At 52.3% G+C, this 135,141-nt stretch overlaps 11 protein-coding genes and 1 long non-coding RNA gene across 20 annotated transcripts in view; 5 read left to right on the plus strand and 7 right to left on the minus strand.

The window, feature by feature from the left end:
- The first annotated feature begins 4,682 nt into the window (after positions 1-4,682).
- Coro1b (coronin 1B) lies at positions 4,683-10,224 on the plus strand. Of its 3 annotated transcripts, none has more exons than XM_075973013.1 (11): positions 4,683-4,789; positions 5,425-5,627; positions 5,960-6,082; positions 6,186-6,315; positions 6,519-6,700; positions 6,785-6,904; positions 7,447-7,551; positions 7,631-7,776; positions 8,523-8,580; positions 9,421-9,684; positions 9,789-10,224. In XM_075973013.1, the coding sequence occupies exons 2-11, from the start codon at positions 5,427-5,429 to the stop codon at positions 9,912-9,914; spliced, it is 1,455 nt and encodes a 484-aa protein (XP_075829128.1). In that variant the 5' UTR covers positions 4,683-4,789; positions 5,425-5,426; the 3' UTR covers positions 9,915-10,224. The 3 variants fall into 3 exon arrangements, with proteins under 3 accessions (XP_075829128.1, XP_075829129.1, XP_075829131.1); XM_075973014.1 differs by having other exon boundaries at positions 4,693-4,775; XM_075973016.1 differs by having other exon boundaries at positions 4,712-4,782.
- Positions 10,225-10,859: 635 nt separating this feature from the next.
- Ptprcap (protein tyrosine phosphatase receptor type C associated protein) lies at positions 10,860-12,891 on the plus strand. Its single transcript, XM_075973017.1, has 2 exons — positions 10,860-10,982; positions 12,088-12,891. The coding sequence occupies exons 1-2, from the start codon at positions 10,980-10,982 to the stop codon at positions 12,691-12,693; spliced, it is 609 nt and encodes a 202-aa protein (XP_075829132.1). The 5' UTR covers positions 10,860-10,979; the 3' UTR covers positions 12,694-12,891.
- Positions 12,892-12,978: 87 nt separating this feature from the next.
- Positions 12,979-19,851, minus strand: Rps6kb2 (ribosomal protein S6 kinase B2). Its single transcript, XM_075973012.1, has 15 exons — positions 19,678-19,851; positions 19,373-19,413; positions 19,157-19,277; positions 18,812-18,880; positions 16,859-17,006; positions 15,523-15,580; positions 15,346-15,446; positions 15,130-15,220; positions 14,957-15,047; positions 14,737-14,844; positions 14,195-14,257; positions 14,017-14,094; positions 13,819-13,926; positions 13,615-13,727; positions 12,979-13,389 (listed from the first exon to the last, which is right to left on the minus strand). Exons 1-15 carry the CDS (start codon positions 19,753-19,755, stop codon positions 13,200-13,202), a joined length of 1,458 nt encoding a protein of 485 aa, XP_075829127.1. The 5' UTR covers positions 19,756-19,851; the 3' UTR covers positions 12,979-13,199.
- A 1,196-nt stretch (positions 19,852-21,047) lies between these two features.
- On the minus strand, positions 21,048-31,883 carry Carns1 (carnosine synthase 1). 3 transcript variants are annotated; one of them, XM_075973018.1, is made up of 10 exons: positions 31,809-31,883; positions 31,416-31,442; positions 29,472-29,745; positions 28,716-28,805; positions 27,984-28,471; positions 27,571-27,748; positions 27,399-27,484; positions 26,541-26,772; positions 26,165-26,445; positions 21,048-23,928 (listed from the first exon to the last, which is right to left on the minus strand). In XM_075973018.1, the coding sequence occupies exons 2-10, from the start codon at positions 31,416-31,418 to the stop codon at positions 22,702-22,704; spliced, it is 2,859 nt and encodes a 952-aa protein (XP_075829133.1). In that variant the 5' UTR covers positions 31,419-31,442; positions 31,809-31,883; the 3' UTR covers positions 21,048-22,701. The 3 variants fall into 3 exon arrangements, with proteins under 3 accessions (XP_075829133.1, XP_075829135.1, XP_075829134.1); XM_075973020.1 differs by lacking the exon at positions 31,416-31,442 and having other exon boundaries at positions 31,809-31,879; XM_075973019.1 differs by lacking the exons at positions 29,472-29,745; positions 31,416-31,442; positions 31,809-31,883 and adding an exon at positions 29,143-29,294.
- Positions 31,884-39,044: 7,161 nt separating this feature from the next.
- Tbc1d10c (TBC1 domain family member 10C) lies at positions 39,045-46,761 on the minus strand. 3 transcript variants are annotated; one of them, XM_075973023.1, is made up of 10 exons: positions 46,455-46,761; positions 45,522-45,699; positions 44,778-44,877; positions 44,546-44,653; positions 44,343-44,449; positions 44,061-44,175; positions 43,377-43,442; positions 43,058-43,247; positions 39,983-40,137; positions 39,045-39,705 (listed from the first exon to the last, which is right to left on the minus strand). In XM_075973023.1, exons 2-10 carry the CDS (start codon positions 45,671-45,673, stop codon positions 39,358-39,360), a joined length of 1,341 nt encoding a protein of 446 aa, XP_075829138.1. In that variant the 5' UTR covers positions 45,674-45,699; positions 46,455-46,761; the 3' UTR covers positions 39,045-39,357. The 3 variants fall into 3 exon arrangements, with proteins under 3 accessions (XP_075829138.1, XP_075829137.1, XP_075829136.1); XM_075973022.1 differs by lacking the exon at positions 46,455-46,761 and adding an exon at positions 45,879-45,935; XM_075973021.1 differs by lacking the exon at positions 46,455-46,761 and adding an exon at positions 45,861-45,927.
- A 229-nt stretch (positions 46,762-46,990) lies between these two features.
- On the plus strand, positions 46,991-50,248 carry Ppp1ca (protein phosphatase 1 catalytic subunit alpha). Its single transcript, XM_075973026.1, has 7 exons — positions 46,991-47,143; positions 47,604-47,735; positions 47,883-48,113; positions 48,802-48,906; positions 49,290-49,513; positions 49,593-49,727; positions 49,805-50,248. Exons 1-7 carry the CDS (start codon positions 47,089-47,091, stop codon positions 49,913-49,915), a joined length of 993 nt encoding a protein of 330 aa, XP_075829141.1. The 5' UTR covers positions 46,991-47,088; the 3' UTR covers positions 49,916-50,248.
- On the minus strand, positions 50,029-58,281 carry Rad9a (RAD9 checkpoint clamp component A). Its single transcript, XM_075973025.1, has 11 exons — positions 56,578-58,281; positions 56,424-56,494; positions 55,861-55,989; positions 55,384-55,498; positions 55,198-55,297; positions 52,484-52,593; positions 52,286-52,395; positions 52,148-52,212; positions 51,916-52,053; positions 50,986-51,199; positions 50,029-50,897 (listed from the first exon to the last, which is right to left on the minus strand). The coding sequence occupies exons 1-11, from the start codon at positions 56,609-56,611 to the stop codon at positions 50,802-50,804; spliced, it is 1,182 nt and encodes a 393-aa protein (XP_075829140.1). The 5' UTR covers positions 56,612-58,281; the 3' UTR covers positions 50,029-50,801.
- A 4,472-nt stretch (positions 58,282-62,753) lies between these two features.
- On the minus strand, positions 62,754-71,850 carry LOC142850018 (uncharacterized). The gene is made up of 3 exons (XR_012910642.1): positions 71,234-71,850; positions 62,902-62,999; positions 62,754-62,821 (listed from the first exon to the last, which is right to left on the minus strand). It is a non-coding gene; the product is annotated as an uncharacterized LOC142850018 (long non-coding RNA).
- On the plus strand, positions 69,838-79,100 carry Clcf1 (cardiotrophin like cytokine factor 1). Its single transcript, XM_075973027.1, has 3 exons — positions 69,838-70,067; positions 75,727-75,893; positions 77,665-79,100. Exons 1-3 carry the CDS (start codon positions 69,890-69,892, stop codon positions 78,157-78,159), a joined length of 840 nt encoding a protein of 279 aa, XP_075829142.1. The 5' UTR covers positions 69,838-69,889; the 3' UTR covers positions 78,160-79,100.
- An 8,621-nt stretch (positions 79,101-87,721) lies between these two features.
- On the plus strand, positions 87,722-89,340 carry Pold4 (DNA polymerase delta 4, accessory subunit). Its single transcript, XM_075974950.1, has 4 exons — positions 87,722-88,013; positions 88,255-88,344; positions 88,527-88,638; positions 88,983-89,340. The coding sequence occupies exons 1-4, from the start codon at positions 87,917-87,919 to the stop codon at positions 89,005-89,007; spliced, it is 324 nt and encodes a 107-aa protein (XP_075831065.1). The 5' UTR covers positions 87,722-87,916; the 3' UTR covers positions 89,008-89,340.
- A 32,473-nt stretch (positions 89,341-121,813) lies between these two features.
- Ssh3 (slingshot protein phosphatase 3) lies at positions 121,814-131,090 on the minus strand. Of its 2 annotated transcripts, none has more exons than XM_075973028.1 (14): positions 130,827-131,090; positions 130,353-130,393; positions 129,576-129,807; positions 127,971-128,086; positions 127,824-127,895; positions 127,585-127,650; positions 127,313-127,501; positions 127,141-127,234; positions 126,858-126,986; positions 126,698-126,744; positions 125,942-126,088; positions 125,537-125,737; positions 125,170-125,443; positions 121,814-124,281 (listed from the first exon to the last, which is right to left on the minus strand). In XM_075973028.1, the coding sequence occupies exons 1-14, from the start codon at positions 130,890-130,892 to the stop codon at positions 123,997-123,999; spliced, it is 1,959 nt and encodes a 652-aa protein (XP_075829143.1). In that variant the 5' UTR covers positions 130,893-131,090; the 3' UTR covers positions 121,814-123,996. The 2 variants fall into 2 exon arrangements, with proteins under 2 accessions (XP_075829143.1, XP_075829144.1); XM_075973029.1 differs by having other exon boundaries at positions 130,353-130,390; positions 130,827-131,071.
- A 1,089-nt stretch (positions 131,091-132,179) lies between these two features.
- Ankrd13d (ankyrin repeat domain 13D) overlaps positions 132,180-135,141 on the minus strand; it is an 11,210-nt gene continuing 8,248 nt past the window's right edge. Inside the window, exons 9-16 of one of the 2 annotated variants that reach the window (XM_075973030.1) lie at positions 135,015-135,096; positions 134,773-134,834; positions 134,548-134,678; positions 133,474-133,631; positions 133,252-133,368; positions 133,000-133,163; positions 132,813-132,904; positions 132,180-132,549 (exon numbers count right to left, since the gene is read on the minus strand). In XM_075973030.1, the coding sequence (XP_075829145.1) occupies positions 132,336-132,549; positions 132,813-132,904; positions 133,000-133,163; positions 133,252-133,368; positions 133,474-133,631; positions 134,548-134,678; positions 134,773-134,834; positions 135,015-135,096 (1,020 nt within the window). In that variant the 3' untranslated portion in view covers positions 132,180-132,335. Of the gene's footprint in view, positions 132,550-132,812; positions 132,905-132,999; positions 133,164-133,251; positions 133,369-133,473; positions 133,632-134,547; positions 134,679-134,772; positions 134,835-135,004; positions 135,097-135,141 lie in introns of both variants that reach the window. The other variant, XM_075973031.1, reaches the window with a different exon arrangement.

Consider the following 135,141-nt stretch of genomic DNA (forward strand, 5'->3'; position numbering starts at 1 on the left):
CAGCCAAGCTGACTGAGACATTCTCCTGCCCCTGACACACAGAGCCTGGGACATGATTTCCCTAGCAAGGTGCAGCCAAGAGTGGGGAGCAACCAGACAAAAGTGAGGAGCGGCCAAGCCTGGATTCAAATCTAGCTCTGCCACACCCTGGCCTGGTAACTGGGCAAGCTTTGGGGCTGTTTGAGGGTTAACTGAGAGTGAAAGGGGCACCTGCAGGAGCCTGGCACACAGCGAAGCTCTGGGCCAGATGACTTTTCCTTCACTGACATACAAACATGGCTCTTCAGGGGCTGGGACTGGATAGCCGAAAGACAATGCCACTCTCTGCCCGGAGCACCCAGGATCCTCTGATTGCTTAGGTTGACAAAGTTAGAGGGAGACTCACAAATCTTCAAAGTCTGACTCCATCCAAGAGCCTAACTAATGTCACCTGCCTCCAGCCTTCAGGGATGGCAGGACAGGATCGGGGTGGGGGTGGGGGTGGGGGGAGCTGCAGGGTGCAGAGTGTGCTGGAATTCGAACCCAGGACACACACAGGCAGAGATCCCTGGGCACCATGGTCCCAGGAAGGGCAGAAGCTCCCAGAGTCATAAGGCTGGGCCAGTTCTTCCTCTCCAGCTGCAGATGCTGCAAGGGAAAAGCGAAACAGGAAGTGCAGCAAATTGTTTGCCACCCACCTCCCTCCCATCAGCCCCTCTTCGCCCAGATGAGTGTTCTCCTCCCAGCCTCTCCCAGACCAGGTCTCCTTCTCCGCCCCCTTCGCATTTGTGAGTGGATGAGAGAATGACCTCTGCAGCAGGTGTCCTGATGATGGAGTTGATGGGAAATTTTTCCTGGGAAACTTGCATCTTAAAAAGGCAAGGTGGCAGGCTGTGCAGGCAGCGGGGAGGGGTGCACTCAGATCTGCATGTCTGTTGATTTTCTGATCTGTAAGATGGGGGTAATGTGCAGGGCATGGCTCACTCCTGCAATCCTAGCACTCAGGATGCCAAGGCAGGAGTCTCATAAGTTTAAGGTCAGCCTGGGCTACATAGTGAGATTCTGGGTCAAAAAATGAAGGGTTAGTGAGACTGGAGAGATGGCTCAGCAGCTAAGAGCATATAATATTCTTGTAAAGGACCAAAGTTGGTTCTCAAACCCCACATGTGGCAACTTACACACATGAAACTCCAGCTCCAGGAACTCTAGTGCCCCCTTCTGATCTCCATGGGACCTGCACACACGTGTGTACATATACACGTGCAGACAGATACACATATAAATTGGATTAAATAAATCTAAAGAAAAGAATAAAAGGAGAGACTGGGGATATAACTCAATAGTAGGAGGCTTGCCTAAAACATTCAAGGCCTGGGCTCAGTCAGCAGCACTGCAAAATGATGGTATGTTCTCTTGCTGGTGATCACAAATATGGGGTACACACATGAGAAGGCACAGAGTCGCCGTGGCAGTTTCAAAACGTAATGATAGCCTGATGGGATGACAGGCACTGTCTTGGTCACTGTTCTGTTGCTGCAAAGAGACACCATGACCAAGGCAGTTCTCATTAAAAGAAAGTAACTGGGGGGCTTGCTTGCAGTTTCAGAGGTTTAGTCCATGATCATCACGGCAGGAAGTAGTGTGGCAGGCATGGTCCTGGAGAAGTAGTCAAGAGCTACATCCTGGTCTTCAGGCAGAAAGAATAAAATGGGCCTAGCATGGGCTATTTATTTATTATGTATATAGTGTTCTGGGCATCAGATCTCATTATAGATGGGTGTGTATCATCATGTGGTTGCTGGGAATTGAACTCAGGACCTCTGGAACAGCAGTCAGTTCTCTTAACCTTGAGCTATCTCTCCAGCCCCCCATGGGCTTTTTAAACTTCAAAGGAGGTGGACTCCGTGACACACTTTTTCCAACAAGGCCACACCTCCGGATCCTTCTATCAATGAATCCTACTCCCTTGTGACTAAGCATTCAAATATATGAGCCTATAGGGGTCACTCTTATTCAAACCACCACAGGCAACAAAGTCAGTGGGAGAGAGAGATGTCTGAAGTATTTGTTGAATTAACTCCTCTAACGAATATATATATTTGGTTTTTTAAGACAGGGTTTCTCTGTGTGTAGTCCCGCTGTCCTGGAACTCACTTTGTAGACCAGGCTAGCCTCGAACTCAGATACTGAATGCTGGGATTGAAGGCATGTGCCACCACTGCCTGACTCCAAATATTTAATGACCATTTACCTACCAGGTAGTTTTCTGACCAGCCTTGCACTTAGAGATTCATGTTTACAGTTCAGGGTGTTGCTAAAGGTTGCTGGGCCCTGGCTTCACCATTCATTCATTGTGTGGCCTTCAGCAAAGCTCTTTGACTTTTTGGGACTTGTTTTGCCCATTTGTAAAATGGGTATTATAATGATTGGCCTCTCTGTCACGTGTGGCTCTTTGATAGAGAGTAAGCCTTCAATCACGGCCAGTCATTAAATTTGATTTGATAATGAGCACCCTGAAACCAAATGAGGCCTAGGCCAGCGCCCTCCTGGCAGGTAGCCTGGGCACCAATTACGCATCTCCTTACACTACCATGGTGCCTCCTTCTCAGGAAAGGTTCACCTTGCCCCTGTCCCTGTCCATTTCCTGGAGTTCACAGTCTCTGAGGGCAGAGCCTAGATTTTGGTCTCCTTTGGGGCACTCTTCAGGGATCCTATCCCTTCTCCTGACAGGGGTCCCAAAGCCTCCTCAACATCAGATCAGAAAATAAAACTTCCTTGCCTTCAACTGTGGCCCACCCCACAAGTTCTACCCCTTAAGGAGTGAGCCAGCCCTACCTCCAAGGTCCCCGGGGGGAGTCTCACCGGTATGGGAGAATTGCTACCCAGAAGAAAGAGCTGCACCCTGGGAAGTTTACAGGATAAAGAGGAGTTTTCCAAGTGGTCCACAGAACAGGTTTGTGTTGAAGAAGATGGAGCCAGAAAAGGAGAGCACAGCCCCCAGCTCAGGGAACACACCCCAGGGGACTTGCTGCCTCCTGGGGGACTCCTTCCTCCAGGTAAGATCCCTGTGTTCCCCCCAAAGGAACCAGATGTTGGTTCTGAGGACTGTGAATATTAATATTTTGCAATTCTATCTTCAGGCCTGCTGCTCATTTATTCTCCAGCATGAAGTGGTTTGACACTGGGTTCTGGGCGGGGTCTTCTTCTTCTGGGTACCAGAAGGACAAGGTGGGGGGGGGCACATGACAAAGTCCCTGTCTTTTGTTTGCTGGCAGGAATCTTAGCAGGGTGCCAAACAATTACACAGTGTGGTATTTGGGACTACGAACAGCAAATGGGGATGAGGAAAAGCCAGGCAGTGACTGGGTGAGGGGAGCCCAAAAGGGCCCTCAGCGGAGGTAACACCTCAGCGGAGGCCTGGAGTCCTTGAAGTTCCTCCAGGCCAGGAAGAGCTTCCTGAAGGAGGAAGGGAACAGGCTGTGCCGGCCTGAGGAGGCAGTGAGGGTTTGTATCACTAGATGCACGCTGAGAGAGGACAGTGGTAGGTGTCCCGGGATGGTCGGCAGGAGTCAGGCAGGAATTCTGGGAGAGGAACATGGGGACTATGGATTCTATTTGCAGTGGGGTGATGTGGGGGAGGGGGATATTTGGAACTGTGGCACCTGACCTGGTGTGGGCTTCCCACAGAACCCCTCAACGCCTGTCATGCTACATCCTGACTGCCTGGCTCCAGGGTTTGTGAACAGTGAGAAAAACCAAAGTCTTTGGGAATAACAGAACAAGACGGAATCCCAGCTGGGAGGCCTCAATCAAGCATCTCTCACTCCCGGTCTGTTTCTTCACAGAGTGTGGTGACCACTGAAAAGGGTCACAAGTCCACCTCCCTCCCCCACACAGGGGCGGGCTGGGGGGCTTCCTGCAGGCTAAACAAAGCACTTCTTACCTCCCTGCTCTTGCTCCTCCCACGTACCTGTTTACTTTCTGGGAAAGACACCCACTATCACCACCAGGGAGGTGGCCGCAGAGGAAGGAATGTTATCTTGTAGGTCCTAAGGGGGCCCCTCAGTTCTCCAGGACGAGACAAGATAGGCGGATCTGAGGAGGTAAACAGGCAAATTTAGGCTCCTATGAAATGGAGGAAAGGAAGGTGCACAGAAGCCACAATCAAATCATCTTCTTTGATTTTTACTAAGCCCAAGCAGGAACCACACGTGTCCACCAGGATGTGTGATGGACTTCCACTTCTTCAGGTTACATAGTTAACCGACATCATGAACTCCCAACCTTGAAACTGGCACCTATGGCTGGGTGTGGTGGCACATGCCTTTATTTGCAGCACTAGGGAGGCAAACGCAGGCAGGCAGATCTCTGTGCGTTCTGTGCCAGTTCCAAGCCAGCCAAGTGTGCATATTAATAGGGTCCTGTCTCAAACACAAAACAAAAAACACGTGAAAAGGGTGAAGGCGGAGCGAGAGGATCCTGGCCGGTAGCACCGGGTAGGGAAATCGGAGGGCAAGTTTCACCCTTCTTCAGGAGACTCCTACGGTTGTGGTTGTACCTGTGTGGTAGTATCAACCAGGCCCAGCCCGGTGTAACTCTACTGGTCGAGTGAGGGCCTAGCGACCAGACCTCGCCCCGTGGGTGGGTCATTACAAAGCCCCGCCTTCTGCGCGTGACCTGCCCCGCCCCCGCTCCACTCCTCTGTCACTTCCTGATTCCCGCTTCCTGCTTCCCAGAGGCCGGGATCCGGAGCCGCCCGAGGTTGCAGCCGCAGTCCCGGGCGCCCCTGGCGAGCGGTGAGCGGTGAGCGGTGAGAGCTGCAGGGCCGGAGTAGAGGCGCAGGCGTGGGCTGGGGCGGGGGGCATGAGTCAGAAGAGCGCATCCCCTCCGCGGCGCCCCACCCTCAATCCCAATCCCCCTCCCCCAGCGGCCCATCTTTCCTTTCCTGGGCAGGGATCTTTGGAAGTTGGGTCTCTGGTGTTCTTTGGACGGTGCTCTAAGGCCACTTTGAGGACCTGGCAGCATCCTCGAGACCCCTGTTCTGCCAGGGTCTCTATGCCGGACTTCCTGCACCTCTTTGCACATTCCCTGGGACTCAGCTGCGGCCTAGTTGGAAAACCCTTTTGCTCCCTTGTCTCCTCATCACCCAACCTCCAAACTCTGGCCGTGTAAAGCTGCTTGGAATCATTTGGGAGCTATAGATCTAAGCTCTGTGTTCCTTGCAGCAGCATCCGTACACACATGCGTGTGCGCGTGTGCACACACACACACAGATAACAGAGCCACGGAAGGCCTTGGGGGGAAGAGTCTGTTGGTCTTCACCTATGAACCCATTCTCTAAGAGGGGAAACTGGAATTCCCAATGTCATCATGACCACTTCCCTGGTAACATGGCTGTGTGTCTCTTTGGAGGCCAGAGCTGATCCAGGTGTCTCTGCCCTGTAGACATGTCCTTCCGAAAAGTGGTGCGACAGAGCAAATTCCGGCATGTGTTCGGACAGCCGGTCAAGAATGACCAGTGCTATGAGGATATTCGAGTGTCCCGGGTCACCTGGGACAGTACCTTCTGCGCCGTCAACCCCAAGTTCCTGGCAGTGATTGTGGAAGCCAGTGGCGGGGGAGCCTTTATGGTGCTCCCTCTAAGCAAGGTGGGCCCCAGGGGTCAGGGTGGAGAGGAGGAATGAGGACATGCTGGCCACACCTGTGGACAGGGTAGTTTGTGCCATTTCTTGGCCCATGGCTCCTGCTGGACAAGTTATAGTCCAGATTTATTGCCCAGGAGGTGTTGTGCAAATAAAAAGTGTTTATTGCCACCAGGTTTGGATGGTAGGCTGCAGGCATTTCCTGCACGGAGTCACATCTGGGCCACCAGAAACGAGGGTAGTCACCTCATTCTTTCATCATGAAAGGGCCACAGATGCTGGGAGGAATGGGGACTGGGGCTGTTGGTTCCCCTCTGACTGCACCTTAATGCCTACAGACAGGCCGCATTGACAAGGCCTACCCAACAGTGTGTGGGCACACGGGACCTGTTCTGGATATTGACTGGTGTCCCCACAATGATGAAGTCATTGCCAGTGGCTCAGAGGACTGCACAGTCATGGTGAGCATAGGACTGTTCAGATGAGGGTCTCGGGATGTAGCCGAAGGTTGCTGGCAGTGGGGCCAACACAGGCCTGTGCCCATCCTCCCTCTCCCTACCACAGGTATGGCAGATTCCAGAGAATGGGCTGACCTCACCTCTGACTGAGCCAGTAGTGGTGCTTGAGGGGCACACCAAGCGTGTAGGCATCATCACCTGGCACCCCACAGCCCGGAATGTGCTTCTCAGTGCAGGTCTGCACACTCCCTGCCCCTTCATACCCTTCTACGGGGTGGCTGTGGAATGTTCAGCAGCCTCTCACAGGCTAATCCGGAAACTGATGCCTACATAGAAGGAAACCTAGTTTAGTACCAGTGGGCAGAGTGGGTCTAGCGGGCTGACGGCCCCACAGCTGCAGCCCCAAGCCTGATAGAGCTGCTGATCGTTTGCCTCCCAGGTTGTGACAATGTGGTGCTTATCTGGAATGTGGGCACTGCAGAAGAGCTGTACCGCCTCGACAGCTTGCACCCTGACCTCATCTACAACGTGAGCTGGAACCACAATGGCAGCCTCTTCTGCTCAGCTTGTAAGGACAAGAGTGTCCGCATCATCGATCCCAGGCGGGGCACCCTGGTGGCAGTAGGTATCCCAGAGGGCAAGAATGGCAATATAGAGACTCAGGGCCCTGACCTGCACTGCACTGATCACCTGTCCATCCCACAGGAGCGGGAGAAGGCTCACGAGGGGGCCCGGCCCATGCGGGCCATCTTTCTGGCCGATGGCAAGGTGTTCACCACCGGTTTCAGCCGCATGAGTGAACGTCAGCTGGCACTCTGGGACCCAGTGAGTGATTTGCCAGCATAAGGCGGGCAGGCTTGAGACCTGGGCCTTACCCTAGGATACTCCTCCCTGGGCCAGGCAGACAGAGATCAGCATGGAGGAGAAGCCTGCACTGCTTAGATCCTCAGCCTGGCCCTTGAGACTTCCCTCCCTTCCCTGACTTCAGCTCTCTGGCTCTCCCTGGCTCTCCTCCAGTGCCTCCTACACTCTTCTTTCTGCTTGCACAAACCATAAAGGTACCCTCCTCCTGGGAGCCCCCAGGCCCTGCCCTGCTACACTCTGTCTCTCAGCAAAGTGAACTTGAGGGCCCCTTTGAGGCCTGGGCTGGTACCATCTGGCCCTTCAGCCTTCCTGTAACCAGACTTTCTCAGCCCTTGCCTGTCGGTTTGGGAATAGGATTACGGCCCCTAGAAGGCTGGGAATGGAGAAAACCATAGCATGTTGGGAAGTGTTGCTATCTGTTGTGTGAGACTGGCTGACGCCAGTCCTGAAGGGTTCAGAATGAGAAGATTCTGACTTGGCCCCATTGTCCCCCATGTACTTAGGACAACTTTGAGGAGCCTAAGGCCCTGCAGGAGTTGGATTCAAGCAATGGGGCCCTGCTGCCCTTCTATGACCCAGACACCAGTGTGGTCTATGTCTGTGGCAAGGTGAGGCTCGGGGCAACAGACTGGGGCTGAGAGGCCGGGAAAGGGTCTGGTCAAGTGCTCAGCTTCTTTACCCCCACAGGGCGACTCCAGCATCCGGTACTTTGAGATCACAGACGAGCCTCCCTATATCCACTTCCTGAACACATTCACGAGCAAAGAACCCCAGAGGGGTATGGGTAGCATGCCTAAGAGGGGCTTGGAGGTCAGCAAGTGTGAAATTGCCCGGTAAGAAGGTTCTCTGAGGCAGCTCTCTATAGGCAGAGTTTATTTGAGGACCCAGTCAGGATTGGGAGGGGCGGGGTGGCTCAGACTGAGCACGGCCAGGTCATCAGCATCCACAGTAAAGAGTTCAGATGATGGAGGCTAAGTTAGGCATGGTGCCATACACCTGTCATCCCAGCATTTGGGAGTTCAGAGGACTGCAAGTACAGAGAGGCTAGTAAGTTCAAGGTCAGCCTGAACTGTATTGCAAGACCTTGTCTCAAGCAGAAAGCAAAGGAAAGGGCTGGCAATGTAGCTCAGTTGGTGGCGTGCCTGCCTCGCACAAAGCCCAGGGTCCCGCTGCCATAGCACCGTAATGCGAAAGAAGCAGTTCAGGAGGCAGAGCTGGGAGAATCAAAAGTTCAAGGTCACCCTTGCCTCTACAGAATATCCAAGGCCAGCCAGGGATATAGGAAACCATGCTTCAAAAAATAAAAGGAATAGCATAGGCCTTTAATCCCAGTTTCCTGCAGAGGTAGGCTGATCTCCATGAGTTTCAAGAAAGTATGGTCTACATAGTGAGTTTCAGACTTCCACAGCTGTACAATGAGACCCTGTCTCAAAAAAAAAAAAAAAAAGAAAAATCACAACCACAAAGTTGCCTAGGATCACTCTAGAGGCACCCTTAAGAGAGGGAGGCCATAAGCAGAAGTCACCAGGCAGCCTGTAGAAATGTCCAGGTTCCACCGTGGCTCCCCTCCCTTTTCCAGGTTCTACAAACTGCATGAGCGCAAGTGCGAGCCCATAGTCATGACTGTGCCAAGAAAGGTGAGGCTGCTGACCCCGCCCACCCACGCCCTTCCCGGCAGAGGGGCCACGCCAGGGCAATGGGCAAGGTTGGGAGATGAGCTGGAGGGATGACACGGGGTGCGCTGAGGCCCTGCAGTGACAGAGGCCAGGCACTAAAGAACAGGGTAGCAGGGATAGAGGGCCTTCATAGGAGGAAAGACCAACAGTAGGACTGGGTGGTGCTCTGTTGGGAGGGGGCTAGAAGGACGGGGGCTCTGGCCTTGAATCCCATTGGGGAGGGGCCTGGCTACACATGACTTGTCTTCAGATGCGGAGCCTGGAGCCTGGAACACATTCCCGCTGTCCTCCATTTGGTATTCACAGGCTCAATGTGCCAGGCACATCCTGGAGCAAAGCCCACAATCCTTCTATGGGGCTTGCGGGACTCACAGAGTCATACAGCTGGCCCTTGTGGTCTGCCGGAGAGGGTGCCAGCAAGGGCTGTGCCCAGGAGGCCCCGACAAGACTTGAGTGGGAACGTTGGAAAAGAAAGTGAAAGGGGAGATTGGTGCTCTCAAGGTCCCTGGGGATCAGATCTTTGGAGGATGGGTTGATAAGAGTCCACAAGTCAGAATGGGCGGTGGTGGCACACACCTTTAATCCCAGCGCTCAGGGAGGCAGAGGCAAGTGGATCTCTTGAGTTTGAGGCCAGTCTGGTGAATTGCAGGTCAGCCAAGGCTACACAGAAACGGTCTTGAAAAAGAAAAAAAGAAAAAAAAAAGTCAGGAGGGTGTTGAGGATCGCAGCTACTCAGAGACCAGACGTGAGAGCCCTGGTAGGGCCCCCAACTGATTCTGACCTCTCCTGCCTGGTGCGCAGTCTGACCTCTTCCAGGATGATCTGTACCCTGACACAGCAGGACCTGAGGCTGCTCTTGAGGCAGAGGATTGGGTGAGCGGGCAGGATGCGGACCCGATCCTGATCTCACTACGGGAAGCCTATGTGCCCAGTAAACAACGGGACCTGAAGGTCAGCCGGCGAAATGTGCTATCGGACAGCCGGCCTGCCAGTTCCAGCCGTCCTGGAGCCGCCACCGCTACCACAATTACGGATGTTCCCATTGGCGCCCTTGCTGGGGCTGGTGTATGTGTCCTACATTTGGGGGTGCTTTCCAATTGGCTGGGTCTTGGGCCTTTACTGTAGGGGTAGGTTATGGCTGGTGCCCTCTGACTTCCATGTTTTTGCAGGAATCTGGGAAACTGGAAGAGGTGATGCAAGAGCTTCGGGCACTCCGGGTGCTGGTCAAGGAACAGGGGGAGCGCATCAGCCGCCTGGAGGAACAGCTGGGCCGCATGGAGAATGGGGATACATAGGACCACCAGGGACCTGCTCCCGACACTGCCTCCTCCGCACCCCCTCTCACCTAGCTTCTGTGGCCAGGTCACAGCAGGCAGTTTGCTGCTTAGTGCCTCTGGGGCAGGTCACGGCCAGTTTGCACCTCTCCACAGCCTGGGTCCCAGGTTGGAAGCACCATCTGGCTTTTGGAAGATTTTCGTACCAAGGCAAACTCCCAAGTACTTCAAGGGACCATCTTCTTGACCTGCCCAGCCCACTGCCCCCTCCCCAGAGAAAGCAGCAGAGATGGTTCTATATTTTCATTTTAAATAAAATGCTCTTTCTAAAGCCAGGTTTGACCTGCTGCTGTGGAGGGTTGGGGCGCACTAGGAAGGGAAACTGCAAACTTTATGTGGAAAGTAGCTCCTGCTTACTTGAATTCAACCATGCAGAGAAACTGAGGCAAAAAGGGTGTGAGAGATGTGTTAGTGGATAAAATCACTTGCTAAGCAAGCCTGATGACCTGATCTTGATCCCTGCAACCCATGATAGAGAGAGATCTAACTTCCGTATATACCCACATGTGCAGAGTTGATTTGTTTTCTGGAGACAGGGTTTCTCTGTGTAGTCCTGACCATTGTGGTACTCTGTAGATCAAGGTGGCCTGGAACTCAAGAGATCTGCCTGCCTTTCCCTCTTGTTTTGATTTCTAAAGGCTAGTCCGGTATACACCTTTAGTCCAAGAACACTTCAGGGGTAGAAGCAGGAGGATCACCTTGAGTTCCTGGCCAGCCAGAGCCACACAGTGGATGTCCTGTTTCAGTTAGATGCACACTTCCTCCCTTTGGAGTTCTGGTCTTAGATTCTGTGGCCACAACCTCACCTAGAGAGGCCTGGGAAGATTTGGTATGGATCTGGGGATCCTGAGAGGCTGAGACCCCATGAGGGTCCTATGATAGGCTAGAGTGGGTGGGGTGTTTCAGGCAGGAAACGGAAGTGTCAGTAACTCCTACCAGCTACTATACTTGAGCGCGCTCCGGAGCTCACTTCTCACTAAACACAGCCAGTCAGAGGTGGGTGCCCGTGCAAAGGCCATCGGATCAATGGTGAGCTGTGGAGCCCTCTGGGTTCTTGGGTCACAGGGGGCTAGGGATGGGTTTTCAGGATTTCAGAGCTAAAGGGTCCCCTCACAAGAGACCTGGGGTAGAAAAGCTCAGGACTAACATGGGGTGGAACCTGGCCCTCACCTCAGAGCTGGGCTCCCTGAAATTCAGGGTAGGTCCTGCAGTACCTCATTCTAGTTGTGGCCTTACTCCAAGACCCTTGGACTAGTCCCTCATCTGATCCCCTCACGAGCTGAGTTTGGGTGTGACTCCTTCCCTGGAGCCTGGTATGCTAGGGGAGGCTTGCACCCAGCACCCCTCCCCCACCCCTACCACACCCCCACCTTTGTTCCAACCGCAGGCTTCCTTTAGCTATATGTGCTGCCCCAAACTGAGTCTTGGCCCTGCACAGCCTGAGGCCCTCCAGGGCAGAACGGGGAGCTGAACGGAAACCCTGCAGCTGGGGCAGCCCCATGGTTGAGAGGAGGGGCTTCAAAGATCCCCCCATCCTAGGACCAGTCAACCTCTGAATTGTTCTATATACCTCCATCATGAGGCCAGAGAGCCACCTGCTTCTCGGGCCCCCAGCTCCCTCCACTGCCCAGGCAGGCCATTTTAACACATCCAGCTAATGGCCACTAAAATCTAGGCGCCACCATGGCTTTAAGTGGTGTCCTCTCCCAATTCCATCGTCTAGGAGCTTATTCTGATGGGAAAGGGAACAGAATAATCCATTTCTCTCTGGTGTGGGATCTGATGGGAGAAGAGTAATTAAGGGGCCGGTTAGCTGTAGAGGTCTGGTGGGTCTCATCAGCAGGGTCTCATTGGCCACGGCAAGCAGGCAGGCTTGAGGCTGTGGAAGTCCAGTGTCTGAGCAGAGGGCCAGCCAGTGCACAGGCCTCAGGCAATGGCAGACCAGGGGCAGTGAGAAGTGACTGCAGGGTTGAACTGAAGGCAGTCACACTAGGGCAAGGCCTTAACCAAATAAGGGCTGGGGATTTTCTGCTTGACTGTCCCTGTTTTGCCTGAGGCAACTAAGGACTGTGTCAGAGGAGATCAGAGATGGTTGGTTTCATCAGTAACAACTTCTTCCTGCTGTCTCCCACAGGCTCTGCCTGGTACCCTCAGATTTAGGGTGCTGTTAGCCCTGCCCGGGGCCCTGGCCTCCGGGGTAGGCACAGAGGATGGTGCAGGCTCCAGTGCTGTCACCATCATCCTGCTGTTCCTGCTCCTGCTGCTACTTGTCACCGCCCTGGCCTTCGCCTGGCATCGCCTCAGTCGTGCCTCAGGGGGCTACTACCACCCAGCTCGCCTGGGTGCTGCGTTGTGGGGCCACACCCGCCGCCTGCTCTGGGCCAGCCCTGCAGGCCGCTGGCTTCGGGCCCGCACTGACCTGGGATCCCCAGAGGAACCAGGGCAGCAAGAGGATGAGCAGGATGCAGAAGAGGACTGCATGATGGACGGTGGCCCTGAGGAAGCTGGTCCCCAGGAAGAGGAGCAGCGGTGTGAAGCCAGAGCTCAAGCAAAGCAGGCCCCAGCAGCATATGACACAGACAGTGAAGGGGGCCTGGGCCTCAGCTCGCAAGGTCCCGTGGGCTCAGGCAGCAGTGCTGAGGCCCTTCTGAGTGACCTGCACGCCTTTTCAGGTAGTGCGGCCTGGGACGACAGTGCTGGAAAAGCAGGGGGCCAGCGCCTTCATGTCACGGCACTGTAGGAGCCAGCCTGCCGTCCTGTCCCTGCCCCAGCCTCTGACTGTCTCTTTCCACGCTGTCCTGATGAAACAAAAACCAGCCTGGACCATCATCATCCCACGCAGCTTCTCAGACTGCCACCCCGACCAGTTTCCCAGAGTGTCCCCCTCCCCTCCCCAGGCACTGGGCAGATACTGAAAATAAAACTCCTTAAGTCCTGAGGTCTGGAGTCCTTCAGCAACCCTCCTCTTCCTCCCCTCCCTAAAGGGCCATTCTGGGGTCCTGGGATCCAGAGAAAGCTACTCTGCCATGATTCAGTCCTTTAATTCTCTAAGGGCACAGGTGAGGTCCCTTCTGGCGGGATGGGCGTTAGACCCGTGGAGAGTCGCTGCCAGGGCTGCACACTGCAGCCCTCCAAGTGCATGATTACTGGGCTCAGCCACCCAAGAGAAAAACACCCAGGTGGGAGGTGGCCGGGTCCTCACAGCCGACAGGGAGCAGGCCTCAGGGCTGCCCTCTTCCTCTGTTCTCAGCGTCCTGGGCGCCCACGGCCCTTCTTGGATTTCTTGGTCCCTGAGGGGGGACGGATGGGAAGAGGGGCAGTGCTTGTGGGTGGTGGTGGTGATGGTGGTGGCAGGAGTGGAGGTAGAGATGGCTCCATGGGCTCTGGTGGGCCAGGGCTGGGCCGGAACCCCTCAAAGGGAGAGAACTTGAGGGGGCTGCAGGAAAAACCAAGGCAGAGTCAGAGCCTCCTAAGCTTAGGCAGGAATACTGGCAGTAGGCCCACAAACTGCCGTTTTAGCAGCCCGTTGCAGATGTACAGGGACTGGGGTCCCGCGGTGGGCAGGAGACTGAGGCTAGCCCTAAAGAAGAGCTTGGCCAGCAAAGGTAGTCTGTGCTAGAGAGACCCACCCCAGCCACACGCCTGCCCTGTCCCTGGGTACCTGATGGGGGTGCGGGGGCTGCTATTAAGGCGCCTGGGGGAACGCAGCTTGGGCTGGAAAGAGAAGCCCTCCTTGATGCTGTCCAGGACAGAAGGTGCCACGTACGTGAAGCCCTGTGGGGAAAGGCCAGGTCAGCCGATGCTTGGCACTTCCAGTCTCTGGCTACAATTCCTGCTCTGGTCCCCATACCCCCCACGCCCTTACCAGGAAGGCTTGGTTGGCACTCTCACTGAGGGCTGTGTCATCCGGACTATCTACTGGAGTCTGCCGTGTAAAACGGGTATCAAACTGGCTCACGTCCTCTTCTGATTGCTGTGGGAAGATCCATGTTGAAAATTAGGGGGATCTAAAGGGCAGGGTCTCCACCTGCCATGGGGGCTAAAAGGATCCCCAGATACTCACCAGACTCGGCCTAAAGGGAGGGTCCACCCGGCGGGCCAAGAGGTCATCCCAATTGATGTGCCGGAAGAAGGGGTGCCTCTGAGGGTGAAGGATGCTCAGGAACATGTCAGAGACTCACCTTGCTTAGCTCCCTGCTTCATCCTCTGGCCCCAACTCCTTATGCTATCCCCAGACTCACCTGCACCTCAGCAGCATCTCCTGGGCCACCCCCAATTCGCTGAACGGGATTCCGCTTTAGAAACTGAAGAAGCAGAGAAGAGATGAGGGTGGATGCCTAGTCTCCAGAACAGGGAGAAGGCAAGCAGAAACAAGGTATAGGCTCTGGAACATGGCCTCTGCCCACTGAACCCCTCAATACTTCTAGAGCTGGGTTGAGTGCCCTCTTCATGAAGCCGTGGCAAAGCTCCTGCTCAAGGCCACCTCAGAGGGCTTAGGATCTACGTGGCACTCCCCCCCTTAACAGGATGATAATGGCGTTTCTGATGGAATACGGCTAGCTCACAAGAATACCCTGCTGCTGAAGACAGACCCAGGACTGCTTGGGGCAGTGGTGAGGCTCTCAGAACCCAGGCCTGAACCCAATGTTCCTATCATTTCCAGAGGCAAACTGCACAGGATGGCCTGGCCTTCCCCAGGGCCTAAGGACACTCAAGCATATGTACAGGATTACTGACAGGGCTTAGGGGAAGAGATGGGAGCCTGGACAGGAGGGAGCCCCACCTTTTTGACAAGGTCCCGGGCATCCGGGGTGAGGTAGGGGGGCAGCACCAGCTTCCCTTTCATGATTTTATCCATAGTTTTCTTTCGATTCTCTGCGGTGAAGGGCGGCTGGAGGAGGCAGAAGGTGAGAGCAGCCTAGGGAGTCTTCCCACCCAGTCCTGCCCCAGCCTGGAAGGGGGTCTCCCCAACACCCACCCTCCTCCCAAGGAGCTGGACTTGCCGATCCAGTGAGCATGTCGTACATCAGGGCCCCCAGGCTCCACCAGTCCACTGCCCGGTTGTGGCCGCTGCGCACTAGAATCTCTGGGGCCCTGGGAGGCAGGTGAACTGTCAGTAAGGGCAAGCCCTCTTTGGCTATTCTCTCAGACCCAGGGCCAGTCAGGCGCCACTTACATGTACTCGATGGTGCCACAGAAGGTGTGCGTGATGGCACCATCATGAATGGACTCTTTGCAGAGTCCAAAGTCTGTCAATTTGATGTGGCCTGAGAAAGAACATTAAAAGGGATAACACGGGGTGAAAGATGGCCCAGGCCTACGGGTGGGTTCCTCAGCCCTGCCCTGCAGACCACCAAGAAGGGGTGTGAGCATGCGCCTGCAACAAGCTCACCCTGGCTGTTGAGCATGATGTTCTCCGGCTTGAGATCCCGGTAGATGATGCCTTGGGAATGGAGATGGCCCAGGGCCAGTGTGATCTCAGCCAGGTAGAAGCTACAGAGACAGGACAAGGTGAAGGCAGGGCAAAGGTGGAGCGAAGGCAAGGACAAGTACCCCCCCAGAGACCCACCAGGCTGTGTCTTCCAGGAAGATGCCTTCTCGCTCAAGATGTGTGAAGAGTTCGCCACCTGTGACACAAGCACACCAGCGGCTGTGTGCTCAGGCCCAGCCCTGCTGCTGCCTGTCAGTTTCTTCTAGAGAAAGATGGGGCGTGTAGATCCCACCCTACCTGCCTCCCAGAGCTGCCGTGGGGACTCAATTCAATCAGCAAACATCTACCGTCGCCTACTCACTCGGTGCCTGGCCCTGTGCTGGGTGAAGCTGGGGCAGAGTTGAGGAGACCCAGCCATTGCCCTCAGGATTCTCAGTCTGATGGGGAGACAGACATGCGCACAGCGCTCTAGGATGCCAGGCACAGGTAACAGCTCTGAGAACTTCACCACGGAAGCTAATCTCAACGCAAAGATGGAGAAAGGGCAGCGCAGGCATGGCTTTCGGGGTGTCGATATAGTGAAGAAGGATGCCGAGCATGCATAGAAGCTCATGGGGCTCAGCTGGTACTAGAGAAGCAGGTAGAAAAAGTGGGCCTCGGTCACCCTTGGTAAGCAGTGGTGTGACCGAAAAGGCCAAGGCTTTGTTTGGGTAGATGCGTGCTCTAGGAAGATGGCCTTTGCAATTAGTAGAGGATATACAAGAACCCAAGTGGGCTAGACCCTCAAAGCCAGTTTAGAAACAGACTTGCTGGGTATGGTGGCACATGCCTTAATCCAAGACAGGGACAAGGAGTATCTTTGAGTTCTTTGTGGTAAGTTCCAGGTCAGTCAATGCTATACAATGAGACCGTGTCTCAAAAGGTCAAAACAAGTAGGTATAGTGGCACATGCCTTAAGCCCAGCGCTCAGTATGTAGACACAGTCAGATCTCCTGAGTTTGAGGATCTGAATTCAAGATGGATCTCCTGAGTTCAGGGCCAGCAAGGTCTACATAGTAAGTTGCAGGCAAGCCAAGGCTACACATAAGCAGACCTTGTCTCAAAACAAAAACAAAAACAAAACCTTATAGAAACAGTAACTATCCATGAGACTTCCAAGATGAAGAAGGATGCAGCTAGATGGGGACCTGGCACATGGGGGACAGGCAGGAAAGGTAGCAAAACTGGATGGAATTCCCTCCAGACATCCAGACAAACTCCCACCAGACCCACACACCCCACAAACACTAGGCACTGGATGGATGTTTGCTGAATGAATGAACAAATGGAGGACAGACAGATGGACATATGGCCAGGCATGGTGTTAGAGCCTCCCAGCCATCCTCCACCACAGGTCTCTCAGGATTCCCTAAGTCTTCATGCTCCCCATGCTCGACCCCTGCTCCCCACTACTCAGCCTTGCCCACACACCTACCACTGAGGCACTCCAGGATGAGGTAGAGTTTGCCACCTGTCTGGAAAGCATAGGCCAGCTCCACAATGAAGGGATGCTTCACAGATTCTAGAATGTTCCGCTCAGCCCGGGTATGTGCTGTGTCCTTGGCATTGCGTACAATCTTGGCCTAGAGACGCAGGACTGGGTTAGAAGGTGAAGTACCAGAGTGATTTCCTTTTGGCTCTGCTGTTTTACTGTTTTGTAGAACGTTCAACCCCAGTATTCAACCATGTTGGTGTTCTAGTAAGTACAAGGAAAGTCAGGTTTCAAATATATATTAAAATACAACTTGGGGCCGGGTGGTGGTGATGCACACCTTTAATCCCAGCATTCGGAAGGCAGAGGCAGGCGGATCTCTGTGAGTTCGAGGCCAGCCTGGTCTACAAGAGCTAATGCCAGGACAGGTTCCAAAGCCACAGAGAAACCCTGAGTCAAAAAAAAAAAAATACAACTTAGTTATATAAGCGTCTAGACTCTAGGTCTGTGTAGACATGGACATGCAGTGATGTCATGATCATCTCATCAGGACAAGATGACTAGAGGACTGGGGACAAGGCTCAGATGTTAAAAGTACATGCTATGTAATCATGGAGATCTGAGTTCAAATCCCCAAGTATCCACATAAAAAGTCAAGGGTGGGGGGCTGGAGAGATGGCTCAGAGGTTAAGAGCACTGACTACTTTTCCAGAGGACCCAGGTTCAATTCCCAGCACCCACATGGCAGCTCACAACTGTCTGAAGATCTGGTTCCAGGGGAACTGACACCTTCACACCAATGCACTTAAAATAAAATTAAATTATCGATAAAAAAAATGTTTAAAAAAACAAGTCAAGGGTGAAGCTGGGTGGTGGTGTTGCACGCCTTTAATCCCAGGACTCAGGAGGCAGAGGCGGCAGGCGGAACTCTGTGAATTCAAGGCCAGCCTGATCTACAAGAGCTAGTTCCAGGCTCTAAAACTACAGCGAAACCCTGTCTTGAGAAAAAAAAAAAAAGCCAAGGATGGCTGTGTGTGCCTGTAACCTCAGCACTGTGGGAGGTGAGACAGACGGATCACTGGGGCTTGCTGGCCACTGACCCAGCTCCAGGTCAGTGAGAGACCCTGTCACATAAGAATAAGAAAGTGATAGAGTCGGGGATCCTATGCTCCCCTCTGGCCTCTATCATGTATAAATCATACATTAGTTTAAGATGATTAGGATTTGCGAAAGATCGTTTGTCAGTTGCAGTTAAAGGCCGCCCCACTACCACACCTGTCTTCCTGCTTCTCAGCCACAGCCCTTCTGCTACCTTTTTTTTTTTTTTTTGAGACAGGGTTTCTCTGTAGCTTTGGAACCTGTCCTGGAGCTCGCTCTATAGACCAGGCTGGCCTCGAACCACTGCCGGTCCTTCTGCCATCTTTTGCCACTCAAATTTCTGTGTAATTCTACTGCTATGAGTAGTAAACCTTTTCAGGAACTGGCTTATCCTCTCAGTTTCTCAACCTTGACACTCTGTTTGTTGTTCCAGACAAGATATCATTATGTAGCCCAGGCCTGTCCTAGACCAACTCAGAGCCTCCTCCTGCTTCATCCCTTGAAGTCCTGAGACTACAGGGTGTATCGTATCCTACCAAATTCAGCTGAGCTACTGACACACTGAGCCAGACAAGTCTTTGTTGTGGGTTCCTATTTATCTGCCTCTCTACCTTCTAGTCACCGAATGTTAACTGCACTTCCCCTACTAGTCCTGGCCATCAAAACTTGCCAATGTGCCCCAGCAGGCAGGTTGCTCCCATTCAAGAATGACTGGAAATCAGTACGTGAAACAGCTACTAAGCCAGCAAGTGACAAGATAGAATTTGTCTTCATCATGTTCACAGCTGTCCTCCCAAGCCTGGAACAGGTTGTGGGGTGGTAGCGACTCAGCATTTGCTGGCTGGGCAAATGGCTCACCTTTCTCAAGACTTTCATGGCGTATATTTTCCCCAAGTTGGTGCCTTGCACTTTTCTCACCTGGAACACCTGTAGGACAGGGGAGGCAGGATCAACATTCCTCACACATCCTATTTTCAAGGAGCCCCACCCTAAAGCTCTAGGACTGGGACCAAAAGCACTAAACTCAGCTCAAGGGTGGAGCACTTAAGATCTCTATCAGATTGAGAGGACCTGCCCTTCCCTCCCTCAGGTTTCCAGCTCTAAATCCCTTCAGAGGCTCCACACAGAAGCCTATTGGGTGTGAAGGATGGTCTGCTGCCCCAGGCTAGAGCTGAGGTCACCATGAGGGGAAGGGGTGCGTACCTTCCCATAGCCCCCCTTGCCCAGCACACTCAGAAGCTCAAAGCAATGGGGCCCGATGCGTTCAGGGCCCAGGTTCACGCTGCTCTCTGTCAGCTCCACTTCTTCATAGTGTCCCACCGTCCTAAAGACACAAAGTTAATGAGAGCAAGGCTCGGGTGTACCCCAAGTCCCATCCCCTACTCCGAGCCCCCGGCCCCCAGAAAGACCCTCACTCACTCCAGGCCAGCAGCCCTCAACTCGCCAACGGGACACACCTCCTGTGAGAAACCAAGGGGTGAGAGCCATGGAGATGCAAGAACATCTCCCAATCCAGGGGGAACTGCTTGACCCAGGGGAAAGGACCAAGAATGGGAGACAGGAATGGGGAAAGGGAAGAGCGACCAAGGGCAGAAAGGGAAGACTGGGTTCAGGGGCTGGGGCTGGATCTGGGAAGGATGGGGGCACTCAGAGTAGGGAGTGCCGTGCCTTTGGTTAACCAGCTGGACTCCAGGGTCCAGTCGTGCCTGGCGGGAAACACTCACCGCAGGGCTGAACTCCGGCTCGCCCTCGCCCTCGCTGCCTTCCTCGGTTTCCAAGTCTAGGTCAAACACTGCGGCCATGGCTAAGCCGGCCCCGCCGGCCCCTTGGCCCGGACCAGGCGGAGTTCTGACTGACAGCCCCAGGCTTGGGCGCTGCGTTATCTCTCCGCGACGGCAGCCGCGCGCGCTGATGACGCAAGGTAGCTTCGCCCACTCTCTCGCAAGCCCTTTAGCCAGGCGGGGAGGGAAGATGGCTGTCGCAAAGTCTCTCGGGAGTTGTAGTTCCCGAGAACTAGACACGCCATCCTGCAGCCTTCTGAACAGGCTTTACTAGACTGTCTCTTCCTAATCCTGCTCTCCGGGTCCGCACCCGACGCAAGCAACGCAGAGCCTCCTATTTTGGTTCTGGGGCAAGTTCGAGATTGAATGGGCAGAATCACAGGCGCATGCAGGTTTGAGTTAAAATGGCAAATCGTCAGCTGTTCTTGGAGCTGAGTTGCCAAGCAAGTAGTGACTGCCAGGAACCAGTGACTGTATTAGGGACACTCCCCACAATCTCCCTAAAGCTCACAGACCCTGCAGGTCTGACATTTGCTGGGTGACTGCCTGGGCTTTGTTACCAGGCTCCCGTTCTGAAGGACTCAGCAGACTGAAATAAATATGGCCTTTTATGAACTTAAGCATAGTAAGTGTTCCTGCTTCTTGGTTCAGAATAGGTACTTAAATAGAATGTGTTTGAAAGGCCAGGCGGTGGTGGCCTTTAATCCCAGCACTCGGGAGGAAGAGGCAGGCGAATCTCTGATCTACAAAGTGAGTTCCAGGACAGACAGTCTACACAGTGCAACCCTGTCTCAAAAACCCAAACCAAAGCAAAGCAAAGCAAAAGAATATGGTTGAAAAGATGAAGGAGAGCTGGTGAGATGGTTGGACTGGGGGATGGGGGAATGGGAGGGTGGAGAGGTTGGAGGGTAGGGGGGTAAGGGGTGGGGTGGGGTAAAATCACTTGTCACACAAGCCTAACTACTTGGGTTCTATTTCAGACCACATCTGTGATTTTGGATTTGAGTCTGTCTGGATGGACCTTCCCACTGCACGGGGGAGGCCCCTTGTGATGCAGGGTGTGAACTCAGATGTTCAGGACTTATTGTGTCCAGGCCACCAGAGTGTTTACTATCTGGATGTGACATAGGACTGTAGTTCAAGCAAAAGAAAACCTCAAATTTAGGCCTAGATGTTAAGTATAAGGGAGGCCCCTGCCAAAGGTCAGCCCAGGGGCTCAGACAACGAGGTGTTTTTCCTACCTCTCCCTCCCTCTCCCCAGCTCCACACACATTGAACCTGGGCGGGGCACTGTCGGAAACAAACCTAGCCCAGAAACTTCACAAGTCTTTATTGGGTAGGCATGACTGGGGAGCTGTCCACAGTTCCTGTGCTGAGCAGAAGCAGGCGTTTTCAGAGTAGCTTCCCAGAATGCAGAAGGCGGTGCAGACAGAAGTCCTGCAGCCAGGCTAGTTAGGTACCCAGAGGGCAAAGCAGCGGAGCTGGTAGAGAACGTGTGGGGTTCACCAGAGGAAGGTATCAGGAGCCTGAGTGCTGCTTCTGAGTGGGTAGGATCTGGAAGCTGAATGAGTGTGTAAAATAGTAAACAGGCCGGGGTGGTGGTGGCGCATGCCTTTAATCCCAGCACTCAGGGGCAGAGACAGGCAGATCTCTGTGAGTTCAAGGCCAGCTCCAGGACAGGCTCCAAAGCTACCTGAGCCAGAACAAAACCCAAAAAGCAAAACAGTAAACAGAAAAGGCTGGTCTGTGCATCCTGTCTACATCTGCTGAGGTAGGACCTTGGAGGCAGAGTCGACTCTCTGAGTCGGCTTCCTCATCTGTGACACGGGGACATTAGTGTCTGCCTGGAGGTGTGAAGGGAGATGGTTATTCCTACTGCTCAGGCCACAGTCACAGTGAAGCACTGCTGGACATTATCAGCAGGCTTTACAACTATCCTAGACTTTAGACAGGAACGCTAATCTCAGGTTTCATGGGCTTTGACCATGGACAGAGATCCACGTAGGTTCCCTCCTCCTATAGGTGACATGAAGAGACAGACCTAAAGGGGTGGTGGGGAGGACCTGGGTTTGGACCCACTGCCATCTGGGCTGGGCACGACAGTGTGGACATGAAGCTGCTGTTTGTTAGCTACTTAAAGGCTAGAGTGTCCCAGGCTTTATCTTTTAGGCCACCAGTCAGCTCTCATTTCATGACATGGAGAATTCTTATTAGTTATGAAAGCTTGGCCATATTTTAGGCTTCTTTCTTGCTAGCTCTTATAACTTAACCTGTTTCTCTTCTGTTTTGCCTCAGGGATTTTTAGCTTTTTACCTTTCTTTCTTTCACTGCTTCTTGTGTCTGGCTGGCTGGCAGTTGCCTGGCTTCTGGCCCCAGGTGTGTCCCTCTCTTTCTCCCTCGTTCTCTCCCTCGTCTTCTCTCTCAAGCTTAGAAGTTTCCTTGTACTTATTCTGTCTGCCCACCAGCCCTGCATACCCCTCTCCTGCCTAGGTATTGGCCGTTCAGCTTTCTATTAGACCAATCAGGTGCCTTAGGCAGACAAGGCGAAATAACAACACATCTTTACATAATTAAACAAATGCAACATAAACAAATGTAACACATCTTTACACCATTAACAAAGGCAGCAGAAATAAATGTAACTCACTTTTACGTAGTTAAAGTAATATTCCACAGCATAAACGAATGTAACACATCTTCGCGTAGCTAAAATAATATTCCACAACACTAGAGTTCTGGGGATACCTGGGACTAGATGGAGGCTTTGGGGAAGTCAAGAAGACCCAGAAACGTCCAGATACTTGTTTTATGGTCCTTGAGTCCAGAAGACTATGATGTCAAAATGGCTCTACTGCTCTGGAATAGACCCGAGGCAGAGGAGTATGCTGAACTAGGTTTGGGCAAGGTTTGGAAGGAGGGGCAGGGAAACAGAGCATCACAACCCCTCCCCCTAGCACCTCATCCCTGCTATTTGAATTGAGACAGGAAATGGGCAACTGGGTAGTTGGGTCTGTCAATGCCCAAGCCCTGACAGATGCCCAGCAGGCGGAGACGGGCCTCAGCAGGGCTGGACCCAGCACAGGCCACATTGCAGTAAGGCTCCTCATACTGGCCAGGTATCAGGGCCTCCTCCAGCAGGTTGAGTCGCAATAGACCCTGGTCATGGAGGGCTTGCAGAGTCTCTCGACTGCTAGGAGAACTCAGCATCTCGATGTGCTGGGACACCAGGCACATGATGCCCACCAGGTAGCCACGGGCATGAGGGTGGGCAGGCAGGGCTGGCTGCAGGCCACAGGCCACCATGGCAGAAGCCAGCAGCAAATCCACACCATAGATCTCCAGGATCCAGTCTCGAAGGTAGAACCCTCCCATGCGTGGGTTGATCTCGATGAGCTTTGGCCCGGCCCCAGTCATCTTGAGCTCCACATTGAAAACTCCATCTAGCAGCCCACAGCCCAGGCAGCAGCGAAAAGCTGCCTGTACCAGCTGGGCCTCCTGCTCTGGTGCTAGCCCAGTGGGCATGCAGGCTGCAGTCTCCGTGAAGCCAGGCAGCCTTGTGGGGCCATTATCAGAGACAAAAGCAGCCAGCAGCCGTCCACCAAACACCACCAGGTCCACATCGTGCTCTGTGCCCTCGACAAATTCCATCAGCAGCATGGCATTGCCCCAGCCCAGCCCGATGCCTGGGTGGTCAGCTTCACCCTGCAAGTCATGGAGGATCCGGGAAAAGTGCTCGTGGCACTGGGGCCCATCCTTCACCAGCTGCACACCCACTGCTCCTGAGCCAAACTCCAGTTTCATCACACCTGGCAGGGGTACCTGGTCGATGGCTCTCTCCACATCAGCCTCACTCTCCAATGGGCAGCAGGCCACCGCATGGAGGGAGGTTGCAGGCCAGGGTGGGCCTGGGCATCGCAATAGGTGTAGCTGGGTACGGCTCTTCTGCTTTGCCAGGCACATGGCAGCTGGGGGGCTGCAGGGCAGACCCAGCTCACGGCAGAGCAGAGCGGTGAGCACCAAGCAGTCGTCCCAGAAGGAGAAGCAGCCGTCTAGCTTCAGGTTGCGTGCCCGTACCAGCTCAGCCAGCTGCTGTGCGTTCTCCTCATCTCTCCGGTGCTCCGTCACATCGAAGTGGATGAAGGTCTGCACCAGCTGGGAGGCAAAGTGGTTAGGGTCCGATTCCACCAGGTGCAGCTGCAGAAACAGAAGCAAGCAGGAGGGACCTCCGTGTCAGCAGGTGTCGGGTCATGGAGGAGACAGGATGGTGTCCCACAGGGGAGGCTGAATCATAAACACCAGGAGCTCGGAATATGTTTACTGATGACGTGTTGAATAAATAGGAAGTGCAGAGGTGGGACACCTGCTTCAGACTGGAGGGGCAGGAAGTCAGAAGGAAAAACTTCGGGAGGAAAGGGTAGGCTGGGCTTAAGGGGCCAGGAGCAAGGAGAGAACACCAGAGGGCTCACTAGGACACGCTCACAAGCAGCTCCCCCTCGCCCGCCCTCCCCACACCCGCCGCAGGGCTTGGAGACCAGCCATCAGGGCTGAGGCTGGAGACAGGTGGCTTGGTTATCACTCATTTTGCATGTTCTAACACTGTGATGTGATGTGCAGGACTCCTGAGGGGCCGTGTCTCCAAAGCTTGTGGTTTGCTGGGAGAAACACAGACACAAGATAGCTGATACTCAGGGCAGAAGCAGCCACTGATGAGGGGAAGGGGCTGTTTGCAAGGTAACTTGGCATCAGGAGTCTTTCAGTACTTCAACTGGCATACACACTATCGGGTAGGAACTGTGATGACAAGGCTGTTTGGGAATTCCTCAAGGACCATGCATGGTGGGGAAAAAAGGCGAGGAGGCCACTGTGGTGGACTAGAGCCAGCCTGAAAGAGCCTCAGCTTTCCTGTTTCAATAGCGATGAGGATGTCTGTTGCCTGGTTAACTCCATATCCTACAATGTGAGTCCCTGCTCCTCCCAACAGTAGAGTTGACTTGAGATCTGCAAACTACTCTTTCGCCCCCACAGGACCCTATGTGCCAAGCTGCAGGAATTCCACTCCAAAGACCTTTTCCCCAAGGCAGAGCTAGACTCCTTAACCAGTTGTTCCAGACCTAGGAGCTACAAGGTTTGGCAGGACACACTTGTAATTCCAGCATTCAGGAAGCTGAAGCAGGAGGATTGTGTTTTGAGAGCCAAGTCTACATAGTGAAACCCTGGCTAAAAAATAAAGCATGGAGGGGCAACTCAAGAGAGTAATCCCAGCCCTTGGGAGACAGAGGAAAGAGACTCTCCGAAAGTTTAAGGCCAGCCTGATTTTCCTATTAAGTTTCAAGCCACCTGGGGCTGCAGAGTTAGACCCTGTCTGACATAAATAAACAATCACTGAATAAACAAATATAAAATAACATGTCTGAAATCCCAGAATCTGGAGATGGAAGTAGGAAGACCAATTCAAAGGCAGCTGCAGCTATATGAGGAGGCTGAGACCACCAAGAGCTATGTAAGAACCTGTCTCAAAGATCCCAAACTACTGAGGGCTGGAGAACTGGCTTAGCCACTAAAAGCGCTTGCTGTTTTGCAGAGGACCAGAATTCAGCACCCACATTAGGTGGCCTGGATCCGATGACACCCTTCTCTGGACTCCACGGACACCGGCACACACTTGTGCACATACATACATCAGGCCCCCACACATAAAACATACATTTGAAAAAGTAAAATAAATCAGGGCTGGAGGGATGGCTCAGCAGTGAAGAGCACTAGCTGCACTTCCATAGACCAGGTTTGATTCTCAACACCCACACGGCAGCTAACAATTGTCTGTAACTCCGGTTCACTCGGGTTCTAGGGGATCGATGCTCTTTTCTGGCCTCGGTGAGCACCAAGCACCACTTTGGTACACAGATATGCACGCAGGCAAAACACCCATATACATAAAATAAAAGCAAATAAAATAAGAAATGAAAACTGGGGCTCTAGTTCAGTGACAGAGTGCTTGCTCGCATAGAATACGCAAGACCCTAAACTCAATCCCTAAAACAGCAAGGGAAAACAAAAACAAAACAATTAACAAGGTGGTGCACGCTTTAATGTACCAGCACTAGGGTGGAAGAGGCAGGAGGATCTCTGGGAGTCTGATGCTTGATTACATAACGAATCCCAGACCTCTGCCTTCCAAGTGCTGGGATTAAAGGCGTGCGCCACCACAGCCCGGCAGACCCTTTTCAAAAATAAAGAAAATAGAGATCTGAGCTCTGCGGCTGACCTGGAGTACCACCTGCTTCTGGCACATCCCAGCCAGTCTAACCTTTTCCTTCTTTGCCTTCTGAGGGGCCTTTCACAGCAACCGGTCCCGCCCCGGCGAGGAGGCCCCGCCCCCACCTTCACCAATCAGACCGCGACTTGGGGGTCGGGATCCGCCCCCGCCCACCTTCAGTCCATAGTCGCGCGCAGCCTCCCACACGAACTTCTTGCTGACGCCGCCGGCGCCGATCACCAGCAGTTGCTTTCCTTCCATCAGGTGGCGCCCCGAGCGCCGCAGCATGGTCTCCACCAGCGGTGCTGCCGCCGCCTCCTTCACCGAGCGTCCCAGGCGCGGCGCGGCCCACAGCCCCTCTAGCGCGCCGCACGCCTCCAGGCACAGGCCACTGGTCAGCTTAAGGACCGCGGGGGTCAGCGTGCGGCCGGCCACTGTGAGAACGAAGTCCACGCCTGGGCCGGGCGAGGATGCGCGGACTGAGCATCCCCTTCCCCCCCCCAACCCGGTCCCCACGCCACCCAGACCGAGCCGCGCCTCCAGTGCTCACCGAGGAAGTCGATGTGCACTTGGCGCCCACCGCGCTGCTCAACACTCAATCCGGCCTCCAGGGCCAGCACTGCGGCCAACGCGGCTTCTGCTGCTTCTTTGATGCGCTGCCCCAGGAGCGCCACCTGCGCCGCCTCTTCCAGGCCGCACTGGGCCAGCGCCACCTCCAGTGTTCTCGGCAGGGTGTTGTGATGCCGCACGAGCTGGTCCCCACGGCCCACACCGCACACCACCTGACCACAGTGCAGCTCAGAAGGGGCTGGCCAAGACTCACCTTTTAAGTACCCCTTTCACCCTTGAGCATCTTCCCTGCACCAAAATACAGGCCCCACCTTCTCTGCACTTCAAGAACTCCTTTCTTCCATCAAGTCTTAAACTGTATAAATCACTCTTGGCTTCACACTGGCCATCTGGTCCCCAGATCCTTCGGGGTTATGCTGGCTTCCAGGCCCAGCTCGAAGATTCCAAGCATGCTTGCTCCTACCTGCTATGGCACTCTGGTTTTTCCTAGCCTTAGGGAGTCTCTTGAAGACCCTTCTCATCTCCCCTGGAGTTCTGCTGAGTACCCAGGTCCCCCCAGTTTGGAGCCCTTCCTGTGGGACTGACCCTAAATAGGTTTCTTCTGTAAGGAGGAACATACTGGAAAAGGAATCAGGCCCCTGGGTCCTGAATGGGGATGAGCACAGGGGCCGCGGGCTCCTGATAAAGAAGGGATCAGGAGAGTTGAACAGGAAGAAGTGTCAACCTCAGAAGTGCCCTCCCCCACAAAGATCATGTCCTCTCTGCACCAAGCCCTCATTAGATCAGTGGGATTGGGCAGAGCTGGGGAGGACAGGGCCAGGTCCTATGCAATTCTCACCTTGCTCAGTAGGGGCCTATCACCCTGAATCCGACACACCACTGCGCAGATGCGCACAGCCAGCTCGGGGCCAGGTGCGGGACTGCCTGGGGGAACAGGGAGAAGTTAACCGGGAGACGGGGTCTAGGAGGCCAATCTCTGCTCCCAGTGCCCGGCTACCACAGGCGAGAACCTGGCAAGGGCAGGCGGGCAGGTGGGCACATGGCCTCCACAAGGACACTCTCCTCCTCCTCCTCCAGCTTCTCCAGCAATGCCAGCACCGTGTTCACCACTGCAGACGGCTCCACCCTCAGGTGCAGGCGCAATGCTTGCTGTCCCCGCCAGCGCCAGCCGCTAAGCCTCACAGCCACCTGCAGCAGAAAAGGGAGGACCCTCCTCACCACCACCTCATGGGCCTGAAATGTAGGGTGCTCATGCCACTATTCAGTATGTAAACTGAGGCACAGGGCACTGCTGTGGAGAAATGGGGCAGTGGCAGAGCTGAGGGTTTGAGATTGTTTCCCAGTAGGACTTGGTAATCGTCACATGGGTTCCCTCCTCTGGGTACCCACAAAGACCTCAGTGCAGAGAGGGACCTCCTGTTACCTGTGATGCTTCACCCAAGGCCTCGGAGTGCACAAAGGCCTCTATTTCCTCTTTCACCAGTGTTTCCTGGCCCTCCTTCCCACTCAGCTCCACCAGCCGTAGTCCAGGGCTGGCATCCCCTCCCCGAAGCAGCCCTGGAGGCCTATAAGTGAAAGCCAGGGTAGCTGGCACCGCCACACCGGTCTGCTGGGACAGCAACCACCTCGTCAACAGCCGGTCCTCCAGCAGTCGTGCCAGCTCCGCTGAGGCTCCTGTGGGGCAAGTGAGGTTCCGAGCCAGCTCTGCTGCCTCCCTGCCATGGCCAGATTCTGGCCCCAGGCCTGCCAGGAAGTAGGTGGCATGCCGAGGGGGAACAAAATCATCCAGGAATGTCAGGCCCCCTGGATAGAAGCTCACGGCCTTGGAGACCAGCAGGGACGCCTCACCCTCTTGGCCTGGAGCTGCCACCTTCATCAACCATGCAGGGGACAGGCAAAGGAGCATGTTTCCTGTGGGCAAAGGGGAGAAAGTGGCTGGCCAGGGAATGCTAAACGGTGCCAACACCCTCCATCTCCTGCCCAGGCTTCAGTGTCATGGGGGTCAGTGACTCCCAGAACCCACCCCTGCTCAGAGCAGCTGGTCCTGTGGAATGCAGGCAATTGCCAAGGTTGGTGGGTATTTTGGGATATGGCCGGGCTAGGGCGGGGCTGCCCTTTCTGTAGGAGAGAGTAGGGAACTTGGGCACACACTCACCAGGGCTCTGGACCCCACCCTCCAGCAACAGAGACAGAAAGGTGCTGGGGGAACCCAGAATGCACAAGGTCACCTCTGCTCCAGGGCGGCCTGAGGGAAGAGAATATCGCCATGTCCACCAGGAGTCCTCCTCTTGGCTGCCCTTCTGCCCATTTTCTGTGACCTCCCCATTCCCACCCTCTCAGAGGACAGAGGGAGCTCAGCATGAAGTGGGAGGGATCTGCCATCCTGCCTTGAGACTGACTGTTTTATCTGCATCTGATCCAGAAGACTCATCCTCCAGAGTCTAACCTGAGTTTGGATTTTGCATGTGACCTCAGAAGGGTCACTGTTTCTCTAAGCCTCAGTTTTCCAGTCTGTATGATGGGAACAAGTTTGTGTTCTAGCTGCAGATCATTTGGTCCACACAAAATTATTCATAACCCACCTGATCTATGAAACAAGGAGGCATCTTGGGATCGCAACTGCTCAGCTGCCTCCATAGCATCTCCTAAGACATCATTCTAGACGTTTCCGCTCCACAGAATATGCAAATGGTACCGTGGAATTCCAGGGAGCAGGGTGGGGTAGGGTGGGACATGGTGGGGAGCCCTGACCGGATGTCCTTGGAGACAATACCTGCCTGCCTTAGGCCCTCTGATTTTGCCTTTAGACAGAACCAGAGCCTGGGGGAGACAGCCTGAACAGACAGGGAAGCAACTGGACTGAAGGTCCCTCCCTGTCTCTGGGAGACCCCCTTGTGGAGCCCGGAGGCACCTGTACGAGGTGCCTGGCTGCGGTCCTGGGTCTCAGGAAGGCCAGCTTGCTGCAGACAGCTCTGAAGGAGACCATAGTAGTACACAGTCCAGGCCCGAGCCTCAGCCTCTTCTGGGGACCCCTTGCAGTCCAGGCTAACATCCTGGCGCCAGGGCCCAGGAAAGCAGCCTCTGGGTGGCAGGGGAGCGCCTCCTTTCCATGGTCCTTCCTTTCCATCCAGGTCCTTGGAGCCCAGGGGACAGTCCCACTTCGTACTCAGTGGATCCTGGCAGAGCTGAGCAGGGGCAGAAACGGTACATCTTGGGCAGGATTGGCAAGGGAGCACTTGAAGTCACTTAATGGTATAAACCTGCCTCCCAGTCTTCCCACCTGGCTCCCTTTCAAAAGACCAGAAGAGGGTGGAGGGAAGGCCTACACGGTAGACGTGGTATCCTGAGGCGAGTCCCCTGATGGGACTGCCGAGCCCCACCCACACTAACTGGCTTTCCAGGGGCCCAGGGTTTGTTCTTTGCATCACTACAGTCCCAGTTCCACACAGCGCGGACACACAGTAACTGCTCCTCAGGTGGTTACTCACTAAATACCTAACCATTGTCCAGCTCTGGTCTCTCTGGGCCTCAGTGACTCATCTACTATCATGGACCTTGCTGTCACCTATTACCCATTAGGTGTATTTATTTTCTATTCATCACCCCTATGCAGGGCCTCTGGGTGAGGACTGGAATCCTTTTCTTTTTCTTTTTTTTTTTTTGAGACAAGGTGTCACATAGTTCAGGCTGGCCTCAAGCTTGTACGCGATGGAGCACGGCCTTGAACTTCTGATGTATCTCTCTCTCCTTCCAAGTACTGAGATTACAGGCATGCGCCACCATGGCAGGTTTACACGCGAGTGCTGGGGCTGGAACCCTGCCTCCTGTAAACTGAGCCAGCCCTCTGCCAACTGCCTTCAACCTCAGTCCCTCCATTCAATCCTTGTTCTTCTTCATTTTTCCTTTTCTTTTTTTGAGACGGGGTTTTGCTCTTTCGGCAAGGCTGAGAACTCAAGGCATTCCACTTCCCAAGTGGAGAGATTACAGGTGTACCCCACTACATCTGCTCTCATGGGGAGGGGGATTAAGCCAGGGCCTGCCCACTACATGCTAGGCCAGCATTCTCTAAACAAATTATAGCCTCAGCTCTGTTTTGCTAAGTGGCCCATGCTGGCCTTGAACTGTCAATCCCAGCACACCTGGCTAAACATCTCTATAGGTGTATGGTGTCCTGGCACTGTCTTCTTTGCAGGAAGTCTGACACCCCGTCCCCTCTCTGAGGCTGGGAGTCTCAGCATGATAGAAATGGGGACATCACTCCTTGCAGTGTCTGGGCCTATCCAAGCCTGGAAGCTGGGCCTGTCTTTCAGGAGATAGACCAAGCCACCTTGGACAGGTTGTTTCTTTCTCTGGCTTGGTTAGCTCTCACCTGGATGCCTGGTGCATGACTTATTCCCACCCCATTGGTTCCAAAGAAATATCTGGCCTAGGGGAGGGGATCATCTATTGGTTCAGAAACTGTAAGCTATGCCCCAGACATCCAAGGTCTGGGTCTCAGACCTTCCATGCATCTCAGGACACCAGGGCTGAATTCTTTGTGTCCTTTCCTAGAAAAGTACTCTGATGTCACAGACTGTAGGTTCATCGTTGTGTCCCCAAACCCAGACCAGTCCTGGGAACACAGGTGGTAGTTAATAGGTGCTATCGGAATGAGGAACTGTCGTTGGGCTGACAGCACCTACCTCCTGGAAATAATGTGGCCCAGGAGTGTGCCATGTGCACTGGGTAGGGGTCAAGGAATGGAGCTGGTTATGGGGTGGGAGCTGTCAGAAGCAGGACTCTTTGGGTGCCAGTTCTTGCCCTCCCTCTATCCAGGGACTTGGGCCTTTGTGGGAAGGGACCACAAGAGACTCACCATCTTGGAGGTGGAGAGGCTGAGAGACTAAGGGACAGAGAGACAAAGCAGGGATCAGGGCAGCCAGGTCCCTAACAGACCTTTCAGCCCTGAAGACTTTAAGGAACCCAAATACCCTCTGTCCTATCCCTGCCCCACCCCCACCTCAAGGAAAAAAGAGACTCTGCTCCATGGACCCCAAGAGCCATGCACCTCTGAATCCTCCACCCCACCCCACCCCCCGTGTTACTCCAGCTATTCTGGGGTGTTGGCTCAGCCCCTGCACCCAGGGTCCCTGTGAGTATGTAAGGTTAGTGTCCAGCTCTACAGGTTCTCAGGGTCCCCAACCTGCATTCCCACTTATCCCTGCTCCCTGCTTCCCCTGGGGTAGGACAGGAACCAGGAACTGGGTACCTGCTGGTAGCAGCAACTGAGCCAAGCTGGGCAGTCGAGCGAGCCGGTAGGCAGAGACCGAGGGAGTGCAGCAGTGGTGGCGGCACTATTGCGAGTGGTGTGCCCTTATATAGTGAGCCTGGCCATGCTGGGGCGGGGCAGCCTGCATTCATGCCAGGGCCCCGCCTCCCCCTTTCCCTTGTGGCCCCCCCTCTCTGCACCTCAGGCTTAGGACAAGGGATTTGTGGGCCTGAGGGTGTTGGGATCCGACGACTGACAGAGGTAGTTCACAGGACAGAGGGGTACCCTTGGACACAGCCCTGATCCCAGGCAAAGACTGTCCAGACACAGACAGATCTACAGTGAGATCCACAGGGAGAAGGGAGGAAAAGCCGAGGGTGATCGCGGTGAGGAGAGGCAGTGTCGGGAGGACTGAGTCCAGCCTATCACTGGCACTGACTGCCTGGGGTCGGGCGCAGGCTGAAGCCTATCTTTAGTTGGAGCAGAGCGCCTGGTGCTCCCAGCCAGGAAGCTGTCAATCCTAATCAGGAGCCCCTGGCTACCGGGGACACTCTCTCACAGTGCCTCCTGAGTCAGGGTCTCTGCCTATTAGGTAGCATGAAGGCAGCCCAATAAAATGCTGGTGTGAAGCCAGTAATACACTGGTTTCCATGGCAGGGCCACCAGCCAGGAACAAGCTTCCAGAGGCCCGCACACCTGATCCCTGCACCTGCAGGTGCACGCACAGTCTTCCTGAGAACCACACAGTCCTACTCGGAGCTTGTGCCATCTGCTGCGTGTATCATTTACCTGAGCTCTGGGCTCAGGATCTGGACATCTGCCCTTCACTTTCCTTCTGCCCCAGATGGGGCAGATCCACCGTAGGGTCTAGCCCCGTATGGCCTCTTCCTTCCCCCAAGCACTCTGATCCCACCCCCCCTTAGCTTCCCAGAACTGTATTGTTCTCAAGAGCAGCTTTGGAAGGAGAGCATTAAGGAGGCCCAGCACACCTTGGGGACAGAGGTAGCAGCTTTTGTAGTTTGCCAGGGAGTGAGGACACAGTAGCCTGTGAGGGCCCCCTGTCTACCTCTCAGGAAGGAAGGTGGCTTATCCAGGGCTCCCTAGTCCTGCACGTCAACCCACTGGACTTTTCCTGTTCCAGGTCCACACCCTAATTGTCACCATTCTGATTCCTACAATAAGGGGAGCCACCCCAGGAACCCCACCCACTTCCTTGCTGTAAGTATGGCCTGAGCTCCAGAGGAGTCCTACTGTGGGGACAAAGTGGAGCACAGAGGGGCCATGCAGCCTCTGGAGACTCAGTTTCTCACTTTCAAATGGGGGTTACTGTGCATTCTTACAGGTCTGGCGGAGTAGGGGTTCTGGATACTAGGTGAGCTTGTGATTCCAGCAAATTCTTTTTTCCTTCCTTTTCTTTCTTTTTTTCCTAATTTATTTACTTTCATTTTATTTGCATGTATGTCTGTGTGAAGGTGTCAGATCTTGGAGTTACAGTTGTTAGTTGTCATGTGGGTGCTAGGAATTAAACCCAGGTCCTCTGGGAAAGCAGGCAGTGTTCTTAACCACCGAGTCATCTCTTCAGTCCTTTCCCTCCCACCCCTAAGACAGGGTTTCTCCGTGTAGTCCTGGCCATCCTGGAGCTCCCTCTGTAGACCAGGCTGACTTCAAACTCAGAGATCTACCTGCCTCTGCCTCCACAGTGCTGAGTTAAAGGTATGTGCCACCACTGCCCAGCCTGCAAGTGCTTATTGCTGTAACAGGCCTGCGTGAGAGCATGCAGTAGCTCAGCTCCTAACACTGAGAAAGCTGCTAGGGCTCTGCCAGTACACATAGCGAAGTGAGGCTCAGAGAGGTAGTGTGGTCTGTCCAAGGTCACACAACTGGTAAGATGTCAGCTAGCTGGAATCCTTCCTGTGCTCCACTGTGTGTGTGCTGCTCAGGGAACAGCATGATGCTGTCCCACCCCCGGCAAGCCTGGAGAGGCGGCAGGCCACTTGTGTTTGTCCAGCAGGTGAAAAAGAAAATTCCGAGATGTCTTAAATGTACCTACAAGTGGTGGAGGGGAGGGGAAGGGAGGGAAGGTAACAGAAGTAAACAGCTAGCAGCTTCTAAACTGTTGAAAGGTTGGGCCACACTCCAGGAGTTGAACCATGAGGGTGTCATTGTTTTTACAATCCAACCAGTTAAGAAGCAATATTGCAGCCCAGCAATGGTGGTGCCCACCTTTAATCCCAGCACTCAGAAGGCAGAGGCATGTGGATCTCTGTGAGCTCGAGGCCAGCCTGGTCTACAGGGCAAAGAATGAGTTCCAGGACAGCCAGTGCTACACAGAGAAACCCTGTCTGGAAAAGCCTTAAAAAAAAAATAGCAATATTGCTGTAAATCTCAGCACTAGGCAGGAAGGAAAATTGCCTCAAATTCCAGGCTAACCTTGGCTACTTAATGAGACACTATCTCAAAAAAAAAATCCCACCACTAGACAGGAAGGAAAATTGCTGCAAATTTCAGGCTAACCTTGGCTACTTAGTTGGCTTACTAAGTTTACTATCTCAAAAAAATTAAACTAAGTTAGGCCTGCTGTCACAGGCCTTCGTTCCGGATATTGGAAAGTCTGAACAGTCGGGTGACAAGTTTATACCTGGCTGGGCTACAGAGCAAGCACAAGGCCAGCATGGGTCATTTTATAAGACCTTGTCTCAAAATGAAAAATCACGGGGAAGACTGGAGGTGTGACTCAGTAACAGGGCTTGTTTGGCATAAGTGAGGATCTGGGCTCAACTCCATTACCTCAAACAAAACAAGACAACTAGGTGGTAGTGGCTCACACCTTTAATTGCAGCATTTGGGAAGCAGAGACAGGTGGATCTCTGAGTTTGTGGCCAACCTGGTCTACATAGTGAGTTGCAGGACAGCCAGGGCTACACAGAGAAACCGACTCGAAAACACAACCAAACAATAACAAAACCCAGTAAGACAAAGACACGATAGCTGGGTGTGGCAATCCCAGCAATCAGGAGGCTGAGGAAATATGTTGAGTTGAAGGCTAGCCTGGGCTACGTAGAAAGACCCTGGCTTGAGGGAGGCATGGTAACCCACACCTGTAATCCAAGCATTCCAGAGGCAGGTAGGAGGATTAGGAGGAGTTCAAAATCATTTTAGGTTACATATGGAGTTTGAGACCAGTCTGGGCAATATGAGATTTTGTTTCGAAACACAAGCAAATAAGGCCCTGTCTCAATAAGAGAGAACCAGCCAGGCATGGTGGCATTCACCTTTAATCCTAAAGTAGGAGAACCATGTCTTTTTGGTTTGCTTTTTTTTTTTATTTACATGAAAGGACAATATTTGTTTAAACAGCGCTCAAATGGGGTAACCATGGTATCATCAGAGTGCATCCAGAGGAAAAAAAGGGAGGAAGAACCAAATGAGACTCAATCAACGGCACTCCCACACCTTTACTGTTTGATCTACACTGCCAGTAACCACATATGGTGCCGTCTTGTAGAAATCCAAGGAGGTATCAAAGTGTTCAAGCGCATTGAGGGTCTTCATGCATCGCTTGTTCTTGTAATCCCATACATGGAGAGTTTTGTCATCAGCACAACTCAAAATAAACTTCCCCCCAGAATGGAACAGAACTCCACGTACCCAATTATCATGACCCACTTAGTTTTGGTTGGTCCTATCCTGTTCCTTTCCCATCTTTCTTCTAACCTTTCTCCATTGTGCCCCTCTGCTTTCAATATTGGTTTTGGTTTTTCGAGACAGGGTTTCTCTGTGGCTTTGGAGCCTGTCCTGGAACTAGCTCTGTAGACCAGGCTGGCCTCGAACTCACAGAGATCCGCCCTGTCTCTGCCTCCTGAGTGTTGGGATTAAAGGCGTGCGCCACTACTGCCTGGCGTATCACCATGTTTTTGTAGCCAGCTTTGTCTACAGCAAGTTTCAGCCCAACTTAGGCTACCTATCAATAGCCTGTCTAAAAAAGAGAGAGAGAGAGAGACGGAAAATAGCCAAATATAGTGTACACACCTGTAATCTCAGTACTTGAAAGATGGAGGTAGGAACAGAAGTTAAAAGTTCAAGGCCAGCCTTGGCTGCATTAGCAAGTTAAAGGTTAGATGTTGAGAGATGGCTCAGTGTATGCCTTAGTAGTTAAGGGTTAGATGTTGAGAGATGGCTCAGTGTATGGCTTAGTAGTTAAGAGCACCCACTATTCTTCCTGAGGGCCTGGGTTCAAATCTCTGCACCTACATAGTAGCTCATAACTGTCTGCAACTCCAGTTCCATGGAATTCAACATCCTCTTCTGACCTCCTTGGACATCAGTCAAGCAATGGTATATACACACACACATACATACAGGTAAAACATTCATATACATAAACAAACAAAAATACATGATAAGATGATTCAGTGGATAAACACACTTGCTGCCAAGCCTGATAACCTGACTGCAATCCTGGAAGCCATAGACCCAACCACTGCATACACACACACACACACACTCTTAAACATCAAAAATGTGAGCCTAGCCAGGCCATGTGGCACACGCCTTTAATCCCAGCACTCAGGAGGCAGAGGCAGGCGGATCTCTGTGAGCGCCAGCCTGATCTACAAAAGCTAGTTCCAGAACAGGCTCCATAGCTACAGAGAAACCCTGTCTAAGAAAAGAAAAAGTGAGCCAGTGCTCCTCCACTAAGTTGTTTGCAGCCCTCTATTTACTTTCTTGTTTTGAGACGCAGTCTCCCTAAGTTACACAGGCTGACCTTGAACTCACTTAGTAGGCCGGGCAAGACTTGAACTTGTGACTCTCCTGCCTAGGTCTCCCATGTAGCTGGGAATACAGGCTTGCCCCACCAGGCCTAGCTTTTTGAGATGTGTTTAACACAGGCCATCCTGGAGAGCAGGCCAAAGTGGATGTCCAGGGTTGAGGGAGGGGGACTGCTGGTTCATGGGATGCCAAGAGTGGAGGTTGATTTTGGGACTGACATGGTAGCAAGGATTCAGTCAAGTTCACTCTACTTCTAAGCCTCCGCCTCCCTAGGGAAAGCACGGATAAGGCTCTGACCTTCTGTAACTATTTCCTCCAGAGCAAGCTTCATGTGAGGGAGACAGGTCTGCCTGGCCCTGGCAGGTACCACAAAGTGTATATGGGGTGCTTTGCCTTTCTTACTTTTTTGGGCAGGGGATAGGGAGGGGTGGTTTAAACAGGGTCTCACTAGGTAGCTCAAGCTGGCCTTAAACTCCTGATCCTCTTACCTCCACTTCCTAGGTGCTGGGGTTCCAGGTGTGCAACATCTGGTTTGGCTCCCAGGGTACAGGCTCCCAGGGTACATTTCTACAGCCCCATCACTAGAACATTCCAGGTTCTGATAGGACCATGCCAGAGTCCCAGCACGGCTGATAGGAAACCTCCCACCTGAACCAGGGACCCACACCTATTACCCCCAAGTGTGTAAAGCAGGGAACCTCCCACCCGAACCAGGGACCCACACCTATCACCCCCAAGTGTGTAAAGCAAGGAACCTCCCACCAGAACCAGGGACCCACACCTATCACCCCCAAGTGTGTAAAGCAGGGAACCTCCCACCCGAACCAGGGACCCACACCTATCACCCCCAAGTGTGTAAAGCAGGGAACCTCCCACCCGAACCAGGGACCCACACCTATCACCCCCAAGTGTGTAAAGCGGGGAACCTCCCACCAGAACCAGGGACCCACACCTATCACCCCCAAGTGTGTAAAGCAGGGAACCTCCCACCAGAACCAGGGACCCACACCTATCACCCCCAAGTGTGTAAAGCAGGGAACCTCCCACCAGAACCAGGGACCCACACCTATCACCCCCAAGTGTGTAAAGCGGGGAACCTCCCACCAGAACCAGGGACCCACACCTATCACCCCCAAGTGTGTAAAGCGGGGAACCTCCCACCAGAACCAGGGACCCACACCTATCACCCCCAAGTGTGTAAAGCAGGGAACCTCCCACCCGAACCAGGGACCCACACCTATCACCCCCAAGTGTGTAAAGCAGGGAACCTCCCACCCGAACCAGGGACCCACACCTATTACCCCCAAGTGTGTAAAGCGGGGAACCTCCCACCCGAACCAGGGACCCACACCTATTACCCCCAAGTGTGTAAAGCAAGGAACCTTCCACCCGAACCAGGGACCCACACCTATTACCCCCAAGTGTAAAGCTGATATGTGGTTTCCTGTTTGTACACCTGTTCTTTCTCCAACACCGTATCACAAAGACTGACACCAGGGACTTTGTCATGACCAGGGTAGTGCCACCATACCTCCAAGGACACACTGACCTCTAATCCGAATCTTACACTGGAGAAAAACTCAATTAAAGAAACAAAACAAAGAAACAAACCAACCTACTCCTGAGCTATGGAAGAGTACCAGGTCTTAGCCCATTGCCTCATAAGGTCTCTCCCTTTGTGTGGGCTGGGGTGGATTGCTAACACTGTCTGTCCCTCCCTCCTCGAGTGGACATCTCCTTCTTCCCTTCACTCTGCACAGTCTCATTTCTGTTGCCTCCACCACAGCCACTGGATGGTTTCCCACGGGAAGGAAGGTCACCAAGCCCTTCTCCCCAACTCCTGCCTAGCTCCCACCTCAGGGTGCTAGGAAGCTACCCAGGGGGCCAGGGCAGCTGGGACTGGGCTCTGTGGAGAAGAGGCAGCATCAGAACCAGCTCTGTTGTCTTGACAATGGCTCATGTCCCAGGCACCCTAGGCACCCACAGGGGCAATTACTGAGTGTAGGAGAGGGTTTCCATGGTGGCGGTCCCAAGGGGTACACCAGGCTTAGGGAAGAACAAGGGCTGGCAGGACCTTTCTCCTTTGTCCTGAGCACACTAGGTCTTTGTTCTTGTCTCGCTCTCTTTGACAGATGGGACCAGGAGCATGGCTGGGGAGGTCAACATGGCTTAGAGTCCCCTGCCCAAGGGAGGCCTGAGTCATCTGGGGGAGGTAAAGAGGCCCAGCTCTCATTGGGGAGCCTTCCTCTGGCTTGTAGAGAAGCCTGACCTGTACCCTGGAGGCTGCCACTCACGGGCTTGCTGCTCGCTCCTTTCCCGTAAACACCTTACCCAGCAACCAATGGGTAGCCTTGGCATGTCCCCGTATGGGACTATGACAGGAAGTGGGGATGTGGGCAGGGGGGAACATGGCAATAAGTCCAGGGTAGAGAGTGGAGGAATATTTGATCCAGCTCTATCCAAGCATCTTCTCAGTCAGGCTTTATTTGAGGTTCCCCAACAAGAAGCCCATGGGGGTACCATATCCCAGCCAGAAGCTTCACCCCTACGCTCCTTCAGTGCTGGCTTTGATGCTGGCAGGCACCAGGTCGCTCCCCAAAATCTCCACTCAGCGACCTTCCTTTATCTCTGTGCTTGACACAGTCCTTCAGGTGGGGAGATGCTCCCCTCCTCTAGGTGCTCCCTGCTGGGAACAGAGCAGTCACACAGCTCCGAAGTAAAGTGCAATACACATTTCTGGGACTGGCATGGCTCTTCAGATGATTAAGATATGGTATGCTCAGAAGCGGGTGTCCAGGAAAGAGGTGGAGCCTCTGTGGGACCTGGAGGGACCCTCAATAGGGGGTCCCCGGGCCCTTGTCAGAAGCCCATGGAAAGTCTTGCCACGAGTCTGTGGTTTGCGCCGTGGTGGCCTGGGCTCCTCTGGGGGCTGCACCACTATTCGGGGTATCTCAGGTTTGGTGCTTCCTCTAATCCTTGCCAGTTGCTGGGACTCAAAGATGGCTTGGGCTCCAGGAAGGCGGGCCTGTGGCAGAGGTGCTGGCCCAGGAGATGACTTGGGCAGCTGGGCCAACTGGATCCTGATTTCCCGTTGGAGATCTCGCTCAGACAGGGCTACACTGTGCACCTGTGAGGAACAGTTGACACTGCCTTTGCCTGGACTGGGGTGGCAGGGAGCAGGAAGCCTTGAGGTCCCCATGGGCGGGCAGTACACCACCCCAGGAAGTGGCTGAGGGCTGAGACACAGCTTGGCTGGGACCCGAAGAAAGACAGCTGAGGCCTGGGGTTCTCACATTCTCTGCAGCTCAGAGTGCAGGAGCTGCACAGGCCTCACCTGGGCTGTGTTCCCGGCTGTGCAGCATGGGCAAGGCCACTGAGCCTGATTAGCTGAGAGAGATACCCACCTGGGACATGAAGGCCTCTTCCTGCAGCTGGGTCGGGGGGATGGCTCGAAGGGCCCCCAGTGTCTCCAAGAGCCCCGGGCATGCTGCACGCTGTTCTACAGTGCCCAGTGCCAGGCGCATGAGTGTCAGCCCCACACGGAACAGTACCTTGGCACCTGCAGGGAGGGGAGTTAATCACTCCCAAGAAACCAGTCTGCCCGCTCAGTTCTTCAGCTGAGTCAGCCCTCAGACTTGCTCCTCTTACCTCACTCCCCTCAGCTCAAGTCAGGAAAAACGGCCAAAGACTGCAATTTGTTAATTTTTGGAGACAGGGTCTCATGTAGCCAGGCCTCGGTCTGCCTACGTAGCTGAGATGACCATGACCTTGATCTGAGTCCCCGTCTGTTCCTTGCTGGATTACAGGCACATGACACCAAAGTGCCTGGTTTTTTGTTTTGTTTTTTTGAGACAGTCTTAATCTGTATCCCTGTCTGGCTGGAACTTAACGTGTAGCCAAGGTTGGCCTTCAACTCACGGTGATCCATTAGCCTCTGCTTTTGAAGGCTCCGATTAGAGGTGTGTGCTACCAAGCTCCATTTGTTTTGTTTGTTTGAGACAGGGTCTCACTGTAGCCCATGCTGGCCTGGAATTCATTATGTAGCCCATGCTGGCCTTGAACTTGCAACAATTCTCCCACCTCTGCCTCCTGAATACTGGAATTACAGGTGTGTGTCACCACACCTGGTTATCTATTTAGTGTGTGTGTGTTCATGTGTGTGTGTGTGTGCATACATGTCTCTGTGTGTATGAACTGTACTGTACTGCCACGTCACGTGTGTGAAGGTCAAATAACCTCTTCTAGAGGTTAAGGGCACACCTTTAATCCCAGCACTGGGGAGGCAGAGGCAGGTGGATCTCTGTGAGTTTGAGGCCAGCCTGGTCTACAGAGTGAGTTCCAGGACAGCAAGGGCTGTTACATAGAGAAAGAAACCTGTCTCAAAAAAAATAAGTCAAGCCAGGCGATGGTGGCGCACGCCTTTAATCCCAGCACTCGGGAGGCAGAGGCAGGCGGATCTCTGTGAGTTCGAGACCAACCTGGTCTACAGAGCTAGTTCCAGGATAGGCTCCAAAGCCACAGAAAAACCCTGTCTCGAAAAACCAAAAAAAAAAAAAAAAAAAGTCAACTCTTTTCTTCTACTGTGTGAGACCTGGAGGTCAAACTCAAGTCATCAGACCTTACCCGCTGAGCCATCTCATCAGCTCACACATCTGGCTTTTTGTTTTCTTGAGATAAAACTCACTCTGTAGGCCACGCTAGCCTGGAACTACGTGACCCAGCCTTGCCTTGAATTCAGAGCAATCCTCCTGCCTTGGTCTGGGATTAGACACATGGATTATGATGCCTAAGGAAGACTAGAATTTGAGGACACAGGACCTGCAGGGGGTAAGCCAGTCTCAGGACACTAGACACTCACAGGCAGGGCAGCCAGCCAGGAGCCAGGGACTGCTAATAATCTTATGCCAAGCCTTCTCAGAGTCTTGGTATCCTGTCTCCTCAAGGAGTAGTTGGGTTGGTGCCTATTAAGGACTTTCCATCTTGAATCTGCCACCTTCTAATTCTAGGAAGGTTCTGGGCAGAACTTCATTTCTTCCTAAACCAAGAACATAAAACTCATAGCATTTGTGTGCGCGTGTGCATGCGTGTGTGTGCATGCATGCATGCGTGTGCGTGTGCGTGCACGCGCGCGCACACACACACACACACACACACACAGAGAGAGAGAGAGAGAGAGAGAGAGAGAGAGAGAGAGAAGAAAGAGAGAGAGAGTAACCTTGACCAGTCTTAGGGCCTCATAATCCCTTTCTGGCATCATCTGAAGCACTAAGAGCAGATAGAATGTCAGGGAGACCTAGAGACAACTGTGACTTAGAAAGGAACAATTGCTGCTGACAATGTCATCGATGCTATTAAAGGAACCTGTGCAGTGCTTGTCCCCAGATAGAAGGGATAGGGATCAGTTGGACCATGATGATCAGCCCTACCTCTTTGGGATTAGAGGCTAGAGGAGAGGGGATATGTATGCTTTGGGTACCTAGGCCAGGATTTTTGTTCGTTTGCTTTTAAGATTTGGAGACAGAGTTTCATGTAACTCAAGTTGGCCTTGAACTCAGTGTGTAAGCAAAGAGGATCTTGAACTTCTGATTCTTTTGCTACTGCCTCCCAAGTGCTGTGATGACAGCCATATGACACCATGCCTAGTTTTATACAATGCTGGGAATTGGGTTAGGGACTTATTGCATACTAGGCAAGCTAGCTATATCACCAGCCCAAACTCGAATCTGACTGTAGGAGCAATCTCTAGACATATGGAACAGCAGAAAGCAGAGCCCTAGAGACCCATAGTCCAGCTTGGCTCTGCTCTGATGCCCCTTCCACTCTCTTTTCCACCCTTACTTCTCCATGCCCTTCCTCCCAAGAGTCACCTGAGTTGGCTGCGACCTGATCTCCCCGCCTGTGGTGGCCTTCCTGGCCTCTAACCTCCACCTGCGTGCCTTCCAGTTTACCGCCTTCACAGAGAAGCCAGAGCCATCTTTAAAAACAGCCACCACCTCCTGCTGCTCTCCTGACACCCTGTCACATCCCTTGATTTATTTTCTTCATGGCACTTATGACATTCTATAAATATCTTCTTAATTCGGGTACTGTCACCTCCTAGCCCCACCCCCACCAGAATGAAAGTTTCACAAGCTAGCTGTCAGCGTCAGCTTGCAGGGCCACTCAGGAAGAGCCATGCCACAAGGCCCTGAGGAGCATCTCCTACTGCTGTGGACCACGCCTCAGGCCTGCACATCCTGAGCCTCTGACATCCCACGTGTGTCTCGGCCAGCCTGGCTGCTGCCTCACAGACCCCTGGCCCCCATCCCCATCCTTGCACCCGGCCGCCCACTGTGGTCCTTGTGACAAAGCAGAGGCTCTCGCACGTTACTCTGGGATTGAGTCAATGAGGTGGACACACTCAGGTCCATGTGACGCAAGGCTCCAAAAGGGCCCAGCAAATTCAGAAAAGTGAGCTAGCCCGCCAAGGCCCCACTCACCCTCGCTAAGGAAGGCATCCCAGATGCGCAGCACTGTGGGGAAGGGCAGCGAGCGGGTGAAGAGGCACAGGAACCACTCGGGCAGGTAGAGCAGCGGCCCAACGCCTACCTGCTGCAGATGCTGGTACACACGTGGGAGCAGCCGCCGCAGAAGGGCCATGAACACCTCAGCATCCAGCTGCACTGCCTCCTACAGCCAGGCTTCTCATCAGTCTGGCTTGCCAGTGCTGCAAACCTCCACTCCCCAAACCCAGGCTTCTGATCCCTCACTGCCCCCAGCCCTCACTTCCCATTTTCATATCCCTACCCAGCCTCTCACCATGTGGGGCCCATAGTAGCCAGGGAGGTAGACCTCGCAGATCTGCACCAAGCACCAGAAGGCTTCCTGGGGGCAGAGTGCATGCCTGTGAGCCCTCATGAAGGGAGGGTCCAGAGGGGGAGAAGAGGCAGGGAACAGGCACAGGGGCATGGACTTAGGCCACTCCCACCCCACTCAGAGCCTGCCCTGTCTTGGGGTTGAGGGGTTGGAAATCACAGGGCCTGAGGTTCTGTATTTGGGGGCCATAAGGCCCTCTGGGGAAAAGTTGGGAAACTTTCAGAGTTTATATCCCAGAATCCTAAGGTCACTGGCATCCCACCCCGGGCCAAGGCCATGGTGCTCCAGACTCCCAGCTCAGTGTCACAAACCATAAGCTAGGGAAAGCCAGTGTGAGAAGATGCTCCTGGCCAGCCTGGGCACAAAACAGAATTCAAAATGCCAAAGTGAAATTTTCTTCACTGGGGTAAAGGCCCCAGGTTTAAAAGTCAAGGATGATAGACTTAAATGTTACTGAGATTGGTGGACTCATGTCTTTGGTCACTAGAATAGGGCTTGGAAGTAAAGGACCACAGTTCCTGAGGTATGAATACCTGGGGTTGGAGGCTGGTGGTCTAAGAGCTCAGGACCCTGGGGGCACAGGTGAACAGGGACTGAGGATTTCAGAGCAGGGTCAAAGTCACTCACCTCTGGGGGCAGATGCATGAGCAGCACAGCAGCTACAGGGCCTTGAGCCTGGCAATAGCCCTGTTCCGGCCGGTATAGAGTGTAGGCCTTGAGAATCTGCAGCAGCCCCTGCTGCCTGTACCAGAAGATCTCATCAGGGCTAGCCTAGGCACCCTTCCCTGCCCTTCGGATCCTCTTGCCCGGGCCATCGTCTCCCTCAGTCCAGGTGTAACTCTGGACTAGGGAACTGGCTGAAGCATCTAGCATGAGGACTTGGGGTCAGTGGGTATTCCTGGCCCATACCCGTGTCCCTGGGGTGACACAAACATCTCGTGTAGAGGGAACTGGCGGTGCAAGTCCCTGCCAATGGTCTCCATCCACTGCGGGTCTCCAGGGGCTGCTGCCAGCTCCTATGGGTGGTAGGAAGGTGGATGTGAGGACTCAGGGTAGCAAGGAGTTCTGAGAGGGGAGAAAAAGGTAAAGCCGGCCACTGCCAACTTCTTCACCTGATAGGTGCCAGGGTTGTTGTTCCGGCACATCTGGGCCCCACACAGCAGGGGCCAGCACCGGGCCCGCAGGGCAGACGGGATGCCCTTCCGGCACTGCATCTTTACCTGCGGGTGAGGTCCAGTCGTTATGTTAGGGCAGCCTCTCTTATAGCTTTCCATTGGCCAAGGCATCAGAGGCAGCGGGGATTAAGAGCTACAGGGACGTAGACACGGACCCCTCTTCCCTCACCTTCTTGTATCGTCGAGACATGGTCTTCTCCCAGTGTGAGGTCATCTCCACCCACTTCATCTCCCGCTGGCGGATGAGGTCTGCAGAGGGTTGACCAGGCCTGGAGGCACATGGCACAGCATTCCTTGGAACATATACCTTCCCATCCCAGGCCATCAGAGAAACCCCAGCTCCTGGCTTGGGGATCGCTGAGGAGTCCTGGACGGGCATCTGTGGCCCAGAAGCTGCCAATGGTTGTCACGGTTAAAGGAAGGGAATTTGGCTTCAATGGGGAACAGGAACTGGAGACTGAGGGGGTGAGGAGGTATGCATTGAGGGTCTGATTGGCTGTCACCCACAACAGAGACAGTTCACAGGGATGCTGGCTGGACAGTGCCCTGGCCTGGAAGCCAGAAGTCCTGGGTGTGAATCTGCTCCTGTTTCTGATCTGCTGTGTGATGTGGGGCAGTTTCTATCTGTCTCTGGACTAACTGTCTAAAGGAAACCTGAAGAAGAGAATGAGAAGAGGTATGGACTTCCATCTGGTGCTCTTGGGCCAGAGATTAAACGGGGGAAGATGTGCAGCTATAGGGGAGCGTTCAGACTCTCGGAGGATAAAAGAGCCATAAAGGGATATTGCCTCCACTACCCTTCTTACCTGAGCTCTGGGTTAGTCTCTACAGCCAGGCCCCTGAGGCCGGGCCTACCTTCAGAACTCAGTCCTCAAGTCTCTGTACCCTGTCTCCCTACCCATGACTCACTTACCCCAGTTCTGCTGAGTTGCCACCAATGAAGCCATAGCGGTCAGCCTGGCGATATGGACCTGGCCCACTCAGCTCCGAGTCAGACCCTAGAGAGCTAGAATCATCCTGTAGTTCTGACGACAGCACCAGGTCCTCCCCCAGGGTCTGGGCCATTGTGCCCTAGACCCCAGTGTCACAGGCTGCAAGACATACAGAGAGCCAGCGTGAGCAGCCAGGAGCTGTCAGGCTGAGGCCGGGGATTCCAGTCACCAGTACTCAGCCACAGGAGACTAAGCCTCCTCCGTCACTGGGGAGTGGGCCAAGCCCCAGGTGCAGCCCCAGCCCCAGCAGCCCACCTCACCTCCTCGCTGCACCTCACCTCCTCCTCTCACTTCCTCCTCAGTCTCAACTTCAGCAGCCTGTTGGGGGCCCCTCCCAGGTGGGGGGGGACTCCCCCCTTCCTCTATGAGGCTCTTCCTGCTTGCCCTAGTGCCCTAGCCTTGAGCTCCTCCCATCCACAGGATGCTGGTGTGATGAGTCCCTTAGCTCGCCAGAGATAAAGATGACAGGCCACAAGCAGGTAAAACCCAATTCATGGTTCCAATAAGAATTATGCTTTAATGTTTTGGCTCCTCCCTCCTCCGTTTTCTTTCTTTTTGGGGAGTGAAGGGGTTACTGTCTGGGAATGAGGGTCTCATGTCACCTGGGAAGAAGATGAACTCTCTATATCCTTGAGCATGACCTTGACGTTCTGATCCTCCTGCCTCCAGAATCCTGATGCTGGGATTTCAGGCACTGGAATTTCAGGTTTATGACACCATGCCTACCTTAATGTTTTACTGTTTAAAAACAATATCTTTTTCTTTCTTTCTTTCTTTTTTTCTTCCAGAACTGGAGATGGAACTTAAGGTCTAGCACATGCTAGGCAAGTCCGAATACTCCACAAAGTACTTACAACATGAATGCGGTGCAATACTATTACATCACTCACAGAAGAAAAAAAAAATTGATGCAGCAGGCACCAAGGCAACCTGGACCAAAACACGCTCAGAGTTCAGTAGCAGGTGTCCATGGGTTTGGCCACAAAGCCCGAGGTGAACGTAAGGCCTGGGTCTGGAGTCCACTGTCAACATCACTAAGCATTAGTAATATCATTAAGCCTTGGCTTGAGAAGTCAGCGATTAGCGTGCTCACACCACAACCTCACGGAGGGCTGGGGTGAGAAGAGACCTTTGAGAGAGCAAAACAATTTCCACAGTACTTCCGGCCCTAAGGCCTCCAAACGCGGCAGGGCGAGTCCTCCGGGGTGGAGCCAACTCAACCTCGCCCTACCAGCCCCGCCCACCACCCAGCTAGGCTCCGCCGGCTCCCCCGAGGCCCTCCGAGCTGAGGCGCTTGCCGTCCAGCGGGGGCGCCAGAGAGCGGAGGACGGCGGGCCCGGCGGGGCGGGGCGGCCAGCCGAGGAGGCGGGGCGGAGGGCTGGGGGCGGGCTGGGGCGGGCGGAAGGAGAGCCAGGCCGGAAGGAGGCTGCGAGAGGGCGGGAGGCAGGAGAGGGCCCGGAGCTGCTGGGCAGGAGCGGCGGCGCCGCCATGTCCGACAGCGAGAAGCTCAACCTGGACTCCATCATCGGGCGCCTGCTGGAAGGTGGGCAGGGGTAGGGAAGGGGCGCGCGCTCCATCCCCGGGCCCGTCGCCGTCCGGAAGTGGCGCGCGGGCGGGCCTGCGGCTCCCGGGGGCCAGCGTCGCTTGGGCGGGGACAGGCCGTGAGGTTCCGTGGACACGGCCACCTCCCCGTCCGCGCGCCGCGGCTTTGGAGTGGGCCCCGGGGTCGGGGCCGCACGCTTGGCCCGGACTCAGGGTGAGAGGCCGGCGAAGCTAGCTGGGAAAAGGGCCCGGAGCGGGGAGGCCTCGCTTGACAGGGTACTGAAAACAGGCGTCTCTCTCAGGCCTCCTGGGTGGCTGAGAGGGTCGGATCAGCCTTCGGAGGCCTGAGGCAGAGGTTTCGGGGCGGCTCCCTGGCAACAGTTGCCCATGATGGGAGGATATGACGCCTACTCCGATCCTGTCTGCGAGGTTAGGGTCCTAAGACCCCATTCCGTACCCAGTGCAGGGCTCACGGCCTGGAAAGAATGTGCAACTAACAGAGAACGAGATACGTGGTCTGTGCCTCAAATCCCGGGAGATTTTCCTGAGCCAGCCTATTCTTCTGGAGCTTGAGGCGCCTCTCAAGATCTGCGGTGAGCCCTTGCTCAGAACCCCCTAGCTTCCTGGAAATAGCCCCCACTCCCGCCCCACTGCCTGGTTTTCTTCTCGCCTTATGGCCTATTGCTGGCCCTGGGTTCAAGTTTAGATCTTGCTCCTATCTAGCCTTCTCTGGTTCCTAGGTGACATCCATGGCCAGTACTATGACCTTCTACGGCTGTTTGAGTATGGTGGCTTCCCCCCAGAGAGCAACTACCTTTTCTTGGGGGACTATGTGGACCGTGGCAAGCAGTCTTTGGAGACCATCTGCCTGCTGCTGGCCTATAAGATCAAATACCCTGAGAATTTCTTTCTGCTCCGTGGGAACCACGAGTGTGCCAGCATCAACCGCATCTACGGCTTCTATGATGAATGTGAGCTACCCAGAACTACATTCCCTGCTCTTCATAGGACCCTTACATTGGTCTGGTGCCCAGAGACCCCTTATGTACCATGACATGCTGTCATCACTGACACTTAGGAAGGGCCTGGTGAATGGAGATGCATGGAGGACTGCCCATTTGCTAAAGCTCCCCCCTCAGTCCTGCCTGATGACACTCACCTCTATTAAATCCCTTACCTAAGCATCTAAGGTATCTATCTGTAGGGTGCCTGTATGAATAAACCAGACATGCTTTTTAGTTTGGCCTGGTTTCTGGGAGTGGGTGCCAACATCGACCTTGGGCCAGACTGGAGTTCAGGTTCCTGTGTTAGAATTCTGGGAGACAGCCGGGCGGTGGTGGTGCAAGCCTTTAATCCCAGCACTCGGGAGGCAGAGGCAGGCGGATCTCTGTTAGTTCGAGGCCAGCCTGGTCTACAAGAGCTAGTTCCAGGACAGGAACCAAAAAGCTACGGAGAAACCCTGTCTCGAAAAAATCCAAAAAAAAAAAAAAAAAAAAAAGAATTCTGGGAGGCAGGATTAGGAGGACTGTGGATAGTGCAGGGAGGGGGGGCTCAAGCTCAGAGTAACCCACACAGTACCCTGGGGTGCGCAGAAAGCTAGCCCGAGGGTTGCGTGGGGTGGGTGGTCTTCCCTGTGAGCCATCTCCTTCTCCTGTGCAGGCAAGAGACGCTACAACATCAAACTGTGGAAAACGTTCACCGACTGCTTCAACTGCTTGCCCATTGCAGCCATTGTAGACGAGAAGATCTTCTGCTGCCACGGAGGTGAGAGTGGCAGTGGGGCCTATGCTTGGGGTTCCTGGGCCACATCCTTAGGGGCCTTGGAAAGTTGTTGGCAGAACTCTCCTCAGTTTCCTGGAATAGCTCTCCTTGAATCTCATCTTGGATGTCACTTATTGTAGGAAGTCAACTCACCACCCCCCAGTTTGGCTGCACTCTTTCCTGTTGTGGCATTTGGCATCCTGTAGGCAACTCACTCATCTCCTTGCTCTTTTAAAAGCTGAGGGATAATGAATTCTACCTGCCTGGACTTTAGGAGATCAAAAGAGGAGCCCATTGTGGTGGGGAGGGAGAGACTGATCCCCCAAGAGCTTCTGGGCATGGGAGAGCCCTTGCTTTTCGGTTTAAGGAAAACCTCCTTCCTCCAGGCCTGTCTCCAGACTTGCAGTCCATGGAGCAGATCAGGCGTATTATGCGGCCCACAGACGTGCCTGACCAGGGCCTCCTGTGTGATCTGCTGTGGTCTGACCCTGACAAGGATGTTCAAGGCTGGGGCGAGAATGACCGTGGTGTCTCCTTCACCTTTGGGGCTGAGGTGGTGGCCAAGTTCCTGCACAAGCATGATTTGGACCTCATCTGCCGGGCGCACCAGGTGGGCAGGTGGTCCTACAGCAAGCTGGGGATGGCCAGCTGCCTAACTTGTAGACCAAACATTTCCTATCCTTGCCCAGGTTGTAGAAGATGGCTATGAGTTCTTTGCCAAGAGGCAGTTGGTGACACTCTTCTCTGCTCCCAACTACTGTGGCGAGTTTGACAATGCCGGTGCCATGATGAGCGTGGATGAGACTCTTATGTGCTCCTTCCAGGTGGGTGTGGGAAAGAGGCTGTCAGGACTACCTGACTTAGTGCCAGGAACCTGACCCGCCCGCCTTTTCTCTTTCAGATCCTCAAGCCCGCTGACAAGAACAAGGGGAAGTATGGGCAGTTCAGTGGCCTGAACCCTGGAGGCCGTCCCATCACCCCACCCCGCAATTCTGCCAAAGCCAAGAAATAGCCTCCATGTGTTGCCCTTTTGCCCCAGACGATGGATTATTTGTACAGAAATCATGCTGCCATGGGTCACAGTCCCCTCAGGCCCACCCATCATGGGGAACACACAGCGTTAAGTGTCTTTTCCTTTCTTTTTTTAATGAATCAATAGCAGCGTCTAGTCCCCCAGGGCTCCCTCCCACCAGCACCTGTGGTGGCTGCAGTGGAAGCCTGGGGCCAAGGCTGCAGCTCAGGGCAATGGCAGACCAGATTGTGGGTCTCCAGCCTTGCACGGCTGGCAGCTGGATCCTGGGGCAACCCATCTGGTCTCTTGAATAAAGGTCAAAGCTGGATTCTCGCCATGGCCTCTGTCTCACTCATCCCAGACAGTGGGCCAGCAGCCCTTTGGTACGAAGCCACCTGGGGAGGCAGACTGACTGGCTGGACATGGGCCCAGCCAGGGCAACCCCACTGGCATGCTCAGGTTCAGAGGCTATTAGGATGCCAAGCCAAGGCCCAAGTATTGGGAAAGCAAGAGAAATTGTTCCTACCAACCACAGAAGGTCCCAGAGGTTTGATAGGAAGTTCATGATTGGCAGAGGGTAATCAGCACTTTTTAAAGAGGCAGGCAAGCCTGAGGAAGGTATGGCCTGTGGCTCTACAGTAAGAAAGAGGCGAGGAACCTATTTGGTGGCAGCTGGGCACCAGAAAGAGACATGATTGACACAGTTGAGTGAATAATATAGAACACAGACCAAACGTGGTAGCCTAGGCAGCTCTGAGATAGCTAAGTGGGGCCTACCCTAAGCATAGCCTCTTTTCCATGCCCAGGGACTGAGTACCAGCCCTGCCACTGGCTGGGCCTGCTTCTGGTCCATGGGCCATTGGATATAGGCTTCAGTTTCTCAAGTTCAGCCTTCACCATCACTGTCTTCAGCCAGCACAGGGCTGGGACCCTGTGGGGAGTGCACAGGGGCCAGGATGGAACCAAAGAAGAGTGAACGAAACTGGAAAGAGAATAGAGAAAGCCCAGTTAGTTCTAGGAGCGGCTTCCTTCCTCACCTCACAGTTCCTACCCCAACTTCCAGCTCCTACCTTCTTGGGTGGGGGAGTCCCAGGCACTGTACTGGGTTCAGCTTCCTCCTCTTCCTCTGAGGAGGGTGCAAGTGCAAGGTCATGGGAGGGCTGGGAGACATGTGGGAGGGAAGTGGAAGGCTGCGCCCGGGAGCCCTCGCTGCCCACGGTGGTTTCCATGGCAATCATGTAACAGTCGATGTCGTCATTGGTAAAGTCATCTAAGGGGGGTGTGCTGTAGGCAGAGACAGTATCAGCAAGGAACAGGGAAAGGAGGGATCCAGAGCAGGCCCCACTTTGGGAGGACTTGAGGCCTCAAGACTGCTGGTGAGCTTTTGGTTTTATTACTTCCTGATTTGGCTGGGAGGAAAGGATGCAGGGGTTAAGTGGGAGCTTCCTGCAGGGGGTGGAACTGGAACCCCTTTGATCAGAGTTCAGGTAGAGGCCTGAGGGAGGCATCCTGGGGGCCAATTTAGCTCAGCTGGGGGAGGGAAGCAACAGTCCTGTGAAGAGGGCCACGTGGGGCCCAATCCCTCACCTTCCCAAGGGAGAGGAGCTGGAGAGCACCAGAGCCTGGGGATATGCTGGGCCACAAGCCAGACCAAACTTCCTCTGCTTCCACTACACTGATCCCAGCCTCCCCAACCCACCTGCCCTTCCAGCCACCTGCTTCCCTGCACCAGGCAGCTCCCTGCCTCCCAGCAGCCCTTTCCCTCCTATCCTGGGAAGAGGCTCAGAGGGGTGGCCTCAGCTAGAGAAGGAAGCTAGCTGGACCTTGGGGATGCCTCTTTGGATGGGAGGGGTCTCAGAACAGCTGACCATGAAGGCTGGGAGCCCCGTAGAGGCTGGGGCCTGACAGGAAGTCTGTACTGGGGGAGGTACAGAAGGTAGCAGTAGCAGGCTCAGCCTGAGGGGTAGGGTAGAGGGGGAGAGCAGGATGGGTGTCCTTACCTGTGAGCCTCCTTCTGAGGCACTGGCTGGCAGGGCTTTGGGGAGCACAGGTCTTGGGAACATGGGTCTTGTTCTAAGAGTGTGGCCAAGACAAAGTGGCCGTCCAGCAAAGAATCCTCAATGGTAAAGATGACTGGCCTAGGTCAAGGAATGGGGGTGAGCTAGGCCAGCCTGCTCTGCTCTAGACATCCCAGAGCCCTCTCTCCTCCCCGATCTCCAAACCTAAAATTACCTTCCTGGAACATCAAAGTGGACGCTAAGAGACAAGTTTGCTGACTCTGCAAAGCTCAGGAGCCCCTGGGATGGAAGAAGCAGGCAGTGAGAGCCCATGTTGGGTAGAAAGACCAGCTGGCGGTGCTAGTGAACTCACCCGAAATTCCTTGAGGCAGAAGGTGACAGCTATCCCTTCTGGGGCCTGCAGCTGCTGGAAGTCCTCCTCCCCAATGCTGGTCTCAGTCACCATGGCTTTGTTGGCATTATCTACAGGGCAGGCACAGGGGGAGCTAAAGGTCTTGAGCTCTGGCCTCAGCCCAGCTGTTCCCTCTTGGGGGAAGTCTAATTCCCTCACCTGCCTCCTCCTCCTGGTAGCTGCGCAGGATGACCCGCTGGCCATGCCCAATGCCCAGTGTGACCTCAGTCAGCGCCAGGGGAAAGGACAGAACAGCCTCTGCCAGAACCCTGTGACAAAGGACACAGCAGATGTACGTGAGGTGCTTTGTCCACTCGAGGACTGGGGAGGTATGAGTCAAGTATGTACAGCCTCAACAAAGCCGGGGCATGCAGGATGGGCCGGCAGCGCTGCACGGTGTGGAACAAAGGACTGTTTGCTAAAACAAAGCCTGGGCACGCAGGATGAGCCGGCAGCGCTGCACGCTGCACAGTGTGGAACAAAGGGCTGTTTGCTAAAGGACCAAGAAACACGACTACAGGGCAAAGGCCCGGCACATCCCTAGTACAAAGGGGGAAAATGGAAAGCTGGGTGCAGGGCACACTGCTCTTCGTCACAGCTACTTTGAGGGGTGGGTGGGGTCGTTTAAAAACACGTTCTCTTTATGTAGTCCTGGCTGACCTCAAACATGGAGGAGCAATCCACCTGCCCTCTTCTTAAATAGCTGGGATCACAGGTGTGCACCACCACACCCAACCCAGCTACTGAACCCAGGAGCTCACGGTCAACTTGTATAAAATAGCAACACCTTGCACCCACACACAAAAATGGAAAAGGGGTAGATCCTTTTTGTTTTGTTTTTGAGACAGGGTTTCTCTGTGTAACAGCCCTAGCTAGCTGTCCTGGAACTAGCTCTGTAGACCAGGCTTGGCCTAGAACTCACAGAGATCCGCCTGCCTTTGCCTTCAGAGTGCTGGGATTAAAGGCGTGTGCCACTACAGCCTGGCCTGGTTCTGGTGATTTTTGAGACAGGGTTTATATAGAGCTCTGGTTGGCCTGGAACTCAGAGTTCCGTCTGCCTCTGCCTCCCAAGTAATAAGATTAAAGGTGTGTGTCACCACGTGAGGCCTTGGCTCCCACCTTCTAATGTTACGTATTACTGAACGTGTGCAGAAAGGTAACACCTAGATTTGCTTCAGGACAACTTCAGGAGCTGGAACTATAGCTCAGTGGAATGTGCAGTCTTTGGGTTGCAGCCAAGCACTAGGGGCAGGGGAAGAGCACCTGGTATCTATATTTGGATTTTTTTAAATTTATTTATTATGTATACAATATTCTGTCTGTGTGTATGCCTGCAGGCCAGAAGAGGGCACCAGACCCCATTACAGATGGTTGTGAGCCACCATGTGGTTGCTGAGAATTGAACTCAGGACCTTTGGAAGAGCAGGCAATGCTCTTAACCTCTGAGCCATCTCTCCAGCCCCCTATATTTGGATTTTTAAAAATCATTTTTGTGGGCGTGCATGTGCTGCGGAGGAAAGGGGTACGCAGATGCCCTGGCACACAGGTGCCCTGGCGCACAGGTGATGATCCGGGACAACCCACAGGAGTCAGTACTCCTTCTGCCGTGGGGGTTCTGGGATTTTAAACCTGACAGCTCAGCCTAATTGCTGAGTCAACTTACTGACTTCTATATTTGAAATTAAATTAGAAAGAGAAGCAGCTGGGGCTGGGAATTTAGCTGGGTGGTAGAGTACCTAGCAAGCACAAGGACCTAGGTTCTGGTGCCAGTACTGAGGGGGGAAAATATGACAAAATTGCAATTGCTAATTTTTAGTAAGAAACAACCCTTAGTGCAAATTTCTCTCCATCACTATTAACAGACCCTCGGGAAGCTGATATTGGGACCTGAGGGGACTTTCAGTCACTCAATGGAAAGTGTCCAGCATGGGTAGGGGAGAGTCTACTGTGCTCTGGACTGGTCTTCAGGGACCTTCACCTCTGCTGGAGCCCACATTCTCCTTGCCCTGCAGTCTCTTGATGCCGGCTGGTGAATTGCTCACCTAGACTCCAGCTTCCTTCCCAGGCTCTTCCTTTAACTCAGAGTCTAGACCCTGGCAGTTAGGAAGCAGCTGCTTTAAGGACACCTCAGAAGAACGAGATCAGAGGGCTTTGAAGCTGTGACAAGGACAAACTTCAAGGATACTGAGGTCATACAAGAGATCCTTTCTAGAAAAGTAGTCAAAGCATGCCTGAGCAGCAGAGAGCCAGGCCAGGCCCCTGGGATACAGAAGGCAGAACCCCATGTCAATGGTCATGGGGGTGGGCAGTAGCCTGTGTGTTCGAAGAGCCAGGTAAGGGCCCAAATGTGCACTGAGCTGGGAGGTCTTGACACAGAAACCTCGTTTCCCTCATAAAGAAAGCGGTGCCTTGCCTTTATGTATGTTCTATCTGAATGTCCACGAGCAGAGTCAGACTTTCTCGGGCAGTGGGCCTTCTCAAGTCTGTCCACCTTGTTTATTTGAGACAGAGTCTTTCACTGGCCTGGGGTTGTGAATCCCAGGAATCTTGTTTCTACCCCTGCCCCCCAAGACTAGAGTTACAAGTGGACAGCACACATCTTTATAGGGGCTCTGGGACTCAAAACCAGGCCCTCGCGCTTGCATATCGGACTTGCTGAGTTATCTCCCCAGCACACACGCCCTTGTTGAGAGTCTCAGGGTATCTGGGTTAGTCTGGAAACTCACTGGCCTTGAAACTCCTGATCCTCCCACGTCCACCCAAGAACTTCTGGGATGATGGGCGTAAGTTAACCAAGCCTAGTAAAAAACGGCGTGTTCCCAGAATGACACTTAAAAGCCCCAAAGACGAAGCCTGAAGCAGGGCGTACTCACCGTGCTGGGGCACGGAGCAGGTGGGGGCACAAGGCTGGGTTGAAGACAGCTTGTAGGGACTCACAGTCCTGGAAGGAGAGGTTGTGTGTTTTCTTGACCCCTGGGAAAGGAGAAAGGGTGTCAGTGGGCTTGACAACCTTCACTTCCCCCACACCCACGGAGGGAACTGGCCAGCTGCTTGCTCACCATACTTGCAGTGGAGCTGGACCACCAGGTGGCTGTTGCTGCCACTGAGAGAGATGCAGCACTTCTCCACAGACTTCTCCACCATCGCCAGGGAGCGGAAGACGGACAGGAAGGACTGGGCAGGGTAGGACAAGAGCCTGGCACTGTGCCTCCATGAACCAGATCTACATCCCGTGTAGGTCCTGGTCCATCACTGGCCCAACAAAGCTTTAAATGGGGCTCCCACTGAATGCAGGATGTCTGCACACTTCCAGGCCATGTCCATGCTGTTTCCTTTGCAGGGAAGGGCTGCTAACCTTTTCTTGACCAACTCGAATGTCACCACCCTCTCCACAGCTCTTACAACCTTCTAATGTCTAGACATCTTTTACCTCCCTTTGCATGGAATTGCTCCCACTCGAGGCTAACTCCCCAGTAATTATTTACTGGGCGCCCTGGCAGAGGCACAGCTGTGAAGATGCTTCGGCTGGTTCTCACCTTCATCAGGATCTTACAGCGCAGCAGGTCCTGACCAGGGGAAGCTGCCTGGTACTGCTGGAAGAAGAGTGGAGCGAAGAGAAAGCAGGCATAGGCAGAACGGGAAGAGTTCACAGTCCGCAACGAGAGCTGAGACACAAAAAGCAGGGGAGATACAGTCAGGGGCAACAGCAGGCCCACCCCAATGGTCTGCTTTTTCACCCTATGGCCCTCCTCTTCCATCGCTTACTGAAACTCTCCTTCCCTCCTGCCGTATAACAAGACCTTATGCATGTGGACCTCCCAGTGTTCCGTGGCCCAGGGTCTGCCATGCTTGCTTTCCCCCTAAATTACTTCAGCCCCACCCTGCCTACCACTTGGCGCTTTAGGGAGGGCAAGTGCCCTCTGTACACACATGCAGCCTCAGAAGTCAGGGCCCAAGCTGATGCCCCACCAACCCAAGAGGAAAATAACTGCGCCGAAATACCTGCCCACACCATCATATTATGCAAGGCCGAGAGTGAGAGCCAGTCTAGGCTTCCCATTCCCCATAGAACCCGCCCCACCCGAGTCCCACCTCTTACCCCGTCCTTCAAGGGTTCCAGATAGAGCTCGTCCCCGATTCGGGATAGCGAATGGACAGCCTTGCCCAGCACTGCAGGGAGGAGAGCAGAAAGAGATTAGGGAGACTCCTAGGGTTTGTTCACGTGTCCCGCCGCCAGGCACATCCAAACTCACCCTTCACGTTGCCGCCGGTGATCAGGCACTTCATGGTTCACCAGCACTTAACTTGAACCTAATTTGCAACCATACCCGGACCGGACCTGACCCACAGCGAATCCCAGTCACTACGAACGAACTACTTGAGTTCCCTTCCCGCGCACCGGCTCCTTCCTTCCCTCCGCCCCCCGCCAGTCCGGCCTCCGCACCCTTATTGGTCCACCCGAGGCACCTCCGTCACGTGAGAAAAACGTTCCTTGGCTCTGGTGTCACGTGATTCAGTCAGTTCCCGGGGTGTGGCCTTCGTCACGTGACTCCAGAGTGCGAGCTCCTGAGTCATTCATCAGGTGTGGGTCCCCCTGCCCAACTCTAACCTTCCACGCCTTGGAGAGCTCTGCAGCTCCACTGGGCCCCGCTGGGCACATGGGACGACGGGCCCATAGGACGGAGCTCCGAAGAGCAAGGTGCCTGCCCCAAGGATCAAGCCCTGGACCAGAGTCCAAACCTGGACCGAGTAGACATTCCCCGGTCGCTAACTTACAGTGAAAACGGGGTTACAGGGTCAAAGCAAGACAGCTTGTGGACTGGGAACTGAAGTGGCTGCAATCACCAGCTCCTCCGAAAAGTTAATGTAACCTGCTTCAAGAGCCTGGAGAAGGAAGGGCTGTTCATCCTGGTTTCAAGATCCTTCATTGGTCTCCATAAATACACGGATTTATGGGTTCTGGGGCAGAGAAAAGGTACAAGGATGGACCTGACAGGAGGAACAGAGGTGCAATGGAGTGGGAGCATATCGGTAGGTGGAAGTTCCTGAGCCTTGGTTGGGGCTGAAGCCATGAACTGGGAAGCCTTGCAAAGGCTAAAGCACTACACATGGTTTGTGTGCATCTTACCAGTTACCCGAGACTGTGAAAGGATGAGGGTTATCTGCTGGAAGACCTTCGCCTTGACCTGGGTTAGTTCCCTCAAGTGTTGAAGGGACTGCCCAGAACAACGTATCTCCCATTACCCCTGTAGTCCTGTGGATGACGGGAGGCTCTATTTGTTACCCAGCCCCTCTTTGTTTTTCTGGGCTCCTCTTGCTCTCCCTTTCCACATCCAAGGCACCCAGCAGTGTAAATGTAGAAGCCAACCTTCAGCTCGTTAGCCCGAGCAGTCCTGCCCACTCCATTGTTCAGTAGCCCCTGGCTGTCATCTCCAGGACAGATGGCAATATGGCCTCTCTTCCCTCTCCACTGCGCTCCTTTCAAACACAGTTCCCAATGATCTGCCTCCACCATTAGCTCTCCTGGCCGGAGTCCAGTCTCAAGATCTTGAATCTTCAGGATCCAGGTCCCACCCAGGTCACCCACCTGGGATCACCTAGCTCCAAAGCCCTGTTAGGCCCTTTGGTTGTCACTTCAGCTGCCTCTCTCGTGCTGGCATCTCCTCCTGGGCTCAGCAGCAATGGTTCCCTTTGTTGTCATGGTGCTTATCGGTTTTCCTTTGTGTTTAATATTTGTGTTCCCTGCTCTTGTGGCAGCTGCATGTAGGCAGGGACTGCTTCTGTTTATTTTGTTGCTCTGTGTTCCTCAGACACAGCTTAGGATTCATAGGTGTTAAGCCAGGTATGATGGCTCATATTAATCCCTATCACTAGGGAGACTGCGAGTTTGAGAGGCCAACCTGGGCTACATAGCAAGACACTGTCAAAAAGAAAAAGAAAGAAGAAGTTGCCAGGCAGTGGTGGCATGCCTTTAATCCCAGCACTGCATTTGGGAGCCAGAGACAGGTGGATCTCTGTGAGTTCTGTCTACAGACCGAGCTCTAGGACAGATTCCAAAGTTACACAGAAATCCTGTCTCGAAAAAAACCAAATAAATAAATAAATAAATCACTCTAAGTGGTAAGAAAAAGGGATCCAGCTTGCACCCTCTACCCATAGCACCCCTTTCCTTATAACCACCCCCCATACTCAGCACACCCCCAAACATAACTGCAGAGCCAGGCATGGTGGCATGTGTTTGTAATCTTAGCTTCTTGGGAGGCTGAGGCAGAAAAATCACAAATTCAAAGCCCATTGAGATTACATAGGGAGATCAAAGCCAGTCTTGGCAACTTAGGGAGAAAGGTCTGGTGGGCCAGGGTGACACGGCTAAAAGTGCTTGCCGTGCAGGTCTGACAAGATGCCAACCCCAGAAGCCACAGTGGAAGGAGAGGGCTGATTTCTGAAAGTTGTCCTCTGCCACAATTGCTCTGTGTCGTGTACGTACTCTCAACACACTGATAGAGGAAAGAAAAACTAAAGCACTGGAATGTATCTCTGAGTAGAGCACTTGCCTAACATTTAAAAAAAAAAAAAAAAACCTTGGTTTAGCCAGGTGTGGTGGTGGAGCACGCCCTTAACACCAGCAATTGGGAGGGAGGCAGAAGCAGCTGGAAGCCAGTTTGATCTACAGAGTGAGTTCCTGGGCAGCCAGAGCTATACAGAGAAACCCTGTCTCGAAAACAAACAAAAGCCCTGGGTTCTACACTGACACAGATTTGGCTGTTGATTTCCTGTTTCTTCCTCCCAAAATATCCTCCCACCCTAGCCAGGACTGGGTAAGTGTGGGCCTCAGACATTCTCTGTTTCCTCCCCTGACCCCTGCCTGAGCAACCAGACTCAACAGGAGGCGAAGAATAAGGCTGTTAACCGTTACACTTCTGCCTGACACATCAAGCCCAGGCACTGTCCGCCTGAGGTCATATGCATGGGCAAAAGGAGATGGGGACGCGTTGGTCACCCTCCCACTCACCTGCTCAGTGCTGGAAACCATCTGAACCTTCTGCTGTACACTGGGCTGTGGGGGTGGGATGGGAACACAGGGAACACAGGATGCTCACCCTGACCCCTTCCAACCTGACACTTAGATCCTGCAGGGCTTCTCTGTGCTGCAACCCATGCCTCTGCAGTGGTCTAGTGGGAGGCGTTCTAATCCACCTCTCTGCCTTGCAGTCAGCACATCCAGCCATGCACTTTAGCCCCAGGAGCGCAGTGGGAGAGGAGGAGCTGGGACCCACAGAGACCTTGTCATATTGGGTGAGAGATGAATTACCCAAAAAGTACTTGGGTCCATCCTAAAAGGAGAGCAAGTGTGGCTCCAACTCTACACATAGATGACCTGGAGCAAGTCAAGACCCCTCTCTGCATCTCTTTTTCTCCCTCAAATGCAGTTGGATGTGATGCTCTCTTGGAATTCAACTCCTAAACTTTAGAGTGCTCACCTTCCCCACGTTAGAGGCAGCTTCCTACAAGTAGGTACATCTGTGTAAACAGAAGTGTATCTGGAGATGGCGATGCAGAGCGGTCACCATTTCAAACCTTGTGAATCGTTGTCTTCAGGTATCCCTTCCCTTCAATGGCCTCTCCTCACCTAGCTGCTTAGGGCTGAATCACAGGAATCCCAAAACTAGGCCTTGGTGCTCAGCCATTCACTAGTTCAACCCATCCTAGGTGTGATTTCCCAAGTATGGGGCAGAGGCAAGATAAAGCTCCCTGCTCTTGGACAACAGGCGCTGTGAGGGAAGGACAGAGGGATGCTGGTGAGGGGAAGGAGAGCCTCCTCTAGAAGAGCGTGGCTAGGTTAGACGTTTGCCTGATCCCCGAGGGAGGGAGTGAGCTGCACCAGTGAGGGTCAAAGCTCTGGCCAGCGGTGGAGCTGAAATGAAGGGGACACAGCCGACAACAGAGGCTCACCAAAGCCCCCGTGAAGCTGCACCTGGGAGGCGGCCAGGAGTCTGTGGCTCTGGGAACATGTTATCAGTCAGTCAGATCGGGCGCATCAAGAAGGCTCTGTCCCTCCAGGGTATGTCCTGTGCAGTCCTACTTATGGGTGGCATTGCTCCGGGAGTTCTGCTAGACTGGAGTCATTGAAAAGCAGAAGGGCAAAGGAGTTTGGGGAGTTGGGGTTCACTTGAGTTTGTCTTGAGCTAGGCTGTACATACAAGATATGGCCTTTGTGTACTTACTCTGGGATAGCCAACTGGACAGGGTAGCTCTGACTGTTGGGACACTAGGAAGGGAGAACCCCACTTGGCCTGTTTGTGATGCATGTGTGCCGCCAACCCCACTGCCAAATCCTGCCCAGGCTTTCTTGTTTCCTGGCCTTTGTCCCAGCTATCAGAACAATGTTTGGCAGGTGGCATTGGTTTGGTACATTTATGCTGAATAACCAAAGAGCAAAGATTCAGAACCTTTGCAAGCCTTAAAGGTTGTCTGCTGAGAGACCCACATTGGAGCACCGGACTGAAATCTCAAGGTCCAAATCAGGAGCAGAAGGAAAGAGAGCACGAGCAAGGAACTCAGGACCGCGAGGGGTGCACCCACACACTGAGACAATGGGGATGTTCTATCGGGAACTCACCAAGGCCAGCTGGCCTGGGTCTGAAAAAGCATGGGATAAAACCGGACTCGCTGAACATGGCGGACAATGAAGACTACTGAGAACTCAAGAACAATGGCAATGGGTTTTTGATCCTACTGCACGTACTGGCTTTGTGGGAGCCTAGGCAGTTTGGATGCTCACCTTACTAGACCTGGATGAAGGTGGGTGGTCCTTGGACTTCCCACAGGGCAGGGAACCCTGATTGCTCTTCGGGCTGACAGGGAGGGGGACTTGATTGGGGGAGGGGGACGGAAATGGGAGGCGGGGGCGGGGAGGAGGCAGAAATCTTTAATAAATAATTTTTTTTTAAAAAAAAAAAGGTTGTCTGCTGAGAAGAGTGAGGTCTAGGTGCCAGGGCTGCCCGGGTCTGATTCCTGGATCCATCACAAGTTGTGTAAAAATGGGCATGTGGCTGGTATTCTCAAAGTCGGAATCTTATACTGTGTTGGACTGGCGGTACTCAGGGTTACTGCTCCCGGGAGCTACTGTGTAATGCTCTTTCAATGATGACCGTGTCCTACCTACTCCGTGTAACCCATCCTTACTGTAGCCTAAGCTTCAGAGAGGGCAACAGAGAGACCATCAGTATAGATACAGGATGAAGCACATAGAAATCCTGGAGGAAGGTCTCCCCCGTGAAATGGCATAGAGAAAGGCGTAGAGCGTACAGGCTGGCGGACCTTCTGCGGGCTCCGGATGGGACAGCTAAGAAAGCTGGCTGCTGCTGCGGCTGCTTTGAGCCACCACATGTGGCTGGCTGTTCAGGTCTGGGCTGTCGCTGGTCCTTAGCCTCCAGAGCAGGGAGAATGGAAGAGCTTGTGTCTCTCAAAAGCGCCCCCGAGGCTCCCGTGAGATAAAGATGTGGCCGTGGCCGTGCTCCAGACACACAGACACGATGCACACATGAGGGATCAGGTCTTTTCAGGCTGCGTGGCTGGACGTGAAAGGGAGATGGAATGGAATGGAATTTTTCAAACCCACAGAGGGATGAGAAGGGGGAAGCTCAGCTTGTTCACCAAAACCTGGCATGCTGGAGTTACAGGGCCCCCTTGGAGTGCAAGTGAGGTAAGTTTAGGACAAATCAAAGGCAGCATGCTTCACCCAGCAGGGGAGGACACCGATGGAACTCATTACCCCAAGATGTGGTCCCGCTTGGAAATATAAATAGCTTCACAAAAGGTTTAGATAAATCCATGGCTGACAGCTCCATTCATGAGTTAGAAGGGAAAAGAGGCTGTTTGGGGGCCCCCTGGGCAGGCATCAGGAGGCAACCTGACCTCCCTAAAGACCACCCCTTGGCGGTCTTGTTAAAGACAAGCCTCTGGGCACAGCATCCCAGAAGGTGATCCTGGGTTTCTGTGCATCAGGGTGTGGCCCGGGTCCCCCAACTGTCTCCTCAACTTCCCCATCACCTACCAGCCACTCCGGAGAAGACAAGGACATCGACCAGCTCTGGGGAAAACAGTTCAGCCAGGCTGTCCCCTATGGGACCAGCAGAGGGAGACAGACACCGCATCCATCCAGTCCCAGATCCCAGGGCAAGGCCAGGGTGGCTGGCCTGACTGGGGTCAAGCATGCATCTGTGGGTGCCAGTCTTGGACCCAGCCTGATGATAGGGCCCATAGGGGAAAGGGGGCAGGAAGGTATCCTAGGGTTTGCTTGTAGACGTGAAGATGGGAAGAGGCTTTCAGGGACACAGGGGCAGAATGGAGAAGGGGTTAAAACAGGGGTGGCTACAGAGCCAAGTTGCCTGCTTCTATGATCTTGAGCAAGTTGTACAATTTAGGCCTTGAATTCCACACGGTAAAATGGCAACAGCATCTTACAATAGCATCAAGAGGACCACGTGAGAGTGTCTGTGGGAAGTATTTAGATACTTTTTTATTGCCCTGCTAGACGGATAGCGAGCTATACTCAGTAAACAACAGCTACTTACACGGCTGGGAGACCAGAAGTCTCTTGGGTCTCCTTGGAGCTCAGCAACTTGCGAAGCCTTCGCTGCCTTATGTGAGCCTCATGACAATTTGGAGGATTCTGTGAGGGTGAGAGGGCAATTGTAGTTGGTGGATCCGGGCCTCCACTCTTCCTCCAGTGCAGGGACTAGAACTCGGCCTTGTGCATGCTCGGCCACTGAAAATTCCAGATCCATATACATATGGATCTGTTAGAGTTCCTTGTGAGTTGAAGGTTGAGGAAGGGCCAGCTCCAAGTGCCCTGTACTGCACTGAGCCTCATAGCAAGCGCCCCACATCACTGGCCAGTATGAAAGTCACCTTTCCATATGGCCCTGGAAGGCAGGTTGTCTCTAGGACCACATTGGACAGCGAGGCATACACAGCAGCTATTTTAGGACACTTTGGGAGGTAATGGGACAGCCAAGACATGGGTACCAGCTTCTCCCAGCTCTGCCTGCTGTCCTGTTTGTCATGCATCTTTCTGACCTCCCAGGGAGGTCTTCCCTGATATCTCCAAACTCCATAGCCTTCCATGTACCCTCATCCCCCCCCCCTTTTTTTTTCTCTTTAAGACAGGATTTGTCTGTCCTGGACCTAGGTTTCATAGACCAGACTGGCCTCAAAATCACAGAGATCTGCCTGCCTCTGCCTCCCAAGTGCTGGGATTAAAGGTTTATGCCGCCACCACCAGGCCCTCATTTCCTATTTCATTATCATTGCTTTGTTTTGAGGCAGGAGCTCATTAGCCCTGGATGACCTGGAACTCAGAGGTCTGTCTGCCCTTGCCTCCTCTGTATTATGATGAACTGTGTGCTTCTCATGGTTTTGTTGGTCGTGCTGTTTGTTGGTCTGCAGTGCTGGGGATCAAACTCAGGGCCTTCTGTATGCTAGGCAAGCACTCTGCCCCTGAGCTACAACCCCAGCCACAGTTCCTATTGTATTTATGTAACAAATCTGACAAGTTGACCCTGACACAAATTCATGCAGATACTCTATTAAGGACCACAAGAAACATGCTACTGTCATATTGCCATCACCCCTGTCTTGGCAAGAAGGATGCCTAGGCGTAGAGGGGATAGTGACTTGCCCAAGGTCACTTAGTAGAGGAAGGACGTGTTCTCTCCTCTTTCTGCCACTAAGCCTCCTTACATCCATCAGTACATCATAGATGGCCTCAGGGAAGGGGGCTGTCTCTGACCCTTGGTCTGGATAGCCTGGAGAGGCCTGAGAAGAGAATAGTGGGGAGAAGGGAGGGGAGAGGGCGGGAGGAGCCAGCAGTGACTCAGCAGGGCAGGATAAGGATCTCCCAGCCCAGGGAGAGGTAACCCCACTCCTCTGCCAGGGGAGACAGAGTCACAGAGCCTGCGGCATGGGTTGGCCAGGGCAATGGAACATACTGGGAGAATGGCAAGGCAAGCAAAGGAGGAGTCAAGCACCTGGGGGTATCCCTTCTGCCTCTGCCCACACCCATCCCCCAAACACCCTGATGGATGACAGAGAAGGCCGTGGTGGGGCATAGGGGAGACAGCAACAGAACCACACAGCTGGATGCCTCTCAGCCTCCCTCCAGCTTCACAGGGGAAGAAGGGTGGGGTGTCCTTTGGGGAGGCCTGAGCTGGGCCAGGTATGGGTGGGGGAGCCAGGGCAGGGCAGGGAAGTTGCTGAGGTAAGAGGAGTCCTCTGCCCCTGGGGTTTCCGCTGACATCAGGGCCAGCTTAGGGTGAGGCTGGGCCCTCTGGGCTGGAGTGTGCTGGAGAGAAAGGGAAAGTGCCCACTCTCTCCCACCCTCAGCTTCCTCCTTCCCTCTTCACAACACTGCAGGAGCCTTTTGTGCACCATGCAGAACACTACCAAAGGACATCTGAACCTATCTAGGGACTTACTTTGTGTACCAGAATACTTTATTTAAAAATTTGAATTATTTATTATATTTTATAGATGAGTACTCTGCATATATACCTGCAAAGTCAGAAAAAGACATTAGATCCTAGTATAGATGGTTGTGAGCCACCATATGGTTGCTGGGAATTGAACCCCAGCCCTCTGAAAAAGCAGCTGCATCTCTTCAGCCCCCATTGTGGAGCAGGGTAGAGGGAAGCCCAAGTCTTGCTGTTTTGGTGGATGTCTTCTACTCCTACTTTAATGCTCATGTGTGGCTCCTACTCCCTTTCAATGGAATCCAGAATCTAGCTGAGGTTTCCGGTGTGTTTAGGATCTGGCCTCTCTCAGACACAGGAGAGTGATGGTAAGCCATCTGGCCCAGTTGACGTTCGTGTCTGTGGTGGAGGGACCAGGAATCCTCAAGAACTAGAATAATTTCTACAGGTCTCAAGGAACACCTTGGGGCCCCCTGTGCCCATAGGCCTCATAGCCAAGGGACTCAAAAACGTTTGCAGCACAAAACCTGCTTTCAAACTCAGTCTCTTCTCTCTTTGGATTCCTCCTCTAAAGGCAGCCCCTAGGTTGGTACGTGCACAGTGCAGTCAAAAGACAAGGTCCCTGAGGTCAGACAGTGCGGGGTTCCCACGCCGGCTCTGTCACTCAGTCTACTGCAGTAGGATGGAGTGACTTTATCAGCTCATCACCTGCTCCTAGGAACCACAAAGGACAGCACCTGTCCCATAGGGTTATCGCAAAGGTAGGATGAAATGGACAAAAATGGACCTGAAGATGTTTCAAGGTAGTGGTGGTGGGGTCAGTGTTTTAAAAAGCTATAGGCGGTGGTGGTGCACGCCCAGCACTCGGGAGGTAGAGGTTGGCTGATCTCTGTGAGTTTGAGGCCAGCCTGGTCTACAGAGTGAGTTCCAGGATAGGCTTCAAAGCTATACAGAGAAACCCTGTCTCAAAAAAAACCATTATATTGTTTAAGCCAAATAACCCCCAAGAAAAAAATTATCACTGGGGAAGCAGAGACAGATGGATCTGGATCTTTGTACTCCAGAGACAGCCAAGGCTACACAGAGAAACCTGTCTTTAAAAAAAAAAAAAAAAACAATGTAAAGCTGGGGGGAGGGGGGTGGCGCAGGCCTTTAACCCCAGCACTGGGGAGGCAGAGGCAAGTGAGGCCAACCTGGTTTACAGAGTGAGTTCTAGGACAGCCAGGGCTATACAGAGAACTCATGCCTTGAAAAACAACAACAAACAAAAAAAGAAAGAAAAGAAAGAAAAAAGAAAAAAAAAACAAGGAAGGGGAGGAAGGGGAGAGGGAGAATTACTGGAAGCAACTTGTTGACTCCTGCCTTTCCCACCTACACAGGACACAGGTCAGCCTCTATCCTTCCACCCCAGGGCCCCTGAAAGCTCCTTTCCTTTCCTTTTCCCTAGCAACTGACACAGAGGAGGCCCTCAGGAAATGTCTCCACACCCTCTGTGGGCTTGTGGGCGCCTAAGCCCTCCCTTGATCACCTGTCAAGAGGAGACCAGATTAGAAGTTTCTCTAGTTCAAGAAGTGGAACCTCCTTGGGCCAGGATCCCTTACCTGGAGAGCTCCCTCCACTGACAGTTACAGGACAGGAGAGGAAAGGAAGTGAGAGGAAAAAGGGAGGGGTGGGATCATAGCCAGTCCCTGAGCCAACATCCAGTTATTTTTAACCTTTGGTGAGCAGCCTGGTCATCACCTATTGCCGACTCTGCCCCTCACTCACCATACCTCTTGGGTCTGACACACCTGTGACCTGCTGTTTGGAAGGTCAGAAGAGGGCAAGCTAGCATCTCAAATCAATCACTGACTCACTGATTACTCTTAACATTTAGGAGAGAGGGTTCAGGGGGTCAAACCGGACCCTGGCCAGTGAACTCGGGTAGCCCGCCCTATCCTCACTCTTCACCCTGCCTGCTGCTGCTGGGAGCTGTGTAGATGGTACCCAGTGGACCCTCCTTAGGCCTCCTATCAACTTCCCGGACCCTGAAAGCTGTTCCTACCACTGGGGCTAGGAATAGCATTTAACAAGTGACGCCAAACTGAAGTTCTCGAAGGCAATGTTGAAGGAGTTCATCTCCCTCTGTTACAAGACAAAGCACCACAAAAGCAGCTGAGAAAAGCACCCTTACAGGATCCCACAGGACAAAGAGGATGCTCTGGAGCTGGGGGAGGAGTCTGGTTTCTCCTCCAGCCTCCACTCTACCCCCCACTCACACTCCCAGTGCTGGAGTTGGAAGGGCCCTGACCAGGTTCTGAGAGTCACCAAAAGTAAGGAGAGAGCAAGAGCAGCATCATTCCCCAGCTGGAAACCAGAAGACAGCACCTGTCCTGCCCCACCCTGATCCACAGAAACCCTGGGGGGCTCTCCTGATTCACTCTCCTTTTTTCCTTCTCCCCCAAATTCCAGCAGCCCACCCCTATTGGGGATTTGGCAGGAGGCAAAGTCTTTACTCCAGCCCCCACCCCACCCCAACTGGCAGCTTCTTGCTTGCTGCCTTTGCCCAGACATGGCAGAGGGGCACTGGCAGCTTAGAGATGGAGTTGATTTTCCCTTTGGCACTGAAGGAGTTGGGGGTTGGCCCCCAATGGGTGAGGGGAGAGGGCAGGATGCAAGTCCAGACATGGGGCTAAGGGAGAATCTGACTTTCCTAAAATGTGGGGTCACTACCTTAAGAATCAAAACAGGGGAGGCCCAGGAGCCATGCATGAACCCAGTTGTCCTGCTCCCCACTGGCCTGGATCTGCCAGAACAACTGCCCACTGCTCCTGAAAGCCAACACCTTGAAGACGCCTTGCTGTGGCTGAGTGGGGTCACCTGGAGAAGCCTCTCCACAGCTTTGCCAAAGGCTGCTGCTCTTCATCCCCGTCCGTCACAACTACAGCTCTCCTTATTCTGGCTCTGAGCCATTCCCCTCTGTCTCCTCTCTCCTTTCCCAGGTCCCTTATCCTGTATCCCTCCTTTCCTCTCCCCCTCAGCCTGCCTTCCTTCTCTCTTCATTGGGGCTGCCTTTCCCACTGACTCAGCAAGGTGCTTTATAAGGTGCTGAGGGGGCTCAGCCAAATCCAAACCACATTGTCTGCAAAGCCTTCCCACCAGGGGCGAGCTGTGGAGCTGCAAAGCCCAAGCTGGGCTTTCGAGCTGTTCCCCTTCCCTTCCTTGCTCCCTCCCTCAGAAGAGGTAGTAGATGCCAGGGAGACCTCCTGGTCCACTCTGGGTCAGTTACTAGTGGGCACCTGCATCTTGAGGCACGAGCATCAAGAGATGATTAGGCTCATTGGCCAAGAATGTCATTGAAACTCCAGAGCCCTAGCTGGTGGGGGCGGGGAGGAGGGGAAGAGGGAGGCCAGAGCGCTTTTCATAAGGGCTCCTCCAAGGCACTTTTCATCAGAGCAGCTACTGATGCTCTAGAGCCCCTGCCCCCACCCCAGACCAGCTCACCATTCTTAGCTTTCTCTTCTTGTTCAGAAAAGGGGGGGGGGGAGATGAGGGAGAGAGAAAGGAAGGGAGAGAGGGGAAAAAAATAGAAAGAAACAACCCAACAACAAAGTCTGTCCCACTCCAGTGAGGTAATTGAAAACAAACTTCTTCCCCACCCCCCCACCCCCCCACCTCAGTTCTCCAGTGGAGAAAAGGGAAGTGCTGCCCTGGGAAACTAGCACCGGCCATGACTGATGCCTACTCTGACCCACAGGCCGGAGGGGCTGTGTTAGACTGGCAGAGTGCCCTCCTTCCCCAGGGGCACCAGCAGAAGTGGGGGATGAAAGTCGCATGCCACTCCTGAGACAGGCATCACCTTCCAGGTCTGGCTGCCACCCGTATCTGCCCATTGCGACTTCAGATAAACAATACAGCAACTTGTCACCAAATGACTTAATTGGCGGTATGCCTCTACAAGCACCCAAGACTTGGGGACCAAAGGACTGTACCCCAAGAAAAATCACAAAGTGGGGCTGTCTCCAAGGCCCAGATGACAGCTGTTTCCTCTGCACTGCTCTCTCTTGCTCACTCACTCTCCCTGGCAGCCCTTTGGAAAGGGAGGAAGGGGGAGGAAGGGAGACCCTCCTGGGAGGGTCTGGGCTTATGGGTCCCCTAGGTCTCCCACTCAGTAAGTCCCAACCCAGGCCTGAGGCGAAGGAGGGAGAAGAGCGCTCAGTGCCAAACCACCCCTACCTCACCACCGGAAAAACCAACAACCCCAAACCCCAAAGGGAAGAGGATGCCAAATGTCTCGATGGGGAAGCATTTCACAAACGGGATGCTGGGTCTGGTCTGCTCATGGCCTTGAATCTGCGCGTTCCCGCTGAGTCACCCGTGAAGCCTCTGGTGTTGAAACTGGTCCGGTGCCTTGTGCTGATTAATGAATTACAAATCCCCCACCCATGTGCACTCTCCCTGGTCACTGGGAAGAATGAAAACCCTTGTGAACTTGAGGGAGACGCAGGGCCTTCGTGCCCTCTTCCCTCCTCAGGGGCATTAGGAGCTGGTTAGTCACCTGCCCCAGCGCTGGCGGCTCACTTAGCTCTAGCTTTTGGAAATGGGACAAGCACAAGCGGCGGGACAATAGGCAAGGGGGGCGGTCAGCCCAGACAAAGGGCAGCAGGAAAAACACCATCACTTGCTTGGAGGCCAGCTTGCTGGCATTTGAGAGAATGTGTCATTGCATTTACTCAAGTGGGAGGGGGAGGGAAGGTTGGAAATGAAGAGGCAGAGGTAGGGTGGGCACAGGGACCCTAAACCCAGCAGGGAGCAGAGGGAAGGCCGGCATGCCCTGGCCGACACCACGGAAGAAGCCCACACCAAGGCCAGCTCCCTCTCCAAGCTCTCAAGGGTTTGCAGAGGGACGATGCCCTCCCTGCCCCCTCCCCCAGGAGGCCTAGGGTGGTACCGTCGCAGCCTTGCCTCACCTCACCCCCCCTCAGTGTTGTGGGAGGGAGAGGAGCCCCAGAAGCCCTCCCTTCCCTCCTCCCCCCTCTCCCCCCCACCCCGGGGAGGGCTGCTACAATTTGTGGTTACAGCTTTACACGTCAGAAAAAAAAAAGTTTGCAGAATGTCCCACACCGAAAAAAAAAATGCGAAACCAAGAGAAAAAAACCTGCGAGTGGGCCTGGCGGATGGGATTATTAAAGCTTCGCCGGAGCCGCGGCTCGCCCTCCCACTCCGCCAGCCTCTGGGAGAGGAGCCGCGCCCGGCCGGCCCGGCCCCCAGCCCCATGGACCTCCGAGCAGGTAGGAGCCAGGCGTCCGAGGCCTCGGCCTCCGCCCCCGCCCAGCGGCAGTGAGATCCGGTTCCCGTCCTCCTCCCCACCCCCGGAGCCCCACGCCGGGGCCCGGCCGGGGAGCAGAGCTCGGGCTGGGGAGGTACGGCCGGGCGCCCTCGAGAGGGGCCGGGTGGGGACGCGGCATTCCTGGAGTCCGCTCGGCGGAGCCGGGAGGTGGCCGAGAGCGCGGCGGGGAGCCTGGACGACCCGCAGACCTGGACAGGCGGCCACCTGGAGCCCCAGCGAGGCGGGGTCCCAGAGAACCCGAGGACACAGAGCCCCGCGCCGGAGTCGGGGCGAGCGACTCCGAGGCGGGCAGCGAGGGTGCGGGGGTGGGGTGGGGGGGACGGGACGCGGCGCGAGGGAGGAGGGGGCCAGGAGAGGAAGAGGGAGGGAGGGAGGCAGAGGGGGAGCCCGCGGCCGAGCAGCGGGAGGCGAGGGGAGGCCGACACCTCGGGCCGCGCCGAACTCCTTCCTCGGCCGGCGGGGAGGGGAGGAGGGCGCGCGAGAGGAGGGCGGAGGGCAGAGCGAGCCTGGCCGGGCCGGGCCGGGCGGTCGGGCCGCGGGACTCCCCGCTCCTACGCTGCGCGCGGCGTGGCCGGAGCCCTCCATGCTGCCCACCGCCGCGGAGCCGGCGGCAGGTAGGGGCGGCGCGGCGGGGCGGCCGGGGCCCCGGGCCCGCAGTGGCCTGGGAGTGATTACTGCGGGAGGGGGGTAGGAGGGAGACGCAGCCCGGCCGGACCCGTCAGCGGCCCGGGAGCGCCGAGAGCTGCCGGCAGCCCCTCGAGCGGCCGCTCGGCGGGGCGGCCCGTGGCAGGAGGGCGGACAGGGCAGGGAGTGGACGCGCCGGAGCGGGCAGCAGCTCAGCCGAGCCCCGAAGCCCGGCGCCCGGACCCCGCCTCCGCCCCCACCGCCGCTGGAAAGGAGCGGACGGGGGGGCGGGGCCGGGGGCGCCGGGGCCACACAAGGGGAAGGCGCCACCGCCGCCGGGAGGGGTCCGGGATCGAGAGGTCACAGTCGGGGAGGTAGGGCCAGCGACCTGCCAACTCCCACCGCCCAAGTTCTCGGGGCTGAGCCCCTCAAGCAAAGTCCGCGCAGCTTCTTTAAAGTCCCCACACCCATGTTCTCACCTACCTTTCTATTACACTGGCTTGCAGGAGGCTTCCCTCTGGGAGACCCCCAGTTTCTCTGTTCTCCAGAGCCCACGGGCAGGAAGAACCTGCCAGAGGAGGAGGGAGGGCAGACCGTGGAGGTGATGATAGCGGCAGCCCGAATGGTGGAGAGCATCAGGTGTACCTCTTTCGCCCCCGGAATCTGACCTAGGGAAATCTCCGACGTTCATTGTGTCTGACAGGCACCCAATCCAGGACACGCTGCCGTACCATTCGCCCACCACCACGGAACACAAATTCTTATTTCCCAGACGAGTCGCACACCTCTAGCTCTAGTGCCCCGTAACCACACTTCATCATAGAGGAGGAAAACTAGAAACGTCAGTCACTATCACTGGGCAGCCCCAGAAGCGTCTGCTGACTGGAGTAATGGCCCCGGGCTGCACATTGTCGTGTCCAATTCGCACTTGTGCAGGCCACCCCTACACACTGGCTACTGATGCCTGACACTTCACATTCTTCCCCAGAATCCCACCTGCCTGCTCACACCCTGTCTCCTGCACTCTGCAGCCCCTCCCACACCCTCGTGCACACTCTGACCTCAGCACCCTTTCCAGTTCACCCGCACCCTTGCTCTGAACTATTTCCTTCGTTTCTTTTCCGGCGGCTTCTGGCCTCAGTGGGCTGCTCAGCCTGTGGCTGTGGGCTCCCCTCTGATCTCCCTGAGTGCTTCAAGAGCCCTCTTGTGGCAGGCACATCGGAGCAGCTTTTCCTCAGCCCAAGCGCGGCTCCTGGACTGACTTCACAGGGACCGATTGGCATTGCCTTCTTCTTTCCCTGCCCCTGGTTTCTGCTATCTTTTGGACTAGAAAGGAGGAGGATGAGAAAGATGGGCATATTGGAGAGAACGCGGAAAGCCCCACATGATTCGGCCAGGAGAAACTTTAGCAGGCACAGCGCTGGCTGCTCATGGAAGCCCACAGTCAATAGATGGTTCGTGGCAGAGCTAGGTCTCCTGGTTTCCAGGCCTACCTTCCCACCAATGCTCCCATCCCTCAGCAGCCTTGGGGGAAGGGAACCTGAGAAGACAGAAGCAAAGGAAGGAAAAAAAGAGAAAGGGACAACCGGTCTTGAGGATGGAAAGAAAGGTCTTTCCCTGGGTAGGATCCCTAGATCTCACACCCCTTCTTCGGCTACTCCCTCCAGCTCCCCTCAGTGGACTTCTCCAAGGTCACCCGGATGCTGGTTTTGGTCTGAATTGAGGGCAGGACCTTTTCTCTGGCTCCCATATTCAGCCTAGACTATAGAACTTCTGGACCCAACTGTAGGACGTACAGCTGTTAGCCCCTAGTCCCAGGTGCAGTCTTCCCCCTCAACCCTGGACATCTGCACTGCTGAGCCCCCCACCCTCACTGAGGGTGGTCAGCCTATGAGATGGGCCAGGAGCTGAGGGGAGGTTGGCTAAAGGCCTGCCTGTGTAGCATGTGGGGGTGGCCCTTGGGCTTGATGGGGCTAAGGTAGTGTGTGTGTGTGTGTGTGTGTGTGTGTGTGTGTGAGTGTGAGTGTACGCGCGCACGCGCGTGCGTGCACGAGGGGGCCTTGTTTCCCAGGGCCCAGGGATCTGGATAGAATTAGGGGCTGGCCCTGGCAGGGGCCAGGATGGGGAGTGTAGGGGTGCTGCAGCAGGAAACGTGAGCTGCACTCATTAGCTCCTCGTGCTCAGCCGGATTTATAAACACAAGGAGAAGGGGATGTAAACAATCAGTGGGCAGCAGCCAGAGGCGGGACTGGGCTGGGGGAGGGGGCTGCGATGCAGCCTGATGTGGGGTCCACCTGCACACCGCGAGCTGGAGAGGGAAGCAGAGAGCTGGGCTCTGGGCAGGGGGAGCCCCTGGCTCCGTGGTCACACTAAGCACTAAGCTCAGGTGTTCTCTGTGCAGGCCTTCCAGCTTGGCTGCCTGCGAGCCGGGCACATCTTACCCTGATCAGAGCTGTCACAGGGCAGCTGTCCTGTGCTTTGCCTGTCCTTTCTCCTCTCCTGGCCTCCACTCTGATTCCTACGGTTGCTGCTCCTTTCTGCTTCTCTCCAGGACTGGTCGGTCAGTAGGCTCCTTCAGCTCTCCCGTGTCCCCCCCCCCCCCAAGCCTGCAGTGATACAGTTACCTCAGAACTGAAATATTCCTGGAAACACCGGCCTTGTCTGGTTAATTTCATGAGCCGTTTTTCTGCCCAGATGACTTAGCTTTTGTTTATCCAAAGGCTTCTTCTCCCCCTGTTGTCCCGTGTAAGGAGTTTTCTCCCAAGGGATATCCACAGGGCCCAGGAAAGGAGGGGGAAACAAGCTTCAGGTTGGGCTCCTGCCCTTATGGGACAGACAGAGCCGGGTCCAGGATTCCCGATGACGGGGCTGCCTCTGGCAGGGTCGGGTGAAGAGGCCAGCCAAGCCTCCAGTTTCTGCTTTGGCAGGACTTTGGCAATGCTGCTAACTTCCAGCAAAACCATACTTCATCTTAAAAACTGTCTTGAGGCTGGGAGGGCTGCTGCGCAATTCATGGTTCTAGTCTCCCAACTAGCCCTCCATGATAGCCGCAGGATCTACAGGGTGTTTGTCCAGATGTCCAGGGCTTGGTACAAAGGACTTGGACGTGTCTGGGGATTCAATAATCAGGGACTAGAAAGGAAAACAGAGTTAAGTAAGAACTAGGGCTGGAAAGGACCAAGGAAGGAACACGGAAGAAAGTGGAGCCCGTTTGCCCAGGAAGCAGCTGAGTGTCTGATCCTATAGTCTGAAACACATGTGAACATACAAGCTAAGATCCTTTCATTCCAAAGACACGGGTTCCTGTGTGTGACTGGACACACACTCTTCCCATGCTCCGCCTGCAAAGCTGACTTAGTCAAGCACCTGAGAGTCCGTAAGGAGTACCAATGCCACAACAAAAATCCTCAACTGCTTTCTGGATTCTGTATGAGACAACAGTCCTGGATAGTGACTTCTCGTGGCTCCTAATGACAGACTCTAACCATAGTCTTAACTCCAAACCTACCTGAGTCTGACTACCGTCAGATTGTTAAACCTATCCACTTGTTTCTAAGCCATGTGTCGTTACAGAAGAATCTGGAAGTACAAAATGTAAACTAGAGCAAAGAAACCACTTGACCTCATACCTATCCAAGCTTAAAACCCAAACTATCCCTGCTTTGTGTGACATGCCAAACACCATTCTGTCTGATGTGTAAAGCAACAAATTCACAGATTGTACTCTCAGCTAACCTTCTGCCTGCCCAAACCTAACCACATCCCTTCCTGGACTCAAATCTCAACCACACTCACTCAACCAAATCCCAAATCCAAATTCATCTGAAATGTTAAGACTAGCCTGGTCCTTAAACCTAACCTAGCCCACAGCTAATTATATTCCTACCCTATCCTACCCCAGATGGGTGCTGATTTTGATCTTGGATCTCACTTAAAATGCCCTTTAGAAAAGTGTTTCCCACTTGACTCTGGCCCATCTAGTGGCCTCAATTCCTGGTTTCTGGGACAATCAAACCTTCCGTTGTCTTCTGTGGACCAGGCTTCCTCTTTATACCTCTGTCCCCTTGGTGTCCCCTCCAGCATCCCAGACAAAGACAGGGCAGACATTGGCAGGCCTGTTGATACAGGCCTGTAATCCCAGCTGCTCCGGAGGCTGAAGCAGAAGGATCGTAAGTTCACAAGTAGCTTGGGCAACTTAGGAAGAACCTGTCTCAAAAAACAGAAAAGAGCTGGGCCATAATTCAGTGGTAGAGCACTTGCCTGTATGTCCAGGCCTTGTGTTTGATTCTAGCACTGCAGGGAAAGACAAGGGGGGTATAAAACTTGTTCCTAAGCGGAATACTACATCTTGAGATAACTCCATCAGACCCTCATCACACCCAGGAGCGATATCCTAGTGTATACTTAACCACTTCTCGCTCCCCAAACCATCTTGGATCCTTCAGCCTGACCTTGGCTGGGAAACCCTACTCCTACCTCTCCTGGTTGCAGCCTCTCTCTTCACTCTTCCACAGGGCTCACTGCTCACAGCTCGCCAGAATTAACATATGCCATATCCCCAGCCCTTTGTTCCTGCTGCAGTAGGACTAGAAGACATGGAGAAGAGGCCGGGACATACCTGGAACTCTGGCATATTGTCATAAAGTCCCTCACGCCTGGTCTGCCCTTCTGAGTACACGCTTGCACACAGTTTTGGCACATCCAGGGACATACATGCCAGAGACTCAGCTGACAGATGCAGTCAAGCATCTACTGATAGACACAGATGCCAGGACTTTGTCCTTGTGCACATACCTCCACACATGCTCTTGGACCAGAACTGTTTCCCTTCCTCCGTCCCCTCCACCTCCCATCCGGTCTCTCAGCCTCACCCCCCTTCCTAGCCCAAGGTGGGGACAGACACCTGAGGGGCTGCCAACTGTTTCCCCGCTTGGGCCCGGGCCCACCCTCATACTTCTTGCCCATCCTGTCCACAGGGGACTCGTGGGGGATGTTAGCTTGCCTATGCACAGTGCTGTGGCACCTCCCTGCAGTGCCAGCTCTTAATCGCACAGGAGATCCAGGGCCTGGCCCCTCCATCCAGAAAACCTATGACCTCACCCGCTACCTGGAGCACCAACTCCGCAGCTTGGCTGGGACCTATGTGAGTATCCTGTCCCTCGTCCGTTTACTTTGGGCACTAGATAAAGAGGGAAGAGAGGCCTTTGGGAAGAGAGAGCTGGGTGCAGGGGTCCTGGTGAATGATTGGGTGATGAGAGGCCCTTTGGGTCCACACGGTTTCTCCATCTGGCCTATCTCCTGCCCTTCCCTCTCAGGTGCGCCCCCATCCTGGCCCCAGGACTAGGCATGTGGGCAGGCCTCGAACCCGCCTTGGCCCATTGCCCCACTGGCTGCCAGCCCAGCTGCCTGCCTCCCCCTGGGGGCTGGGGAAGTCTCCTCTGTTTACACCGTGTTGTGGTGTCTCTTGCAAGGGCGGGGCTGGGTGGGGATGGAGGGGCCCCACCTTCTATGCTTGTGTTCCAGCTTGACTCTGCCCCCAGACCTGGGGCCCTGCTGTTCTAGACCCATGGGCCTCCCTCCGTCTGCCTCTCCCATCCTTCATAGGCCTCTTGGGGAGCGGGGGTCATAGGAGAGGTCTGCAGAGAATCCAGGGCAGTCACAGCAAGGGGTTTGGGGTATGGAGGGTGGTTCTACCATAAGAATTTGAGGGTAGTCCAGAGAGGTTCATAGAGCCCAAGAGAGAAGGGAAGAGGATAGGAGGCGCTGAGGACCATGGGGAACAGGCCCCCTCTTCCCGTGTTCCTCTTCCATATCCCAGACCCTACTCCCGAGCCAGGGAAGAAAAGGGGAGGAGGGTGGCGGGGGAGCTGGCTCCAGCCCCAGGATACACCGAGGAAATTAGTTTGTCTCTGTGCTTGTCAGCGTGTGAACCTCCCCCTGGGCCCTTGCCTATCCCAGGCCTCGCCCCTCTTCTCTCCCCCTCCCAGATGCACATCTCCCACGTCCCCTTCCCTGGGCCTCAGGCCGATCCCCTGAGGCATTGGCAAGGGCTTTGCCCTCTTCCTATACTGTACTGCCTTGCATGCCCTGCCTCCTTCCCCTCTTGAGATGTCCTCAGTTTCTCCCTTTCACAGCTCTGCTCCTAGCGACTGAGTCCTCTTCTCTGGGGTGTTGGTGAGTATCCTACTATCCCTTGTCCCTTTTGCTTGAGGAACCGGGTCTGTCGAAGAGGAGTTTTGGTGCCACCCAATCCCTCGGCCTTTGATACAGATTCTCCTCTGGCTGGTTTCCTGCACAGAAAACCTCTGCTTGAGTCTGCTACCCTTTCTAATTCCCGACCCTTTCTCTCCGGACATCTTCTGCCAAATTTCTTGAAGGAGTCGTCTACACCCTCTGCCTCCACTTCCTCTCCACCCACTCATTCCTTAACCCCCTGCAATCTGGCTTCCAGGCCACAGCAGCCGCCTCTCCCAGGTCACCAGGCATCTTCTCACCAAACCCGACAGCATTCTCTGAGGCTCATGCTCACGTTCTGCAGCGGCCTGCGGAGCTCTGCTGCCTTCCTGAGCTCTTCCCTGGCCTGCACTCTCAGAGGCCACCTTCTGCCTCTCCAGCCTGGCCTCCAGGTTCCTCGGGGTCTTCTTCTCTGCCCTGCCCTGTGGTGGGCACTCTCCGCCCAGCCAATCAGCACATCCTTCCTGAGTGGCTCCTTCGTGGTTTTCTCTTTCTGCACCTCTCCATAGGAGAGGCCATCACCCCACTGCTTCACCTGTCACCTCCATGCAAACGACACACTTGCTGGAAAAGCTCAGGAGGTCTATGAAGAGGGCTACCATGTTTGGGAGGAGGTGTCTCTCTGGTGGCAGGCTGCCAGTCTGCCCTCCTCCTTCCCCATCGCGCTCTCCTTTTCACAGCTGAACTACCTGGGGCCCCCTTTCAACGAGCCTGACTTCAATCCTCCTCGGTTGGGGGCAGAGACCCTGCCCAGGGCCACTGTCAACTTGGAAGTGTGGCGAAGCCTCAATGACAAACTGCGGCTGACCCAGAACTATGAGGCCTACAGCCACCTCCTGTGTTATTTGCGCGGCCTCAACCGTCAAGCTGCCACAGCTGAACTGCGGCGCAGCCTGGCCCATTTCTGCACCAGTCTCCAGGGCCTGCTGGGCAGCATTGCAGGAGTCATGGCAGCTCTTGGCTACCCACTGCCCCAGCCTCTACCAGGGACTGAGCCAGCCTGGGCCCCTGGCCCTGCCCACAGTGACTTCCTCCAAAAGATGGATGACTTCTGGCTGCTGAAGGAGCTGCAGACCTGGCTGTGGCGCTCAGCCAAGGACTTCAACCGGCTTAAGAAGAAGATGCAGCCTCCGGCAGCTTCGGTTACCCTGCACTTGGAGGCCCATGGCTTCTGATCTCTGACCCTTAGCTCCCCCAGACCCCCTGCCCCAGTCAGCTGTGCTTCCATTCTGGGGTGAAACCCGTGCATACCAACATTTGTTGAGCCAGGAAACAGACAGTGGAAACTCTGTCCTCCTCTGCCGTGGGTGGGGAGTGTGAGCCCTGTCCCTTGACTAGCTCCTAGAGTCCTAGGGTCTCAGAAAAGGTGGCACCATCCTGTTTCCACAGTGGTCATGCTTGAGTGAGTCAGATGGCTCAGGCGCATATAAAGGTGCTCCCTGCTCTCTGCTCACCACTTGCCAGTGCCCACTCCGTTCCTCAGGTGGCACTTGCAGAAACACACCTGGAAGGCATGGGTGGGGCCACTGTAGCATGTGCCTTTCTGGGCTGAAGCCCTTTGGCTTCCCTCCCTCTCCTTGGATGGGTGTTGCTCCCCTACCCCAGTAACTACATATCCAGTTCAGGAAACAAGATGACCAGTCTCAAGAAGGGTGTAATAGGGAGTGAGGGGTAGGGTCTGTGCTGGAGGCGGCCTAGAAGCCAGAAGATGTAACACTAAGAGAGGTGGGCAGGGACGGACCAGACCCAGCAGTCACCAAGGCGATTGGTGGCACAGGGCGGAAACCCAAAGCTTTGTTGAGCATCAGGACCTCGCCTTGAATTTTCTTGCCGGCATCTCGGTGCCTCCTCTCCGCCCCCTTTCCCAGGGTATCTGTGGTTGCCTGGCCTGGGGAGGGCAGCCATAGCCACAGCCACAGGGTTTCCTGAAAGTTTACATTGCAGTAGCATTGTGGGGTGAGGGGGATGGCTCCCCAGGCCCTATCCCCAGCCCCACCCACTCATGACTCTAAGTTTGTTGTATTAATATTTATTTATTTGGAGATGTTATTTATTAGATGATATTTATTGCAGAATTTCTATTCTTGTATTAACAAATAAAATGCTTTCCCCAGAACTTGGACTCTGCCTGGCCCGACAGTCTTCCTGGGGCTCATTGCTGGTGACCCTAGACTTGCCTTCCAATTCCCACTGTTTCCTTATATCTGGAGGTACACAGAGCTTGGGGTGCAGGCTCTTCCTGGTGGTCCTGTGCAACACAGGCTTCTGGAACCCATCCACTCCTTTGCCACACCTGAATGTCTTGGTCCTCCTGAAGCTGTGAGTGTCATGTCTTTGCCTGGCTTCCTTGCCTCTGGACTGCTTTTCTGGTCCCCAGGTCTGTCTGGCCGTGAATTTTTCCACTTCGGTTCAGCCTGCACTTAGTGGGGAGAGCCGGCTCTTGCTGATCACTAAGCCCTGACATTCAGTCCCAGACTCCCCCAGGCTCCCATCCGTGGCTGCCTGCTGGAGCCCTCACTGCAGTCTTCTCCTAGGGAGGGTGATGGACACTAGCCAAGTCCGTGTTCTTTGCTATGGATCTGTTCTTTTCCCGCCAATGTAAAAGCCTATTTGGAGGAAGAGAATGCGTATTGGATTGCAAGAGAATTGGAAGGACGGGAGGGATAATCTCAGTTCTGATGTCATTTTATAGCCCGCTAGCTGGGTAGCCTCAGACAGTTTCCTTGCCTTTGGTTTCCCCGTCTTCAGTTTCCCCATCTGTAAAGTGGGGATATTAAATACGCTTATGCAGTTGTTGGAGAGGGTGATGGAAATCTCAAAGGTGCTTGGCTATCGCAGCAACCGCTCCAGTGATTACAGGTTAGCTGGAACATCCCTGTCATGACATTTTAGTTATGAGCTGCTGGGTAAATTAATGGGTTAATTGCGCCCAGGAAACACATGGCTATTTTATGAGAAGAGCCTCCTAAAGATAATGCCTTAAGCAAAGAAGTAAGAAATGATGGTAGTGCTGGTCAGCTGACAGATACTTTAAAGCCCTAATTACCTGCCCTTCACTGTGCTGGTTGGGTATATTGAAGCCAGAAGACTCGGGCCTAACTCGGCTCTTGCCGCTGTGGAATCTGCAATTCACTTAGGAAGAAAGATCAGTTTCCCCAAAATGATACGGAATAGAAGCACATTCACATGATGTAGTGGATGAGGCAATGGTAAAGTGAACGTGTGGGCGGAGGAACTTCTGCAGCCTAACCAACCACAGTGTCCTGTCCTAGAGTGAGCTGGCCCAAGTGGAACATACCCTGCTTCTATGGACTGGGATACCTGACCAGACACTCACAGGCCTCTTTGCCTGAGAGACCTGAAAGGGCACCAGGGCTTTCTCTACGCACAGGAAAAAAAGAATACTGACTTGTGACATGCAAAATATTACACGGGTATGAGGAAGGCAATAAGGAAAGCAAGGGTTCTGTCTTCCAGGTCTTTCTCTTTAGTATCCTCCCCTTTGTTCCTTCCTTCCTTCTCTTTCTCCCTCTCCTTTTCTTCCTTTCCTCTCTCTCCCTCCTCTGTCTCCCCTCCCAGCCTTTTCTCACTCTGTGGCCTTGGCTGCCCTTGAACTTACAGTTCTGCCCCCACCCCTGCAGTGCTGGGATAACAAGCGCACACCACCAGGCTCTGCTCTGCTCTTCTTCCCTCTGTGCAGTACCCAGCTCAGGCTCCAACCTAAAGGTGTTTCTCGTTATTCTGTAACGTAGAACAAAAAATTTAGAAATGGGAGTAATAGGATGATCTCCCATGATGCTGGGCTACGATGAGGCAGATTTGCTTAAATGTAGAAAGACCTAGGCAATGGGCTGGCAAGATGGCTCAGTGGTTTGAGACACTTGCTGCCAAGCCAAACTGATGTGGGAGGGTCTTCTGTTTTGAGTTGATTTCATTGGTTATTATTGAGTTGATATTCATTGGTTAATCAAGATGTGAGAGTTAGCCGAGAAGAGGCTAGATATAATGGGCCAGGCAGTGTTTAAAAGAATACAATTTGTGTGTTGTTATTTCGGATGTAATGCTAGCTGTGCCAGAAGCCAGGCGGGACGAAAAGCAGGCCTGCCCGCAGCTCCTTCTACACCAAACAACCTGAGTTTTATCTCTGGGACCCACATGATGGAAAAAGAACCAATAAATATTAAGAAAGGTAAGAAGTCAAGCAGGCAGACCCATGCAAATGGAAGTCTAGGACAGGGTTGTACCTAATGGGGTGAAGGGTCAAGGCTGGGACCACTTGGGAAGGAAGCAGTACCTGAAGACATTGATGTATTTAAGTGCCTGGCACAGTAAACGTTCAGTACACCCTTTGCATATGGCACAGGGTGGGATTCAAAACCATTCTCAGAGGGCAGGAAGATTTTGGATGGGTGAAGACAGGGCAGGAACAGGTAAGTCTCCTCAGGCAGACGGGCAGACTCCAGGGTTGCTAGTCATACATCCTGATAGTGTTTTAGCATCCTTCCCATCAGTAAAGTCCTTGGTATTTGATTTAAACTAGTGGAGAGACTGCAACAAGAGTTTTAGAAGCTGAGAGCCGATCAGCAGTCTCATGCTCCAGGAAACAGAGAAGGAAGTGGAGGTTTCTGCTGACCGCTCTAGTGGACATCAGATTAGCATGGCTTCTCTCAGTGTGGCAGCTGGGGGTGTGGTCAGCACCACGCACACACACACACACACACACACACACACACACATACACACACACACACACACAGGCATCCTGAAAGCCCATCTCCCTAGTTTGACATGGGTCATATGGAGAGAGCCAGGTAGAGCTGAGAAGATGGGGCAGGTAGAAGAGAGGGAGGACAGCAGCTGCCCAGGGCTCAGTTGGGAGCCTTTTTTACCTCTTTTACCTCTTTTACCCACCCACCCCTTCCTCAGGTCCTGCCACTCACCCTGTGCTGGAGCTCAGTCCAGCTGAGGGGATTCTAGGCAGCCAGATGAACACCTCTGCAAACATACTAGCTCGGGCGGTTAGGAAACCACAGGCAGCTTATTTGTTTGGGGGTATAGGGAGCTGTGTAGACTAGGCTCTCTTAAAACATAGTGATCCTCCTGCTTCAGTGTCCATGCCCACCCCATAGGAACCTTTGAAACAGCAGGTGAGAGGCAGTCACCAAAATGTGAGTCCGAGAAAAATACAGTGTGAAGAAAGCCGAAGTAAATACAGTCTCAGTGCCCTGTAGTAAAGAGACAGGGTCAGGAAGGCTTATTGTTTGTCTGTTTTAAAGAGAAGAGCTCGAAACATGTTATTACCAAATGTGGAGGTGGTAGCTGAGGAATGGAGAGATCTGGGGAGTAGACAAAACGGAGAGAATCCCAAAGCTTGCTGGGAAGAACCAGGTGATCTTAGCAGACACGTTTTTCTTGTGAGTCCCATTTGTGGCATTTCCTACCCAGAGCCTCCCAGTGCTGGCGCTTAGCCTCCAGGAAGCTGCTTTTTCTCCTAGGTGTGGGTTTTTGTCTCTTGTGCATCTTCTCCAAGCACATACGATGACAGGGAGGTTTCCACTGCACAGTGCTGTCTGGAGACAAGGAGGAAGTCAAACCCTTCCATCTCCACTCTTGCTCCTTCCTTTCCCCCCTAAGGACACAGGATTTCTGGACACAGTGCCTCTAGGCAAGAGGTGGGGGCAGAATGAAGAGGGCATTTTTTCAAGACCAAGGACCGGCAAGACAGGAATAGACATGAGGGACCTTGGGTGCTAGAAATGGGATTGTTGAGCTGCTGCGCCACACGTTACAAGCAGCGTAGACAGCAGGAGAAACAGGCAGGGAATGGACCGGAAGAGATACTTCATGGGGAGCACTGGAATTCACACCTAGAGAAAGCGGGGGTGGGGAGGCTTACGGTAGCCACAAGTGCGAGCAGGTTCAGAGAGCTTTCCAAAGCTTTAGTTTTCTCCTTCCTTCCTTCCTTCCTTCCTTCCTTCCTTCCTTCCTTCCTTCCTTCCTTCCTTCCTTCTCCCTTCCTTCCTTCCTTCTTCCTTCCTTCCTTCCTTCCTTCTCCCTTCCTTCCTTCCTTCCTTCCTTCCTTCCTTCCTTCTTCCTTCCTTCCTTCCTTCCTTCCTTCCTTCCTTCCTTCCTTCCTTCCTTCTCCCTTCCTTCCTTCCTTCCTTCCTTTCTTCCTTCCTTCCTTCCTTTTTTTTTCTTCTGGTTTTTCAAGACAGTCTCTCATAACTCAGGATGACTTTGAATTTACTGTGTAAACCAAGGATGGCCTTGAGCTCAGAGACCCACCTGCTCTGCCTCTTGCGTGCTGAGATTAAAGTCGTGCACAACCAGCGCTTGACAAGTTACAACTCTTAAGTGTGGTCTGAAGAGTCAGAAGCCCAGGTACTGAGAAACCACCATGCAAATCTATCTGGATCTCTTCAGTGTGATAGAGGCAGGGTGCTGTCTCCAGAAGTCCTATGTCCTCAGGGTGGGAGGTGCAAGAGTGGAGATGAAAGGGTTTGGTGTCCTCCTTGTCTTCAGACAGCCGTGCATATGGAAAGTCACTGTCATCTTATGTGCTTGGAGAAGATGCACAGGAGGAAAGGCAGCTCCCTGGAGATTGGATTAGCAGTGAGGAAGCGCTGGGTAGAGGCGATTCATCATAGCTCACCAGAAAATGACAACAGCCGGGACGCGGGACCCCTCAGCCACGACAGCCAGGATGCGGAGACCCCCCAGCCACAACAGCCAGGATGCAGGGACCCCCCAGCCATGACAGCCAGGATGCGGGGACCCCCCAGCCACGACAGGCAGGATGCAGGGACCTCTCAGCTGCGAGGAAACTCATGGACTTGCTCATCTCACACAAACACATTCACCAGTTGCCACAGCCACAGCTACCCAAAATGGAGAAGGCAGAGAGAAGGCAGTCCTTGTTCCCCTTAGCCTAGAATACAAAGCGCAGCGATTCAGGCCTGGCTGCAGATTCTGATGGCTGTTCCCTCTGAGTTCTCCCTTCTTCTGTGGAGCCATAATTATCCCTGCCTTTGTTCTCTCAATTCTTGAACTCCCTGACTCAGTCTGGTGTCCGCGTTTCCTAGTAGGAGGGAAAGCTTGTGGCACAGTGGCAAAGGTAGTGGGGGAATTGTGAGAGAGCCGTGGGTCTGGGTTCCAGTCCTTTTATCTTAACCCTCAGGGTCCCTAGCCTGGGTAGTTCAGAGATGACTTGGGGGTCCCTCCCCAACTTTCCTTGACCTCCAGGACTTGGCTCTTAGGGACTAACGAGGACGTCTTCCCTTCTGGACAAAGTCTGACACCTGGTGGCCATAGTGAGAAATGACCGGAAGGGTGCTTTTTCGAACCTTGCCCAGCATTTCTTCTGAACTGTTTGTAGGCCCAGGTGAAATGGGAGCTGATCAGCGAGGGTACGGAAAGTTCCTGGGCAGGGCAGAAAGGACACTAGAGGCCCAGGGAAGCCTTCTTGTTCCCCAAGGTTCCTATCCTTTAAATCCGTGAGACCTCAAACCTAGCCCGCTAAGGAGCTGTGTCTGAGAGGGTGGAGAGGGACTAGGAAGGCGCTCCTGAGGGAATGTGGCACATAGGGAAAGAAATGAAGGCAGGAAGAGTAAGGCGTTAGGGACATTCATCTGGCTGCCTAGAATCCCCTCAGCTGGACTGAGCTCTAGCACAGGATGAGTGGCAGGACCTGAGGAAGAGGTGGGTGGGTAAAAGGAGGGAAAGAAATGGGTGTGCCTTATATCCCAACTGGGCAGCTGCTGTCCTCCCTCTCTTCTACCTGCCCCATATTCTCAGCTCTACCTGGCTCTCTCCATATGACCCATGTCAAACTAGGGAGATGGGCTTTCAGGATGTGTGTTTGTGTGTGTTGTGCTGACCACACCCCCAGCTGCCACACTGAGAGAAGCAATGCTAATCTGCTGTCCACTGGAGCGGTCAGCAGTGAGTCTCAGTCCCAGAAGGCTGCTGGGCTTCTGCTCAGGTTATTTGTTCCCATGGTCTCACTAGGACTTTGACCTTGGACATGTCAAGGCTTTGGGTATCTCCAAGGTGCAATAGTTAATTCGTTCTGGTTCCATCACCAGCTTTGGAGGGGTCAGTGCTGACCAAGTATACTTTGCATTACAAGACAGAACTGAGCCCCAACACAGACTGCCAACCTAATCTCCGATCTGAGAACTGAACATCAGTTTGGTGGATGAGCCCAGGAAGCTGCCTGAGTGGGGCAAAGTGTCCCAGGTATGAAGGAAAAAAGATGAGATTGGGGGGAAAAGGAGGAAAACATCCAAAGATAGAAGGCCAAGGGCTAGTCAATTCCCCAAACACCTCAGAAAACCATCGGGTGCTGAGCAGGGCTGACTGGGAGAAGAGAGCGCGCCTCCTAGGGAGAGCTGCTTAACCCCAGGTCAGAAGGCCAGTCCTAAGGTCCGGGAACTCAGGTAAACACTCTGGATCTCTCTCTGGGGCTGAGGGAAGCTAAAGCCCATGGGAGCTCTTTCCAGACAGTGTGGGAGTGGCTAGCTGGGTGTGAGCCAGGCAGAGCTAGGAGGGGGGAGCAGGTAGGGATGGCCCTCCACAGAGGAAGTCGGGGTGTCAGGGGCTGCCAAAGAAGAGAGAGGAATGGGCCCAGGCGGTAGTGGGAGCTGCTGTGGCCGCCCAGCGGCACACCCCATTTCACGCTCCCTGGGCGGTGGCAGGCCCCACGGCTATCAGCTTTCAGGGGTGGGAGGGACCAGGAATGAGGAGGGGTCTGCCCCACCCATGGTTCGCTGCTTCCTCAGGGCTTTGTGGACTCAGGAAGTGGGTGCCACATACCTTTGGGAACTGTCCCCAGTCTCTTTCTGAGGCCCTTTTAGGGAGGAGTGGTCAGTCTCACAGAACCTAGGAGCTAGCCCACTATAGAGCACTCAGCCTGACTAGACCTAATCCTATGCCCTTCCCTTCTTGGTAGAGAATCCTCCCTGTCACCCTCCTCAACTCTGCATGGTCCCTTCTCGCTGGATGTGTACACCCCACCCTGTCCAGGAGACAGGTGGGGGGATTAGACAGGGGCCAACCCAAACAATGGGGCTGAAAAGGGCCTTCCAGGTCTTTGCAGTATGCCTTGCCTCACAGCTTCTTCCTCCTCAAGAAGCGGATGGGGAAGGCCAGGCCAGAGGGGGCTACTGGAGACACAGCCTTCTCTTCCCCACTGCTGGGCTCCTCTCTAGAGCTCTTCTCTGAGAGCCCCCGTGCTGGCTAGGGCAGATCTCAGAGCTTCAGCGGAGGGCACAGGCCTGCAAGCAGCCCCCAGTAGACTTTGCACCCCTGGAAAGAAGAACCGGATAGGATCTGCTGAGGGTGATTAGTGCTGGGCCAGCCCAGTGCTGGTTCCCAGACTCCCACTGGCCAGCACTTTCCCCCACTGCCAGGAAGTTGGTGAGGGGGAGGTGGTAGTAGGGGTGAGTCAGCGATGACAGGAGCCCCAAGACAAAGGTCATGGGTGGAGAATTGAGAGACACTGTTTACAGCAATCTGCCTCCTGGAGGTCTTGTCCTCCTCTAGCTCTGAGGAGTCCTCCCGCTCTCCTGTCCCGGACTAACAATTGGATGCCCCTCTACCCTGCAAGCCTGGGAGCTTCCGGAGCACAGGGAGGGCTAGTTACACAGTATCCCAGTATCTGTTACTAAGACCCTAATCACAGCTTACCTACACCCACTTGCAAACTCTTTTGATGTCTATTTTGAGTTAGTTTGTGGGAAACACTTAGGGCAGCACTTGGCACATGGTAAATCCAATATGAGGGTAAGGTTTATTGATATTATTGACTGCCAATATACACATTCATAAGAAAAAGAAAAGATCTGTCAATTAAGAACTGGGGATCTATACCAGGTGGTGGTGGTGCACACCTTTAATCCCAGCATTCAGGAGGCAGAGGCAGGTGGATCTCTGTGAGGCAATCTCTGTGAGTTTGAGGCCAGCCAAGTCTACAGACTGAGTTCCAGGACAGCCAGGGTTACACAGAGAAACCTTGTCTCAAAAAAAAAAAAAAAAAAAGAAAGAAAGAAAGAAAGAAAGAAAGAAAAAAAAGAAAAAAGAACTGGGGATCTGAACCCATGGGGATTTGGGGACTAGACTTCTGGCGTCCTGTTTGGAATGGAATCTTCCTGACTAGCAAAGTGGACAGAGGCAGGCTGTCGGGCCTGACAGTGGACACAGAAATCGCATGCCTGCGCTGGGTGGACAGAGTCTCTGCCAGCAGACTGTGAGAAAGGAGCTCTCTGAGCCCATGGGCTTCTCCAGCCAGGTCTCCTGGGGCCGGTAGGACCAGGGAAAGGCCCGGATTAGTCCAAACTCTCTTTGGACCTACAGATCTGATCCCACAGCACTCTGGGGCCAACCAGCAGGAGTGAAAGGTTCCAGCCGGGCTCAGGGGACTTACAAACCGGCCACGGGGATTAGTGAGGCTGAAAAGAACATTTGCCTAGGAAGGAAAAACGGGAAGTGAGAGGCCGAGGATAACTCTCTATATGTCCCTGGGGACCCAAGTGGACCAATGAGGGACCGGGGGAGGTGGTGAAGTCTGGGGCATCTTGACAGGTCCTTGGTTCCGCCTAAACCCTCCTCACTCGGAACACAGCAGCAGCTGCCCCGCCCGCTGCCATCTGACAACTGCCATTGGCTAGAGGTAGGGCCCCGCCCCGCAAAAGCCGCTTGCCATTTGCTCAGGTCTCTAATGTTTGCGTACTTGTGGGGGCGGAAGACAGGCGTCATTCTCTGGAGCCTAGGGACTTCCTCTCTCTTGCTTGTCTGGGTCAGCTTGTCTGTCCATCGCTGGCCCATCTCTCTCTGGCCCTCTCTCTCACTCTCAGCAGCTGTCTCTCACAGGCCCGCTGCCCTGCCTTTTCTTTCCCGCTATTGCCTCCTGCTCTGCCTGCCTGGGTGGCCGCCATGGGCCGGAAGCGGTTCATCACTGACTCCTACCCTGTTGTGAAGAAGAGGGAGGGGCCCCCTGGTCACAGCAAGGGGGAGCTGGCACCAGAGCTAGGTCTCTGAAACGTGGGGGTGGCAGGAAGAGTGGACATGCAAGGACCAGAAAGGACTGTGTGCGTGTGCGTGTGTGTTGGCTAGTAGGGGAAGTTAGCATGTCTCGCACTTCCAATGAGCTGTCTGACTGCAGGATGGCAAAGGCAAACGAGTGAGCACATAGCCAGGACACAGTGGCACAGCTACAAGTCCAGGGCAGGGCACAAACCGGGATGGGCCTGAGGAGCCGTATGTTATTGCAGGAGAAGACACCCAGTCCCTCAGCCAAGAGGAAGCAGAGCTGGAGTTGCTGAGGCAGTTTGACCTGGCCTGGCAGTATGGGCCTTGCACAGGTGAGAACCCCACGTCCAGCCCATCTGACACATCCCTGAGCCAGTTCTGTCATCGGTGTGTCTCAGAAATAATCCAAGAGCCTGCACAACTCTTGGACACTGTCTCCTGAGACTGACATTTGGGGAGGCTCAGGAACTGCCATCTGGACTCTCTAGCCGGGACTCTTCTGCCCACCCTGCAGGTATCTCGCGGATGCAGCGCTGGCATCGGGCAGAGCAGATGGGCTTGAAGCCCCCTCTAGAGGTGCACCAGGTGCTGAAGGCACACCCCGAAGACTCCCGCTTCCAATACAGGTCAGGACAGACCAGGGTAGCTTTCAGGGGAACCAGGGCTTCTCCAGGAGTTGCCACCCTTTGGTCTGTATAGGAGCTGCCCTGACTTGGAGAAATGGGTACAGACTTAGGCAAGAAGGGTCTTCTAGGTAGGTGCCTGGCTCACCATAAACCCCTTTAATGATCCTTACCTCTGCGAGCTATGGTGAGGGGAGAAGTATATACAGGGCCCATGGGGCTATCCATGAGTACTGGGGTTCACCAAAGCCGCAGAACCATAGGTAACAGTTAAGAAGCACTGAAGGTCCGTCAAGGACTAGAACTGACTCTGCTGTGCGTTCCTCCTCCCACTCTGTCTTCCACAGCCTCTGGCATCTCTACCCGCTCTGAGGTATCACCTAGGGTGTCCTTCCCTTGACATCTCCTAGCTACCAAGAACTTCAGGACAGAATCCATGGCCAGTAGATTCCGCTCTGCTCAGCTCTGGAGAAACAGCAGGCTGACTACGGAGGTCCTCCTGGTTCAGTCTCCTATCTGCCTAAGCAACAGGCTCCTGACACTCCTGAGACCCTGTGTAGCTGAAGCCGAACACCTCAAGGGCCTAATCATGACCACCAGACGCTACACTTGCTACACTTGCACAGCCTGGCACAAAGCCAGATGTCGGCAGATGAGAATCAGGGAGTTCACTACTGCTTACAATAAAGTACATTAAGCCTGAAATCTGATCTTTAGCCCCTTAATATGGCTGTGTGCTAGCTGGCAGGCTCCAGAAGGTAAGTCGGCAGGAAAACCAGCTATAGTGATAGGCTTTTGTGTTGCCTGGGTTTTTTGGTTTGGTTTGGTTTTTCAAGGCAGAGTTTCTCTGAGTAACTCTGAGAGTCCTGGGCTCTCTCAATAGACCAGGTTGGCCTCGAACTCAGAGATCTGCCTGCCACTGCCTCCCGAGTGCTGGGATTCGTGTGTCACTACACCACCAGGCTTTCATATCTGTCTTTCTAAGGCAATCTTTTCAAGAGCTGAGCAGCCTCTGGTGTGCCCTGGTCGTCCTTAGGAGAGCACTCTGCATCACCGTCCCTAACCACACAGCAAAACACCTGCCCATGTGCCCAGCTGCTGAGACCTGTTAAGTTCCTGGTACCACAGGTCTCCATGGGGCATTACAACCACTGAAATATAGCGAAACAGACATGGAAACTAGTCATGTCAGGTGGTGGTCAGCATTAAGTGGAAATCAGGTGAGGGGTTTGTAGGGGGTCAGAGAATGCCACGGTAGTACTCGGGAGAAGTTGGACAGGAACAGCCCCGTAGAGAGGTTGGGTTTGAGAAGAGGCACAAATGAGCTGGGGGAAAGGCTGTCCCTGTGCAAATGTCCCAGACAGAAGGGCTGACAAGAAGAAAGGCTCCGCGGCAGGGACATTCCCAGCCTGCTCACCCAGGTGTGTGCAAATCAACACAGCAGGGGACGAGGCCGGACAGGTAGCAGGCCAGCACCCCCCCTCCCCTCCCTGGCACTGTGGGCCCTGATAAGAAGTTGGATTTTGCAGTCAGTGAGAGGAGATCCTGGGTGGCTTTAAGGAGTGACAGCGTTGAACTCATGCGTTGGAAACATGGCTGCGGCTGTGGGTGGAAACAGCCTGTGGAGCCGGGGGAGCAGACGGTGTGAGAGGGCCCTGTTCAGCAGGCTAAGGAGGCCTTCATGCGAAGAGGGGACAGGAATGTGATGTAAAGCACGGTGGGGAGACAGATCTGGAAAGAAGTGGCAAGGTTTTATTTTGAGGGGACAGCTGACCGCTGGGGTTGCTGATCTTGACTGGGATTTAAGGGACTGGAGCCAGGGACAACTCCAGTTATCAAGTTATGAAGGTTTTGGCTTGAGTGACAGGAAGATCAGATATCCCGTCACAGACAGGATGGTAGGAGGAGGAGAGTAGGAAGGGAGCCAAGAACCAAAAGCTTTAGGCATTTTGGCTTTGGGGGAGGTGCTGTGGATGGAACCTGGGGTGTCGCCTATAAGAGGCGAGTGCTCTATGACTGAACCACACCCCCAGCCAATATGTTACATGAGTGTTTGCATCCTAGTGAAGATTGGTGTAGGCAGAGGATATGGTAAATGGAAGTCTGGAGAGGTCTAGATTTGAGATAAAGCTTTGGGGAACTTTCAAGTGGCATTTAAGGTGAATGAGCTCAGCACCGTGGTACACTCTAGAACCTGATTCAGGACTGAAGTTTCAAAGTGAGTTTGTCAATACAGCAAGATATTTCTCCAAAAAATTCCCAGCACATAGTAGATCTGTGTGAGTTCAAGGCCAGCCTGGTTTATGTAGAGAATAACTTGGCAGTTAGGGTTACATAGACAGATCCTAAAAAGTCTTTTTAAAAAAGTCCACCCATCAATCAATATATCAGTTTATTAAGATTATAGAGAGCTGGATGGTGGTGGTGCATGCCTTTAATCCCAGCACTGGGAGGCAGAGACAGGTGGATCTCTGTGAGTTCGAGGCCAGCATGGTCTAAAGAGTGAGTTCCAGGACATCCAAGGCTAAAATGAGAAACCCTATTTCTGAGAGGAGAGAGATATATAGAGAAGAGGGATCTAAGGACAGCCCAGCTCTATACTTAGGCCGAAAGAATGGGAGAATAAAGCAAAGGAGATGGGTGGGGTAGCCTGCAGAGCGGGAGGAAGACCAGAGCAGGTAGAAGGGTGGAGGGCTTGAGAGTCCTGGCAGAGGGTTTCAGCCTTTAGGTGTTCCCAAGAAGCCGGTAAAATGCAATTTGAGAGGGTCCTTCTGGATTCAGCCACACAGAAGTCCCTGGAGCACTGGTCAGAACAGTGCTGTGTGGTGCGATGGTAAGGGCCGGCCTGGAGCACTGGGAACAGGGAGCTTGTTGGTTTTGGTTTATGTTAAAGGGAGGGAAGATTTATTTTGGCTCATGGCTAAAGTCAGCCTGGTGCTAGGGAAGGGTAGTGGCAGAAGTGGCCATGAAGAACAGTCTGGAGTGCCTCACACATTCCACGCCGTCCTATCATTCCAGTTTTAGTGCCTGTGCTGCGGGGTGAGCGCGTGCCAATTCCGCGAGGAACAACACTTCGCTGTGAAGGAGTGGGGGCTGGGGTGCAGCTAGAAAGGCATGAGATCAGAGGAACCGTTTGGTTTGGGTCTTTGTTACAGATGGAGTAGCCTAGCAGCTTACTTACACAGTGCACACAATCAGGAGTGGTCTCCGGGATAGGATGTGATGCCGTTTGTGAGTGAGGCCATGGTTACGGTAGGGAAGTATGGAGACTCTAGGGAAATCTACTGTGAACATGCAGGAGGAGGTAGAGGGAGGGGATGCCGTGAGGAATGGAGACACTGGAGGAGCAGCTGCTCACTGAGAGCCTGGCACTGCTGGGCAGGGTAACAACTTTGCTAAGTGCTGTCCCACTGTACCGAATACTGTTATCAGTGAGGCCTGAGGACCCACTGCACCGAATACTGTTATCAGTGAGGCCTGAGGACAATCTCATTAAATGACCATTGTCCATGCTTTACAGATAAAGAAACTGAGGCTGAGAGGGAAAATGCCCTGCACACTCAGCAAACAGCAAAGCTAGCCTTCGCAGCTGCCCCACCAGACTAGCCAAACACCTGCACTCCAGATGTTTAGGATGGACTTGATGAGATAAGGCCTACATGTGGGGTGTAACACAAGTCCTGCCCCCAGGCAACCTAGGAGTCTACAGACATAGAGGTGCCGATTATCAGGAAGCAGAGACCATCTGGGAGGGGATAGAGCAGCCATCCTGCAGAAGCCCCCAGTACAAATGACTCCTCCTGCTCCATTGGACTTGCCCGACTTACTCTCATATGTCCGAGCCTTTGGACCCAGCATCCCTGCTTCCTAACCTGCTGCAGCACAGATGTGGTCTCTGAGATCAGCATCCCTGCTTCCTAACCTGATGCAGCACAGATGTGGTCTCTGAGATCAGCATCCCTGCTTCCTAACCTGCTGCAGCACAGATGTGGTCTCTGAGTACTCTCGCTAGTTTTGTCTTTTGTTTTTTGGGGGACAGGGGTGAAACAGGGTTTCTCTGTGTAGCTTTAGAGCCTGTTTAGCCAAATTTTATCTTTTTAAAATCTGCCAACTTTTAAGTTTGGTGGTCATAGTGACACATGCCTTTAATCTCAGCACTTGGGAGGCAGAGACAGGCAGATCTCTGTGAGTTCAAAGCCAGTCTGGGCTATAGAGGAAGTTACAGTACAACAAAGGCTAACAGAGAAACCCTGTATTGAATAACCAAATAAATAAATAAATTTGTTTTCATTTAAATCTGCCAATTTTATATTTGACTCTAGTCTCCAGTGATATGTCTAAAGTAGCTGTTTTGACCTAAAAATAACCAAAAACCCTTCAGCCAGATGTGTCTGTGTGACCAAAGGCTGGCTCCATAAGTCTCTGACATCTGTCACAGCCTAGTGTGGTCTGAGCAGCACTGTGTAACAGAAACTAAATATTCACCTGGAGGAAATGGAAGTATCTAATCCTTTAAGGGTAAGCTAGAGCCGGAAGGCAGAGAGTGGCATTTGGGCTGAACAAACAGAAAGGTGGGGAAGTGAGGGTGCTCAGTGTTGGTTTTGTTTGTTTGCTTGCTTGTTCTTTGAGACAGGGTTTCTCTGTAGCTTTGAAGCCTGTCCCAGAACTAGCTCTTGTAGACCAGGCTGGCCTCGAACTCACAGAGATCCTCCTCCCTGTGTCCCTGAGTGCTGGGATTAAAGGCGTGCGCCACCACTGCCCAGCTTTGGCCATGGTTTTTATCACAGCAGTAGAAATCAAACTAAGATGCGGGCATGGACAGTCAGGAGCGATGTGTGCAGGGGTGTGTCATGTGAGTGACAGTCAGGAGCGATGTGTGCAGGGGTGTGTCATGTGAGTGACAGGAGCAATGTGTGCAGGGGTGTGTCATGTGAGTGACAGGAGCGATGTGTGCAGGGGTGTGTCATGTGAGTGACAGGAGCGATGTGTGCAGGGGTGTGTCATGTGAGTGACAGTCAGGAGCGATGTGTGCAGGGGTGTGCCATGTGAGTGACAGGAGCGATGTGTGCAGGGGTGTGCCATGTGAGTGACAGGAGCAATGTGTGCAGGGGTGTGTCATGTGAGTGACAGTCAGGAGCGATGTGTGCAGGGATGTGCCATGTGAGTGACAGGAGCGATGTGTGCAGGGGTGTGCCATGTGAGTGACAGGAGCGATGTGTGCAGGGGTGTGCCATGTGAGTGACAGGAGCGATGTGTGCAGGGGTGTGCCATGTGAGTGACAGGAGCGATGTGTGCAGGGATGTGTCATGTGAGTGACAGTCAGGAGCGATGTGTGCAGGGATGTGTCATGTGAGTGACAGTCAGGAGCGATGTGTGCAGGGATGTGTCATGTGAGTGACAGTCAGGAGCTATGTGTGCAGGGGTGTGTCATGTGAGTGACAGGAGCGATGTGTGCAGGGGTGTGTCATGTGAGTGACAGGAGCGATGTGTGCAGGGGTGTGTCATGTGAGTGACAGTCAGGAGCGATGTGTGCAGGGGTGTGCCATGTGAGTTACAGGAGCGATGTGTGCAGGGGTGTGCCATGTGAGTGACAGGAGCAATGTGTGCAGGGATGTGTCATGTGAGTGACAGGAGCGATGTGTGCAGGGGTGTGCCATGTGAGTGACAGGAGCGATGTGTGCAGGGATGTGTCATGTGAGTGACAGGAGCGATGTGTGCAGGGGTGTGCCATGTGAGTGACAGGAGCGATGTGTGCAGGGGTGTGCCATGTGAGTGACAGGAGCAATGTGTGCAGGGGTGTGTCATGTGAGTGACAGGAGCGATGTGTGCAGGGGTGTGCCATGTGAGTGACAGGAGCGATGTGTGCAGGGGTGTGTCATGTGAGTGACAGGAGCGATGTGTGCAGGGGTGTGTCATGTGAGTGACAGTCAGGAGCGATGTGTGCAGGGATGTGTCATGTGAGTGACAGTCAGGAGTGATGTGTGCAGGGGTGTGTCATGTGAGTGACAGGAGCGATGTGTGCAGGGGTGTGTCATGTGAGTGACAGTCAGGAGCGATGTGTGCAGGGGTGTGCCATGTGAGTGACAGGAGCGATGTGTGCAGGGGTGTGCCATGTGAGTGACAGTCAGGAGCGATGTGTGCAGGGATGTGCCATGTGAGTGACAGGAGCAATGTGTGCAGGGGTGTGTCATGTGAGTGACAGGAGCAATGTGTGCAGGGGTGTGTCATGTGAGTGACAGGAGCGATGTGTGCAGGGGTGTGTCATGTGAGTGACAGGAGCGATGTGTGCAGGGGTGTGTCATGTGAGTGACAGGAGCGATGTGTGCAGGGGTGTGTCATGTGAGTGACAGTCAGGAGCGATGTGTGCAGGGGTGTGTCATGTGAGTGACAGGAGCGATGTGTGCAGGGATGTGTCATGTGAGTGACAGTCAGGAGCAACGTGTGCAGGGGCGTGTCATGTGAGTGACAGGAGCGATGTGTGCAGGGATGTGTCATGTGAGTGACAGTCAGGAGCAACGTGTGCAGGGGTGTGTCATGTGAGTGACAGGAGCAATGTGTGCAGGGATGTGTCATGTGAGTGACAGGAGCAATGTGTGCAGGGGTGTGTCATGTGAGTGACAGGAGCGATGTGTGCAGGGGTGTGTCATGTGAGTGACAGGAGCGATGTGTGCAGGGGTGTGTCATGTGAGTGACAGGAGCGATGTGTGCAGGGATGTGTCATGTGAGTGACAGTCAGGAGCAACGTGTGCAGGGGCGTGTCATGTGAGTGACAGGAGCGATGTGTGCAGGGATGTGTCATGTGAGTGACAGTCAGGAGCAACGTGTGCAGGGGTGTGTCATGTGAGTGACAGGAGCAATGTGTGCAGGGATGTGTCATGTGAGTGACAGGAGCAATGTGTGCAGGGGTGTGTCATGTGAGTGACAGGAGCGATGTGTGCAGGGGTGTGTCATGTGAGTGACAGGAGCGATGTGTGCAGGGGTGTGTCATGTGAGTGACAGGAGCGATGTGTGCAGGGATGTGTCATGTGAGTGACAGTCAGGAGCAACGTGTGCAGGGGCGTGTCATGTGAGTGACAGGAGCGATGTGTGCAGGGATGTGTCATGTGAGTGACAGTCAGGAGCAACGTGTGCAGGGGTGTGTCATGTGAGTGACAGGAGCAATGTGTGCAGGGATGTGTCATGTGAGTGACAGGAGCAATGTGTGCAGGGGTGTGTCATGTGAGTGACAGGAGCGATGTGTGCAGGGGTGTGTCATGTGAGTGACAGGAGCGATGTGTGCAGGGGTGTGCCATGTGAGTGACAGTCAGGAGCGATGTGTGCAGGGATGTGCCATGTGAGTGACAGGAGCGATGTGTGCAGGGGTGTGTCATGTGAGTGACAGGAGCGATGTGTGCAGGGGTGTGCCATGTGAGTGACAGTCAGGAGCGATGTGTGCAGGGGTGTGTCATGTGAGTGACAGGAGCGATGTGTGCAGGGGTGTGTCATGTGAGTGACAGGAGCGATGTGTGCAGGGGTGTGTCATGTGAGTGACAGGAGCGATGTGTGCAGGGGTGTGTCATGTGAGTGGCAGCACAATCAAAAGCTAGCATCTGGGGGCTGAAGAGATGGCCAGCAAGGTTAAGAGCACTTGATGCTCTTGCAGAAGAGCTGACTTTGGTTCCCAGAACCCATGTGACATGTCACAAGCACTTATAACCTTAGTCCCAAGGGTCTGACACCCTCTTCTGGTCTCTGCTGGCACCAGGCACACAAATGGTACACATACATACACACAGGCATAACAAAACAACAACAACACCTGCCAGCAGAGGTGTGTGCTTATGCGCTCAGCACTGGTCTGTGTGTATTTAAAATACACAGTTATTTTAAAGAGGATGCTCAGGTGGAGAGAGGTGAAATAGTTGCTCTGGGCCACACAGTGTATGAGGTTTGATCCCAGAGTCCAGTTCCAGCCAAGCCTGTGCTCTTTGCTATGTGTGATAAAGCCAGTGAGCCTGGCTCAGATCAAGAAAGGGCTTGTGAGCTGAACAGTATCTATGGTAATGAGAGTATCTGAAGGTTTCTGGGTAGAAGAGACAAGATCAAGAGAGCCATCCTAAAAAGTCTGTATGGCCAGGTATGAAAGAAAAAAGAAAGAAAGATTGTCATCCAGCATGGTGGCACACACCTTTAATCCCAGCATTCAGGAGACAGGTAGGCAGATCTCTGAGTTTGAGGTTAGCCTGATCTAGATAGCAAGCTGCAGGATATCCAGGGCTACATAAAGAGACCCTGTCTCAAAAGAGAGAGTGGTGGAGGGGAAAGAGAAAGAGAAAATGTGTTTATGTGTGTCTTGGAGCAGGGGGAGTGGTACCGTAGGGAGAAAGACCAAGTAGGAAGCTCCTGAATATTCAAGGCATGGAGTACCACAACCTTGGATTAACAAGGACAACGGAAGTGACAAGAATGCTGTGAAGGAAGTTAGCAGAGACTAGTATTTGGGAATCTAAGAACAGGAGGAGGCACCAGACATGACTCAGGGTCTGGGTTTGGGTGGTTGAAAGAAAACCGAAGCCATGAGCGGAAAAGCGGTGATGGGAGGGAGACGGGCTGCACTCATGCATGGTCACCCAGAGATGATGACAGATATCCCCATGAGAAGTCTGGTAGGCTATGAAAACAGAGTTCAAGTCCAGAAGAGAGGACAGGGGAGGGGGTGACATCCAGAGAGAGGAGACTCGTGTACATAGAAGTGACACTGACCCCAAGAATGTGGGCAAATCTGTTGTGAGCAGAGACAGCACTTAGGAAAATTCTCTTTAGAGGGAGGTGAAAGAAAACCCAGCCACCCAGAAGGAAAGTCTATGAATGACGTGCAACGTCACCAAGACTGACCCGGCAGTCAGCTGTAGAGATCTCTGGGCAGGGGCCGTCAGTAAGAACATTCAGAAGAATCCCAGACTCGAGCTCCACATTTCCCCCTCCTCTCTTCTTGCTCTGTACTTCGATGCCATGGCCATGATGAAGGCCACACTGACCCTCGGGGACCACGCTGACTTGTTCTCACTGATCCACCCTCAGACCATGCTGCCAGCCAGGGCCAGCCTGACGGGAGGACCCACAGAGGCTGCCTGAACACCACACAGATGAGCCCACAGTGAGGCTCCAGGGGTTTGTAGACCATGGGCTAGGTCGGTCCTAGGCCCTTCTTGGGTCCAAGTTTGGCTCTTTGTAATCTGAAGGAAAAGGCCTCCGGGTCTAACTTTGAGGCTACCTCAGACTCTACACTATGAGGTGCTGATGCTCCTCCTCCTGCTGGCTCCAGACCTTCCTGCTCCCTGTGGTGGCCTCTTTGTGTTTGTTAAGGCACGGCACCTTAGGACAACAACCCCTGCATTGTCCTCACTGCCAAAGGGGGTTTGAGCTTTGCCCACCCACCCAGGGTCAGTTCTACAGCCGACAACCTTCCCACTGCGTGTTCACATCTGGTTTTGGTCTACTTGTCCCATCAGCCTGTGAAATAATTTACAGGGGGAGGGCTGCCCGTAAGCTTTAGTGAAGCCCAGGCTCCACCTAAATCACTCTGTCCAGTTCAGAAGCAGGCGCTTCCTGTTTCCAAGCCTTGGCCTCCGGTGGCCAGCTGATCCAGCGCAGCCTATTCAGGTCCACTGAGGGACAGAGTGGAGGCAACCGTCATGTCGGGAGCACCTGTCAGTGTCTCGTTCTTTCTCCATGTGCTCCTAGGTCACCAGGCAGGGTCCTAACCGCCACAGCCCCACACTGCTGAAGTGCAAATTCATCCAACCTCAAGGATGTTTGACATCCTTCATTGAAATCATAAACGCGGGCTGGAGAGATGGCTCAGAGGTTAAGAGCACTGACTGCTCTTCCAGAGGATTCCGAGTTCAATTCCCATCAACCACATGGTGGCTCATAACCATCTATTATGTGATACAGCGCCCTCTTCTGACATGCAGGTGTACATGCAGGCAGATACTGTATACATAATAAATAAATAAATAAATAAATAAATAAATAAATAAACCTTAAAAAATCGTAAATGTGGCTATCCCTTCCAGTCTCTATCTGGAAACCAAGCCTGCAGGTTCACTCACATGTGTAAAATAACACGTCTAAAGCTATTGACTGTAACACTCTGTGAGAGCAGAACATAAACAGCAAAAACCAAAAACAGTGGGGCCTGGTGGAGTTTAAGTACCTGATGGATACGTTCCACAGAGTTCTTCATGTGCTGACTTATTTGAATTAATTCTAAGACATGTAGAGAAGAAAAAAGATTTGCAGAAAAATATGCATTTGAGCAACAATATGTATGTATAAGGCTGAGTGTGTGGCTCAGTAGTAAAATAAATGTTTAGTGTATGTAAGATCCTGGTGTGATCCCAGCAACACACACACACAATTTGTTTTATGTATGCAGTCCCTCTAAAAAGGAAGCCAAGAAATTAATGCCATTAGGACTGGCAAGAATGCTCAGTGGTAAAGGCACCACCAAACCAGCTAATCTGAGTGTGAGCCTCATGACACATACTGGAAAGAGATAACTCTTACAAGTTGTTCCCTGACCTCCACACACGCACCATGGCATGTGCCTCCACTACCACTAAAACCAAATAAATACAATTTTTTAAAAAAGGAATTTATAGGGCTGGAGAGATGGCTCAGAGGTTAAGAGCACTGGCTGCTCTTCCAGAGGTCCTGAGTTCAATTCCCAGCAACCACATGGTGGCTCACAACCATCTGTACTGAGATCTGGCGCCCTCCTCTGGCGTGAGGGCATACATCGAGGCAGATTGTTGTATACATAATAAATAAATAAATCTTTAAAAAAAAAAAAAGGAATTTATACTATTAGTTGCTGCTGTGGGATGTTCTTCTGGACGCTGTGAAAATATGTTGATTTTATTGGTCGATGAATAAGGTGGCTTTGGTCTATAGCAAGGCAGGAAAGTCACACTGAATACAGGGGAAAGAAGGGCGGAGTTGAGAGAAAGACACGAGCCGGTAGTCTAAGAAACAAAATGCCAGCAGACCGGTAAAAGCCACAGTCACATGGTAATACATAAATTAATAGAAATGGGTTAATTTAAAAGTAGGAGCTGGTTAACAATAAGCCTAAGCAACAGGCCAAGCCGTTTGTAATTAATATTAAGCTTCTGTGTGATTATTTAGGGACTGGGCAGCCGGGAAGTGAAAGAGTTGCCTCCATTTATAAGTTGCCTTTGACAGGAAGGTAATCTTTGCCTTAGAAATCATGAATAAATAAATAAATAAATCGTGTAATCTTTAATCTCAGGAATCACTTACCTTGTTTATTTATTTTTGGTTTGGGCCTTTTTTTATTTTGGTTTGGTTTGGTTTGGTCTCTTTTGTTGTTTTTCTCCCTACCTTCTAGCAATCAAATGACAGAGGCATGTGGATCTGTGAGTTCAAAGCCAGCCTGATCTACTCAGTGAATTCAGGCCATCTAGGGCTAGAATATGAGGCCCTGTCTCAAAAAAAAGAAGAAAAAAAATAATTTGAGTAATAATTTTGAATTATTTAATTAAATTACCTATCCAATCGATTTTTAAAAAAACCTTATTACCAGATTCATGCCTATGTGTTTAAAGAATATTAATAATACCAGAAATCCCCAGGTGTGGTGAAATATATTTATAATCCCAGCAATTGGAAGGTGGAGGCAAGATCAAGAGTTCAAGGCCAGCTTCAGCTACACAGTGAGCATGGGTTCCTTGAAATCTAGTCACAAAAAAATGATGAGGATGATAATGGTGATGGAGAAGGAGGAAACAAGGTCATGGGGTCAAAGGCCACTGTGCCGTGCGCTGCAGCATCTCTATAGCTGTTGGACTCAGCGCTGCCCTCTGTACTATGTTCACTGGGAGGGAGGGGCTCCTGCCTAGTTCTGGGGTAGAGATCCTTTCCAAACTCTTCCTAGCAGTCCAGTTCCCCCTTCACATGGCAGTGCCTAACGCTGGCACAGGGCCAACTTGTCAAGGCAACAGATTTAGCAGAGGTTCAAACGTGACGGCTCTAGCATGGACGCAGGTGCTTTCGGTTAGCTGGTTAGCAAGCACACACAGACACCTGTTGGTGTGGGCAGCATGTGAAAGAAAGAACCCTGCCCCCCCCATTAAAATATGCTCAGTCTCACTCTAGTAACCTTAGACCACACCCTCTGCCAGCCAGGTGCAGCGGAAACAGGTAGATGCTCAAAATAGCCTGGCTCTGGGAGGGAGCGCCTGAAGACGGTGTGAGGACGCCAGTGCCAGTGCAACAACTTCCCCTAAGAATCCTCCAACAAACAAAGCAGTGTGTGCACAAGCTTGCTCACTGTGGCATTGTGTGCATGGCAGGACACTGAGAACCAACCCCCTCCACCCTGCCTAGCGTGCCGCCATTGCTAGAGAAGAGAAGCAGATTTCCTGGCTGATGTGCAGTGATTGGCTTCCAAGATCAATTGTAAAATATGTAGTCAACTCCCTTTGTTCTGGGGGGGGAAGTAAACTATGTATTTGATTAAAAAAAATCAAAGCCAGGCGGTGGTGGCGCATGCCTTTAATCCCAGCACTTGGGAGGCAGAGGCAGGTGGATCTCTGTGAGTTCGAGACCAGCCTTGTCTACAAGAGCTAGTTCCAGGACAGGCTCCAAAGCTACAGAGAAACCCTGTCTCGAAAAACAAAACAAAACAAAAACAAACAAACAAACAAAACGAAGAAGGGTAAGATAGAAATGACGTTGAGGCAGGTAAGAAAGGGAGGCGGATGCAAAGCCAAGCTTCTCTAAGTCCGTTTTATACAGTTTGGCTCTTGACCTGTGTTCAAGATGTTATATGAAGAGACTTCTAGGACCTAAAATAAACAAAACAAACAAACATAAAGAACCCACGGATTTTGGGAAACCAGTCATATGCTTTGAAAAAATGTGGAGTGGGAAGGAGGGAGAAAATCTTCTGGAGCGGGATTTGGAATTGGAGATAGCAATGTGCCTATAAAGGGATCACCTTTGCTGAGGCGCAGCTTATCTGCAACATTACAGTTGTTGGTTTTTGTTTGTTTGTTTGTTTTGGTAGTGTTGAGATCAAGCCCAGAGTCTTGGGCAAACCTCTAAATTGGATTTTAAGTGCACATCTTTGATAAATGTACACACACACAACCATAACCACCAACCCCACAATGATCTAGAATATTCATTAGTCCAGAAAGCTTCTTACTTTTCTTTTATATTTATTTATTTATTATGTATACAATATTCTGTCTGTGTGTATGTCTGCAGGCCAGAAGAGAGCACCAGACCTCATTACAGATGGTTGTGAGCCACCATGTGGTTGCCGGGAATTGAACTCAGGACCTTTGGAAGAGCAGGCAATTCTCTTAACCACTGAGCCATCTCTCCAGCCCTTACTTTTCTTTGTATCTAAATCTTTTCCTCATCCTCTGCTGTTTTGTTTCTGTAACCAGAGCCATATGTTTTCTTTCCTAGAACTCACAAATACCACCATGAGCATGCCTGGCTCATCTCACTTTATAATATCTACAAGAGGGCTAGTGAGATGGCTGGGCAGATAAAGGCGCAAGCCAGGCAACCTGAATCTGATTCCTGGAACCACATAGGTGAGAACTCACTCCACAAAGCTGGTTTCTGACCTATATAAAGTTATTCTCTGACCTACACATGCATGCCCCCCAATAAAACTGTTTTAAAGATTTAAAAACTCGCAGTCTCCATGAGACTCAGCCACGCTGTTGTGTGCCAGGCCCTTCACTGTGTGTGGAGTGGGGAGCGGCAAGAAGGGAGACAGGGCATCAGCCAGAAGAGGAGGCTCGTAAAAATAAAGTAAACCAAAGTGGAGGAAAAGAGAGAAAAGGAGACGGGGAGGGAGGTTCAGGCCACTCTGTCCCTCTCCCCCCCCCTCCCAGCCGGGACCAGAAGTCAGTAATGCTCAGGAGTGAAGATCAGAAGGTAGAAAGGTTTGTGTTTTGCCAGCCAGGTAGCCGGAGAATGAGTGAGGCCTTTGTTACGCAGGCCTACTTAGGTAGGAAGGAATACTTGACTCCATCCTCATGGTCACAGGCCATAGGCCTGGGGGAGAGGTGGGTCACAAATGAGTCAAGCTGAACTCAATTAATTTTATGGCTGAGTAATATTCCATCGTGTGAATAAGCCCAAATGAATTAGCCATTTATCAGCTGGTGGACATTTTCAATCATTTCTAGTTTTGGGCCCTGATGAATAAAGCTGTTATAAACAGGCATGTACAAGTCTTTGAACACGTTTCCTATTGTTCCTTAGTAAATGTCAAAAAATCAGATTACTGGGTTGTATATCATATGGGTATTTTATTTATTTATTTACTTTTTTTTTTTTTTTGGTTTTTCGAGACAGGGTTTCTCTGTGGTTTTGGAGCCTGTCCTGGAACTAGCTCTGTAGACCAGGCTGGTCTCGAACTCACAGAGATCCGCCTGCCTCTGCCTCCCGAGTGCTGGGATTAAAGGCGTGTGCCACCACCGCCCGGCTATTTATTTACTTTTGAAGATGTATTTTATTTCACGTGTATGAATGCTTTGCCTGTGTGTACACTATGTGCACACCTGGGGTCCACAGAGACCAGAAAAGGCATCAGTTCCCCTGGAGCTGGAGTTACAGAGGATTGTGAGCTGTCTGTGGCTGCTGGGAACCCAGCCCAGGTCCTCTACAAGAGCAGCTGGTGCTCCTTACCACTGAATCATCTCTCCAGCCCATGCATATTTTACTTTAGAATAAACAGTAAATTCATCCCCCAAAATGAGTCTACCATTTTACATTTCCAACAGCATACAGGACAGTTTTGGGGGTGTAGGGCAGTAGTTCCTAGCATGTGTGAAGTCTGAGCTCCATCCCAGTACTGAAGAGTGGGAGAGATTTGTGAGCCTTATATTCTCACCAACATTTGGTGGTGCCAACCTTTTAGGTTTCAGTCATTCTTTTAAAAAATGTTGCTGAGTGGTGGGTGATAATGCACACCTTTAATCCCAGCACGTGGGAGGCAGAGGCAGCCTGGTCTACAGAGTAAATTCCAGGCTACACAGAAAATCCCTATCTTGAAAAATCAAAATCAAAAATAAAATAAAAATGTCTTTATTGGGGCTGGACAGATGGCTCTGCAGCTAAGTTTACTGTTCTGTCAGAGAGTAGGTCATGACACATATGCGTGCAGGTGTGCGGTCAGAGGGCAGGGCATGACACATATGCGTGCAGGTGTGCGGTCAGAGGGCAGGGCATGGCACATGTGTGCAGGTGTGCGGTCAGAGGGCAGGGCATGGCACATATGTGTGCAGGTGTGCGGTCAGAGGGCAGGGCATGGCACATGTGTGCAGGTGTGCGGTCAGAGGGCAGGGCATGGCACATGTGTGCAGGTGTGTGGTCAGAGGGCAGGGCATGGCACATGTGTGCAGGTGTGCGGTCAGAGGGCAGGGCATGGCACATATGTGTGCAGGTGTGTGGTCAGAGGGCATGGCACATATGTGTGCAGGTGTGCGGTCAGAGGGCAGGGCATGGCACATGTGTGCAGGTGTGCGGTCAGAGGGCAGGGCATGGCACATGTGTGCAGGTGTGCGGTCAGAGGGCAGGGTATGACACATATGTGTGCAGGTGTGTGGTCAGAGGGCAGGGCACATATGTGTGCAGGTGTGCGGTCAGAGGGCAGGGTATGACACATATGTGTGCAGGTGTGTGGTCAGAGGGCAGGGCACATATGTGTGCAGGTGTGCAGTCAGAGGGCAGGGCATGGCACATGTGTGCAGGTGTGCGGTCAGAGGGCAGGGCATGGCACATATGTGTGCAGGTGTGTGGTCAGAGGGCAGGGTATGACACATATGTGTGCAGGTGTGTGGTCAAAGGGCAGGGCACATATGTGTGCAGGTGTGTGGTCAGAGAGTAGGGCATGATCATCTATGTGTGCAGTCTCAGGGCAGGGCATGACATTTTTGTGTGCAGGTGTGTGGTCAGAGAGTAGGGCATGGCACATATGTGTGCAGGTGTGCAGTCAGAGGGCAGGGCATGATCATCTATGTGTGCAGGTGTGCAGTCAGAGGGCAGGGCATGACATGCTTGTGTGCAGGTGTGTAGTTAGAAGACATTGCAGAGGACAACTTTATGAAGTCGATTCTCCTTCTACCTTTTCGTGGTTTCTGGGGACTGAACTTAAGGATCCAGACTTGGCAGCAAGGGTCTTTTCCCTCTGAGCCATCTCACCAGTCTTAAAATCCTTTTTACATCTTTTGAATTATTTACCCACACCAAAAGAACAAGGATTTTTCTCCTCTGTCTTTTTCTAGATATTTTGTGTTTTGGCATTCACATTTGGATCTAATATTAATTTCAGGTTAATTTTCAAGCTTTCATTTCTGATAATTGGTCATTTGTTTTTATCTTGCCTTTTTACATTTATTGTTAATATTATCAGTATATATTTTTTAGACAGGGTCTCACTATGTAGCCTTGGCTGACCTGAAATTCACTATGTAGGCCAGGCTGGCCTCAAACTCATAAGAGATCCTCTGCCTCTGCCTCCCAAGTGCTGGACTAAAAAGCGTGCACCACCATGCCTGTCTCCCTCTATTTAAAAAATTAGTTTTTACAGGAGTTTATTAATTTTATTGTTGTTTTTGAGACAGGGTTTATGTTTGTAGACTTTGCTATCCTTAAACTTTCTCTGTAGACAAGGCTGGGCTTGAACTCAGGAATCCACCTGTCTCTTCCTCCCAAATGCTAAGATTAAAGGTGTGTGTCACTATGCCCGGCTAACAACTTTTGTTTGCTAACTTTATCATTTATTTGTGAGAGTGTGCATGTGTATATGGTGTGCTTATACATGTGTGCACATACATGTGGAGGCAGGACAACCTCAGCTGTCACTCCTCAGGAGTCTTTCATTTTGTTTTTTGAGACAAAGTCTCCTACTGGCCTGGAACTTACCCGTCATGCTAGGCTAGCTGGTCATCCGGCCAGGGAGGCACCTGTCCCCACCTCTCAAGGTCTGGATTACAAGAATGTGGTTTTACACAGGTTCTAAAGCTCCAGCTTAGGCCTGCATGTTTACAGAGCGCACTACCCATTGGCTACGTCCCCAGCTCCTCTTTGTATAAAATAAAAAAATCTCATTAACAGAAGTAGAGCTCAAGGTTCAGAGATTTTTTTTACGACTTTATTCTTATTTTAATTTGTAGTAATAGGGGGCGCGGCGGGGCTGTGTCCCCAAAACCCCAGCCGCCTGCCCGGCTAGCTTATGCCCAAAATAATTACACAGACACTGTATTCTTTTAAACACTGCTTTGGCCCATTCCTATCTAGCCTCTTCTAGGCTAATTCTCACATATTAATTTAGCTCATTTCTAATCATCTGTGTAGCGCCCCTAGGTGCGCTTACCAGGAAGATTCTAGCCTATGTCCATCCTGGGTCGGAGCTTCATAGCGTGCATCTTCCCTGGAGCGGGCAGCATGGTGTCTCTCTAAAGGCGTCTGCTCCCGAGAGGAGAGCTGCGGAGTCTGACCTCACTTCCTCTTCCTCCTGGCATTCTGTTCTGTCTACTCCACCCACCTAAGGGTGGGCCTATCAAATGGGCCTAGCAGATTCTTTATTGCTTAGCCAATGAAATCAACAGATTGATATATGACACTCCCACATCACTTCCCCTTTTTCTGTTTAAACAAAAAAAAGGAAGGCTTTAACCATAACATAGCAAAATTACATATAACAATACAGTTATCAAGTAAAAGTTACATCAGAAACATTTATACATATAACAAAATTGACCGTAAATCTCTATCAATAAAGCGAAATCTATACTAATGCAAATTATTTGTGTCTATATCATATCCCCCTTTAAATGTAAAAGAACGTTTATAAACCATATTTGGGAACATGGGCGCAGTTTTTTCTCTCCAAACTGCTTCCTGCTGAATGAGGGCGTCGTTAATTAGGTCTTTCATGGTATAACCTGTGTGCTAGTTTCATCTCAGTTGGCAGTTGAGCAAATCAATTTTCTGAAGATGTTCACAGCAACCCTTCAGGAGGACGTGGTCCATCATACCAAATCGGAATTGAAGAAATCCATAGAGTCTCATCCTCTGTGAAAACAAAAGAAGAATCTCTTTTCCAAAGTATCATATCCTTAGATCCAAATTCTGAAATCATAATATCCTTATATCCATTATGGTTTAGCTTGGCAGCCCATGTAATGAAATGTCTCTCTGTACTTAGCTCCTTCACAGTCAAAAATTTTAAAGAAAACACAATGTACATAATCCAGACTCTCTGTGAATTTTCCATCTTTACGCGGCTTATTTTTATTTATATCTATAACTATCTGTACTCTGTCTCTTTAAAGACTTTATTTTTACTTTTTTCTTTTTAAACCATTAACTTTATTCTCTATATTCTTTTTCTTCTCTCTCCCAAGCCAACGTACATTCATCCAACAGTGTGACTCATTTAGTGGTCTGAATCTGTCCTATTGTGAATCAACAATTTTTTACTATCCAGGAGCACTTTTGATTTGCGCCTTTAAATCACTAGGCGCTTAAGAATCTAAGCTGTGACATTCCTAGGTTAACTTTTTGCTTTTTGAGCATATATCTTTGACCTGGAATAACCCTGTAGACCAGGCTGTCTTTGAACTCTCAGAGATCCGCCTGTCTCTGCCTCCCAGGCATTGGGATTAAAGGTGTTTGCTACTACTTGAACTCACAGACATCTGTTTGTCTCTGCCTTTTAGGCACTGGGATTAAAGGCGTGTGCTACCACACCTTGAAGTCACAGAGGTTTACTTTAAGAATTTTAACTTTTAGTTTGCATATATTTTTAACACACTGTAAACCATTTAGAAATTTTCATTGTCTTTGAATCTCTCTTTACTGTGTATCTCTCTGTTTCTGACCACAAGAGCCTTTAATTTACCAAGCAATCTCAGTAGGACTAAAGGCGTGGCTTTGCCAGCTAGATCCAGTCCATTCCTTAACTTTCCAGCCTCATGGCATTTCAAGGTCCCTGCCAGCCAGCGAGCTACAACAGACAACACTCAAGTCCTCTCTCGGTAGCTGGCCCTCCTGCCTCAAACAGTCAGAGTTTGCCCTGGCAGGATGGCCCAGAAAGCCAGCATTTTTAAAACAACACAGGTTTGTTCCTGCTGCTGAGTCAGGAAAATTTCAAAATGGAGGACGTACCATTTTGTGCTAGCTCTGGGGCTACCAGGTAGGAGCGGCACTCAGCAGTTTAATTCTGAGACTGAGCGTGCAGCACAGAAATTCTTTTCATCCAAGTAACATCCAAATCTGACACGCAGAGCACTGCGCAGTCTGAAAAAACGTCCCTGTATGGCGGCAGGAATCCGCCATGCTCTTCCGCCTGCCTAAGCCTGATTCTGCCTTCTGCCCAGGAGCAGGTGGGGAGCTCTGAGTCATCGTCAAGGTCTCAGAGCACTCTCCTTCCGATCCCAAGCGGGAACACAAACATAAAGTCAGAGTTTGCACTGGTGGCACAGCCCCAGGAAGCAGCGCTTTAAAATAACGCAGCTTTTTTTCTTCTACGGCTGAAAACCGAAAAGCATGTGTTTAGCTTTTCGTCAACACCGTTTAAGTGTTTTGTGGCAGGACCTCTTAATGAGCTGCAGGCTTTGCAGCTAAAGCTGAGTCAGGAAGCCTCTCTTAGATGAGGCGCTTGCTTGCCTCTAGCAAGCAGAGCAGACCCAAGAAATTGCCATAAGAAACATACTTTATTCTTTTCCAAGCTTTTTCAGGCTTTTTGTGGACTCAGTTAGCCCCACGTTGGGCGCCATTTGTAGTAATAGGGGGCGCTGCGGGGCTGTGTCCCCAAAACCCCAGCCGCCTGCCCGGCTAGCTTATGCCCAAAATAATTACACAGACACTGTATTCTTTTAAACACTGCTTTGGCCCATTCCTATCTAGCCTCTTCTAGGCTAATTCTCACATATTAATTTAGCTCATTTCTAATCATCTGTGTAGCGCCCCTAGGTGCGCTTACCAGGAAGATTCTAGCCTATGTCCATCCTGGGTCGGAGCTTCATAGCGTGCATCTTCCCTGGAGCGGGCAGCATGGTGTCTCTCTAAAGGCGTCTGCTCCCGAGAGGAGAGCTGCGGAGTCTGACCTCACTTCCTCTTCCTCCTGGCATTCTGTTCTGTCTACTCCACCCACCTAAGGGTGGGCCTATCAAATGGGCCTAGCAGATTCTTTATTGCTTAGCCAATGAAATCAACAGATTGATATATGACACTCCCACATCATTAATTATGTGTATATGTGTGTGTCAGGGGTGCTGGGTGTGCACGCGAGTGCAGGTGTCTGCAGAGGCTGGATCCCTCTGGTGCTGGAGTGACAGGTGGTTGTGACAGGTGTGACAGGTGTGTGTGTCAGGGGTGTTGTGTGTGCACGTGAGTGCAGGTGTGTGTGTCAGGGGTGTTGTGTGTGCACGTGAGTGCAGGTGTGTGTGTCAGGGGTGTTGTGTGTGCACGTGAGTGCAGGTGTGTGTGTCAGGGGTGTTGTGTGTGCACGTGAGTGCAGGTGTGTGTGTCAGGGGTGTTGTGTGTGCACGTGAGTGCAGGTGTGTGTGTCAGGGGTGTTGTGTGTGCACGTGAGTGCAGGTGTGTGTGTCAGGGGTGTTGTGTGTGCACGTGAGTGCAGGTGTCTGCAGAGGCTGGGGGGCCATATTTTAACATGATCACTTCATTCAACAACATTCTGATCCCTCCACAAAGAAGCTCTGCAACTACTGGCAGGCAGTTCCAGTCACCTTGGCAACAGCCAACATATTTTCAATCTCTGTGGATCTGCCTGTTCTGAACATTTCACACAGCAAGAATCGCAGGGCTGGAGAGATGGCTCATCAATTTAGAACACTTGCTGCTAATTCCCCGCACCCACCGGGCAGCTCATAACCATCTGTATCTTATCTCCAGTACCAGGGGATTTAATGCCTTCTTCTGACATCCGGGGCACCAGGCACACATGTACTTCACACACATGCAAGCAGGCAAGACACTCATACCCATAAAAGAAAAACAAATAAGTCCTAAAAAGGAAAAAAGGAAAAAGCCAGGGATCTGATGCTTCTTCTGGCCTTTGTGGGCATTGCATGCATGCACAGACAGGCAAAATGCCCATAGACATTAAAAAAAATTAATAAAAATAAATAAACAGAATCATGTAGTATGTGCCCTTTTGTATCTATATTCTTTGATATAATACAAGGATTTAAAGATTGACTTATAGCTGGGCAGTGATGGTGCACACCTTTAATTCCAGTACTTGAGAGGCAGAGGCAGGTGGATCTCTGTGAGTTCCAGGCCAGCCAGGGTTGTTACACAGAGAAACTCTGCCTCAAAAAACAAACAAACAAACAAACAAGCAAACAAACATAGCCTCACTTATTTAAAAAAAATCCAGGCTGGAGAGATGGCTCAGAGGTTAAGAGCACTAGCTGTTCTTCCAGAGGTCCTGAGTTCAATTCCCAGCAACCATATGGTGGTTCACCACCATCTATAATGAGATCTGGCGCCCTCTTCTGGTGTGTGTATACATAATAAATAAAGAAATCTTTAAAAAAGTTTCACTCACAGTGTAGCCTACAAGTACTTCATTTATTTTGATGGCTGAATAATAATAATTCATTTTTAAAAACTTAATTATTGAAACCAGGTGTGGTGGCGTGTGCCTTTAATCACAACACTAGGGAGGCAGAGGCAGGCGGATCTCTGAGTTCGAGGCCAGCCTGGACTACAGAGAGAGTTCCAGGACAGCCAAGGCTATACACAGAAACACTGTCATAAAAAACAACAACAAAAATTATTTTATTGGGTCCTGAGGAGGTGGTTTAGTAGTTGGAAGCACCAGCTGCTTTTCCAGAGGACCAGGGTTCAAATCCTAGCCCCCACATAGTGACTCCCAACTTTCTGTAACTCCAGTCCCAAGGGATTAGACACTCTCTTCTGGCCTTTGAGGACACTGTATACTAATACATACAGACAAAACAACCACACACATGAAAAATTTTTTAAATTTAATGTATTTCTTTTATGTGTATGGGTGTTTGGACTGTTTTTATGTTATGTACTATGTACATGTCTGGTACCTGAGAATGTAAGAGAATAAAATTCATTGTTATTTGTGAATTAATTTAGAGATATTCTATTCTAACAGCACAAAAGAATAAAGACAGGCTTCCATAACAAAGAACCACAGAGTGTAGTAACATTTCATTTGTATTTTAATAAATAAAGCTTGCCTGAAGATCAGAAAAATAAAACCACCACACTGGCCAGCCTTACAGACCAGGCAGCAATGACACACACACCTTTAATCCCAGTAGCCACACTAGCTTGCCAAAGAAACCAGGTGGTGGTGGTGCACGTCCTTAATCCCAGAACTAGAGAGGATCATAAAATGGGAGGAGACAGTTCATATTCTCAGTCTCCATCTCATTCTGAGATTCCTGGAGGCGGGATCAGACTGAGGTCTAGGTAAGAGCCAGTGGCTGGCTCTTTTGCTTTTCTGACCTTCAGGTTGAGCCCCAATTTCTGTCTCTGAGTTTTATTGATCATGCTTCAATAGAGTGCCTCTTTTCCCCCCTCAAGACAAAGTCTCTCTGTGCAGTCCTGGATGGCCTGGAATTCAGGAATATGTAGACCAGGCTGGCCTCAAACTCACAGAAATCCTCCTGCCTCTGCCTCTCAAGTACTTGGATTAAAGTACTATGCACTATCATGGCCCAGCAAGTTTTTAAAATTTAAAGAAACACTCTATTCTATGTATGTATGTATGTATGTATGTATGTATGTATGTATGTATCTATCTATCTATCTATCTATCTATCTATCTATCTATCTTGCTTTCTTTTCAAGACAGGGCTTCTCTGTGTATCCTTGGCCGCCCTGGAACTCACTCTGTAGACCAGGCTGGCCTCGAACTCACAGAGATCTGTCTGCCTCTGCCTTTTAAGTGCTAGGATTAAAAGTGCATGCCACCACACCTGGCTGAATTACTTCCTGTGCATGAGTGTTTTGCCTGCACGTATGTGTGTGTGTGTGTGTGTGTGTGCGCGCGCGTGCATGAGTGCCTGTGCATCTGTGTGCCTGTGTGAGTGTCAACAGAGGGTGCAGGATCCCCTGGAGCTGGTTGTCAGCCACCCTGTATAAGTACTTATCCAAACTCTGGTCCTCTGAAAGAGCAATTAGAACTCCTAAACAGCAAAGCCATCTCTCCAGCTCTCAGTCCTTGAACTTTTTTAAAAAAAGATTTGTTTATTTATTAAGTATACAATGTTCTGCCTGCATGTATGCCTGCAGCCAAAAGAGGGCACCAGATCTCATTATGGATCGTTGTGATAGCTGGTGATGGGAATTGAACTCAGGACCTCTGGAAAAGTTGCCAGTGCTCTTAACCACTGAGCCATCTTACCAATCCATCCTTGAACTTTTTAGGACTTGATTTTCGGCTGTATTAAACAGGTTTGGTATTGCTTTGTTCTCCAGGAGGGCTTAGAAAAGAACTGACCTCTTAAAGAGCAAGACAGTATTGTCAGCTATTCAGGCCCATATGGTCTCTGCCTCTGTAGTGTAAGTCACTAGAGAGAGTATGTAAACAAATGGGCAGGCTGTAGTGCCTGTGGTGAGCCAGACTGGGCAGGCTGTAGATTGTCCTCCCAGCTTCTAGGTCACGGTCCCTACAGCAGGGCTTCACTGAGGTCTCATGGCAATCAGAATATTAAAGATGCATTTCCATTCTGATTAGCCCACAATCCAGATTCTCACAGGACTGTGGGATCTTCAGTATGTCCACTTCACTCCCGATGGTACAGCAATAGTAAATCTCTCCTGGTCTCACAAAGCCACCCTGCACGTGTGTAGCCAGCCTCAGCCAAGGATTCAGAGAAGTCCCACAGACCTGGGCATTCTCCATAGCTATCTTTCCTGCAACCTTTCCTCAGTGATCATCTTCACCTATTTCTAAAACCCAGTAAAAGTGATCATACATATTTTACCAATTTTAGAGCCACTTACCATAATGGGAAGGCTCTGCCATGGTCTGAATCAGCAGTCCTAAAACTCAGTATTTTTCCCACTTATCATCTATCATAAAAGCCTACAAGCAATAAAACACTGTAGCGATAAAATTATCTGGGAGCTGGAGAGATGGCTCAGCAGTTAAGAGCACTGACTGCTCTTCTAGGGAACCTGGGTTCAATTCCCAGCACCCACATGGCAGCTCACAACTGTCTCTAATCCAGGATTCAACACCCCCACAAGGCATCCAGACAGGCAAAACACCAATAAAATAAAAAAGTAAAAACCAGCAGCAAAATCTGCATATCTGGACTCACTCGTGGTTTCTGCGAACAGCTTTCCTGAGGGTTTCTGGGTACATGGCTGGCTTTCTCAGGGTGGCTCCAAGGTGTACTGACAGGACGCACAATGTGCTCAGAGACCTGAGACCATCTTGACGAGCTCTTCCTGCCCACACACAGGATAATCTGAGAACCAGGAAGAATGAAGTGGTGCTGGAGCGCTGGCTCAATGGCTGCTGCTCTCGCAGAAGATCCAGGTTCCGCTGGCAGCATCCACACCCCAAAATCAAACTTCTGTAACTCCAGTTCCAGATCCAGCACTCTCTTCTGGCCTCACCGAGAACCCACACACATGGTGCACGTACATACACTCAGTGACACACATACACACATAAAATAAATAAGTACTGGCAGCAATGATGTAACACATCGCGCCATCAGGGATAAATGTGGCAAGGAAAATCCTTTCGCTGGAGAAATAAAAGCTTACGACATCAAATGCATGATAGAAAATGATGCAACTTAATGATACAATGAAATAAATAATTTAGGCAAGATTATCATCTGATGCTAAAACTGTGGCTGAGCGGTGGAGGTGCAACCTAATAACAGAGCACGTGAGGCCTTTGATTTTATCCCTACACACACAAAGAAAAGTAAATAAAAATAAAACCAGTGGTTAATAGATTATTGAGGAACAGGATATCCACACAGTTTTTTTGGTTTTTGGGGTTTTTTTGTTTGTTTGTTTTGTTTTGTTTTGTTTTTTCGAGACAGGGTTTCTCTGTAGCTTTGGTGCCTGTCCTGGAACTAACTCTTGTAGACCAGGCTGGCCTCGAACTCCCAGAGATCCACCTGCCTCTGCCTCCCGAGTGCTGGGATTAAAGGCATGCGCCACCACTGCCCGGCTTTATCCACACAGTTTTAACTTATCACTTGGAAGACAGAATAAAAGAGACAAGGGCTTTATTTATTTATTTTTGGTTTTTCAAGACAGGGTTTCTCTGTGTAGCTCTGGCTGTCCTGGAACTAGCTCTTATAAACCAGGCTGACCTCTAACTCACAGAGATCCACCTGCCTCTGCCTCATGCTCTAAAAGGGTCCCTAGAACAACTTTCCCCTAAGTTTGACTTATACACTTTACACATATATTAGGAATCTCACGTAGAGGTTCCTCTTTTTCTCGGTGGAGAGTGACCTGGGAGCAGTCTCTCCTGCTCTGGACTCTCCAGAGCACAGGGACCTAGACCTTGACTGCTACATTAATTTCTACTTAAATTATGTGTTTGGACTCATAATTACTTCTCTGTCAGATGCCATGTTTCCTGGAGGAAAGGTTGTATTATACATCATCACATTCCTCAGTATACCCCACACAGTACCACATACATAATAGGTATTTAAAATGTTCATGGTACTGGGGATGGTGGCACATATCTCTAGTCCCAGCACTCAGGAGGCAGAGGTAGGCTGACCTCTGAGTTCAAGGCCAGCCTGGTTTACAGAGTGAGTTCCAGGACAACCAGGGCTACACAGAAAAACCTGTCTCCAAAAAAAAAACAAAACAAATGTTTATGGGACTGGAGAGATGGCTCAGCAGCTTAGAGCACTTGCCGCTCCTGCAGAGGGCCCAGGTTTGAGGCTCAGCACCACATGGGGGCTCCCATGTATTCCTAATCTCAGCTCCAGGAGGATTTGATGCACTTTTCTGACCTCCATGGGCACCAGGCATGTGCACCACACACATATATACATGTAGGATGCAGGCAAAGATGCATTCACATGAAGTAAAATGAATAAACCTGCATGATGTGGGATTCCCCTCTGTATGCTGTGAATGCCATTGGTTAATAAACAAACTGTCATGGGCCTACACAGGAAACAGAGGTAGGTAGGGAAAACTAAACAGAATGTTGGGAGAAGGAAGGGGGAATTTAGAGAGAAGCCATGGAGCTGCCACCAGAGACAGACATTCTGAAACCTTGCTGGTAGGCCACGAGCCTTGTGGTAAAATATAAAATAATGGAGACGGGTTAATTCTAGATGTAAGAGCTAGCTAGCAATATGCTTAAGTAATTTGCCAAACAGTGATTTAAGTAATACTGTTTCTGTGTGATTATTTCAGGGCTGAGCAGCCGGGAAATGAACAAGCAGAGGGCGGCCGGGAACCAACAAATGGCCTCCCTACAACAAATTGCCGCCCACATAAAACTAAAACTAAGAAAGCTTAGAAAGGAATTCTAGACACTAATAAACAAAGTTTAGCTGCATTTCCCCCCAAAATGGGCTCTGCTTGCTAGTGACATGCTGAAGCTCCTTTAAAAGAGGTTTTTCTGATTCAGCAGTAGCAGAAAAAAAAAAGCTGCAGTTTCAAAATGGCGGCTTCCTGGTTTGCCAGCAGGAATGGCTCTAGCTTTTTGGGAGGTTCAGCTATGGAGCATTTGAATGGGGTTTGTGGGCCCGGGTGCTTGTATGCCCACTTGGGAAAGTAGCTAAGGCCATGCCTGCAGCTCAGCACCTCTGGCCTGGGCAGGCAACAGGATCAGGACTGCTAGGAGTACACAGGCAGGAGAGCATGGCAGATTCCTGCCACCATACACAGAGGTGTTTCCAGGCCGCGCAATGCACTGCATGGCATATTTAGCTACTACTCAGATAAAAAGGGTTTATATGCTGCATGCTCATTCTCAGATTTAAAGTGCTGAGTGCAGCTCCTACCTGGTGGTCCCAGAGTTGGCAGTAATGGTACCTCCACCATATTGAAAGTGGAGAGCCAGTATCCAGAGCTGCTGCAACCAAGCTGCTCACCATTTTAAAAGCTCTTCAAGACAGTAAAGAGTTACAGATACACAATAAGAACAGATTCAGACATAAAAGACCTCTAAATGGGTCACAATGTGTTTAAGAAATGTACGTAGTCCTCTAGAAGAGAAGTCAGAGCACTTAACTGCTGGGCCATCTCTCCAACCCCCCATTTACTTTTTTTTTTTGTTTTGTTTTTTCTAGACAGGGTTTCTCCGTAGCTTTTGGTTCCTGTCCTGGAACTAGCTCTGTAGACCAGGCTGGTCTCGAACTCACAGAGATCCGCCTGCCTCTGCCTCCCGAGTGCTGGGATTAAAGGCGTGCGCCACCATCGCCCGGCGTAAATGTTTTTTTTTTTAAATAAAACAAAGTCTTTAAAGAGACAGAGTATAGACAGTCATAGATTAAAAGGAGTAAAAAAATAATAAGCCACGAAAAGATGGAATGTACACAGAGAGTATGGATTATGTAAATTATTGTGTTTTTTTTTAAATTTTTTTATCTGTGAATGAGCTAAGTACACAGACATTTTATTGTATGGGCTGCTAAGCTAAACTAGCATATATATATATATATATATACATATACACACACATATATATATATATATATTAAAGGCATCTTGATTTCGGACTTGGGTCTAAGGATATGTTGCTTTGAAAAAGAGGTTCTGCTTTTGTTTCCACAGAGGATGAGAATCTGTGGATTGCTTCCAGACTAATGTGGTTTGATGGACCAAGACCTCCTGAAAGGTCTCTGTGAATACTGCCCAAAAATTACTTTGCCCAATAAACAGCAGGAAGCAGTTTGGAGAAAAACTATGCCCATATTCCCAAATACTATTTATAAATGTTTCTTTACATTTAAAGGGGGATATGTTATAGAGATTTGCATTGGTATGGATCTTGGTTTATTGATACAGATTTAAGGTCAATTTTGTTATACTTTGTATATGTATTTCTGCTCTTGATTAAGGTATTGTGTTTGTGCAGCTCATTTAAAAATGTAATGTATAATTAAGACATATATATATATAAATTAAGAAATATATAAAGAGGTTAATAGATGATTATAATAGTCAAGCTTCTAGTCATGTTAGTTAGGTTTTCTAGATACATAAAGATATATTTCAGGGCTGGAGAGATGGCTCAGTGGTTAAGAGCATTGCCTGCTCTTCCAAAGATCCTGAGTTCAATTCCTGGCAACCACATGGTGGCTCACAACCATCTGGAATGAGGTCTGGTGCCCTCTTCTGGCCTGCAGACATACACACAGACAGAATATTGTATACATAATAAATAAATAAATATTTTAAAAGATATATTTCAGTTAGATAGGTATTCTTCAAATCTTTCAGAGACCTTCAGAATATGGCATTTAAAATGTTTTAAGAGCTTAAGACTTTTCATGACAGTGAGACTTATCTGCTCCTGGCAGCACCAAATACTTCAAAAGGAAGATGGGCATCGAAGAGGCTCCTCACGGAGTTTGCTAGCCATTTGGGCATAAAATTGCTCTTGCCTGGAATGCTTGATGAATTGAACATGCAGGACCCACAGAGAAATGACTGCTAAACTTGCCTAAAGGTGAGATGATCTTTCAAGGTTCCTGCTTCATGAAAGACTCTGCTAGACACTCCGCAGGACACAGAAGAAAGTGACTGGCAAACTGCCAATATAGGCACAACTGTCTTTGAAATTTCCTGCCTCATGAAAAAGTCTGCTGGATACTTATGAGCCCGTAGGCTAAAGATGGATATCCCAACATTACAGACGAATTTTCGGTGACTGTACGGGTAGCGAGATATCTCTATCAATTCTAGAGTTTTGGAAGTTGCTTACAATGCACTTCCTGTTTACTTAGGTAAAAATATCATATTCTTCTGGAGTCTTTGATGGAGTTGAAAAATAGTTATTATTATAGTTTTCCTTAGTGATAAAAGATAAAGTAGATATAAATATTATAACTGTAATTCTTGCTTGATAACTGTTTTGTTATATATAATTTTACTATGTTAAAGTTAAAACCTTTTTATTTAAACAGAAAAGGGGAGGTAATGTGGAATTTCCCTCTGTATGGTGTGATTGCCATTAATGAGTAAAGAAACTGCTTTGGACCTATAGCAGGGCAGAACTTAGCTAGGCGGGAAAACTAAACTGAATGCTTGGAGAAAGAAGGGTGGAATCAGAGAGAAGCCATGTAGCCCCACCGCAGACAGATGTTCAAACCTTGCCAGTAGGCCACGAACCTCGTGGTAAAATATAAAATAATGGAGATGGGTTAAATTAAGATGTAAGAGTTAGCAAATAAGCTAGAGCTAATCCAACCAGTGATTTAATTAATACAGTGATTATTTTGGAAGTCTGGGCAGCCGGGAAACCAACAAGCAGTCTCTTACAACATCTGCAAACAAATTTCACGGATTAGCTTCTACAGAGAAATGTTGGTTAGATGAATGGCCATTCTTTGTGAAGCGATGGAGGACCCACATTAAAGAACAAATAATATTCAGGGGAGATGATTTAGCAGTTTTGAGCACCAGCCACTCTGGTTTGGGTTCCCAGCATCTACATGGCATCTCACTTCACTACTGTCAATGCCAATTCTAGAGGCTCTGATGCCCTCTTCTGACCTCTGTGGGCACTGCATGCATGCTATGTAGAGGTCAAACACTCACATATGAATAAAAATAAATTTTTTTTCAAAACAGGGTTTCTCTGTGTATCTTTGACTGTCCTGGAACTCACTCTGTAGACCAGGCTGGCCTCAAACTCACAGGGATCCACCTGCCTCTGCCTCCCAAGTGCTGGGATTAAAGGCGTGCGCCACCACCACCCGGCTTTTTTTGGTTTTTCGAGACAGGGTTTCTCTGTAGCTTTGGTGCCTGTCCTGGAACTAGCTCTTGTAGACCAGGCTGGCCTCGAACTCCCAGAGATCCGCCTCCCGAGTGCTGGGATTAAAGGTATGCGCCACCACCGCCCGGCACCCTCTAAGAATCTTAAGGAAGGAAAAGTATCTCCTCCACTACCTGATGCTGGACCTGGGATCATGCCATGCCCACGCACTGTGCCTTTGAGTGCCCTGGCCTGCAGCACTGATCCTTGAATGAGGAGAGTGGACCTTCCTCTTTACGATCAGTCTGCAAACACACAATCCCACTAAAAAAGAATGGGAGCGCCCAGAAATAAAAGTTACTTCAAAATGTAGGGATCTGGCCTGGCAGTGTTGGTGCACCCGTTCAGTCCCTGCACTTGGGAGACAGAGGCAGGAGAATCTCTGTGAGTTTGAGACCAGCCTAATCTACAAAGCAAGTCCAGGACAGCCAGAACTGTTACACAGAGAAACCCTGTCTTGAAAAACGAAAGGAAAAAAACAAACAAACAAACAAAAAAAGGGATCTAGAATTAGAATAATGCTTACTGTATATAGTCACTGCATTAAAAATGTAATAATGTCTCATCTAATCCTTAAAATCCTGAGGTAAACTGGGTGGTGGGGGAGCACGCCTTTGATCACAGCTCTTGGGAGACAGAGGCAGGCAGATCTCTGTGAATTCAAGGCCAGCCTGGTCTACAGAGTGACAGCTAAGCTACAGAGAAACCCTGTCCCCAAAAAACCAACCAACCAACCAAACAAACAAACAAAGAACCTTGAGGTGTGGGCCTGGCTCAGCACTTAGGGGCATTTGTTGCTCTTGCATAGAGGAACAGATTTGATCCCTAACACCCACATTTGGGGCGTGGACGGGTCATAACCATCCTTAACTCCAGTTCCAGAGGATTTGACACCATTTCTGACCTCCATCAGCACTCACATGGTAACATACATACATGCAGGCAGGTGTGACTCCTACACACATAAATAAACAGGCCTTAAAACAAACACATGGCTTGGCATGATTATTACCGGTATTTGTGCCCATGAGGAGACTGAGGCTCAAGAGGTGTCCTAAATCTGCCCCCAAATGACACCATGCTGTCATTCTTGCTCCGTCCGTCTCACCCCCCCCCAGCTTTTTTTCTCCTTCTTGCACTTTTTGAGGGGCAGTGACTCTAGTTGTAGGTAAACTGCATGGCTAGAAAACACCTCGGGGATTATTTGCTTCAGGCTCCTTTTTAATTTGTTTTTTATTTTATTTATTTTATTTTATTGAGACAAGTTCTCACTAAGTAGCCTTGGCTGGCCTGAACTCGATATGTACGTAGGGCTAGCCTTGAACTCATAGAGACCTACTTTTCATCTAAAGGCATGCACCACCACATCCTGCTTAAAGGTTCCTTCCTTGTTTTAACGAGACAGGAACTTGGGGTCAACGAAATTCCCATTGTATGGGGCAGGGACAAGGACGAATACTGAAGCTGGGGGTCAGCCTGGGGTTCCAGCTCTTTGGAGGCAGAATTCGGCCCAAGGCCCAGGTGCGCTGGTCTCCCAGGCAGAAGGGTTCTCCTTCCACATTCTCTCAGCGCCCACTAAACCCGCCCGCTGTGCAGGAGGAGTACCTGTGTGCGGCGGGCGCCAGGCTCTCCGCTGAGGGAGACACGATTTTAGAGGTTGGCTCAAGACTGAACGGCACCTTGCAGGCCAGAGCGAAACACTGCTCTCGGGACGCTGAGGTCACGGGAGAGTGCGGACGCCGGGACACGCAGGAGAACTTGGCAGCGCTGGTCCCGGGAGGCAGTTTCCCCACTTTGTCCTCGTAATGGTCTGCAGACCCGGTAACCTAGCTCCTAGCTTCTAAGGGAGCAACATTCTAACCCCTCACAGCACAGCTAACTGTCTGGCTTACCGGGGGGGGGGGGGGGGGGGGGGGGGGAGATCGAGGTTCCCATGGAAACGAGAAGACGGTCTTTGCGCCTGCGCAGTTGCGCTAGACACGCTGGGAAATGTAGTTTTCAGGTGGTCTCTGCGAGGCCTGAGAACTGGCCACAAGATGGCGCCCGAGCGTCGCGTTTGGTTCTCGCGAGCCAGAATCTGCTTTCGCTGTTGCTGTGGCCTGAGGCGAGGCCACCGAAGCCTGAAAGGTCAAACTCTGGTTCGGCGCCGGTTGTGTGGTGTCCTCGGTGCTGAGTAGAGGCGGAAGCGCGAGCTCTGCCGAGGGTTTAATTTTACTGTGTTTTTAAACGGCCTAAAGAGGCCCTGGGCCAGGAGAAGGCTTTGAAGACGGAAACTAGCCCAAGGTGGGGCTACCTTGAGAGATGCGAGCTCCTCCTTACCCCAAGTGTTCAAGTAGGGGCTGCGGTGTCAGGTGGGAATTGAATGGAAACTCGGACCCAGACCGGACACAGGATTTTAATGTCCCTGCCTGTTGGAGTTGGGCGTTTCCAGGCGGTTCTCCACCGCTTGAGCACTATTGTGAAACCGACGTCTCAGTGCCGGGAGTGAGGCTCCTGGATTGAAATCTAGAAACCCAAGATCTGACTGAGGCTCTCCTAGATTCAGTAGTTTCTTCTAAGGCTTGGTTCCTAAACAGCAGTGGTTGTAAGGCCTGCCTGCCCTTTGCCCGCCTGTCTGACGGTACGGGAAGGTGACTTGGGCGTGTAGGCTGGATGGCCCTTTAAGGAGGTAGACATTCCCATTGCTGTAAATAGGTGCAACTTCCTGGAAGGAAATTAGGCAGTGTCTCATGAAATAAAAAATGCAGTCTTTGCTTTAGCAATCTTAGAAATATGTCCCACAGATTTAGTAGCAAACAAAATATTTTTGTAAACAAAAATAAGGACAAGAGTACTTAGTGAAATGTTACTTGGAATAGGATTTTAAAAAATGTTAAGTATACTGTTTATCAGTGAATGGCCTCTTATATAGCCCGGCAAGTGGCACAAACCTTAAATCCCGACCCTGTAGCCTTGGCTGTCCTGGAACTCGCTCTGTAGACCAGGCTGGTCTCAAACTCACAGAGATCCACCTGTCTCTGCCTTTTGAGTGCTGGGATTAAAGGTGTGCGCCACCACCACCCGCCTTAGAATTTTAATATGCTGTTGTCTAGGGCCAGTGGGAGGACTCAGTAGATCAAGACACCTGCCACCAAGACTGAATACCTGAGTTCAGTCCCTGGAACCTCCACGCTGGGAGAACTGGTTCCCTCTGGTTGTTCTCTTGTCCTCCATCCACAAGCTGTGGCATATGTGCACACACAAAATATAAAAATGTAATTAAAATTTTTAAATGCTAGCACATTTCCAAAGAACACACATACTACTGGATTTGATTACATCACCGTCCTTGGAGGCCTCAGAAGCTATGAACAGCCATTGCCCGTGATCTAGATGGAAGTGAGGCGCTAGAGTAAACAGAGACTGAATTCTTCTTTTCTGTTAAGCTCTTTAGCAATTGTTTGAACTTTGTATACACATCGTAATTATCTGTATTTCCGATGCAAACAGTTTCCTTAATCCTTCTTTCTAGGGTCCTTGTGAACAGGGGGCTGGAAGGAGCGGGAGTTCATGACTGTGTCCCCTGCTTTTTGAGCTGAGCAAGAAACAGGAAGCAGGGCTGCCCTCCCAACCCTCATCTCTCCAGCCCTCAGCCCTAGCCTCAGCAGTCTGTGTGACTCCTGCTTAGCTGTCGAAGGGAGCTCAGTATCTTGGGTCAGTAATGAACTGGCTTCACTGCACCCCTCCTTCTGCCCCTATGCCTGCCACCAGATGGGTTTAAATGACTCTTATTCCAGAGAGCACTCAGAAGCTGAGCTCTAGCTGTGCCTAAACAAAACCAGAGAGTAGTGGGGGTGACGGTGGGGCAGTGCTTGTGGCTTCCCAGGTTTTGCTTTGTTTTACAAAAACAAACCAACTCTGGGTACGACTTGGAAGTGATATAGCCAAGGCTGAGACTCAAGTCCACCCGCCCCCCACACACCAGACTTCTCCACTTTAAGGTTAGGACAGGTCTGGACTACCCCAAGACTTTGGGAAAAACACTTTCATGAAACTGGACACGCATGTCTGGATTCAGTCCTGGCACTGAACACACTTACCTGGACCTAGTGGAGCATGTCATTGTGCCCTGACACAGAGCATCATCTTGGGACTAGGATGAAAACGACATCTCTTTTTGTTTTTGTTTTTCTGAGACAGGATTTCTCTGTGTAACCCTAGCTGTCCTGGAACTCACTCTGTAGACCAGGCTAACCTCGAACTCACAAGAGACCCGCCTGCTTCTGCCCCCATGTGCTGATATTCAAGGCTTTGGAGGTGATTCCTAGGACCCAAACATTCTCAGGAACTAGCATCAAATGTCCTAAGGAAGTCCAGCCTTAAGGACAGGCTTTTTGTCCAGGTAGGCAACACAGTTCCTGCTTCCTTACAGTTAACTCCCTGTGCCAGCAGAACCACAAGTCTGATGCCCGCTATATGCCTGCTCCTGTTGATGGGCAGGATGGCTAACATTTACCCAGGCTGTTCCCTAGAGATGAGGAGATAGCACTGGCTACCCCTTCCCCTCCCCCAACACATCACTCAGCCAAAACAGGTCTGTCACAGGACACCTGAGAGACGTGAGAAAGCAGGTAGGAGAGGGAGTGTGGTGTGTCAACAGAGAAGGATCTGATTGAAAGACAGATGGCTTTGTCACCAAATGGAAAAATACTTAGTATGAAAATGCTTTTATTTCTCAGGACAAAGCCAGATACTATTTGACTATGAAAAACTTGGCTGGCCAGAGATCTTCAAGAATAAGAAGACTCCCTTTAGCCCAGTGCCCTTGAGGGCCACAGAAGGACTTAGGGCAGCAGTAGAGACTCTGGTCGGCTGTGGGGGAAGGGTGTTGTGAGCCCTCAGCCTGTGGGGCTGGGGACTGAAAGTGCTGTCTGCCCCTGTGGCCACTGGTCCCCTGGTCTAGCTGCCTGCAGGACTGCGGTAGGAGAGGGTGGAAGGAGCAGGACAGAACAGCCAGAAGTCGAGGGCAAGGGGGACACGAACCAGAAACTTGCCCTAGAAATTTCTGGCTTTAATTCCATGGCTGCATAAAGTGTTAGAGTTGGTAGGAAATGAAACCAGGGTATGACTACCCTTAAAGGCACCTGGAATGGGTCTACCCATATACCTTATGTAGAAAAGTCGTGAGCCCTTGACAGGTAGACCCAGGTCTGAGACCTAAGGCTGCAGGAAGTGACAAAGGTCTAGGGACTGCTGGGGAGGAGCTGTATGGAGTGTGTGGGCCCACGGGTGCAAAGGGTGCTCATCTGAGGAGTCTGCTTAGTGTCCAGGGGACATAGTATAGAGGCCTAGGCCCCACCCTCCTCCCTGCTGTCGTCTACACTGGCCTGCCTCACCACTCTCCGGAGCCTCGGTGGAGAAGACATCCCAGCCTCCCCCTGCCCTCGCCCCTGCTCTTGGAAGGCCCGGGTCCTGCTGGCCACCAGGGCAGCACTGTGAAGGGCAACCACAGACTGGCGAGACTTGAGAGCAGGCCAAGGCCCCCTGCGAATTCGCTGACCACCTTTGGCTGTTGAAAGCTGAGAGAAGCGGTGAAGAGGCTCTTCATCTGAAGGCTCATGGGAAGAGAAAACCTGGGTGGGAGAGGAAAAGCCACAGGGCACTCAGAGCCACACTTCCCAAGGGAAAAGCAGCACCCAGCCTGTTCCTTGGCTCACCACATGACTTCAGCCACCTTCCCCTCTCACCCCTCTGTGAGCCACAGTTGTAACCCTGACAGGTGCCAGGCCTGGAAGGAGCTCTGTGGACACCAGTGGCTGGGTGTCCCAAGGACACTTGCTTCACACAATACTCACCATCATCCCACGCCTCCCTGTCGGTCCATACCCTGCACCTAAACGTTCTGCCTGCACAGATTCCTTCTTTTGGGTCAGCCATGCGACCTCATGTCACATGTGAGGCCTGGCTTCCTCAGGCAAGGGCCAGCTTCCTGTCTTTGCTTGTGCCCAACAATGCTCAGCACACAACATGCTTGTGACTTAATCAGTAGGTGGACTGTGGGAGTGCAAAGGCCTTCTCTGCTCCTCAGCACACAGGACGAACTTCAGGAATGCTCTCCCCTCTGCTCTCTAGTGCAGGGAGCTTTTTCAGCCATCAGCTGGCAGTGGAGCTCATGGCCTGGGGACAATGCTCACTCCAAACCTAGGAGCCAAGGCCCTTAGGAAACGAGTCAGTTTGTCAGGCTGGGTCTGGACTGTTCCATGTTCCAAGTCAGACCTGCAACTGCTTAGCCCCTGGGGCCACTGCTCTTGCCTGGCTTGGCATAAAAGGAGGAGTCCAAAGGTGGTCCCCATCCTTAGGTACTCAGGGTATCTTGAGTTGCCTGGCACAGAAAAGTGTAAGGTGGTCAGTGTGGAAGAGGCAAGACAACACCCTACTGTGAGGGGCCTATGGGGCCCTAAGTCAAGCTCCAGCACTTGCTCCCATATTCTGCCAGACAGAGCTCTCTAGCCCAGCCTCACCTCGGGCAGGTCTCCAGCCTCTGGAGTGCTCTCTGGCTCTGAAGACGGCTCCAGGAGACTGATGGAACGCATGACTCCTCGGAGATTGATGCGGGGCCTCAGCCCAAGCTCTTCTTTGGGGGTTTCCTTGCTTTCCTCCAAACCCATAACCATCACCTCCCCACTGCCCCCTGGTTCTGGTGGAAGAGGCGGCAATGGTGTAGAAACTTCAGGTGCCACGGGCTCCTCGGGGGAGACCACACCTACTTTCTGCTCCCAGACATGGCTCTGCCGGCTGCGAGGAGGTGGCTCTGAGTCAGCTTTGAGTGACATAGCAGCCACCCCCCAGTATACACATCAACTTCTCCCTTGTCCCCTCCCCCTATACCTGGCAGTTAGAATGCCCTGGTAGGTCTGTAGCTGGCGCAGGAAGCCAGGGTTGGGGCGCACGATGGGCCGGAGCTCCTGCACGTGGATCAGGGCTTGCTCCAGGCCCCAGCCATACTGTTTCATGGCATAGGCCAGCACCGTGGCAGCAGAACGGCTGACACCCATCTTACAATGGACTAGCACCCGAGTGCCCTGTGCTCTGTGGAGGTGGGATGTGGTCAGTCCATTCTCCCTCAACCCCAGTAGCCTGTAGACTGGCAAGGGGCAGGCAGATAGGGGAATGGGACCCAGCAGAGAGGACATGAGGATAGAGAAGGCAAGATGGGCAGGAGAGCACCAGTCCCCACTGGGAGCTGGGCTTAGCCAGTTCTGTGTGGGCAGCAGAAGCTGGGAGGAGCCCAACCTGGCATCCTCAATGAAGCGGTGTGTCTCCTTCCAGTAGGGCAGCAGCTGTGTGGACTCCTCATCCCAGACACGCACGTTGTGATACTTGAAGCGGTCAGGAAAGAAGTTGTCAATCTCACGGGCCATGTTCAGGATGTGGCTTACCCTGTTCCAAAACCAGACTGATGTGGCCAAGGAACCAGGCTCACTGGCCATTTCTGTCAGGGGATGACAACACTTGGAGCAGGAAGAGAGCTGAGCCAGCCAGCAGCCGATCAACCTTGGGCGTACTGTTTGACTTTGCTGGGAATGAGTTTCCCTGACGAGGCAGCAACACTAACCCTCTTCCATGATTCTGAGAACCTAAGCTGAGGTGAGGGGCTCTCAGCAACAGGTGATAAAGGCTATAGCAGGTCTCCCAGAAGCCCATGGTGGGGGATGGCAGGTTTGTTTCAGAAGTGGCACCCACATCCCTACTAGAAGAAGGTATTTTCTTCTGCCTGAAGAGGTGATCAGGTGGGAAGGAACCTCTTCTGCTTGGCAAGTGTCCACCAGCACCCCTTGTCTCAGCACAGCTCAGACCTCAGTCCTGCACTGTCATTGTGCTTAGTGGGGCCGATGGCCAGGCTGCTGAGGCCTTAGAGCCCAAGTGAATTCAACATCCACAGGACTGGATTAAAGCAGAAACAGCAGTGCTGAGGGTGATCTCAGGTTCCAGAAACTGCCCACAGAAGGCTGAGAGAATGACTGGCAGCCCTGAGGCTGGGGACCCTACCTGTTTCTCTGAAGTTCCTCCAGATTGGCAGCATTCCACTCAGAGCCCTGTGGAGTAGGAGCAGAAGAGCACTGGGCTCCCGTGGCTTGTCTCTAGCTACAGGACCTGTCACGGTAGCTCATGGGTGACCTGGTCCCTACCTCTAACAGCCTGCACTCACCAAGTAGAGGTGGGGGAAGATGCGGGAGGCCCGGTCTTGCTGGGCCATGAGCAGCAACATCTGGTTGTCAATAAAGTCACGGTACTGCTGGAGAGGGCATCCCAGACGCAGCTCCAGGGCCTGGCGGATCTATGGGTGTGGCACAAGGGAGAGAGCCCAGGTCCCCAAGCCTGTGAAGCTTCTGAGGATGGTACCCTGGCCCATCTACACAGAGCTACAGTCAGGGACTGGGGAATGCCTCAGGGCTGGAGTCTCAGGCCCTGGACACAGCCACCCTGCCCACCTCTTTGGAAGTGACACTCTCTAGGTCACTGCTGTCCAGCACCTGCCACAACTCAGCCAGGATCGCCTGCTCCATCTGCTCCTGTTCTGAGGCCCTGGTAGTGATCCTTCAGTAAGAGGTCTTTTCCTCTCTGGGGTCCCACCCCCCCATCCTTCCCCTCCCCAGCACTGACTGTCCAGGTTCAGCAATAGGTGGTCGCAGGGACTCCAGGTCAGACATGGTCATCCATTCATTGAGGCAACCCTGGTCAGAGTTCAGTTTCTCCTGATAGTGAGTGGCCCAGACAAGGGCACTGCCCCCAGGCACAAGGCCACTGCCTAGAGCAGCCTCACATGCCTGGTGCAACACCTGCAGCGTGGCCCTGGGACAAGAAAGAGAGGCTAAGACACATGGTCTTACTTGGCTCCCTCTCCTGGCCTAAGGCTAGGCTGCTGCAGCACTTACCACATGGTCTGGATGGAGATGGGCTTGAAGATTCGGCTCAGACCACCAGATGTCACACTGAAGCCCCTGCAGGAGACCCAGGGACCTGCTCATTTGTCAGGTTGGGGGAGGCTGAGGCCCAGAGTCAGGTGACTTTCCCAAGATCAAGCAGTAGAAGAGCAGGTCCCAGCCCTAGTCCCATTGCTTTGTAATGCCTGCCTCCCCTTTCTCCTCTTCCCCCTCCTGTCGCCACCTCTTACCCATCGCCGTCCAGGTACACTTGGGTATCACTCCAGAGGGGCAAGACCAGGCCCAGGGTACAGCTGTGAGAGCTAACAGGGGACAGGAGAGCCATTGGCCCTTAGCACCTCACATCTCTGCCCCAACCCTCCTCTCCCTGCTCCTACCTCCTGTCAGGAAAATCCACCCCCAAAAGAATGGTCTCCTGACTCAGACACTCTCCTGTGGATACTACCAGCAGGTAGCGAAGTCTTGGGGGCCGGGCTGCCTCCAGCTGGGCTGCCTGGGAAAATGAAAGAAGCCCAGAATCACAGGAGCTCCTGGCTCTGTCCTTCACTCTCACATAGACACACCTTGCTCCTTGAGAGCCCCTGCTCCCCCCAGCTTCCATAGATCCCATCAGTGGCTACTTGAAGACACAGTGATACTCAAATTTTGCAGTTTATGGCTCAACTGCCTTTAGAAGCCTTAAATGGGGAATGTAAGGAAAGGCGGGGGGGCTGGGTACAGTGATACACAACTTTAATCCCAGCACTCAGGAGGCAGAGGCAGACAGATCTCTGTGAGTTCGAGGCCAGCCTGGCCTACAAAGTGAGTTCCAGGACAGCCAGCATTGTTACACAGAGAAACCCTGTCTCGAAACACTCTCGTCTCCCCCCAAAAAGAGGGGAGAATAGCACTAATAGAGGCAGCCTCATTTTTCTCCCCCTGCCCAAGGCAGCCTTATTTCTGCCTAGCAACGAGTTTTTTTTTAAAATATGTTACTTGTAAGGACGCTTTGTCTGCATGTATGTCTGTCCACCACATGCATCCTGGTACCCAGAGAGAACAGAAGAGTGTCAGATATCCTGGGACTGGAGTTAGAGATGGTTGTGAGCTACTCTGTGTGTGCTGGGAATTAAACTAAGGGTCCTCTGGAAGAGCAATCAGAGCTCTTAACCCCTGGACCATCTCTCCAGTCCTGCAAGGAGGTTTTAAAAAACCTTGCCACTCGCCAATATTTTATTTGAGAAATGCCTTCTACGAAAGGAACGATGTAGGGCCTCATTCATGCTAAAAGGATTTCATCTTATAATGGGTTGGAACAACACTCCTGGGGCTGAAGAGACAGCTTAGTGGCTAAGAGGACTGGAGTTCAATTCCCAGCATCCACATGGCAGCTTGTACCTGTTTGTAACTCTAGTTCCAGGGCCCTGATACCCTCACACAGACATATATGCAGGCAAAACACCAAATAACATAAAAATAAAAAAAGAACAACATTCCTGTTCTGAACTCTGCTTTACCAAAGCCTGCATCTTGTTTTTCATACTTTTACTAACAGCAAGTATCTGCCTACACACACACACACACACACACACACACACACACACACACACACGTTCAGGAGTTGGCTCTTACGTTCCAGTAAACCCCAGCCTTCTGTGGGAGCTCTGTTTGCCTGCCTGGCACACCAGCTGCCAAGGCGTGCTTCACAAACCTTGGGAGTGTGAGTCCATCTCTGGGCAGCTCACTGGTATCAATAGGGGTCTCCTGTGGATTAACAGAAACCTCCCTCATGTACCCCCATCTCTTGGGTCATGCAGGACAAAGCTCCCTTGTCTTTCACAGTCCTCTGGAGAAAGATAAACCCTTACCCTGTTAAGATGCCTCTGGCTGAAATGGCAGAGTTCTTGGGGTTTGGGTAATTCCCCCCCCCAATTGCCTGGGTGAGCCCTAATCTCACAGTATTGCTCCTCAATAGACAAAAGCTTCTTCGCTGGGCCCCTTACCAGGCGGATGTCGTCCTGTGGCCTCAGCAGCTCCACCATGAGGTGCAGGTGCTGTCTTTGCACTTGTTTCCAGGGGCTCTGGAATTCTTGCCCATTGTCGGTCTGGTCCTCAGTGGGCTGCTTCTCACCCACGGCTTCCTCCATTGACTCAGAGCCGGCCTCAGCTGTATCATTACCATCTCCTCCATCTTGAAGTCCCAGAACAGCCCCTCGGAGCACCGCAAAGCTCTGCCTGGCAGAGCGACGGGGAAATGGCTCTGGTCATAGGTTTTCAAACTTTAGCAAGGGTGAGTCCCCTGAAGGGATTACTGAAATGGATTGCTGGCCTGCTCTCCTGAGACAGCCCTCCCGGAGTGAGGGGTGAGGCAGTTTGCGTTTTTAATCAGGACCCTGCCAGTGCCGCACCCTGAGGGCTCACATCGGGGTTGTGTCCCTTTTCTGGGTAGGTTTGGATGCTCGAAGCTTGTCTAGGCACCTATACAGCTTCAGGTCCTATCCTGCTCTTGGGCCTGTGATCATTGGCCTGAGCCAAAGTTCAGGTAATGTGTGAAATCATCCACTGACCAGGGCCAAGGTAGCCCTGCTAGTCCTTCCACAAGCCAGGGATGTGATGTGTGCCAGTTCTACCCACAGCACCTGGCTCTCACCTAAGCCTGGGTTTATCTGAGAATACTTCAGTGAGTCCGTGGTCCAAACAAGACACCTGGAGTTCACAATGGCAGCGATCAGGCCACAGGCTACAAGAAAGCCATGTGTCGTGAGTGAGAAGAGACTCACCTGCGCTGGAGACGGCCTCTGCGCCTGACCACTCGGTCCTGCTGAGAAAGCAGCCCGGGAACAGAGTGAGCGAGCAGCCCCCAGGACAGAAGCACCCAAAACCTCTCCTCCTCTTCCCTCAGGGAAACCCTAAGTGGGAAGAAAAAAAAAATCTCCTCCCTCTGAAGCCGATCCCCTCCACAGGCTTCAGGGGAGTCCCGACCTAAGTCCGGGCACAGCGGGGCTCCCAGGGTAGGAGGTAACAGTGTGGGAGGGATCTGGGCCTCTGCAGACTGGGCTGGCTCTCAAGACTCCACTCTACCCAGGTCGAGCTCCTGGGAGCCTCAGGACCTCCCAAGTGTCCTGGAACGTGAGACTCAAGAAGGTCCCTCTCCGCCTACTCCCAGGCGTGAGGCCGTCTGCCAGGGGTAGGACGTACTCCCTCAGGCCCAGCTGGTAGGCAACTGCGAAAGGGTAAGTCCAAGCTAAACTCACCGTGGGTCCCACAGGCGTGGAGTGGCCACTAGCCGGCGGCGAGCGACTCACTGTGACCAGCGCCATAAAGCCAGGCCCGGGTCACCTGAACGAGAACCCGGCACGACCCCTCCCACAGCCCTTCGGTCAGTCTCTGCCTTCGCACGACCAGGAAGGAGAGATTGGAGCCACTAGGGCCGGGCACCTACTCGGGAGCGGCCCTTAAAGGGCCCGACTCATGCCCAGTCCGGCCTCACGGAGCTCGTACCGAGCGACCGCGGCCCCTCCCCTCCAGTCTCGGCTCAGCTCGCTCCGCCCCGTCCACGCCGGAGGCGGGGCTGAGGGTGGGGCCAAGGGCGGGGCGCAGGTGAGGAGCCCAGACCTTACTTTCTCCCCTTGGCTTTGATCGCAGTTCCCACAGGAAGCACCCAACCTCCTTGCTACACCTAGTAAAATCACCTGATTAGCTTTGAACCTCAAGGAAGGAGCAAGAACGATAGTTTTTTTCTGTTTTTTTTTTTTTTTTTTTTTTGGTTTTTCAAGACAGGGTTTCTCTGTCCTTAGCTGTCCTGGAACTTGCTCTGTAGACCAGGCTGGCCTCGAACTCACAGAGATCTGCCTGCCTCTACCTCCTGACTGCTGGGATTTAAGGAGTGCGCCACCACTGTCCATCACCATCCGGAGTTGTTTTTTTTTTTTTTTGGTTTTTTTTTTGAGACGGGGTCTTGCTATGTATCTCTGACATGCTTGGAACTCACTATGTAGATCAGGCTGGCCTGGAGCTCACAGAGATCCACCAGCCAGCGTCTGCCTCCCAAGTACTGGGATTAAAGACTTCTGCCACCATGCCTCGGGGTACTGGGTCTTTAATCTAGAGTCCCATTCCAAACTTGTTCTCCTTTTCACTTGGCCTTCTTTCCTCCACTCTGAGGAAATGTAGGAGATCAACAAGCTTCTAAGGAAATGAGTTTGGGTCTTAGCAATAGTCCACAAAGCTCATAGGCATTTCAAGTCCACTGTAGTGGGAAACCAGACAAGGCTGAGCCTCTTCCCCAACTACTGCTGTAGTGGGTGGGGGTGTAACTTGCTTAAAGTCCCTCTGGTAGAAGATATTTGGATCTGGGTAGGAATCTGTGCCTACGCTGCAGGGACGAGGGAGGAAGCTTCCCCAGGGAAGGGTAGAGTAAGGGGTCCCAGCCTTTTTCTCTCCCCAGCAGGAGTATGGGCCAGATGACCCAGGGGAAATGTCAGAATCTCCTGGAACACCTGCTCTGGGAGGGGGTGGCCTTATCTTACAGCTGAAGAGCTGAGGTCACCATCCTCAGTCGTCCCCCACCCGGTGTCCCTGGCTGTAGCCCAAGGAGGACAGCAAGCTCACTGCTGACGGTCTCTTTATTTCCACCTTGGCCACACTGCCAGCCTACCTCCAGGGCTCCAGACCCCAAGCTCAGCAGCAGTTTATAAATAAATAAATAGAAAACAGGCAGAAGGAATGACCCCGGAGGGAGAGCCTCTCCAGGGCCAGCCAGCTCAGTGCTCTGTGAGTGACAGCCGCAGGATCCGCTGTAGGTCTTCTTCCTCCTGCTGACCCCGTCGTTCCTGCTCCTCCTGTTCCCTGGAAGACAACTCCAGGGCCAGGCGAAGCTGCTCCTCAAAACTTGGGGGTGCAGGGGATGGAGATGTTCTCTGAGGAGATGCTGGCCCCATGGACTCTGTGGACAACTGCAGGCTCTCCTGGAGGGCCCTTGAGGACAAGGGTTGAGGGGAGAACAGACCAATGAGAAGGCTTGGAGAGATGCCTTTGTGAGATGACCTCATGTCATTGTGAGAGACAAGCGGTCAGAGAGAGAGACAAGCAAGACTCTTTTGGCCTGGCCTGTTCCTTGTAGTGAGCAGCATTTTGTCTTGGGAAGGTATGGAGCCCTGGGGTTAGAACTCCCTTGTTTCCCATCCCTCCCCGCTACCAGCCAGCCAAGGACCCACACACAGTGTTCCTAGGGGACTCACTGCTCCAGCTGAAGCTGCTCTTCAAACACCGTGACTTGGGGAGGAGGAAGAATGCCAGGCCGCGTGTTGGTCAGGGCTTCCCACACAGTCACCTGTAGCAGCCAGAGCCCAGAACTGTCACGTCAGGCCTGTGGCTGTAGAGGTCACGACCCACCTTCCGACCCACCTTCCACCTGCATCATCCCACCTGCTCTGCCTCTGTGCCGGCCTCAAGTAGGCTCTGCTGGATGGCAAACTGCAGCAAGTCATCATCCTCATCTCGAAGGGGTTCACTGCGTTCAGCACCCAGCACACTGTACCCCTCAGGCACCTCGAACACAGTGGGGTCCACCTCACAAGGAAAAGGGCTTCCTGGGCAGGGTAACAGCAGTCACATTCAGCCCCAAGGCTGATCAGACAGCTGAAGAGTCACCTAGCCCTCCTGGAGCTATAGCCATACCTGAAGTCGAAATGGCAGAACTGGGGGCAGGGACCCACACCGAGCTTACAGGCTCATCACAGCCACACAGGTTACTGAAGGTGATTCGGGCATTGAGCACGTGGAAGAGGGGAATCTCTGAGAGGAGAGAGCCAGGCTTGAGCTGCTTGCCCCCTGCAGTAACCCCAAACCTGAGGGGGTTGTCATGCCTACGTCCTGGTTGCCCCTTGGTAGTCTTCTCACCAATCTTGACAGGGAAGCCTGGTGGGAGGCGTAGCGTGATGAAATCCCGCAGCTTGGCAAAATGAGCATTGCTGATGGCCATCAGGTCAATGATGGGTGTCACCTGATCACCCAGGGACAGTGGGTGCTCCTCACTTAGCCACAGCGTTGCCTTGAACCTATCCAGCCGACCAGAGAAAGTGGGTCAGGAACCCCTGGCACCTCACCCTTTCCAGTCACCTGCCTGTGGTGCCCTTCTCCTTGCTCAGCTCCTATTGACTGTTGCCCCTAGGAACTCAGCACTGGTTCTAAAGCCCGAGGTGTCTCAGCCCCTGGCCCATTTCTGGGGCTGAGAGCTCTGTACCACTCTTCTGATCTGCATGAGGAAGGGCAGGAGCCAGACTCATCTCTGAGCCTTGTCCACAGCCCAGTCTCTGTCTAGAGCTTGTCGGCACCTATACGCTTGAGTATGCTGGCCACACAAACACAAAAGGGTTTAAATCCCATCTCCAATCAGTGTGTGAGCAGAGACCCATGAGGCTGCGTGGAGTCTGTTAGATCTGCTCTAAGGCACTATCGCCGTGACTACATCCGTGTGACGTGAACATTTTCTAAAGAAGAAAACAGACTCCCAGGAGGGAAGATCATCTCCTTGGGATATAGACCAATGGGCAGCAGAGCTGTAAGCTCTTCCCACTCTGCCATGCTCTAGTTCCTGGCACATGCTCACTGAGTTGAACAGAAAAACAAGCCAGGATTGGTGTAATCCCACCACTTGGACTGTTTTGAGTTGGAGGCCAGCCTGAGCTACATAATGAGCCACAAGCCAAGGCTACAAAGTAGAACCCTGTATCATAAAGCCCAAAATAAACAAACAAAAAGGCAAATACATTGGTGATGCCACCCAAGTATGACCAACTCCCTGGGCCCAGGTACATGCTGGGTGTCAAACATGTGCCCACCCTCTGGAGCTGGTCCAGAGAGAAGCCGACTAGGTGAGCAGATCCCTCACCGCGATGCACTCCATGCATGGCAGGACTCTGCCGCTGCCCAAGGTCTTCCGGTAGGACTCCCCAACCTGACCCCAGGCCTCACCTCTGTACTTTGCTGGACATCTCAATGGGGCGGCCGATGTTTCTTGATTCCAGGCTGAAGCTGGGGTCAAAGTACTCCTCGGGGGAAATTGCTGTGGGGTTGGTGGGGCTGGCTGCCTGCTGCATTGGAGCCTGAGTGGACCCCAGGGCAGGACTTAGCCTTCAGTATGAACAGAAAGTGCCCAACCACCCCAGTTTGGCCCAGCCCTCCCCCAGCCAAGCTCACCCCACTGTGGGAGGAGTGCTGCTGGGCCATCCCCAGGAAGGACTGGAACGGAGTCTTCCCCCCTGAGAAGAAGTAGTGGGAACCATGAGGGAACTTTGGGCAACTCCCCAGTCTGTGTTCTGCCACTGTCTGCCTGGGAGCCCCCTGCTGAATGGGAGAGAGAGGGTTCTGGGAGAGAGGGAGGCCTCCCACCCTGCTGGGATGGTCAAACCCGGGCAACAGGCAGTCGCACCTGGGTTTACCTTTGCTCCTTAACTTGTCCTGATCAGAGAGGTGCTCCGTTCTTGTGCGTGTCACCAGCTCCACGTTGGTGGCACTGTACACCTGAGGATCGGGGGACACATGGGGAACGCAGGGTTCAGAGCCTGG

This window comes from Microtus pennsylvanicus, chromosome 5 (genome assembly GCF_037038515.1).
Source record: "Microtus pennsylvanicus isolate mMicPen1 chromosome 5, mMicPen1.hap1, whole genome shotgun sequence".
Lineage (NCBI taxonomy): Eukaryota > Metazoa > Chordata > Mammalia > Rodentia > Cricetidae > Microtus > Microtus pennsylvanicus.

Excerpts from the sequence above, each read along its gene's own strand:
- Rad9a (XM_075973025.1), bottom strand. The coding sequence starts at position 56,611 with ATGAAGTGCCTGATCACCGGCGGCAACGTGAAGG. Across the intron at positions 56,495-56,577 it reads CACCGGCGGCAACGTGAAGG|TGCTGGGCAAGGCTGTCCAT; the intron begins GTGAGTTTGGAT and ends TCCTCCCTGCAG. Across the intron at positions 55,298-55,383 it reads CCAGCTCCACTGCAAGTATG|GGGTCAAGAAAACACACAAC; the intron begins GTGAGCAAGCAG and ends CTCCTTTCCCAG.
- Coro1b (XM_075973013.1), top strand. The coding sequence starts at position 5,427 with ATGTCCTTCCGAAAAGTGGTGCGACAGAGCAAATTCCGGCATGTGTTC. Across the intron at positions 6,316-6,518 it reads GAATGTGCTTCTCAGTGCAG|GTTGTGACAATGTGGTGCTT; the intron begins GTCTGCACACTC and ends TTTGCCTCCCAG. Across the intron at positions 7,777-8,522 it reads AGCAAGTGTGAAATTGCCCG|GTTCTACAAACTGCATGAGC; the intron begins GTAAGAAGGTTC and ends TCCCTTTTCCAG.
- Rps6kb2 (XM_075973012.1), bottom strand. The coding sequence starts at position 19,755 with ATGGCCGCAGTGTTTGACCTAGACTTGGAAACCGAGGAAGGCAGCGAG. Across the intron at positions 17,007-18,811 it reads CCATGAAAGTCTTGAGAAAG|GCCAAGATTGTACGCAATGC; the intron begins GTGAGCCATTTG and ends CTGCGTCTCTAG. Across the intron at positions 15,581-16,858 it reads CATCCTGGAGTGCCTCAGTG|GTGGCGAACTCTTCACACAT; the intron begins GTAGGTGTGTGG and ends CTTGTGTCACAG.
- Tbc1d10c (XM_075973023.1), bottom strand. The coding sequence starts at position 45,673 with ATGGCCCAGACCCTGGGGGAGGACCTGGTGCTGTCGTCAGAACTACAG. Across the intron at positions 44,176-44,342 it reads GTGTCACCCCAGGGACACGG|GCAGCAGGGGCTGCTGCAGA; the intron begins GTATGGGCCAGG and ends CTTCTGGTACAG. Across the intron at positions 43,443-44,060 it reads TCATGCATCTGCCCCCAGAG|GAAGCCTTCTGGTGCTTGGT; the intron begins GTGAGTGACTTT and ends CTCTGCCCCCAG.
- Ppp1ca (XM_075973026.1), top strand. The coding sequence starts at position 47,089 with ATGTCCGACAGCGAGAAGCTCAACCTGGACTCCATCATCGGGCGCCTG. Across the intron at positions 48,907-49,289 it reads GATCTTCTGCTGCCACGGAG|GCCTGTCTCCAGACTTGCAG; the intron begins GTGAGAGTGGCA and ends TCCTTCCTCCAG. Across the intron at positions 49,728-49,804 it reads CTCTTATGTGCTCCTTCCAG|ATCCTCAAGCCCGCTGACAA; the intron begins GTGGGTGTGGGA and ends TTTCTCTTTCAG.
- Ssh3 (XM_075973028.1), bottom strand. The coding sequence starts at position 130,892 with ATGGCGCTGGTCACAGTGAGTCGCTCGCCGCCGGCTAGTGGCCACTCC. Across the intron at positions 130,394-130,826 it reads CCACGCCTGTGGGACCCACG|CAGGACCGAGTGGTCAGGCG; the intron begins GTGAGTTTAGCT and ends CTGCTTTCTCAG. Across the intron at positions 125,444-125,536 it reads CAGGGCATTCTAACTGCCAG|CCGGCAGAGCCATGTCTGGG; the intron begins GTATAGGGGGAG and ends ACCTCCTCGCAG.
- Pold4 (XM_075974950.1), top strand. The coding sequence starts at position 87,917 with ATGGGCCGGAAGCGGTTCATCACTGACTCCTACCCTGTTGTGAAGAAG. Across the intron at positions 88,014-88,254 it reads GGAGCTGGCACCAGAGCTAG|GAGAAGACACCCAGTCCCTC; the intron begins GTCTCTGAAACG and ends ATGTTATTGCAG. Across the intron at positions 88,639-88,982 it reads GACTCCCGCTTCCAATACAG|CCTCTGGCATCTCTACCCGC; the intron begins GTCAGGACAGAC and ends TGTCTTCCACAG.
- Clcf1 (XM_075973027.1), top strand. The coding sequence starts at position 69,890 with ATGTCCCACACCGAAAAAAAAAATGCGAAACCAAGAGAAAAAAACCTG. Across the intron at positions 70,068-75,726 it reads CCCCATGGACCTCCGAGCAG|GGGACTCGTGGGGGATGTTA; the intron begins GTAGGAGCCAGG and ends TCCTGTCCACAG. Across the intron at positions 75,894-77,664 it reads GCAGCTTGGCTGGGACCTAT|CTGAACTACCTGGGGCCCCC; the intron begins GTGAGTATCCTG and ends TCCTTTTCACAG.
- Carns1 (XM_075973018.1), bottom strand. Across the intron at positions 28,472-28,715 it reads GGGTGGGGTCCAGAGCCCTG|GAAACATGCTCCTTTGCCTG; the intron begins GTGAGTGTGTGC and ends CTTTGCCCACAG. Across the intron at positions 26,773-27,398 it reads ATAGGCCCCTACTGAGCAAG|GTGGTGTGCGGTGTGGGCCG; the intron begins GTGAGAATTGCA and ends CACTGTGGTCAG.